Below are 125,597 nucleotides of genomic sequence, written 5' to 3'. Positions count from 1 at the left end.
ACTTGATTTTACAGAACGTTATTTACATGATAGGTGTACTATCTTGTAACATTTGAACGTTAAGAATTCTCACATCAAGTCCCATTAGGCGTATGAAAACAGGCACACATTTCAGATGAAGCCATCACATTGATGGACGTCTCATTTGAATATAATCACACCTGTCTGTCCTGATGAGACTGCACCGACTAATGACGGGTTAGTCTGAGAGGGAGAGAGAGCACACACACACACACCACACATACACACACATACACAAACAGAGATGAGGGGGCGTCATTGGCTGAAGAGCTTCTCATCTCCCTTCAATGTACTCTGCAATCTGCATGTCATTCACTCAGACACACACACACTCTCGCTCTCTCTCTCTTTCTCTCTCTCTCGCTCTCGCTCTCTCTGTCACACACACACACCTCCTAGTCCCATGCTCTGAGATCAGAGTCAGAGCCAGAACCACAGTTAATTTTACAGCAAGTTTGCAATCTGTCTCTTCCCATGAGTAATTGTGCCTTGTGCTTTTGATGATATTGATGTTACCATTTTTAAATTGTTTTTGAAATGTGAAATAAAATTTGGATAGCCTATGTTCTCTCAGTAATAAACCCAGAACTCAAATCTTGTGTAATAGCATCAGATGCTCAATTAAGTTCTTGGGGGAGATGTGTTAGAAAGATAGCACTCTCCCGAGTGGCGCAGTGGTCTAAGGCACTGCATCGCAATGCTAGCTGTGCCACTAGAGATCCTGGTTCGAATCCAGGCTCTGTCGTAGCCGGCCGCGACCGGGAGACCCATGGGGCGGTGCACAATTGGCCCAGCGTCGTCCAGGGTAGGGGAGGGAATGGCCGGCAGGGATGTAGCTCAGTTGGTAGAGCATGGCGTTTGCAACGCCAGGGTTGTGGGTTCGTTTCCCACGAGGGGCCAGTATGAAAAAAATAAAATAATGTATGCACTCACTAACTGTAAGTCGCTCTGGGTAAGAGCGTCTGCTAAATGACTAAAATGTAAATGTAATACCAGATTGAGGATTGGAAGCAGAGCGGTAGCTCCAGCCCCTTCTCTCTGCAAGTTTCAGGCAAGTCTTTGGACCAAATGTCCCCTCTCCTTCCGAATGAAAAAGATGCAAGCATCTCCGAATCATGATTTGTCCAAATGATCAGTGACGAAAAATCTATGTACCGGAACAAAGTTATTTGTTAGTCGTAGCATCCCACAGTCTGTTGACAGACGCTACGACACCATTTATGTTATATGCGTATGTCCAAAAGAGATTTCCCCAAGAATAAAGCCTCAATGGAGTCACTCACTGTAGGACAACATTAATGTAACAGGACAGCTGTACTCACACTTCCTGCACATCCTCTCCTGTTTATTTGGATTCACTGTTCAATACATACACTCAACATGCATGACTGTCTGTGTGTACTTGAGCCAAGTTTAGCCTGAGTTGGGCTTCCCTATCTCAACTGCCACAACATACTTTTATTGGTGCCGATCTGAGGGGGTACTACTACCGTGGCAACATCACACTCACACGCATGCATGCACACACACACACACACACACACACACACACACACACACACACACACACACACACACACACACACACACACACACACACACACACACACACACACACACACACACACACACACACACACACACACACACACACGCACACACACACACACCGGCAGCAGCAGCAGTAGAGTAAGGCATTACCATAAATTCATTAGAGGGCCTGGGCAGTGTTTATAAACACGTAGAGATGTTGTTTAAAAATGTCTGACTGAACAGATTACTGATATAAACGTTTTGCTGGAGGAAACAGCCAAGACATACTCCATGTTTACACTAGGAGATGGAGAAAGATGGAGGGAGAGAGGGAAGATGGAGGGGAGAGGGGTGAGGGTGAGTGGAGAGAGGGATAGAGAGTTGAGGGGAGGGGAGAGAGGGATTGGGAGGTGAGGGAAGGGGAGAGACAGATAGAGAGGTGAGGAGGGAGTGGAAAGAGAGAGGGAGAGGGGAGGGAGGAAGAGGTAGCAGGAGGGGAAGAGAGGTGAGAGGGGGTGAAGAGAGAGGGGGAGGAAGAGGTAGGGAGGGGAGAGATGGAGAGTTGGGAAATAGATGTGGAGGAGAAGGAGAGAGAGAAAGGGGGAGGAAGAGGTAGAGAGAGAGAGGGAAAAGTGGAGGAGTGAGTACACATATCCACAGGTCCCTGAGTAGCATGCATGATTTACAGATTGAAATAAACATCCAATAAAATAAACACCAGTGCACTCTGCTCTGCATTGCTTCCCCGCACTGGACTGTACTGGGCTGGACTGTTCTGGGCTGGGCTGGGATGGGCTGTTCTGGGATGGGCTGCTCTGGGCTGGGCTGGGCTGGGCTGTTCTGGGCTGTGTTGCACTGGACTAGGCTGTTCTGGGCTGTTCTGGGCTTGGTTGTACTGGGCTGGGCTGTTCTTCACTCTGGGAGACCACAGAGAAACCTACCTTGGTGTCTGCGTGTGTGTCTGGGGAGAAGGGTTGGATGCAGGGGGGGGACAAGGATGGTTGAGGGGGGCACGAGAGATGGAGGGAGTCGGTCGGTGGTTTTCAGGCACTTCCCTTTGTGTGTCTGCCTGGGGTAGGGGTGATGGGGGCGGAGGTGGTGCAGGGAGGGTTGTTGAGGGGGCGAGAGGTGCAGGCCAGGGCCGGGTGGCTGGTGGTTTTGGAGTGGAGCTCTCTGGTTTCCAGGATTCTGTCTACACGTCCTCTCATCTGTCAACCCCTCTGGTGCTGCTGGGGAAAAAACACTGCTGGATGAGTTTCAAAGCTGCTTCCTTTAGTCACCGCAAACATACACTTACACATACACACAATACACACACAGACGACACACATACACACACACACCGACAACACACAAACACAAACACACAATACACACACAGACAGCACACATACACACAGACAACACACAAACAACACAAATACACAGTCCTGCTCAGAGAGAAAGAGGGAGAGGGAGAGAGAGAGAGAGAGAGAGAGAGAGAGAGAGAGAGAGAGAGAGAGAGAGAGAGAGAGAGAGAGAGAGAGAGAGAGAGAGAGAGAGAGAGAGAGAGAGAGAGAGAGAGAGAGAGAGAGAGAGAGAGAGAGAGAGAGAGAGATGAAGTTACAGCACTAATGGTAGATGCCTGTAGGGCTGTGAGGAGGCCTCTTGGCCTGGTACTGAGGGAAGCATTCAAAAGCAGCACTTCAGAGGGGGAATAAAACTCACACTCAATTAAGGCAAAGACATAGTTAAACCCAAAGATGACACCGGGAGACAACTACAGGTGCTCCCTCAAGCTCCAATAATTTTGTATGTATCAATAGTGAAGGTGTGTGTTTGTGTGTTTGTGTGTGTGTGTGTGTGTGTGTGTGTGTGTGGGTGTGTGTGTGTGTGTGTGTGTGTGTGTGTGTGTGTGTGTGTGTGTGTGTGTGTGTGTGTGTGTGTGTGTGTGTGTGTGTGCGTGCGTGTGTGCGTGCGTGTGTGTGTGTGTGTGTGTTACAGTTACTCATACGACAGCCAATACTGTCCCATACCTAACCGTAGCAGACAGGGTGTGCTGTGAGAGAGAGAGGGAGGAGGAGGAGGAGGAGGAGGAGGAGGAGGAGGAGGAGGAGGAGGAGGAGGAGGGAGGGAGATAGTGGGTTAGAGCAGAGAAAAGAGAAGAGGGAGAAAAAGGAAAAGCAGACAGGTTGTTCTGTGAGAGCACACACAGACGTACGCTGTTTAATGTCTCCCTGACATTTGTGCAGCCCCCCTCTCTCCCGTTTCGACCCGCTCTATGGAGACGGATGGGCAGAAGGGAAAAAGAAAGGGAAAAAGAAGAGGAAGAAAACGGTGGGGGTCCAGAAAAAGACGTGACGTGGTGTCTGTACATGAAGCAAGGTCAGCAGACCCAGACAGGGTTAGAGGTCAGGGTTCACAGCAGGGCCAGCCAATCAGAGGGCAGCAGAGAAGGTGGGATTAGGTTTCACTCATGGTGATGCTTTCTCCCTCTCTCTTTTCTTCTCACATACACTATATATTCAAAAGTATGTGGACACCCCTTCAAATTAGTGGATTTGGCTATTTCAGCCACACCCATTGCTGACAGGTGTATACAATCGAGCAGACAGTCATGAAATATCCATTGACAAACATTGGAAGTAGAATGGCCTTACTGAAGAGCTCAGTGACTTTCAACATGGCACATCATAGGATGCCACCTTTCCAACAAGTCAGTTCATCAAATGTCTGCCCTGCTAGATCTGCCCCGGTCAACTGTTAGTGCTCTTATTGTGAAGTGGAAATGTCTTGGAGCAACAACGGCTCAGCCGCAAAGTGGTAGGCCACACAAGCTCACAGAACGGGACCACCGAGTGCTGAAGCACGTAGTGCGTAAAAATGTCCTTGGTTGCAACACACACTATGGAGTTCCAAACTGCCTCTGAAAGCAACGTCAGCACAAGAACTGAAATGGGTTTCCATGGCCGAGCAGCCGCACACAAGTCTAAGATCACCATGCGCAATGCCAAGCGTTGGCTGGAGTGGTGTAAAGCTCGCCACCATTGAACTCTGGAGCAGTGGAATCACGTTCGATGGAGTGATGAATCATGCTTCACCATCTGGCAGTCCAACGGACAAATCTTGCCAGGAGAATGTTACATGCCCGAAAGCATAGTGGCAACTGTAATGTTTGGTGGAGGAGGAATAATGGTATGGGGCTGTTTTTCATGGTTCAGGCTAGGCCCCTTAGTTGCAGTGAAGGGAAATCTTAACGCTACAGCATACAATGACATGCTAGACGATTTTGTGCTTCCAACTTTGTGGCAACAGTTTGGGGAATGCCCTTTCCTGTTTCTGCATGACAATACACTCGTGCACAAAGTGAGGTCCATACAGAAATGGTTTGTCGAGATCGGTGTGGAAGAACTTGACTGGCCTGCACAGAGCCCTGACCTCAACCCCATCGAACACCTTTGGGATGAATTGGAACACTGACTGCGAGCCAGGCCTAATTGCCCAACATCAGTGCCCAACCTCACTAATGCTCTTGTGGCTGAATGAAGCAAGTCCCCACAGCAATGTTCTAACATCTAGTGGAAAGCCTTCCCAGAAGAGTGGAGGCTGTTATAGCAGCAAAGGTGGGACCAACTCCATATTAATGCCCATGACTTTGGAATGAGATGTTCGACGAGCAGGTGTCCACATACTTTTGGTCATGTTGTGTACTTTTCCTCTCTGACTCTCTTTCGCTCTCTTTTCATCCCCTGTTTCATTCTTCTTATTTTCACTCTCTCTCTGACTCATCCTATCAGACTCTCTACCTCCTTCTCTCCCCCTTTCTGAAGGCTACAGCGGAATTCTGAGAGGGTCTTTCAGAAAGCATCTTGATCCTTGTCTACACAGGAATGTTCCCCATAGAGAGACTGGAAAAACTCCACAGCACAATTAATCCAATCCCTTCTGTAGTAGCCTGTCTTCTTCTATAAGGCAGCTTTTAGGAGAGGCTACCAAATGCTTTGCTGAAAGTCCTTGAGTAAATTCTTGGTGCATTCCATCACTCGCTTAGCGAAGCTTGTGGTCATCGCTGATTATTTTCCCTTGCTGTCACTAACGCAAGTCTGTTGTTAATTTCACAGCTTTAAAACAAACCATCTGTGTGTCTAACTGACAGACCTCGCTACACAGAAATACCTACACCAATAGCCCATTCTAAATGTCACTAAAAGTGTTCCGATCGGTGGAGGGCTTAAGAGGTTAGATCCAGTGGCCTCGCATTGACAGACTATCACAGTCTGGTATTTAGCACATTAAACTACAGTGGTGGAATCTCACCCCAGTGGGCAGCCGAGCTGCAGTCCTGCTGTTTTTGGGCCACGTCCCAAACCAAACAGCTGACACTCAGAGCCTGCCCTCCCCATTGTTTACCCAGTCCCCAGTCCCTACGTAGTGTACATACCTGGCCCTGTACTGGCTCTATCAATACCGGTCAGCAAAGTATTATGAATTCAAATCAAATCAATCAAATCAAATCAAATTTTTATTTGAATACAACAGGTGTAGACATTACAGTGAAATGCTTACTTACAAGCCCTTAACCAACAATGCAGTTTAAGATAATTTTTTAAAATAGCAAATAATTAAAGTAAAATAAAATAACAGTAGGGAGGTTATATACAGGGGGTACCGGTACAGAGTCAATGTGCGGGGGCACCGGTTAGTTGAGGTAATTGAGGTAATATGTACATGTGGGTAGAGTTAAATTGACTATGCATAAATAATAAACAGAGTAGCAGCAGCCTAAAAGAGGGGATTGGGGTGGGGTGGGGTGGGGTTGGTTTGGGGTGCAATGCAAATAGTCCGGGTAGCCATGATTAGCTGTTCAATTTGCCCCTAGATGCTGACCTTAGATCAGTTTTGCATTTAATAACTTTAATGTTTAAGGTGAGGATTTGGGGAGGGTAGCTGTACCTGGAGCCTTTTACCTTTTGCCGCCAGAGCTTCTCACCTAGCAAAGCCTTGGCACTAGCACACACTACACCCTCCTCACACTACTCCTACTGCAGACACTACATAACCTGATCAATACCAAGACAAATAGAGGCCTGATTGCTTCCCCATGTCCCATCTGGGTTACGTTAGTGGTGACAGGAGAGCACTGGAGGATGGAGGGGGGGGGGGGGGGGGTGGATAAGGGGGTGGAAGAGGTAGATGCCGACGGCTGCTTTTAAACAGCCACTTTGCAGATGGGGGTTTTGAAACACGCCATTGACCAGGCAGGGGCAATTACTGCCAATCGGCGCTGTCGGCGGGACCACTTTCCCCCGTCAATAAAAACATTTTGGTTGGGACGGCTCGGAACTGTGTGGAGCAAAGCCGGAGCCAGAGAGCTGCTCGTCCAGAGTTCTGACATTCCAGATCGGAAGCATGCAGCATTCCAGAGCTGGGGAATAAAGAGCCCTCTGATTTAACAGAGGAAATCCAGGAGCGATTTTGCTTAAGATATAGCCACAGTCAGAGCAAGTAAACAGTGTGTGTGTGTGTGTGTGTGTGTGTGTGTGTGTGTGTGTGTGTGTGTGTGTGTGTGTGTGTGTGTGTGTGTGTGTGTGTGTGTGTGTGTCTGTGTGTGTGTGTGTGTGTGTGTGTGTGTGTGTGTGTGTGTGTGTGTGTGTGTGTCTGTGTGTGATGTTTGTCTTTGACAGGAACACTGCTTCCGGATGCTAAACAAACTGTCCACTTTTTGCCCTGATGGTAAAGGTTAGGATTTGGGGATGGTAAGCTGATCCTAGATCTGTGCCTGAGGACCAATTCTATACATCTGGGGCAGTACGGAGGGCCACCTGATTTAGCCCATAACCTCTGACCCCTAACCCCTGACACCTAACCCTCCACCTGTCTGTGGTCAGACTGTGCAGGCCCCAACAGCCAAGTGTTCCATGACAACAATATTCTAATTGACATTGGTACTAGTACTGAATAGTCTTTGAGCTTTTTGAGCCAACATGGTGTCCATGACAATTATGTATCTCAATCAGAGTAAGCCCAACTCTGTACATCTAGGGCTCTAGTCCAAACTGTAGGAGACCATTGGTACTATGTGTGTTGGTGAGAAATTGAGTGTCTCCTTGTCTTGGTCTGTTCTGGTCTGTGTGTCTTAATAAACTGTTATATTTTAAACCATTTATAGGATTGTCATCATGAAGAGCACTAGTGCATTACAAACACTGAGATTGTATTTTTCTGAACTCAAACTGCAACTCCGACACAAAGAATCCTTCTAAATCACTGGTATGTAAACATTATTCCCACTCTCACACTCACCCCTCCACCTGCATACAGTCAAACTAAAGTTGGGTTAGAGTTAGGCCCTCCTTCCACCTTCCCTCCACTGACTCTTCACCATCACTTACCCACAGCACCACCTTCTGGCCATCCTAAGCATAACAACAGGCTATAATAAACAGGTATTTGTGCAACCATTGCCCCCAGTCTGTTCCAGTTCAAAACTTGAACTTAGCACTTTCCCCCCCAATACAGTATGTCATTTTTCATTATCTGTCCAGACATGCATGCAAGAAAACATGCAGGCACAGTTGCTCTCCTCCTTCCTCTACCCTCCCTCTCACCCCTCTCCCCTTTCAACCTCTACTTTTCCCTACCCTCTTCTCTGTCTCTCTCTCTCTCTCTCTCTCTCTCTCTCTCTCTCTCTCTCTCTCTCTCTCTCTCTCTCTCTCTCTCTCTCTCTCTCCTCTTTCTATTCTTCCTCTCTCTCTCTCCCTCTCTCCTTCCCCCTTTCTTTCTCCCTCCCCCTCTCCTTGGTCTGTCTTCAGTTCACTGCTGCAAATCTTCCAAACAGCAGGACAATAACAACTGCTTGTTGTCACCACGGATACACACTTCCATCCCTGAGCGTTCCCTAGGAGCATCTGGCTATTGTTTCCTGTAGCCTCCGTCTCCCTTACCCCTAGCTGCCATGTACTCAATATGTGTGTGTCTCTGTGTGTGTTTCTTTCTTTCTATATCTCTCACCATCTCACAGATGGAAAGCCAGGATTAGGGCTACACAAACACACACACACACACACACACACAGATCCCTGATCAGTCTCCTTCCCTCTCCTCTCTCTCCTCTGTCCCAGCCAGGCCAGATGTGGCCTCTTATCAGGAGATGGAAACCTGAGCTCTAATCATTATCATCATTTCCCCATGCTAGATTTATAGACCAGTTGGGATTTATAGTTCTGACGGGCTGGAATAGGAGAGGGGAGGAGAGAGAGACACACACCACCCTGCCCTCTCTTTCCCCTTATCGCGTGGGGCTAGCCCTGCAGGCTGTAGCCACCTGCAAATTACAACTTAGTACTCGAAGAGTTAAGACTGTGTTCTTTCAGCCCATTGTGTGTGTGTGTGTGTGTGTGTGTGTGTGTGTGTGTGTGTGTGTGTGTGTGTGTGTGTGTTAGTGTGTGTGTGTCAGGGGGAGGCCCGTACAGACTCTAGTAGAAAGCCTTTAATCCCGGGGCTGTCAGACCCAAACCCGGCTTGACGTCCCATTGATGTGTAACAGAACAAAACACAGGGCCCCTCACTAAGCCCCCGACCCGGGCCCCTCGGCCCTCAGCATCCCCCCCCCCCCCCCCACACCCCCCACTGACACTACAGGGGAGGGCATTCTGAGGCCGTACACACACACACACACACAAATGGACGCACACAGGCGCGTACACACACACACATTCACAAATGCACGCACACAGTTACAAATACACACACACACACACAAAGGGAGGGCATTCCTCAGCCTCTAAGGGCCTCGTCTTAAAGAGGAAAATGCAACCACTAAACAACACACACTCAGAGTAAATACATCACCCTAAACAACACACACTCAGAGTAAATTCATCACCCTATACAACAACCACTAAACAACACACACTCAGAGTAAATACATCACCCTATACAACAACCACTAAACAACACACACTCAGAGTAAATACATCACCCTATACAACAACCACTAAACAACACACACTCAGAGTAAATACATCACCCTATACAACAACAACCACTAAACAACACACACTCAGAGTAAATACATCACCCTATACAACAACAACCACTAAACAACACACACTCAGAGTAAATTCATCACCCTATACAACAACAACCACTAAACAACACACACTCAGAGTAAATTCATCACCCTATACAACAACAGCCACTAAACAACACACACTCAGAGTAAATTCATCACCCTATACAACAACAACTAAACAACACAATATTATTTCTCAAGGAAGGGCTTTCCATAAGAGCAACAATTCTATTTTTCCACATTACATTTACATTTACATTTACGTAATTTAGCAGATGCTCTTATCCAAATTCTCCACTGACAACGAAAGCATAAACAATAAAGTTCATCCTTAGTTGTTTTGGTAATGATAAGGTGAGAAAGTTGGAAAGCTGGTATAAGGTATTTATTCTAAGTTATAAGTACTTAAGTTATAATCTTTACAATATTCTTCACAATTATGAGCTTTGAGTACTCAGTAGACATTAGCTTGGAGAAGTTTTTTATTTATTAGGATCCCCATTAGCTGACGCGAATGTTAACAGCTAGTCTTACTGGGGTCCGACACGTAACGAAAAAGACATTACAGATAAAATACTTTTTACAAATGTACATACATTTAAAAACATTGAACATGTAGTGTGCGTGTGCATCTATCAGTTACACATACATGTCAGTACATACACACAACAAGTAGGTCACATGGGGGAAGAACCCTCAAACTAAAACCCTCAAACTCAACTCTGGACCTCAAAGCCAGTTTCACTGCGTTTGTTCATTGTTCCCCTTAATTGCATCCACCTGGGACATCGGGTGGGTGCAATTAATGATCAGGTAGAAAATAAAACCAGCAAGAAAACCTGGTACTTTCACACTACTTTATGGTAAATATGCAAGCGACTTCAATGACTAATTTCTCTGAAAAGGGGAAAAAAACTTTTCCATATTCACAGGGAATACATTACATAGTATGGAGGAGCAATACTACAAGCCACAGCTTCATACTACTTGTCAAACATAGAGAAGTGATACTGTATAGTGGTTGTTGGGGTGGTATTGGCATGGGGTGTGGGGGGTCCGTGCATGGCTTTTGACATTTTATTTGGATTCCTTCATGTCTTACTCATTGGTAGGAAGGAGTTTAGTCCAAATCGGATGTTGGGTACTATATTTATTGAATATTATCTGAATCCTATATTAAAATTGCGAATTTTAATTTCTCAGAGATCAAATTACATTTCAACAAAATAATGTTTCAGGAATGCTAATCGTATATGTTACTAACCACATAAAGGATTTCAGAACAATCTGAGATGGTGGCTGTTGAAATCCTCTTTCTTGTGCTTTTTGAGGTGGAACCACCTGAAAGGGAAAACCAAAGGCGTGTCTGTCCCACTGACCATCCATTAACAACACTGCTCCACGTTAAATCTTTCATATTCATGAGACACATATTCAAATGCACAGGCACGACCTCAGCAGATCACACACACACCTCTCTTTTGCTCTTTCTCTCTCTCCATCCCTTTCCATCTGTCTCTCACTCGCACACACAGCCACTCAATCGGTACAAATTAAAACTAGGCCTTGGGTCAATGTAGTGCTGGAGCTTGGAGTATGCTCATGAGAGAGCAGAGAAACAGGTAGAGAGAGGATGGAACTGTGGTGCCATTGAGGAGGACTCAGGTTAAATAGACACACACACAAATACATACACATTATCTGTAGAATTTCTATAGGGTTGAAAAGCAGCAGGGCTTTGACTGGATGATAAAGAGAGAGAGAAAGAGAGAGAGACCTCTGTCTATGGTTAAGCTCTCCTGTCTGCAGCACTTATGGTCCTTTTAACCGTGACTGTGCCTCAGTGCTGAGGTTATACTAGGCAGACACAGGCTCCATCCCAATTATCTCTCCTTCCTCCCAAAGTGTGCACTTGTTCACTTCCCTCCAATTACTGGTATAAGAAATATGGTGAAAATGCACTCTAGCCCATGCCTCCACCAATCCAATGCATTTAGTTTTGTGGGAAATAGTGAACGAATGTACACTTCAGGAGAAAGGAGATATTATTGGGACACATCCACTGACACAGACAGAGCTTCTTCTAGTCCTACACAACTCAGTCCACTTCACTCTCTCAACAGCCATATTGTTCTTAGTTCCAGCCTTGCACACAGTTTGGTAATTTCATTAATTAATGTTCCCCCTTATTGCATGGATTGTATTGTTTTTCCTGTTATCAAATGTATGCCTACATGTTAGCTATAAGTGCTATGCTGTACAATTAATTAACTTTATTATCAGCCATTTTCTGGTATTCATGTTAGGCTACAATGTTTGGTTGGTTTCACCATAATGCTCTCACACAAGCGTTTGGTTTATGAAACTTTATTTGGCACTTAGTTTACATGGTCTGCTAAATATTATGCATTTTGCAGTCATTAAAAGTCATTAATTACTCACTGTAAAGACTGAAATGGAATGAATGGCACTTATCAAACATATGGAAACCACATGTTTGACTCTGTTCCATTGATTCCATTCTAGCCATTATAATGAGCCCATCAACCTATAGCTCCTCCCACCAGCCCACCAGGTAGGAGGGTTACCAACTGGTATTTATGCCAGTCTGTTTCAGACCTTTTGTGAATAGCAAGTCTACTGCTGAACACTGAACACTCACCTAAAAGACAGTTGTCCAGCACTTTCCTGCCATCTCCCCCTGGCCTGAGACACATTAGGCTACTTTATCACTCATTTTATTTCAGATAATGATCTAGGCCAACATTGGATTTGATTAAATTACTTAAATGTAGCCTAATTAACATAGATACTTCTGACAAAATCCCCAAATTAACCACATCTTTCATTTGTGTCTGGATTTGATAGGCCAACTAGGCCTTATCATGTCCCAAACTGTGAATAATTATTTACAGGAAGCGTTAGCTTATGCTTCCAAACTTAATAGCTTGTAGTATTGTATGACTGTTATCAATTATGTAGCCTAATGATTGAGTCTGAGGGGGGTTATTGCTAGAGAGAGAGAGAGAGAGAGAGAGAGAGAGAGAGAGAGAGAGAGAGAGAGAGAGAGAGAGAGAGAGAGAGAGAGAGAGAGAGAGAGAGAGAGAGAGAGAGAGAGAGAGAGAGAGAGAGAGAGAGAGAGAGAGAGAGAGAGAGAGAGAGAGAGAGAGAGAGAGAGAGAGAGAGAGAGAGAGAGAGAGAGAGAGAGAGAGAGAGAGAGAGAGAGAGAGAGAGACTATCCCTAACCTCTGTCTACTCCGTGGAACCGCCAGTATAACAAGAGTCCAGACAGCTCCACCCAATATGGAGGTGATGGAATTTATCTGTCTCTTTAGGGCTCTTGCTAACCTTAACCCCTCTGCAGCAGCCAGATGTTAGGGGGAGACTGAAGAACAATATTTCTTAATGCATAAAGGCATTTTTGGTTTTCACAGGTGTAAAATAAACAAATAGCCTACTTCTAAATTCTCTGTTTTGTGAACATTTAGGGGGCTATATTTTCATGATTCATACATTTTTGTAGGTGTTATATGAGACTGACACGATGTAATTCATGTTTATGTGACATATTAGGCTACCTGAACTGATAGAGGAATTGATTATAGAAAACAAGTAACTCTTGTCTCAATATCTGACTAAACTACTTTTAATCTAGGCCTATTAATGATAGGCTATATGTAGGACTAATCTCCTAATCCACTAAATTGAATATGAATATTATTTTTTAAATAAAGTTTCATTTAAAATAGCTGATGAAATGTTTTAAACCCTGAAGAAATAATTGGGCTGATATACTTCATTTTTTTTGGCAAATAGTCTGTGCCATCTTGTGGTGGTCAAGAAATGGTTAAGTATTCAAACAATGAAACATTATTGTCAACTCTCTGGTGAAATATCCGAAACAAGTCTACTTTGAGTATTTCCTGTTAAAAACGTGTTAGCAAAAGCCGTGTACCATCCTTACTCGGTCTCTGCGCTCACATTAACCATAGCCGTCTGAGCTATAATGGCCATAAATTAAATCCTCCATTTTGGCAAGTGTCCACACTTAGCGTCTCATTCTTGCCAGTTTCAGAAGTTGATAAAGAAAATTAAGCTGCGGCTCGTGATTAAATAATTGCGATGAAAATGCCCATACATTCTGCCCAGACAACGATCGCCTTTAGTTTGGAGGATTATTAAAACTCGAAACAGTAAAGCAAGCTTTAAACACGCCAGAGGCAAATAGTGTAAAGAGAGGGAGAGAGCGGGAGAGGACATGAGGCTCTTTGGTCGCGCGGCTCTCCCGCTGCTGCACCCGTTCCCCAGTGGCTGGTGGTTCATGCCTCCACCGGACTTCCATACTCATGATCAACACATTTGATGCCGGTTGTTTCCCAATAAAACTAAGCCTGTAGTAATCGGGGCGTTAAGGGACCGCATCAGAGCTGAGCTGCTCTATCCCTAACGGCTTCATTAGCGCTCTCTGATTCCCCACATTATTGTAAGAAACATATTTTATGCCGCGCAGTAATCAGTCTGCCCAGAAGAATAGAACGCACGGACTATGTGAGGTTTTTCCTTTTGTGTTATGTCTCGTTTGTAACAATAGACAGCTCACTTCAATACCAGACTTCATCACACAGTCATACCTGTAGCCATGTGGTAAGTAGCCTAGTATTAATCTTCAATCCAAAACTCCATTCTGAAATTAGGTGATGCTTTTATGAAGTGGAGTGAAGACCTAAATGATGTTTTTATCATTCTTAATATAAGGGAATAGTTTTCCAATGCCTATAGGCGAATGCTTTTGTACAAACCACTGCATGTTGTGCTTCATGTTTAAATGATCATATTATCACTATTAAAATGTTAAATTATTCAGAAGAGAACTCAAGGACCGACCTCAATGAAAGTTTCCTTTTTTCAAACGCAATGAAAAAGGTTATTCTTAATATGAATAAATTCAAGTGCTTATTATTCCAAATTGCTCAAGAAATTGGATTCATTGAGTGAATCTTTATCATGCATTAACACTGTTAGATATTAGCCTACTATGCACATTAGGCGGCCTATGACAGACGGGCACTGTAGCCTACCTATATTAATGGACGATTATTAAGAGTGGGTCATGTTCGAGGGCACGGGCTTTCAGCTTTACGCAGCTTCCACATCCATGTCATGTGTGGAGTTGGTCATAGAGGTGACTTACCCTTGTTAATAACCAGAGGATATATCCGTATTTAGCTTCACCGAACTATGTAGGCTAGGCCTACCAGAATATAGTGCATACATTCATTACACCGGCCTGCCATTCAAAGGCAGAAAACGTCAAGTTGAGCACATGACATTGCAGAATTTAGAGAAAAAATAATAAAATGCTTATGGTGTTGTGATTTGTAGTTGACGGATTTAGTTTGTCATTTTGGTTCGGCATTTTACCGTTTGCATCTTCACACTCACAGGTTGAAATAGACATAGAAAAGGTCAAACATGCCCGAGGTTAACAGCAGGGTAATCAGAACAATTTAGTGGGCTCTATTAAACATCTTCCGTATTCAATTAGCTGTTGCCTAATTCACTCAGATGTACATATGGCCTAGGCCTACCACATCACTCAATTGATTATCACTACAATTGATTTATCAAAAGTGCAATAGCTACACTGGTCTATGAGCATCACATCGTTATAGTATATAGCAAAATATTGTGTATTTTCACGAATAGGACGATCACACCAACCCATTATAAGGGAATCGGATGTTGTTTTACTGTAAAAGACGTTAGACATATACTATTCAGCTAAATCCACACTGACCCTGATATTTTTACCTAATGTCTTTTTCAGTCTGTAAATGGCTGATAAATTGTCTGATTGCGTCCTCTGGTGGGTGATCTAGCAAACTACATCACTGATCGTAGCAGCCAACTGCAGTAGGCCTATGTTGCACCTTCTAGCACATATCTTGTTGAACACCACTTCCTCATTTACAGGCACGTGCACAGATAGGGCTCTACCCTTTGCAGAGCACATGCCCCTTTGCCCTTCTAGTCTCCCAAGTGCCCTTTTGAGTGGTGGTACAATTTCCCCCCAAAACATTTTTTAGGTATAAATGTTTTGTCATTGTTGTTCTGAACCCACTGCCCGCAAGTCATAGTAAAGTTTGCGACCACCCACCCCATCTGTTGATCTGCCCTGTACAGAGCACGCACCGCGCCTTGCGCCTTTTTCCCAAATATGGGGTCCAAGTATGGGTGACAGCATAATTGGAGTCTGTCTGAAAGTGGGCATTGCAAAAGAAGTGGGAGGCTCAACAGCTATGGGTGTAACATTATTGGTTAAACCAGCCATAGACAGGTGAACCTCTGGTCAGCTTAATGTTTACATAGCAGGTTAAGAGAACTAATGTAGCAGGTTAGCCGATATAACATAGCAGGTTAGGATAATTACCCTGTCAGGTTAGGAGAATGAGGTTAAGGTTAGGAAAAGGGTTAGGGTTAGTCTTAGCTTAAATGCTACAGTTGTCAACAATGACTCGTTGTGCAGCCCAATCAGCCATGCAAAATGGTCTAGTGGCAACAAATCTGCCCAATTAGCTGATTTGCTTTCCATACACCCACTTCTGTTGATCCTCCCACTACTGTTGACTCGCCGACTTTCAGACACACTCCATGTATGCAGTTACTCATGACTCCTTTTTCCCCAGTCTGCCCTGTATAGAGTACCACAGTATGAGTCATAATACCCATAAAACCTAGCGGTCAAACAAGGAAATGGTTCCAATCGTTTTTACACCATTCATTTTTCCCATGGGGATTTTAGAAACACTTAAAATAAGGGCTGTGTTTCGTGTAGGCTTACCTTGGCGTGACATTTTGATAACGGTGTAAATCTCTATAGGACAAGGTGACTTTTATCAATATATTATAAAGAATAAAGAACTACAAATGCCATGATGATCTGGACGAGACTGCCAGATCAAGGCAAAGGTAAATTTAATAATTAATAAATTGGCTACATTTCTTTAAATTGACAATTCTGTGAACTGTCTTGTGCAAGTTTTAAATTGACACAATACCTGTTAGCAAAGATGTAAGCTACATGCAGGAGCTTGCAGAGATTTGTAGTCTTGCATGATGTTTACTTTGATGCCAATTAGGGACAGATCGACATTTACTGGGTGGAGGTGCTGGTCCAACTCAAGGTGTCATAAAAAAAAATACACACCCTCCCCAATGTTACATTTTTCCTTCGCATGACCCTCCCCTTCTACTGTAAAACAAATTCAACACCCTCCCCCATCATATAATTAACTCAAAATAATGTTAACGACCACACATAACAATAACTAGCGATTCTGTGTTATAAATGTGGATATCGACTTTGCCGCTTTAGCATGCTTTTGTGGCACAGTCAATGCCACGCAGGGCTACGGGCCAGAAGGTTTAGGTTTCGCTGACCACCACATACGAGCTCCTTCTCCCTGCCTGTTTCATTACATTACGATCAGAGCCGGCTGCAGACAATGATCAGCTAGGGGGAAATCAGATTTTCAACATTTTGATGCCATATTTATAATTTTATAAAATATATGCAACAAATGTTATGTCAATCTCGACAAACAGAAAATATATACCTTGCAGGCTTACCCAGTATCAAAGGCTTTGCTTGACAATCTCCGACTGTCATGAACCTTTTTGGTGTTTTGTAACAGATGTCTCTTTCCATTCATCAATTGGCCGCTGCACAGTTTGGATTGATTGATTGACTGATTTAATTTGTCAGTTAAAAAAATACATATACAGTGCATTCGGAAAGTATTCAGACCACTTGACTTTTTTCACATTTTGTTACATTACAGCCTTATTCTAAAATTGATTAAATTGTTTTTTTCCCCTTGTCAATCTACACACAATACCCCATAATTACGAAACAAAAACAGGTTTTTAGAAAGTTTTGCAAATGTATAAAAAAAGAAAAATTTGAAATATTACATTTACATAAGTATTCAGACCCTTTACTCAGTACTTTGTTGAAGCACCTTTTGCAGCAATTACAGTTTCGAGTCTTCTTAGGTATGACGCTGCAAGCATGGCACACCTGTATTTGGGGAGTTTCTCCCATTCTTCTCTGCAGATCCTCTCAAGCTCTGTCAGGTTGGATGGGGAGCGTCGCTGCACAGCTATTTTCAGGTCTCTCCAGAGATGTTCGATCGGGTTCAAGTCCGGGCTGGGCCACTCAAGGACATTCAGAGACTTGTCCCGAAGCCACTCCTGCGTTGTCTTGGCTGTGTGCTTAGGGTCGTTGTCCTATTGGAAGGTGAACCTTTGCTCCAGTCAGGTCCTGAGCGCTCTGGAGCAGGTTTTCATCAAGGATCTCTCTGTACTTTGCTCTGTTCATCTTTCCCTCGATCGTGACTAGTCTCCCGGTCCCTGCTACTGAAAAGCATCCCCACAGCATGATGCTGCCACCACCATGCTTCACCGTAGAGATGATACAAGGTGTCCTCCAGACGTGACGCTTGGCATTCAGGCCAAAGAGTTCAATCTTGGTTTCATCAGACCAGAGAATCTTGTTTCTCATGGTCTGAGAGTCCTTTAGGTGTCTTTTGGCAAACTCGAAAAAGGCTGTCATGTGCCTTTTACTGAGGAGTGGCTTCTGTCTGGCCACTCTACCATAAAGGCCTGATTGGTGGAGTGCTGCAGAGATGGTTGTCCTTTTGGAAGGTTCTCCCATCTCCACAGAGGAACTCTGGAGCTCTGTCAGAGTGACCATTGGGTTCTTGGTCACCTCCCTGACCAAGGCCCTTCTCCCCCGATTGCTCAGTTTGGCTGGGCGGGCAGCTCTAGGAAGAGTCTTGGTGGTTACAAACTTCTTCCATTTAAGAATGAAGGAGGCCACTGTGTTCTTGGGGACCTTCAATGCTGCAGACATTTTTGGTACCCTTCCCCAGATCTGTGCCTCGACACAATCCTGTCTCTGAGCTCTACGGACAATTCCTTCAACCTCATGTCTTGGTTTTTGCTCTGACATGCACTATCAACTGTGGGACCTTATATAGACAGGTGTGTGCCTTTCCAAATCATGTCAAATCAATTTAATTTACCACAGGTGGACTCCAATCAAGTTGTAGAAACGTCTCACGGATGATCAATGGAAACAACGAAAACAGGGTTTTAGACATTTTTGCAAATTTATAAAAAAACAAAAACAGATACCTTATTTACATAAGTATTCAGACCCTTTGCTATGAGACTCGAAATGGAGCTCAGGTGCACCCTTTGTCATTATGGGGTATTGTGTGTAGATTGATGAGGAACATTTTTTATTTAATCAATTTTAGAATAGGGCTGTAACGTAACAAAATGTGGAAAAAGTCAAGGGGTCTGAATACTTTCCGAATGCACTGTATACACAAACATTTTAAAAGTGACCGGGATTGCACAATGTGGTTCCTATTGTTTACATAAATACAATTACATAGATACAGAAACATTACAGAGATAGAGATGCTCAACCTCCATCTGAGTATTTTATTTATTTATTTGTATTTTACCTTTAGTTAACCAGGTAAGCCAGTTGAGAACAAGTTCTCATTTACAACTGCGACTTGGCCAAGATAAAGCAAAGCAGTGCGATAAAAATAACAACAACACAGAGTTACATATGGAATAAACAAAACGTACAGTCAATAACACAATAGAAAATAGAAAATCTATATACAGTGTGTGCAAATGTATGAGGGGGGAGTTTAAGTACAATTCTTACAAGCTTGTTTGGCTGGTAGCTTATTCTTTAGATGTGTGGGGCTGCTGGTAAACCATGATGTGCAGGCAAAATTGAAGTGATGCTGGACTAGCACACATGCCAGAGTCTTTAGAGTGTCTATAGCTAGGTTTCCATCCAATTGGTGACAGATTTTCATGTGAATATGCCATTTCAACCAAAGAAATTGGCGGCGGACAACATGACAGGGAACATTTTTATTTGAGAAAATGTACAGGACATCCATATGCATTGAGATCCGACCTGCCAGCGCCATCAATAAACAAGGGATGTTGGCCAAATGAGCCACATTTAAGTGTCCTTAAAAATAGCCTATAACAAATTACAAAAACACTATTCCTTGTGTTTCGATGTGTAGCATATGCAAAACTTTGTTATTGTTTTTTGGCTACTTTCCTAAAACAATAATTGTCCACCTCATGGTTCAGCTAAATGTATCAGGGCTTTGCATGCATAGGCCTAAAGGCAAAGGTGTCCACTGTATGATATTAATATTTAATATATATATATATATATATATATATATATATATATATATATATATATATATATATATATATATATGCAATACATATATGCAATACCAGTCAAAAGTTTGGACACACCTACTCATTCAAGGGTTTTTCTTTATTTCTATTATTTTCTACATTGTAGAATAATAGTGAAGACATCAAAACTATGAAATAACACATATGAAATCATGTAGTAACCAAAAAAGTGTTAAACAAATTAGATTCTTCAAAGTAGCAACCCTTTGCCTTGATGACAGCTTTACACACGCTTGGCATTCTCTCAACCAGCTTCATGAGGTAAACACCTGGAATGCATTTCAATTAACAGGTGTGCCCTGTTAAAAGTTAATTTGTGGAATTTCTTTCCTTCTTAATGCATTTGAGCCAATCAGTTGTGTTGTGACAAGGTAGGGGTGGTATACAGAAGATAGCCCTATTTGGTAAAAGACCAAGTCCATATTATGGCAAGAACAGCTCAAATAAGCAAAGAGAAATGACAGTCCATCATTACTTTAAAACATGAAGGCCAGTCAATCCGGGAAATTTCAAGAATTTAGAACGTTTCTTCAAGTGCAGTCGCAAAAACCATCAAGCGCTATGATGAAACTGGCTCTCATGAGGACCGCCACAGGAAAGGAAGACCTAGAGTTACCTAGTTTTTTAAAAACCTTTATTTAACCAGGTAAACCAGTTGAGAACAAGTTCTCATTTACAACTGCAACCTGGCCAAGATAAAGCAAAGCAGTGTGATAAAAACAACAACACAGAGTTACATATGGAGTAAAACAAAACATAAAGTCAAAAATACAACAGAAAATATATATACAGTGTGTGCAAATGTAGCAAGTTATGGAGGTAAGGCAATAAATAGGCTATAGTGCAAAATAATTACAATTAGTATTAACACTGGAATTATGATGTGCAAATAGAGATACTGGGGTGCAAATGAGCAAAATAAATAACAATATGGGGATGAGGTAGTTGGGTGGGCAAATTTCTGATGGGCTGTGTACATGTGCAGTGATCGGTAAGGTGCTCTGACAACTGATGCTTAAAGTTAGTGAGGGAGATAAGAGTCTCCAGCTTCAGAGATTTTTGCAATTCGTTCCAGTCATTGGCAGCAGAGAACTGGAAGGAATGGCGGCGAAAGGAGGTGTTGGCTTTGGGGATGACCAGTGAGAGATACCTGCTGGAGCGCATACTACGGGTGGGTGTTGCTATGGTGACCAATGAGCTAAGATAAGGCAGGGATTTGCCTAGCAGTGATTTAAAGATGGCCTGGAGCCAGTGGGTTTGGCGACGAATATGTAGTGAGGACCAGCCAACAAGAGCGTACAGGTCACAGTGGTTGGTAGTATATGGGGCTTTGGTAACAGAACGGATGGCACTGTGATAGACTACATCCAATTTGCTGAGTAGAGTGTTGGAGGCTATTTTGTAAATTACATCGCCGAAGTCAAGGATCGGTAGGATAGTCAGTTTTACGAGGGCATGTTTGGCAGCATGAGTGAAGGAGGCTTTGTTGCGAAATAGGAAGCCGATTCTAGATTTAACTTTGGATTGGAGATTCTTAATGTGAGTCTGGAAGGAGAGTTTACAGTCTAACCAGACACCTAGGTATTTGTAGTTGTCCACATACTCTAGGTCAGACTCGCCGAGAGTAGTGATTCTAGTCGGGTGGGTGGGTGCCAGCAGCGTTCGATTGAAGAGCATGCATTTAGTTTTACTAGTGTTTAAGAGCAGTTGGAGGCTACTGAAGGAGTGTTGTATGGCATTGAAGCTTGTTTGGAGGTTTGTTAACACAGTGTCCAATGAAGGGCCAGATGTATACAAAATGGTGTCGTCTGCGTAGAGGTGGATCTGAGAGTCACCAGCAGCAAGAGCGACATCATTGATATACACGGAGAAAAGAGTCGGCCCAAGAATTGAACCCTGTGGCACCCCCATAGAGACTGCCATAGGTCCAGACAACAGGCCATCCGTTTTGACACATTGAACTCTATCTGAGAAGTAGTTGGTGAACCAGGCGAGGCAGTCATTTGAGAAACCAAGGCTATTTAGTCTGCCAATAAGAATGCAGTGGTTGACCGAGTCGAAAGCCTTGGCCAGGTCGATGAAGACGGCTGCACAGTACTGTCTATTATCGATCGCGGTTATAATATCGTTTAGGACCTTGAGCGTGGCTGAAGTGCACCCATGACCAGCTCGGAAACCGGATTGCATAGCGGAGAAGGTACGGTGGGATTCGAAATGGTCGGTGATCTGTTTGTTAACTTGGCTTTCAAAAACTTTCCAAAGGCAGGGCAGGATGGATATAGGTCTGTAACAGTTTGGATCTAGAGTGTCACCCCCTTTGAAGAGGGGGATGACCGCGGCAGCTTTCCAATCTCTGGGGATCTCAGACGTTACGAAAGAGAGGTTGAACAGGCTAGTAATAGGGGTTGCGACAATTTCGGCGGCTAGTTTTAGAAAGAAAGGGTCCAGATTGTCTAGCCCAGATGATTTGTAGGGGTCCAGATTTTGCAGCTCTTTCAGAACATCAGCTGTCTGAATTTGTGTGAAGGAGAAGCGGGGGGGGGGCATGGGCAAGTTGCAGCGGAGGGTGCAGAGCTGGTGGCCGGGGTAGTGGTATCCAGTGGTCTAAGGCACTGACTGCATCGCTGTGCCACTAGAGATCCTGGTTCGAATCCAGGCTCTGTCGTAGCCGGCCGCGACCGGGAGACCCATGGAGCGGCGCACAATTGGCCCAGCGTCGTCCAGGGTATGGGGAGGGAATGGCCGGCAGGGATGTAGCTCAGTTGGTAGAGCATGGCGTTTGCAACGCCAGGGTTGTGGGTTTGATTCCCACGGGGGGCCAGTATGAAAAAAAAAGAATAATATATGCACTCACTAACTGTAAGTCGCTCTGGTTAAGAGCGTCTGCTAAATGACTAAAATGTAAATGTAAACATCCAGGTGGAAAGCATGGCCAGCCGTAGCAAAATGCTTGTTGAAATTCTCGATTATTGTAGATTTATCGGTGGTGATAGTGTTTCCTAGCCTCAGTGCAGTGGGCAGCTGGGAGGAGGTGCTCTTATTCTCCATGGACTTTACAGTGTCCCAAAACTCTTTGGAGTTAGTGCTACAGGATGCAAATTTCTGTTTGAAAAAGTTAGCCTTTGCTTTCCTAACTGCTTGTGTATATTGGTTCCTGACTTCCCTGAAAAGTTGCATATCGCAGTGGCTATTTGATGCTAATGCAGTACGCCACAGGATGTTTTTGTGCTGGTCAAGGGCAGTCAAGTCTGAGGAGAACCAGGGGCTATATCTGTTCTTAGTTCTGTATTTTTTGAATGGGGCATGTTTATTTAAGATTGAGAGGAAATTACTTTTAAAGAACAACCAGGCAACCTCTACTGATGGAATGAGATCTATATCCATCCAGGATACCTGGGCCAGGTCAATTAGGAAGGCCTGCTCGCTAAAGTGTTTTAGGGAACGTTTGACAGTGATGAGGGGTGGTCGTTTGACCGCGGACCCGTTACGGACGCATGCAATAAGGCAGGTGTATTTAGAGGGTAAGTTAGTCAGGATGATATCTATGAGGGTACCCATGTTTACGGATTTAGTGTTGTACCTGGTAGGTTTGTTGATAATTTGTGTGAGATTGAGGGCATCTAGTTTGAATTGTAGGATGGCCGGGGTGTTAAGCATATCCCAATTTAGGTCACCAAGCAGTACGAACTCTGAGGATAAATGGGGGGCAATCAATTCACATATGGTGTCCAGGGCACAGCTGGGCCTGAGGGGGGTCTGTAGCAAGCGGCAACAGTGAGAGACTTATTTCTGGAAAGGTGGATTTTTAGAAGTAGAAGCTCAAACTGTTTGGGCACAGACCTGGATAGTATGATAGAGCTCTGCAGGCTATCTCTACAGTAGATTGCAACTCCACCCCCTTTGGCAGTTCTATCTAGATGGAAAATGTTGTAGTTGGGGATGGAAATTTCAGAATTTTTGGTGGCCTTCCTAAGCCAGGATTCAGACACTGCTAGAACATCAGGGTTGGCGGAGTGTGCTAACGCAGTGAATAACTCAAACTTAGGAAGTAGACTTCTGATGTTAACGTGCAGAAAACCAAGGCTTTTACGGTTACAGAAGTCAACAAATGATAGCTCCTGGGGAGTAGGAGTGATACTGGGGGCTGCAGGGCCTGGGTTAGCCTCTACATCACCAGAGGAACAGAGGAGGACTTGAATAAGGATACGGCCAAAGGCTTTAAGAACTGGTCTTCTAGTGCATTGGGTACAGAGAATAAAGGGGGCAGATTTCCGGGCGTTGTAGAAAAGATTCAGGGCATTATGTACAGACAAGGATATGGAAGGATATGAGTACAGTGGAGGTAAATCTAAGCGTTGGGTAACAATGAAAGAGATAGCATCACTGGAGGCACCGATTGAGCCGGTCTCGGCGTGTATGGGGGATGGAACAAAGGAACTATTTGAGGCAGTTTGAGAGGGACTTGGGGTTCTACAGTGAAATTGCATAATAAGAACTAACTGGAACAGCAATAGGCAAGGCATATTGACATGGGAGAGAGGCATAAAGCAATCACAGGTGTTATTAGAGAGAGCTAAGACAACAACTGGTAATGGCGATAAAGTTTGGGCTGAGGCTAAACAGAATAACAGGACAGGGTACCGTGTAAAGGAGCAGTCCAGCAGGCATCAGCTGTGCAGCTGAGTGATCATAAGGTCCAGTGAACAGCAATATGTGAATCCGAGAGCAGTTCAAATTGGTGCTTCAGAACAGCGAGCAGGAAGCACAGTTGTAGTTTGCGTGTGCTAGCGGGCCGGGGCTAGCAGATGGAGCTTCGTGGTCGTCGCATCGGGAAGCCTGCTGAAACCACAGACGATTATGTCGGCAGACCAGTCGTGATGGATCGGCAGGGCTCCGTGTCGACTCTAGGAGGTCCCGTCCGGTTGACAGAGAGGTAGATAGCCGGGAGATGTGCTTGACTCAAGGCTAGCTCAAGGCTGATTATCCAACAACAACATTCATTTGGTTGCAGCTAGCTAGTTGCGATTATCCAGAGTTAAAGGTCCAGTGATTCAGTGATTCCGGCAGAAAATCCGATATGCTCTGGGTCGATAACTCGCTGTGCAGACAGTGCAGCCTGGCCGATAATAGTCCAGGCTAGAGCTGGCTGGTAGGTAGTGCTGGCCACAGACAATGGAGAAAAAATCCGCTAACCGTGGCTAATAGCAAGTAGCTAGTTAGCTGGTTAGCTGGCTACTCCCGTCCGGTAGACAGAGAGGTAGATAGCCGGGGCTAGCTCAAGGCTCAAGGCTAACTGGTGCTACGGTGCTGCAGAGGATAAGTTCATTAGAGTTACCAGCCTCAGAAATTGCAGCACAAATAAATGCTTCACAGAGTTCAAGTCACAGACACATCTCAACATCAACTGTTCAGAGGAGACTGCGTGAATCAGGGCTTCATGGTCGATTTGCTGCAAAGAAACCACTACTAAAGGACACCAATAAGAAGAATAGACTTGCTTGGGCCAAGAAACACGAGCAATAGACATTAGACCGGTGGAAATCTGTCCTTTGGTCTGATGAGTCCAAATTTGAGATTTTTGGTTCCAACCGCCGTGTCTTTGTCAGACACAGAGTAGGTGAACGAATGATCTCCGCATGTGTGGTTCCACCATGAAGCATGGAGGAGTAGGTGTGATGGTGTGGGGGTGCTTTGCTGGTGTCACTGTCTGTGATTTATTTAGAATTCAAGGCACACTTAACCAGCATGGCTACCACAGCATTCTGCAGCGATACGCCATCCCATCTGGTTTGCACTCAGTGGGACTATCATTTGTTTTTCAACAGGACAATGGCCCAACACACCGCCAGGCTGTGTAAGGGCTATTTGACCAAGAAGGAGACTGATGGAGTGCTGCATCAGATGACCTGGCCTCCACAATCACCCAACCTCAACCCAATTGAGATGGTTTGTGATGAGTTGGACCGCAGAGTGAAGGAAAATCAGCCAACAAGTGCTCAGCATATGTGGGAGCTCCTTCAAGACTGTTGGAAAAGCATTCCAGATGAGGCAGGTTGAGAGAATGCTCAGAGTGTGCAAAGCTGTCATCAAGGCAAAGGGTGGCTACTTTGAAGAATCTAAAATATAAAATATGTTTTGATTTGTTTAACACTTTTTTGATTAGTACATGATTCCATATGTGTTATTTCATAGTTTTGATGTCTTCACTATTATTCTACAATGTAGAAAATAGTAAAAATAAAGAAAATCCCTTGAATGAGTAGGTGTGTCCAAACTTTTGACTGGTAGTGTACTGCTACAGAATCATAACATTTGATAAGACTTGATTTTGCCTACATCATCATCATAATTCGGTCTGGTTGGCTGATACACGCAGCAGAGAGAGGCAGAAAGACAGAGAGAGGTAAATCACAATCACTAAAATAAATCGAGTTAGCTAACTAGCAGATTTACATCAATCATCAACATCAATGGTCAGCTGATAGCCCACCCTCTTTTCCTGATGTCAATCATGTCTTTAGGAGGTACTGTTACTAGCTTGCTTACAATTTGTGATGACAAGTGAGTGTGTTGTTGCAGAAATAAATAGGCCTATGCAACAACAAAAAATTGCTACAGAGACATTTGGTATGTTATTAATTAATTTTTCATTTTGAGCACCTGTCCCCTGAAAGGTCTGTGCACGGCCCTGCTCCTTTACAATGCGTTTATTCACAATTTCTGCAGAGATATATAACTAAAATAATTCAATCAAACTAGTATACATGCACATGAAATGTATAACACACTAAATTAAATTGTATACATTATTGAAACATTAAACAGAATAAATGTCACTGTCCCTGTCCCTCCCCTGATCCCTGTCCCTCCCCTGCAGGTCCCTGGTCCTGTTCCTCCTGTGGAGTTCCTGGAGCTCCCTCGAGGAAGGTACGGAAATGCTCTGCTGTGTTGAGCTCAGGTTTCTTCAACAGCAGGTGACATTTTGGCAGATAGTAGGCTGCCATCAGCCCCATGTTACTGAGCAAACTGACAGATACATGGACAATGGAGCGTTCCTTGTCATTCAGACCGGTGTAGATGGGGATGAAGATCACCCAAACCACGCAGTAGGTCAGGGTGGAGAAGGTGATATCTCTGGCCAGGTTGTACTGTCGAATGGGCTTCACAGCCATGAAGGTGCACATGAAGGATATGAGAGCGAGGAGGCCATTGAAGCCCTGCATCAGGCCCAGACCTAAGATAGGCTCCACAGGGCATCGTAGGAACTTTCTCACAAAGGTCACCTTTATCTTGGCCAGGTACAAGGATAGAGAGGGCCCCTCCTGGACATAATAGCCACAGATCCCTGCTTGCACACCACAGCAGGCCAGTACCAGCAGCCAGCCTCCATGGCCTCTCAGTGTCTCCAGATGAGACAAAGCCTTCTCAGGGAACTCTGTCACATACACAATCTGTCAAAAGAGGGAGGAGGACAGAAAATTAGCTATTATATGATTCAAGATACTTTGGGTCTTCCTCACTCATATTCAATCAAATGTCTCCTTACTGAAGAGCTCAGTGACTTTCAACGTGGCACCGTCATAAGATGCCACCTATGCAACAAGTCAGTTCCTCAGATTTCTGCCCTGCTAGAGCTGCCCCGGTCAACTGTAAGTGCTGTTATTGTGAAGTGGAAACTTCTAGGAGCAACAAAGGCTCAGCCACGAAGTGGTAGGCCACACAAACTCACCGAACAGGACCGCCGAGTGCTGAAGCGTGTAGTGCGTAAAATAGTCTGTCCTCGGTTGCAACACTCACTATCGAGTTCCAAACTGCCTCTGGAAGCAACGTCAGCACAATAACTGTTTGTTGGGAGCTTCATGAAATAGGTTTCCATGGCCGAACAGCTGCACACAAGCCTAAGATCACCAAGCGCAATGCCAAGCGTAGGCTGAAGTGGTGTAAAGCTCGCCGCCATTGGACTCTGGAGCAGTGGAAACGCATTCTCTGGAGTGATGAATCACACTTCACCATCTGGCAGTCCGACGGACAAATCTGGGTTTAGCAGATGCCAGGAGAACGCTACCTACCCAAATGCATAATTGTAAATGTACAGTTTGGTGGAGAAGGAATAATGGTCTGGGGCTGTTTTTCATGGTTCGGGCTAGGCCCCTTAGTTCCAGTGAAGGGAAATCTTAACGCTGAAGCATACAATGACATTCCAGTCGTGGTCAAAAGTTTTGAGAATGACACAAGTATTGGTCTTCACAAAGTTTGCTACTTCAGTGTTTTTGGATATTTTTGTCAGATGTTACTATGGTATACTGAAGTATAATTACAAGCATTCCATAATTGTCAAAGGCTTTTTATTCACAATTACATTAAGTTTATGCAAAGAGTCAATATTTGCAGTGTTGACCCTTCTTTTCAAGACCTCTGCAATCCACCCTGGCATGCTGTCAATTAACTTCTGGGCCACATCCTGACTGATGGCAGCCCATTCTTGCAGAATCAATGCTTGGAGTTTGTCAGAATTTGTGGGTTTTTGTTTGTCCACCCGCCTCTTGAGGATTGACCAAAAGTTCTCAATGGGATTAAGGTCTGGGAAGTTTCCTGGCCATGGACCTAAAATGTCGATGTTTTGTTCCCCGAGCCACTTAGTTATCAATTTTGCCTTATGGCAAGGTGCTCCATCATGCTGGAAAAGGCATTGTTCGTCACCAAACTGTTCTTGGATGGTTGGGAGAAGTTGCTCTCAGAGGATGTGTTGGTACCATTCTTTATTCATAGCTGTGTTCTTAGGCAAAATTGTGAGTGAGCCCACTCCCTTGGCTGAGAAGGGTCTCAGGATGCTTTACTGTTGGCATGACACAGGACTGATGGTAGCGCTCACCTTGTCTTCTCCGGACAAGCTTTTTTCCGGATGCCCCAAACAATCGGAAAGGGGATTCATCAGAGAAAATTACTTTACCCCAGTCCTCAGCAGTCCAATCCCTGTACCTTTTGCAGTATATCAGTCTGTCCCTGATGTTTTTCCTGGAGAGAAGTGGCTTCCTCGCTGCCCTTCTTGACACAAGGCCATCCTCCAAAAGTCTTCGCCTCACTGTGCGTGCAGATGCACTCACACCTGCCTGCTGCCATTCCTGAGCAAGCTCTGCACTGGTGGTGCCCCAATCCCACAGCTGAATCAACTTTAGGAGACGGTCCTGGCGCTTGCTGGACTTTCTTGGGCACCCTGAAGCCTTCTTCACAACAATTGAACCTCTCTCCTTGAAGTTCTTGATGATCCAATAAATCGTTAATTTAGGTGCAATCTTACTAGCAGCAATATCCTTGCCTGTGAAGCCCGTTTTGTGCAAAGCAATGATGACGGCACGTGTTTCCTTGCAGTTAACCATGGTTAACAGAGGAAAAACAATGATTTCAAGCAACACCCTCCTTTTAAAGCTTCCAGTCTGTTACTCTAACTCAATCAGCATGACAGAGTGATCTCCAGCCTTGTCCTCGTCAACACTCTCACCTGTGTTAACGAGAGAATCACTGACATGATGTCAGCTGGTCCTTTTGTGGCAGGGATGAAATGCAGTAGAAATGTTTTTTGGGGATGAAGTTCATTTTCATGGCAAAGAGGGACTTTGCAATTAATTGCAATTCATCTGATCACTCTTCTTAACATTCTGGAGTAAATGCAAATTGCCATCATAAAAACTGAGGCAGCAGACTTTGTGAAAATTAATATTTGCGTCATTCTCAAAACTTTTGACCACGACTGTAGATGATTCTATGCTTCCAACTTTGTGGCAACAGTTTGGGGAAGGCCCTTTCCTGTTTCAGCATGACAATGCCCCCGTGCACAAAGCGAAGTCCATACAGAATTGGTTTGTCGAGATCGGTGTGGTAGAACCTGACTGGCCTGCACAGAGCCCTGACCTTAACCCCATCAAACACCTTTGGGATGAATTGGAACGCCAACTGCGAGCCAGGCCTAATCGCCCAACGTCAGTGCCCAACCTCACTAATGTTCTTGTGGCTGAATTGAAGCAATTCCCTGCAGCAATGTTCCAACATCTTGTGGAAAGCCTCCCCAAAAGAATGGGCAAAGGGTGGACCAAATCCATATTAATGCCCATGATTTTGGAATGAGATGTTCGACAAGCAGATGTCCGCATACTTTTGGTCATATAGTGTAGCTGTATAATATCTCAATAATTCATGTTTGTCTGGTGTTCTACAGGTCTAGGCTTTACCTGCAGTGAGATGGCTAGGATGGTGGACAGGGTGACCGTGTGGAAGATGGAGCTGAGGGGAAGCTGCAGACGACACACCATGTCCCCCGGCTGGACCAGGAACAGCAGCAGGCAGGCACAGCACCCCATCATGCTGAGTAGGGACACACCACCCAGGTGCCCCCCAGAGGCCCTCACCAGCGGAGACCCACGGTGCTGCAGGAACAGGACCCCAACAGCCCCCTGACAGGCCAGCAGCACCAGCATGGCCAGCAGCAGCCCCAGGGACTCAGGCTGGCCCCAGGTCAGGAAGTCAAAGGTAGGCTCGGAGCAGTTGGTGCTACGTATCAGGGACCACTGGCCCTCTCGACACTGGGTACACTGGATGTCCACTTGGAGTCAGAGAGGGAGCAGAGAAATGTAGTTAGAATGATAGAACCAGATAAGAGTAGAAAGTCTTAAGGCCACCACTCACACCTTTCAGTTTTGTAGATGTATTGAGCATTTTTTTTACGCAGCGTTTGTCAGCATGTGAGAAAAGTGTAAAGCTGAAATATCTATGACTTTCACCATGTCGCTAGAGGAAAATATCAAATAAATCTACAAAACAAAATCACAAGAATTATCGAGTTTTAATGCATAGATTGATGGAAGTCATGTCTGTGAATCACCCACTTCTGCCATTCTGGAACGTGCCCGGTAAACAGTCAATACAGTCAAAGCAGCAGGAATGGAAGCCTTTCACTCTGCGCACCTGGCCAGGGCCACACTCAGAGGAACAGGTAGATTCAGGGGCCTGCAGCAGAGGTGGTGTCAGAGAGAACGTAGTGGTAACACATACTTAAATGTACATTATTTTATGTCAAACCTTTTAGCAGCTTTATCCAGTAGTGGTGAAAATTGATTTTGCTGCATAAAAGGAAAAGGAAATCTTCTCTAGCTGAGGTACCACTTTGCAGAGCGTAGCTGGCACATTGAAAAGTTTAGTCCCAGAGGGAAAAAATTGAAAAACCGATAAAGTGCAACATAATGTTTGATGAGGAGATGCAGGCAGAGATTACCTTAGCATATACTGTATGCCATTGGATTAGGGTGTTGTTGATTGACAGGTTCTCATAGAAGGTGCCGACATCTTTGAAACTCAGACTGTTGTTTCCCCAGACCCACTGTAGTATGTTGTAGCCAATGTTTGGGTTTCCATTACTGTCAAACTCAAAATGACTTCCATTTAGACTGAAGTTAACCTTCTTGAGGACATCCAACAGCTGCAGGGTGTCAATCAATGTGTTATTTATCTTTGTTAATTGCATGTGGAAAGTACCTTGCACATCTTCACATAATCATTGTTTGGAGAAAAAAAAACTGAGGGAGAAAGTACCTGCCAGGGGTAGACTTTGCTTTTAGCGCCCCTCAGGCAGCTCTTGGCACTGCACCCGAGCATGCTGTGCAGTGCGTGTGCAACACTGTAGATGGCAGCATAGACACTGAAAGCTGACCTCTGCAGTATGGGCTTTGTCACTAGACTCATGTTGTCTGGGGACAGGTTCCAGCAGTTTGGGCATTGGTTCATACTATGGGTTGGCTCTGTATCTGGACCTGGTGAGGGCGGCCTGGCCCTCTCCTCTCTGATCCTGGAGAAGAGTTCCCTGGTGTAGGGTGTGAGCAGGCCCAGGGTCTGGCTGTGGACTGTGAAGGCGATGATAGTGCCCACAGTGTGGATGTTTGGCAGAGTTGACACATCTCTGTGCAGGGCCCACGCATCGCTGGCCACCCAGACCCCTGTCAGATTCATCCTGATCACCTGATCACAAACAGCATGTTGGGATCTTACATGGCCCCAGTTCTTACAGACAAATGTATTAGTCAGAGGAGGCTGGTGGGAGAAGCTATAGGTGGACGGGCTCATTGTAATGGCTGGAATGCAATAAATGGAATGGTTTCAAACACATCAAACATATGGAAACTACGTTTGACTCTGCTCCATTTATTCCATTCCTCCTATAGCTCCTCCCACCAGCCTCCACTGGTATAAGTGTAAATTTAGATATTATAAATGAGTAGCATTACTGTACTTAAGAAACAGTCAAACCAATGGCTGCATAAAGCTTTTTGAAAAGCTTGTGAGAAACTTTTTACAACTTTGTCAAAGTCTCTAGACCTCTTGTGTGACTTGCTGTCTTACTGACCTCAGTGAAGAAGGCTCTGGCGGGCTGGGAGAGAGAAAACACCACCACCACACCCACTTTGGTCTCTGTGATGCGGTCCAGGATTTCTCTGACCACAGGCTGTGGGTCGCTATAGATGGGGATTAACCCCTCGTATGCCACACAGATGGAGCTCTCTGCTGCCAGGGTGGAGAACTGCCGCTGGCCCTGGCGTCCATACTCATCCTCACTGCCCACCACGGCCACCCAGTTCCACTGGAACCTGTTCATCAGACGCACCATGGCCTCCACCTGCCTCTTGTCACTGGGCACGGTGCGCAGGAACGATGGGTACAGACTCTTGTCACTGAACTTGTCACTGGTGGCACTGTAGCTGATCTACAGAGGGCAGATGAAAAAACAGTAGATTGAAAACAAACAATTATGTCTATACTCATTGCAGTTGTATCGCACACGTTCATCTTAGTTTCACCACAGCACACAGTTCAATCGAAATTACATTTAAGGGATTGTTGTAGAGGGGATAAATGCTGGATTCTTCATTTTGTTATCACCTTATTTTTTGAGGATGGTATTGTTTGCATTGAAAGAGAGCTTTCCATCATGTGACCAAACAAACCTGTGGCATGAGGAAGAATCCCAGTAGTTTTCCTATGACTGAGACCATCTCTGAGGTGGACGGGCCGATGACAGCCACCACACGGGTCACGTAGTCTGTGTAGTTACACATGATGGCCAGCTCCCGGCTGGAGTCCTCTGTGAGAAAGAGGAGGGTGGGCTTTACGATGATGGCAGACTGCCTGCAGGTGTCGAAAATCTCATAGCCCAGTCTGATGCCAGGGAGTAGGGTGGAGTTGGCGTTGATCTCATCCACTGTGTACTTCATCACCAGGGCCATACCCAAACCAAACTCATTAATCCTGCCAGGTGAAACACATGACAAGGAGGGGCTGTTATAGTGCTCTCCATGGTCAGATGATTCAAACATATTAGACGCACTAATTAGAATGAGACATGCAGAATCTGCCCATATGATTACAGTATAAAGGCACTAGACATAGAACAAAAGTCATATTCAGACAAAAGTACATTAATCATTCGTTATAAGTGTGTCTTGTGTTACTGTACCTGTCACAGCTAATGCTGTCCGGCTCTACTCTCTGGCTCAGGTTGCTGGTGAGATCATTGATGGGGAAGAGCCCCCCGAGGAGGATGTCTCCCGAGGAGTTGAACAGAGTTGTAGTGATGTTCTGGAACCATGGTGGAGAGCTCTGACTACACCCTGCACCAAACAGCCAGCATAGAACCAGCAGTCTCAATGGCACTGCCATGCTGCTGAGGGCAGGGAGAGACATGCTGAGAGGACATGGCAAACATCAGAGGGTAAAGCAGGCATCAACAAATGAGAGTTTATAGAGATACATTGAGAGAGAAAGAAATGGTGAGAGGGAGAGAGAAAGAAGAGACAGAGGCCAGGAGAAAGTTAGGAGTCAGCAGCTGATGCTGCAAGAGAAGGGTAATTTGCCAACCAGTTAAAGAGTGATAGAGAGGCTCACCTGTATGTGTACCTTCACAGCCCAGCGAGATATTTGGGGAGAACTATATTCTCAGTCTGTCTGCACCTCCTGTGTCTCCTGTATTGTGATGGGTGGTGAACTGAATACCTGGGGTCAGGCTGTCCTGTGTCAGACTACAGGTCTCACCACAGGTGTGCAGTTGCTGTCAGCATGACTCCGGAGGTGCATTTGCATTTACATTTATTGTGCACGTGAAGATGTTTGAAATGAGACACCAACACATGAAAATCACCAGGTGACAGGTTCTTGTCCCACACTTCCAGAGCATTTTATTGACATTTGCTTGTGGTTGGCTGATCAGGCTTTGTCAGTGTAGTGCGTTGTTGGGGAGGTTAGAAAATATGAGCACTTTAATACCACACGCCTGATTTGCAAAGTTTTTTTATAAGACAGTAAAACCTCGCAGGTGGCCTTGTGTGTGTTTGATGAGTCCCTGTGGTGTCTCCATTTCATATATCTATAATATTGAGACAAATCAGGTGTCAGGTGGCAAATCAACAGAAGCCTATTCATCTCTCTCCTTTCCTTTTCTGCTCCCGGTGTCATTTCATGTTTTCATGTGTATCTGAGCTATTGCCGTTCAAGCAGGCAGAAATACAGCCGGTATGACGAGTTTTGCATAACAGCTCAGATACACATGAAAACATGAAATGACCCCGGGAATCGATAGAACATCGCTCAGAGATGTACCAAAATGATAACATTCAAAATGAGTGAATATTTTCTTTAAGGTTAAGTTGAAGTTGGAGTTGAATTGTGACAGTTGAGCGTTTAGGTTTTTTCTCTCTATGATTTTTGCATATTTGTATTAAGCCCGTATTAAGGTGTGTGTTTGGACACTAGTTAAAACAGGTACTGTAGTCTTTCCTTTATCTTGTCTGAGATCTTGACGTGAGCAGGTAGGCACATTGTGATGAAACTTGATGTTTCACTTTAGTACAGGTTGTCTACTTTCCACCCACGTTTTTAGTTTTTACGTCATGCTGTTATTTCCTTTTTACCATCAGTTCGTGATATAAAGTGCTCTAAAACAGAGACAGTGTTTTACATTTCTCATCATTTCTTCATTATACAAATTTTTGCTTGTTTGCATGTGTACACTACTGTGAGGTGGGTTTTATGTGTGTGCATCTGTGCACCACAGGAGGTTGGTGGCACCTTAATTGGGGAGGACGAGCTCGTGGTAATGACTGTAGCGGAATTAGTGGAATGGTATCAAACACATGGTTTCCATGCGTTTTATTCCATTCCTCACAGCTCCGTTCCAGCCATTATTATGAGCCATCCTCCTCTCAGCAAAATCTAATTTTATTTGTCACATGCGCCGAATACAACAGGTGTAGTAGACTTTACAGTGAAATGCTTATTTACAAGCCCTTAACCAACAATGCAGTTTGAAGAAAGAATACCACCATTTTTATTTAATTTTTAAAAATATAATATAAAATAATACGAAATAAAAGTAACAAATAATTAAAGAGCAGCAGTAAAAATAACAATAGCGAAGCTATATACAGGGGGTACCGGTACCAAGTCAATGTGCGGGGGCACCGGTTAGTCGAGGTAATTGGGGTAATATGTACATGTAGGTAGAGTTATTAAAGTGACTATGCATATATAATAAACAGAGAGTAGCAGCAGCGTAAAAGAGGGAGGGGGAGGGGGGGGGGGGGGGGGGGGGGGGCAATGCAAATAGTCTGGGTAGCCATTTGATTAGATGTTCAGGAGTCTTATGGCTTGGGGGTAGAAGCTGTTTAGAAGCTTCTTGGACCTAGACTTGGCGCTCCGGTACCGCTTGCCATGCGGTAGCAGAAAGAACAGTCTATGACAAGGGTGGCTGGAGTCGTTGACAATTTTTAGGGCCTTCCTCTGACACCGCCTGGTATAGAGGTCCTGGATGGCAGGAAGCTTGGCCCCAGTGATGTACTGGACCGTACGCACTACCCTCTGTAGTGCCTTGCGGTCGGAGGCCGAGCAGTTGCCATACCAGGCAGTGATGCAACCAGTCAGGATGCTCTCAATGGTGCAGCTGTAGAACCTTTTGAGGATCTGAGGACCCATGCCAAATCTTTTCAGTCTCCTTAGGGGGAATAGGTTTTGTCGTGCCCTCTTCACGACTGTTTTGGTGTGTTTGGACCATGATAGTTTGTTGGTGATGTGGACACCAAGGAACTTGAAGCTCTCAACATGCTCCACTACAGGCCGTCGATGAGAATGGGGGCGTGCTCGGTCCTCTTCTTTTTCCTGTAGTCCACAATCATCTCCTTTGTCTTGATCACGTTGAGGGAGAGGTTGTTGTCCTGGCACCACACGGCCAGGTCTCTGACCTCCTCCCTATAGGCTGTCTCGTCGTTGTCGGTGATCAGGCCTACCACTGTTGTGTCATCGGTAAACTTAATGATGGTGTTGGAGTCGTGCCTGGCCATGCAGTCATGAGTGAACAGGGAGTACAGGAGGGGACTGAGCACGCACCCCTGAGGGGCCCCCGTGTTGAGGATCAGCGTGGCGGATGTGTTGTTACCTACCCTTACCACCTGGGGGCGGCCCGTCAGGAAGTCCAATATCCAGTTGCAGATGGAGGTGTTTAGTCCCAGACATGCAGAGATGCGATTCGCCACCTGGTTATCAGAATATTAATTGGGTGTCGTCTGCGTAGCAATGATAGGAGAGACCATGTGAGGATATGACAGAGCCAAATGACTTGGTGTATAGAGAGAATAGGAAAGGGCCTAGAACTGAGCCCTGGGGGACACCAGTGGTGAGAGCACGTGGTGCGGAGACAGATTCTCGCCACGCCACCTGGGAGGAGCGACCTGTCAGGTAGGACACAATCCAAGAGTGAGCAGCGCCGGAGATGCCCAACTCGGAGAGGGTGGAGAGGAGGATCTAATGGTTCACAGTGTCAAAGGCAGTGGATAGGTCTAGAAGGATAAGAGCAGAGGAGAGAGAGTTAGCTTTAGCAGTGCGGAGAGCCTCCGTGACACAGAGAAGAGCAGTCTCAGTTGAATGACCAGTCTTGAAACCTGACTGGTTTGGATCAAGAAGGTCATTCTGAGAGAGATAGCAGGAGAGTTGGCTAGAGACGGCACGCTCAAGAGTTTTGGAGAGAAAAGAAAGAAGGGATACTCTCGCTCTCTTGAAGATGGAAGGGACATAGCCAGCGGTCAAGGATGAGTTGATGAGCGAGGTGAGGTAAGGGAGAAGGTTTCCGGAAATGGTCTGGAGAAGAGAGGAGGGGATAGGGTCAAGCGGGCAGGTTGTTGGGCGGCCGGCCGTCACAAGTCGCAAGATTTCATCTGGAGAGAGAGGGGAGAAAGAAGTCCAAGCATAGGGTAGGGCAGTGTGAGCAGGACCAGGGGTGTCATTTGACTTAATAAATGAGGATCGGATGTCGTCAACCTTCTTTTCAAAATGGTTGACGAAGTCATCCACAGAGAGGGAGGAGGGAGGGGGAGGAGGAGGAGGATTCAGCAGGGAGGAGAAGGTGGCAAAGTGCTTCCTAAGGTTAGAGACAGAGGCTTGACATTTAGAGTGGTAGAAAGTGGCTTTAGCAGCGGAAACAGAGGAAGAGAATGTAGAGAGGAGGGAGTGAAAAGATGACAGGTCCGCAAGGAGTCTAGTTTTCCTCCATTTCCGCTCGGCTGCCCGGAGCCCTCTTCTGTGAGCTCGCAATGAGTCGACAAGCCACGGAGCAGGAGGGGAGGACCGAGCCGGCAGGGAGGATAGGGGACATAGAGAGTCAAAAGATGCAGAAAGGGAGGAGAGGAGGGTTGAGGAGGCAGAATCAGGAGATCGGAGGGAGAAGGATTTAGCAGAGGGAAGAGATGATAGGATGGAAGAGGAGAGAGTAGCGGGAGAGAGAGAGCGAAGGTTGCGACGGCACATTACCATCTGAGTAGGGGCAGAGTGAGTAGTGTTGGAGGAGAGCGAGAGAGAAAAGGATACAAAGTAGTGGTCGGAGACTTGGAGGGCAGTTGCAGTGAGATTAGTAGAAGAACATCTAGTAAAGATGAGGTCAAGCGTATTGCCTGCCTTGTGAGTAGGGGGGGACGGTGAGAGGGTGAGGTCAAAAGAGGAAAGGAGTGGAAAGAAGGAGGCCGAGAGAAATGAGTCAAAGGCAGACGTAGGGAGGTTACAGTCACCCAGAACTGTGAGGGGTGAGCCATCCTCAGAAAATGAACTTATCAAGGCGTCAAGCTCATTGATGAACTCTCCAAGGGAACCTGAAGGGCGATAAATGACAAGGATGTTAAGCTTGAATGGGCTAGTGACTGTGACAGCATGGAATTCAAATGAGGAGATAGACAGATGGGTCAGCGGAAAAAGAGAGAATGTCCACTTGGGAGAGATGAGGATTCCTGTGCCACCGCCGCGCTGACCAGATGCTCTCGGGTATTCGAGAACACATGGTCAGATGAGGAAAGAGCAGTAGGAGTAGCAGTGTTTTCTGTGGTAATCCATGTTTCCATCAGCGTCAAGAAGCCGAGAGACTGGAGGGTAGCATAGGCTGAGATGAACTCTGCCTTGTTGGCTGCAGAACGGCAGTTCCAGAGGCTGCTGGAGACCTGGAACTCCACGTGGGTCGTGCGCGCAGGGACCACCAGATTAGAGTGGCAGCAGCCACGCGGTGTGAAGCGTTTGTATGGCCTGTGCAGAGAGGAGAGAACAGGGATAGACAGACACATAGTTGACAGGCTACAGAAAAAGGCTACAATAATGCAAAGGAGATCGGAATGAAATGAACTAAACATCTGGGAAAGCGAGAGTACGGGGCCTCCCTCACTTACGTTTCACTGATTCACTGAAACACTCAAATATAACTCTCCCAACTTCCACTTTAGAAATTATAATTGTTGTAAACTACAGCGGTTCAATGTTTTCTAGGAATAGACTCTAACTTAGTTTATTCAGCTAGCTAACTTGGTACAGTATTCTTCTGTGAAAACCGTCCAAGGCACCGAATCCTATGACACCATAGCCAACTAGCATGCCAGCCTCCAATAACACGGTTTAGCACCAATACTTGGTTACAACAAACCACCAGTGTGTTAACACGCCAAACAGATCATTCGTGTCCGTGTCTAACGTTGTGTCAAGTTTTGGGTTAGTTTTATCAGTTTGAGTGAGTACTTCGTCAACTTATTCAGCCAGTTAGTTAGCTAGAATAGCTAGCATACTAGCTAGCCATTGCTCTCTGCCAACGAACCAACCCCTCCTCCCACGGCACGAAACACAGAGAGAGCCAAGCTAACGTTAACTAGTCACCCATGACCCGAATTCCTTTGAACGACTCTGGTTACCAGTATGTAAAAACAAAACAAAAATAAATGTAGGTTGTAACTTACCCTTAGTAGCTACTGTTAGCCAGTTAAGTGCAAAGCTATCGATTCAGCCAGTTCGCGTCTGTCCCAACGGAGAGAAAGCGTCTCCAAATATTACAGCTAGGTCGTTCCAGCTATTGTTTAGTTAGCTATCCAGGTAGCAACAAGCTAGCTACATTTCGAGTACAGTAGCTACTAACTACCTAACGTTAACGCTTCAGATAATGAGGTTAGAAAAACAGCTGAATGGGCAGTAGACTCAGATAAACATCTTGTTTGTCAATGGAAGTTTTTTGTTTGGTTCTTCGGTAGCCTACGCCATGAATCCACCCACAGCCTTCCTAAAACGTTCCTGTGATAAGGTTCCAGGAAACACACACACACACACACACACACACACACACACACACACACACCTTTTCAGATGATAGACAGATCTACTGTATATATTTTAATACAACACAGCGTACAGTTTCACAACTAGGTGTCAGGTGTGGGTTTATAACACACTGATACACCACACAAAAAAACAGTAAGAATGCCTGATTTGCACAGTTTTTATAGGACAGTAAAACCTCACAGGTGGCCTTGTGTGTGTTTGATGAGTCCCATTGATGTCTCCATTTCATAGACCGGTCACACTTTATTTGGATAGCCCGTATTTTCCATATGTAGATGATCTACCGATCAACAAACTATCTGTTGATAAGCAACTGCTTGCTAAGGTTACGTTTAGGGTTAGGGTTAGGTTTAGAATAAGGGTAAGGGTTAAGGTTAGGATTGTGCTAGGGCTGGGGTTAGGATAAGGGTTAAGGTTAGGGTTAGAGCTAAGGTTAGGGTTAGCAGATTGATAGTTGAAACGTTACTGATAGTCTGTAGATAGTCTGTAGAGCATCTACAGATGGACTATCCAAATAAAGTGTTACCCATAGACCTATAATATTGAGGAAAATCAGGTGTCAGGTGGTAAATCAACAGAAGCCTATTCAACTCTCTCCTGTCCCTTTCTGCTGCCGATACCACTTTGTTAGCACAAGCTGTTCAACATTTGCCAAATTCAATATTAGCATACTATATCTACTTCTACCATTATAATCTTAAGGTTAAGTTGAAGTTGGAGTTGAAGTGTGATAGTTGAGTTTATTTTCTCTATATATAATTTTTGCGTATTTCTATTAAGTCCTGGATACTAGTTTTACCAATGTTTTGCATTCACCTTTGCATGTCAATTCATTTGTCCATTTTCATACAGGCAGAACGTCACATTTCCAGGTTCCTCCAGGTATTTTGCATGAAACAATAAACACCTTTAACCTTAAAGGGGCAATCTGCAGTTGCTACAATCATTTTAGGATTTATGAATTCATTATATGTACCCATTGATTCTTGAAGAATATAACTTATAAATGCTCATGAGCTTATTTGAACTGTCATACCCCATCAGAACCCAAAATATAAGCTTGTTTTACTCCAATGTTTGTAAACAAAGTAAATGTAAACAAACACTGTATAGCTTCAAAACATGGTTAGAACTATAATTTTGATATCATGGATGGTCGGTCCTTGTATCCATAGCTGTCTATGAATTTGAGAGTGGTTACATTTATCCAGCCACATCCCTCAGCTTTTTACTGAAACAGTGTTAGGGACACACTTAGTTCTTTTTTCAACTGTTGATTGCCACTGTAACACCATCCTTTGAAACATTTTACTCACGGTCATATATATATAGGTGTGTGTTTGGACACTAGTTAAAACAGGTACTGTGGTCTTGTCCGCGATCTTGACATGAGCAGATAGACACATTCCAATGTTTGTGATGAAACACTTGATGGTTCACTTTAGTACAGTGTGTCTACTTTCCACCCACGTTTATATTTTTTACTGCATGCTACTATTTTCTTTTTAACATCAGTTTGTGATATGAAGTGAACTATTGTGAAAATGCTATACAATTTCTGTTCATCCATGTTTTTGCTTGTTTGCATGTGTACACTCTTGTGAGGTGGGTTTTATGTGTGTGCATCTGTTCACATTGTTCCTGTATTTTAGCAAGATGTTGCACTGGCAGTAGACTCAGATAAACATCTTGTTTGTGAATGGAAGTTTTTTTGTATTTTTTTGTAGCATGAATCCACCTCCAGCCTTCCTTATCCTTTCCTGGGATAAGGTTCCAGGACACACACAGGGGCATGGACTCTACAAGGTGTCGAAGTCGTTCCACAGGGATGCTGGCCCATGTTGACTCCAATGCTTCCCACATTTCTGTCAAGTTGGCTGGATGTCCTTTGTGTGGTGGACCATTCTTGATACACACGGGAAACTGTTGAGCGTGAAAAACCCAGCAGCGTTGGAGTTCTTGACACAAACCAGTGTGCTTGGCACCTACTACCATGCCCCATTCAAATGCACTTCAATATTTTGTCTTGTCCATTCACCCTCTGAATGGCAGACATACACAATCCTTGTCTCAATTGTCTCAAGGCTTAAACATTTTTTTTTTTTACCTGTCTCCTCCCCTTCATCTACACTGATTGACATGGATTTAACAAGTGACATCAATAAGGGATCATAGTTTCACCTGGATTCACCTGGCCAGTCTAAATAATAGGTGTCAGGTGTGGGTTTATAACACACTGACACACCACAAAAAAACACGAAGAACTCTTTACATGGGGAGAATTGCCTCTAACATGTTTTGATGTGGACTTTATTTTTCACAAAGGTATGATATTTATCTTATTCGTAGGGGTCAGAGCCCTGATGTGGAGAGAGAATCAGAGTCCATGTGGTGGTGGTGGAGGTTGAGAGGCTTCCAGGGTTTCTGTCTGTGTGGGTAGTGTGTACACATGCAGGCTGTTTGGACAGTTGATAACAGAGGTGAGTGTACCTGCCTACTGGGAACCTATGGTTGTCTTTCCTCGCTGTACAAGGCTGGTTGTTCTGAACAAACATAATGGTCCTGCAAACGAAAACAGTTTTGATTAGTCTGTTGTTTTCCATTGCTCAACTTTATGACTTGCATAATAGGATTGTAGCTATTGGTTAGTTGCAGACATGTTTTACAGATGCAACAGAGTAGACATCATTCTACATTTGCATTAAAAATAGACATAGAGGTTGGACAGAGTTGTAGTGATGTTCTGGAACCATGGTGGAGAGCTCTGACTACACCCTGTTCCAAACAGCCAGCATAGAACCAGCAGTCTCACACTGAAGGCAGGGAGAGACATGCTGAGAGAACATGGCAAACATCAGAGGGTAAAGCAGGCATCAACAAATGAGAGTTTATAGAGATACATTGAGAGAGAAAGAAATGGTGAGAGGGAGAGAGAAAGAAGAGACAGAGGCCAGGAGAAAGTTAGGAGTCAGCAGCTGATGCTGCAAGAGAAGGGTAATTTGCCAACCAGTTACAGAGTGATAGAGAGGCTCACCTGTATGTGTACCCTCACAGCCCAGCGAGATATTTGGGGAGAACTATATTCTCAGTCTGTCTGCACCTCCTGTGTCTCCTGTATTGTGATGGGTGGTGAACTGAATACCTGGGGTCAGGCTACTGCCCACTGGGCACAGACGTCAGTTCAAGGTCTGGTTTTGTTTTACATTCGGTTGAGTTGTCAACTAACGTGAATTCAATGTGAAATCAAGAAAGATTTCACAATCTCATTGGACTTAAGTTAAAAGTTGGGTAAAGAAAAACACAATATCCTTAAGTTGATGACTTTTTGCAATTCCAATAAGTTTACCACATTGATTCAACATCATCGTATTCATTTTCTTTTGTTGAAATGACGTGCAAACAATGTTGATTCAACCAGTTTTTGCCCAGTGGGAGGTCTCACCATGGGTGTGCTGTTGCTGTCAACATGACGCCGGAGGTACATTTACAATAGCGGTGCACATAAAGATGTTTGAAACAAGACACCAACATATGAAAATCACCAGGTGACAGGTTCTTGTCCCACACTTCCAGAGCATTTTATTGACATTTGCTTGTGGTTGGCTGATCAGGCTTCGTCAGTGTAGTGCGTTGTTGGGGAGGTTAGAAGATATGCACACTTTAATACCACATGCCTGATTTTCACAATTTTTTATAAGACAGTAAAACCTCACTGGTGGCCTTGTGTGTGTTTGATGAGTCCCCGTGGTGTCTATTAATCTCTCTCCTGTCATTTTCTGCTGCCGATACCACTCTGTTAGCACAAGCTGTTCAACATTTGCCAAAATCAATATTAGCATACTATATCTACTTCTACCATTATAATCTTAAGGTTAAGTTGAAGTTGAAGTGTGACTGTTGAGTTTGCTTTCTCTCTCTACGATTTGTACATACTCTATTTATATTAAGCCCTGGATACTAGTTTTACCAATGTTTTGCATTCACCTTTGCATGTAATTGTATGTGTCCATTTTCATCCAGGCAGAACATCACATTTCCAGGTTCCTCCAGGTATTTTGCATGAAACAATAAACACGTTTTAACCTTAAAGGGGCAATCTGCAGTGTCTACATTCATTTTTTTTTTACTTAGAAATTAATTATATGTACCCATTGATTGTTGAAGAATATAACTTATAAATGCCTCATGAGCTTATTTGAACTGTCATACCCCATCTGAACCCAAAATATAAGCTTGTTTTACTCCAATGTTTGTGAACAAAGTAAATGTAAACAAACACTGTATAGCTTCAAAACATGGTTAGAACTATAATGTTGATATCATGGATGGTCGGTCCTTGTATCCATAGCTCTGTCTATGATTTTGAGAGTGGTTACATTTATCCAGCCACATCCCTCAGCTTTTTATTGAAACAACTGCTGATTTCCCCTTTAACACCATCCTTTGAAAAAAATTGACTCCCTGTCATTATCAGTGTGGTAACTACATATGTTCCTGTATAAAATAAGGCTATACTTAAATGTACTTAATCACAGCTCTTTAATTGGGTGACAGATAATGTCTGACAGACAATATATAGGTGTGTGTTTGGACACTAGTTAAAACAGGTACTGTAGTCTTTCCTTTATCTTGTCTGAGATCTTGACGTGAGCAGGTAGACACATTCCAATGTTTGTGATGAAACACTTGATGTTTCACTTTAGTACAGTGTGTCTACTTTCCACCCAAGTTTATTTTTTTTACTGCATGCTTCTATTTTCTTTTTAACATCAGTTTGTGATATAAAGTGAACTATAGTGAAAATGCTGTACAATTTATTTGAGGTGAGTTTTATGTGTGTGCATCTGTGCACATTGTTCCTGTATCGTTGTGCGGGCAGTAGACTCAGATAAACATCTTGTTTGTGAATGGAAGCATGCACACACATACATACACATGTCAAATGAAAGACAGATCTATATAGTTGAACACAGCACAGCATACAGTTTCACCACTAGGTGTCATGTGTGGGTTTATAACACACTGACACACCACAAAAAAACACGAAGAACTCTTTACATGGGGAGAATTGTTTTGATGTGGACTTTCTTTTTCACAAAGGTATGATATTTATCTTATTCGTAGGGGTCAGAGCCCTGATGTGGAGAGAGAATCAGAGTCCATGTGGTGGTGGTAGTGGTGGTGGAGGTTGAGAGGCTTCCAGGGTTTCTGTCTGTGTGGGTAGTGTGTACACATGCAGGCTGTTTGGACAGTTGATAACAGAGGTGAGTGTACCTGCCTACTGGGAACCTATGGTTGTCTTTCCTCACTGTACAATACTGGTTGTTCTGAACAAACATAATGGTCCTGCAAACGAAAACTACTTTTGATTAGTCTGATGTTTTCCATTGGTCAGCTTTTTGACTTGCATAATAGGATTGTAGCTATTGGTTAATTGCAGACATGTTTTACAGATGCAACAGAGTAGACATCATTCTACATTTACATTGAACATAAACATAGAGGAATGGGTACACTCCTATCAGTAATTGATTTTGTGGGTTTTCACTTACATGAATAAGGTCTAAGGGCCCAGCGCAGGGTTTCTAGTAAGCTAACATATGGAATTGTTTTAAGGTCATACCAAGGATCATTTAGCTATTTGATTGCTATTTTTAGGACCCCTGTAAGTATAACAAAATATATCAACAAATTATTTGATGAAACATTGAATTTGGCCTTACTGCTATTAGCCCATAGAAACTCATTGAATAACACATTCATACATGGCAGAAAAGATAGGCAGTAAAATAAATCAAAAGGAAGTATGTTTTGAAGTGTCTGTCCTATATCTGAGAGATACATGTATAAGAAGGTTCAGGATTCTTTATGTATTTTTTTAGCCATATTTAACCCATTTGTTGTCACTTTTATGTACTTCCATATATACTGCCATTCATTTTTTTTAAACTGGTACCGGGCTACCTTCAGACGAGTCTTGTGAGGCTTGTGGGCGAAACAACCGACATGTACGTGTTCATGAGAGTCTCACCTTTCGATGGTGGGGTCATATTAGTGTGTAGCCCAAACTGTTCGGACGCTTCAGACGTTTTCGTGAGAAGACTGATTTTCCGGATGTCTCCTGGTCTGACAAACATCTCTGTAGCTCTGACACTTTCCCCCGCAGATGCGGAAGGCCGACATCGGTGGATGTGGTGGTTTGAGACGCAGCCCATGCAAAAAATATATCTCTAGCTTAAACAGACGGATTTTGATGGGGATTTTTTTGGTATGCTAATTAGATTTCCGTGGGGCGCAGACATCGACTCTAGTAAGATTAGTGTGCTACTAGTGTGTATGTTTGTTCATAGCAGTGTTTACATAGCTGGCCTACAGAAACTATGGCACTACTGCTCTGCGAAGGCTGAGACTGTTGCAAAACTCGCTGACCACTCCATTCAGTCCTCTTTGAGCTGAGAGAGAAACAGGCTTAGTGCCCACCCCCCTCACTCATCCCCACCTTCCCCCCTGGCCGCAGAATGGCCGGATCAGCCTCGCTCTAATCTCCATCGTTGGCCAGAGGAACAGTGGGCCTGTTGTCGACATGCTGTCCTCATACCCCACAGGACCTGACAAATTATTAACCAGCCAGAGCAGAGCAGGCAGAGCAGAGGACAGCCAGCCCAGCCAGCCCAGCCAGGAAGTGGAATACTAAAATGTGCTGCTGAACATGAGGCCATCTGTCTTGATCAGCTCCAGTGCCTGACACTGTATGGTGAAAGTGTGGGAACGTGGGGATCCTGCTGTGCCAAGACAGGGAGGCCAAGCAGCACCAACCCAGCTGTGCTGTAGAGTAGAGTACACCATGCAATTTACAACACACTGCTCACATTAATGACTACATCAACAACAGTAAATCAAACCAGCCCATCAGTATAGACCAGTCTGTCCTTGACAAAACAGCTTAACATGACTTCCCTGCCTCTAAGGCTTACACACTGTGCATTTTACCTTGCCTCCAAGGTAAATGAAGAACACGATTTATCGTAGCGTCCTACCCTCCTCCTCTTCAGTGGTCCAACCTGTTCTTCTGGACTTCAAAGTATGTGGGTGTGTGTGTGTTGGAGTTTTGGAGTTTGTATATTTATCATATATCATATAGCTGCAGTATACAAATATGTTCATGCATGTATGACCCATATGTAAATTCATGATGCTAACTATACTTGTAAGTTAGGTCCACATGAATGCATACCCTTGCACGCACTCTTACATAGAGTTGGAAATATACCGGGTAAGGTTGTTGTTTTAACCTGATGCTAAGCTGTAACCTCCATATCAGAGTTTAGCTTTTTTTAGTCTGTGACCTGACTGTTGTTGTAATAACTTAACAAACCAGTTAACGCCAATTAACGAAATTCTTAGAATCCACTTTATCTGATGTTGTTGCATCATGTCCACGACTTAGGACAAATCCTGTTTGCACTACAGAGTGGCTAACCTGCAGGTTGCACGTCAGGGAGAGGTTGCCCTTGGCACTTACCTCACAAAACGGTTTGCAGTTCAAACCAGGAATATGTGTGTGACAAGTGTGTGTGACTCAATCTCTGCCAGTGGCTTCTGCACCTTGTAATCTAATACACTAGAGTAGAGGGTGTGTGAGTTTATTGACCCTTGTGTTGTGGGTATGAGAGGCTGGGAGAGGATACTGTAGCTTGAGAGGAGGCATGCACTCTGCAATGGTGAGACAGGAAGTGTGAGTGTCTAAAGAGATATCAGTGACAGAGTGAATGCATGGGGAAGAGGCACGTGAGAAAGTGTAAAGCTGGATGAGTGGGTATTGAATGTATGACAATGTACGTGAGGTTGAAAGAAAGGAGAAAGTATAAGATGGTGGAAAGGAGAGAGTGAAAGAGTGAGTGGGTTGGTTCAGAGGTTGCAGAGGGAGCAATGATTGCTTGAGTTGAATGCCTGACTGTTGATACTGCATGTTGGCTGACGTTATCAGCAGCTGTTCAAACCTTGGGGACATTAGCAAAACTAGTGTTCCTTTTACTGTAGCTAGCTAATTCCTGTGACCTGCATGATGCAACACACTCCCTAACAGACTCCTTGCACAATAACACCCAGGACAGTGGACCTGTTTGCACCTGTTCTTCATTACATCTAATAGAAAATGTGTTTTTCTAGAGTACATTTTCATTTTCTGTCGACTTTGGTTTGACATGAAAATGGCCTTTCTCCTAGGTGGAGAAGGTCAGAGAGGAGCAGAACCACTACAGCAGAAGTTACTCTATGGTCAATTTTCTGTCATTCTCAGTGATCATTACTGGCATGTGTCTTTGTCTCTTCCCTCATGCTATACCTTGTCAGAACTGCTATATTCAAAGCTGCACACATTATGTGTGTATCAGTCCAGTGTGTTTGTTTATTTCTGCATAGCTAGTAAGAGTTGTCAGATGTGTCAGCCTCTGGCCTATGATTAAACAGGAGGCCTGTCTTTGGTCTCTTTATCAGTCACTCTGATATCCTCTTGTGGTTTCCAACCTGTTGCAACTGGTGGATCAGATCACATCAAATTGACTCATATCTGTTAGGTGAACCAAGGACAATTGTGTTGGTGGTGGGAGTATCCATTAAGGAGAGGAGAGAAGAGTCTTCAAATCAAATCAAATCATATTTGTCACATGCTTTGCAAACAACAGGTGTAGACTAACAGTGAAATGCTTACTTGAAGGGTCCTTTTCTAGCAATGCAGAGCTAAAGCCTCTTAAATGTAAATAAATGTAATCGGAAATGTAATTTACGTAATCCCCAAAAGTAATTATTTATCATGAGAGCGCCATAAACAATAACTAGTATTGCTGCATACTCCAAGAAAGGATCAAATCTCACCTTTCTGATAATTTTTTTTATAATTTGCTGAGGTGTGGTCACTTTTGAGGACACAAGCTCAAGTACACAGTATGATAAAAATATGAAAATATGAAATATTTTATGATGTATTTCCTATTCAACAAAACTGTATGAATAAGGCTTGAAATTACTTATATTTTTTCTAAATATAGTATAATCAATTTATAAAACAACTATAAGATTTCACCTTCCTTATAACTGTAAAATACATATTTGTATATTCAGTGTTAGAGAAAATGTGCATAATTTCTAAACGTCTCTCTTGATCAAAACGTCTGCCCCATCACTGTGAACATCTCACAGAGCTCTAGCTTGGCTTCCTGAACTTGTTAGGAACTCGCCTTTGAACTCATATTAAAGTGTTTTTTTGTTTAAAATCTATTAATTATTTTAATTATATTACTGTCTATAAATCGATCTCTGAATAAGCTACAGTGACGAAACCACTCTCTCCTGCTGCATTACGATGTAAAGATTCCAGGCATGTGTGTTATTGTTGGCTGTGATGTAGGGTTCAGCCAGGAGTTGATGGACAGTCGGAAGAGCGAATGAAATGGTAGGAGAGACATCCCAGATTCAAGTGGTGTCAGATTTCACATCCTGCTTCACACTGGCAGAAGGGACATACTCCTGTGTCTGTGTGAATCAGGGCTGCCGCTCAATGCAAGCTATGGTGTCCACAGATCGATTTATAAGTGAAAAGATCGGTCGGAACCGGTACCAGAACCACGCAGGTCCCCTAAACAGGGGACTTTACATCAAAGAAGCTAAAGATAAAGATACAAAAATAGAAATAGTGACACGAGGAATAAATACCCAGTGAATAACAAATAACAATAACAAGTAAAAATAACATGGCTATATACAGGGAGTACCACAACTGAGTCCATGTGCTGGGGTACAAGGTAATTAAGGTAGCTACAGTTGAAGTCGGAAGTTTACATACACCTTAGCCAAATACATTTAAACTCAGTTTTTAATAATAGTAGAGAGAATGATTTATTTCAGCTTTTATTTATTTCACATTCCCAGTGGGTCAGAAGTTTACATACACTCAATTAGTATTTGGTAACATTGCCTTTAAATTGTTTAACTTGGGTCAAACGTTTCGGGTATCCTTCCACAAGCTTCCCACAATAAGTTGGGTGAATTTTGGCACATTCCTTCTGACAGAGCTGGTGTAACTGAGTCAGGTTTGTAGGCCTCCTTGCTCACACACGCTTTTTTTAGTTCTGCCCACAAATGTTCTATAGGATTGAGGTCAGGGCTTTGTGATGGCCACTCCAATACCTTGACTTTGTTGTCCTTAAGCTATTTTGCCACAACATTGAAAGCATGCTTGGAGTCATTGTCCATTTGGAAGACCCATTTGCGACCAAACTTTAACTTCCTGACTGATGTCTTCAGATGTTGCTTCAATATATCCACATAATTTTCCTTCCTCATGATGCCATCTATTTTGTGAAGTGCACCAGTCCCTCCTGCAGCAAAGCACCCCCACAGCATGATGCTGCCACCCCGTGCTTCACGGATGGTGTTCTTCGGCTTGCAAGCAACCCCCTTTTTCCTCCAAACATAACGATGGTCATTATGGCCAAACAGTTGTATTTTTGTTTCATCAGACCAGAGGACATTTCTCCAAAAAGTACGATCTTTGTCCCCATGTGCAGTTGCAAACCGTAGTCTGGCTTTTTTATGGCGGTTTTGGAGCAGTGGCTTCTTCCTTGCTGAGCGGCCTTTCAGGTTATGTCGATATAGGACTCGTTTTACTGTGGATATAGATACTTTTGTACCTGTTTCCTCCAGCATCTTCACAAGGTCCTTTGCTGTTGTTCTGGGATTGATTTGCACTTTTCACACCAAAGTACGTTCATCTCTAGGAGACAGAACGCGTCTCCTTCCTGAGCGGTATGACGGCTGCATGGTCCCATGGTGTTTATACTTGCATACTATTGTTTGTACCGATTAACGTGGTACCTTCAGGCGTTTGGAAATTTTTCCCAAGGATGAACCAGACTTGTGGAGGTCTACAATTTTTTTTCTGAGGTCTTGGCTGATTTCTTTAGATTTTTCCCATGATGTCAAGCAAAGAGGCACTGAGTTTGAAGGTAGGCCTTGAAATACATCCACAGGTACACCTCCAATTGACTCAGATGATGTCAATTAGCCTATCAGAAGCTTCTAAAGCCATGACATCACTTTCTGGAATTTCCCAAGCTGTTTAAAGGCACAGTCAACTTAGTGTATGTAAACTTCTGACCCACTGGAATTGTGATACAGTGAATTATAAGTGAAATAATCTGTCTGTGAACAATTGTTGTAAAAATTACTTGTGTCATGCACAAAGTAGATGTCCTAACCGACTTGCCAAAACTATAATTTGTTAACAAGACATTTGTGGAGTGGTTGAAAAACAAGTTTTAATGACTCCAACCTAAGTGTATGTAAACTTCCGACTTCAACTGTATTTATAAATCTGCCTTTGTTCTGTATTCTGTGTTTGTTGCATGTGTTGAATGGTGTGAGATGAACTCTGATTCAGCTGTTTGGCCTGTTTTATCACCCACACCCCCCACACCCCCACACACCCTCATGCAGCGCCTCATTTCAGCTGGCTGCAGTCCAAACACACAGCAGAGTGACTTATTCAGACAGACATGTGTGTGCATAGAGTCACTGCAAGAGAGTTATTGCAAAAAGGGTCAATGTAAGTAGTCCGGGTAGCTGTTTAGCAGTCTTATGCCTTATATGAGTCTTAGACTTCAAGATATCACATTTACACACCAATAGGGAGACTCATTAAAAATCCATGTTTTTACTGTACACAAGTTAATCTTCAAAGTTTAAGAGCAACAGCAGTGACCAGTTATATATAATGCCATGCAGTGTTTAGATCATAGCCTTAAAGCTTTAGCAGGTAATGCTTCCTAGAAACTTCCTCATCCATCCAGACCTCATATAAACTGAGGTAGCCCTGTTGTGAGCAGCTGGAAAAACATCCCACAAATGGGCGGCTGGTTCTGAACAGTACCAAATTGTTGTCGCCACAGGGAAATGGGGGAGTAGGGAGCGAGTGAGTGAGCTGTGGAATTTTACCAGGTCAGCCTTACGTAAGAGGCTGAGGAGCCATGGCGAAGAGGCAGGGAGGTACACTAACAGGCAGGCAGGCAGGCAGGGAGGGAGGGTGAGAGAGAGAGAGAGAAAGAGAGCGAGAGGAGGTATGCAGGTTGACAGGCAGGGAGAGAGGTAGAGGCAAGATCTGATGAAAGTTGAGAGGGATGAAAAGTGTTTGACCGCTGTAAGTCAAAGCAGCTTTGAAAGTATAAGAGATGGTGTCTCTCTCTCTAATTTACTTCTTCTTTTTTTTTTGTAAACGTTTCACCCTTGTCACTCTCTCCCTCCTTCCCTCCGTCCTCTCTCTCTCTTTGCCATCCTCCTTTCCTGTTCTCGGTCCACACATGAGTCAGTGACAGTCTGTCACTCAGTGGGTGATTTGATGCTGGTTGATTAGAGCGAGGCGTGCCTTTCTCTCTGACTCAAGTAATTGCCTTCCTCTGAAGACAGACAGGACTTAGCATCTGCTGTGAAGAATAAATGAGGAGGGGGTGTCTGTTTTTAGAAACAGCCCAGCTGGCACAGTCGGACCCTCAGGGTGTCTCTCTGTCATCCCCAGCGCAGGTTGGGATCTGCCAGAACCATAACACTCCCAGTTATTCCTGGGTAGTTCACCTGATGCTGCCTGCTGTCACCGCACCGCCCCGTAATGCACCGCAAAGCACAGTCATTTCCTCCTTCATACATCCCACCTCCAACTCGTTATATGCCTGGAGGCAGATACTCCATTGCAATTATTTCTTAATCACCAGGTGAGCATTTAGAAACAACACAGACATGCTTTATTAAGCTCATGGTGATTAGTTAAATGTCAAAGCTCTATTTGACCATAAATCTATTTTAGTCTTCTAAAGAGGGTAGAATATAGGGTAGATTGTATCATGTATGTACGATGCCCCCTTTGACACAACAGCCTCATCAATCTTGATGTTTGTTTTGACATAGAACACCATCATTCCGGAATCCACAGTCACAGTATCCCTTGCTGCAGGACAGAGAAGCAGTACCATTCACTGCACTCCTATCATTACCATTATTACTCTACCATTATAGCTATCTTATTCCCCTGTCCATTCAAACAGACAAGGTTTTCCAGGGCCCACTGATGAAATGGAGACAAAGGCATATTTCTGCAGCTTCAGCCTCTCTCATTAGGAACACTGGAGAGTGTATCACTATTTCAATTATTTTTAGTGCTGCCGGCCGAGGGAGGGAGGGAGGGAGGGAGAGAGAGAGCGAGAGAGACTTTGACTTTTTGTCTTTCTTTAATGATACATTCTAATTTCATTAAAACCTCACCCCCCCCCCCCCCCCCCCCCAAAAAAAAATACAAAAATACCAATATCCCCTGTACTGCATACTTACCTTGCCCTCTACCCCACGATACAACACCACACATCAGATTAACCCAAACCTCACCACTTCTACAACCGTACATCCAGGCCATCTTCCCCAGCTATACAGACAGCCCCACCAACACACCATATCTCCACACTTTTTATCATTTTATAGAACTCAAATTCCACCCTAAGGCGCGCAGAGACAATCCCATTAAATAATAGAATAGGGTCTGTTATCCCCCCACCTTTGACCCTGTTCCTCCTTGTTAGCCAAATAGCCAACTTTGCCTGAGCAAACAGAAAATTCAACAACACACATTTGGCCTTTTCCCTATCTGAATACCTGTACCCCATTATAAACATCCCGACAGTAAACTCCACCCCCAACCTCTCACACAGACATTCCAACAGAGACATAAAGGCACTAACCTGGCGCACACAGAAAACACATGAATCACAGTTTCACACATGACACAGAAAGGACACCTCTGTCCGACTCCCGGTTCAACCCGTGCCAACCAGCTGTTAGTGGCCAGGGCTCCATGTAGAACCCTCCACTGGAGGTGTGCCTTCACTCCTGTTAGGCTCCTAATGTTCCTTACCTTAATACAGAGGTTGTATAGGGCTTAACACTGCCACCCTCGGCCAGTGATGGCCCAACCAGAAAAAATCCACCAGCTTGCGTTGCAGGTCTGCGAGCAGACCGGCGGGGGGTTGAGGACAGCCAGTTTATGCCACAGGGAAGATGCCAACAGGTTGTTGATTATCAGCACCCTCCCTCTATATGACACTTGGGACAGGAGCCACCTCCACCTGGCCAGTCTTGACACCACTGCCTGTGACATCCCCTCCCAGTACTTCCTGACCCACCTCTCCGAGCCCAGGTACACCCCCAAAATGTTAAGCCCTTCACAACCCCACTGCAAACCTCCTGGAAGCAGAGGAGGGGCCCTATCCCACCATGCCCCACATAACAGAGCTTTGCTCTTGCCCCAGTTTACCTTAGCTGACGAAGCTCCCTCGTACACCTTCAGACTAGTCTCTACTGCCTGCATATCCTGACCATCCCTGACCATCACAGAAACGTCATCTGCAAACGCTGACACTGATATGCCTGTCCAGCACACTCCCTGCAGTCTCCTGCGTAGCAGACCCAAAAAAGGCTCAATGGCTAGTGTATATAACTGCCCTGATAGTGGGCATCCTTGTCTAATGCCCCGCCTCACCCAGACTGGCCTACTGAGCCCCCCTCCCACCTTGACCATACATGACGCCCCAGCATACAACATCTTCACATAGGACAAAAACCTTTCCCCAAACCCAAACACAGACATCACATTAAACAGATACTCATGGTCCACTCTATCAAAAGCCTTATCTTGATCTAAAGAGACCAGTCCAAAGTTCATATTAGAACCTCTCGACAAGTCCAACATGTCCCTGATTAAGTTGTCCGTGATTGAGCATCCTGGTATGCAATATGTCTGGTCCTTGTGTACTATAGAGTCCAGATGGGACTTCAGTCTGTTAGCGAGGACCTTCACAAATATCTTGTAGTCCGCGCAGAGCAATGCCACAGGCCTCCAGTTCTTAAGTTCACACAAGTCCCCTTTTTTGGGCAGGAGAGTCAGAGCCACCCGACGGCAGCTCATCGGCAACTCTCCTACCCCGACCCACTCACACAACACGCAAAAGAAGTCCAGTCCAATTATTCCCCAGAATGTTTTATAAAACTCCACTGGGAGTCCATCGACCCCCGGTGCACGGCCGGGGGACATCTGGGTTACGGCCTCTGCCAGTTCATGGGACAACAGGGGAATGTCCATTTTATCCCTCTGTGCCAGAGAGAGCTTAGGGAGTTCTGCAAACAAAACCTGAGCACCCATAGAATCACACATTTCTGCCTTATACAACTCAGCATAAAACTCCACAGTCCGCTCCCGCATCTCCCCCACCACAGAGGTCACCCGCCCATCTGAAAGCCATAGACAATGCATACCCTTGGCTTCACCGCTCTGTCTTTCCAAACCAAAGAAGAAGGAGCTGGGAGCATTCATATCCTTGAGCATGGAGAACCTAGCTCTTACAGGTGCTCCCTTTGCTTTAACCTGGAAAAACTGCCCAGGTCCCTACATAGTTCAGCTAAATTAGCCTGGAGGCCTACATTGCCTTGCCCCAACAGCTCTACCTCCATATCACTAATACTACACTCAAGTTCCCCCAATAGTCTTCTAGCCTCTGAGGATGAGAGAGCTGTATACTGTTGACAGAAAAGCAGAATTTGGACTTTTCCCACATCCCACCATTGACTCAGACTCATATGCCTCTCTTTGCTGCCCCCACCTTTCCCAAAAAGTCTGGAAACCTGGGCATAAAGTGGCATCTTGTAAGAGCTTTACATTAAACTTCCAATAGGATGCCTGCCGAGGCCCTGGTGAAATAGACAGCCGAGCCATGGTTATGTGATGGTCCGAAAAACCCACCAAGAGAATGGTAGTGCCCAACAGCCTAGTGCTCTGATTCCTGGACATGTACAATCGATCAAACTGGGCTGCACTCACCCTAGCCCCAAAGACCTTCACACATGTATACTGTCTTGTGTTGGGATGTCTAGTTCTCCAAACATTCACTAGGTCAAACTGATTAATAATGTCCCTTAACACCCCCACTGAGCCTAAATGAGGCTCCTACCCATTTCTGTCTTTTGTCAAATCCATTGTACAGTTCCAATCCCCGCCAACCACCAGCGTCTCCTCAGGCGATACCTGTGAGAGTTCCTGTCTAAGACACCCAAATAGAAGCCCCCTCTCTCTCCTTGTGTTAGGCACATACACATTTATAAAGACAAACCCCTGTACCCCTGTACCCCTACACACCTCTTTTGAGGAGCACATTTTTACAGACAGACCCGGTACAAAAAGGACTGCCACCCCTGCACTAACATTTGTCCCATGGCTCAGCACACTTGTCCCTTTCCACCAGAGCCCCCAATCAACTTCATTCATCACATCACTATGCGCTCCTGCAGAAACAACACCTGTCCTTTTTTTGTTTTACATATTCACCCAACACACTCCTCTTTTCCGCATCTCTGGCACCATTAATAATAAGCGAGCCTACCCAAAGAGTCTCCATAAGAAGTGGGAGAAAAGCCAGCAAAGAAAGAGACCAATAGCAAAGCTCAAAAAGCCCCAGTGCCAGAAATAAAACTTTCATCTAAACAGTGTCTGAAGGTAGACCTTTACGCACGGTTGTGACCCTCTTCCTCAACCTAAACTGTTTCCTGGGTGAGAGGACACAATGCCCCTAATTTTTCATAGCATGTTGTAGCAACTTTCCCGGATCGCAAAAAAAAGACTCAAGATTAACTTTTTTCCCCTTAGTCTCATTCAGGAACCTTGACAGTTCCCTCACCGTGTACTTTGACCCCTCTGACTGACTGGCTGTCAGCTCTGAACCCATTGAGGAGGAGTCTGAAAATAAATCCTCCTCATCGTCTTCTTCCTCAGACTCACCTTCCTCCTCCTCATCTCCATCTCCCAACCTGACCACCTGCCCTTTCTCTCTAGTCGGGGCCTCCCCCCCAGAACCAGGCAAAGGTTCCTTGGTGCCTTTCACCACACCAGCCTCTGCCCTCCCACCTCCTTTCTTCTCCCTCTTTTTCCTCTTCCGCTTGACACCCTCCTCCACCCCCCCTAGTCGCTTACCCTTCCCCACTATACTCTCCTCATCCACTAGCATAACCTGACTAAGCCCCATCTACACCACCATCCATGACATGACTAGACACAGCCTCATCTACACCACCATCCATAACATGACTGGACCCAGCCTCATCTACACCACCATCTATAGCATGACTAGACCCAGCCTCAGCTACACCACCATCCATAGCATGACAAGAACCAGACTCACCTACACCACCATCTATAGCATGACTAGACCCAGCCTCATCTACACCACCATCTGTAGCATGACTAGGCCCAGCCTTAGCTACACCACCATCTATAGCATGACTAGACCCAGCCTCATCTACACCACCATCTGTAGCATGACTAGGCCCAGCCTTAGCTACACTACCATCTGTAGCATGACTAGGCCCAGCCTCATCTACACCACCATCTGTAGCATGACTAGGCCCAGCCTTAGCTACACTACCATCTGTAGCATGACTAGGCCCAGCCTCTGCTGCCTGCGTCTCATGGCCCCCTGCACGTTGACCTCGATTTCCCCAACTGGTGCTTGTACCCTCACCTTGTCTACGGCCTTTATGTGGGCACGCAAAGCTCTTATGCCCCAAATCCCCACACTCAAAGCACCGTAGACTATCTGTGCTGGCAAACCCTGCGTAGAGCCCCTCCCCATGCCTCACTTTAAAATGCACATTTAACTGTTAATTTTAATTTTTTATTTCACCTTTAATTAACCAGGTAGGCCTGTTGAGAACAAGTTCTCATTTACAACTGCGACCTGGCCAAGATAAAGCAAAGCAGTGCGATAAAAACAACAACAACACGGAGTTACATATGGAATAAACAAAACATACAGTCAATAACACAGTAGAAAGCTATATACAGTGTGTGCAAATGTAGTAAGTTATGGAGGTAAGGCAATAAATAGGCCATAGTGCAAAATAATTACAATTTAGTATTTACACTGGAGTGATAGATGTGCAGAAGATGATGTGCAAATAGAGATACTGGGGTGCAAATGAGCAAAATAAATAACAATGTAAATAACAATATGGGGATGAGGTAGTTGGGTGGGCTAATTACAGATGGGCTGTGTACAGGTGCAGTGATCGGTAAGCTGCTCTGACAACTGATGCTTAAAGTTAGTGAGGGAAATAAGTGTCTCCAGCTTCAGAGATTTTTGCAGTTCGTTCCAGTCATATGGGGCGGCAGGTAGCTTAGTGGTTAAGAGCATTGTGCCAGTAACCGAAAGGTCGCTGGTTCTAATCCCCGAGCCGACTAGGTGAAAAATCTGTCGATGTGCCCTTGAGCAAGGCACTTAATCCTAATTGCTCCTGTAAGTCGCTCTGGATAAGAGCGTCTGCTAAATGACAAAACATTTAAATTAAAATTAAAAATTAATTACAATTAAATAAAAAAATTAATTTGCAGCAGAGAACTGGAAGGATTGGCGGCCAAAGGAGGTGTTGGCTTTGGGGATGACCAGTGAGATATACCTGCTGGAACGCATACTACGGGTGGGTGTTGCTATGGTGACCAATGAGCTAAGCGGGGATTTGCCTAGAAGTGATTTATAGATGACCTGGAGCCAGTGGGTTTGGCGACGAATATGTAGTGAGGGCCAGCCAACGAGAGAGTACAGGTCACAATGGTGGGTAGTATATGGGGCTTTGGTGACTTTGGATTGGAGATGCTTCATGTGAGTCTGGAAGGAGAGTTTACGGTCTAACCAGGCACCTAGGTATTTGTGGTTGTCCACATATTTTAAGTCAGACCCGCCGAGAGTAGTAATTCTAGTCGGGCGGGTGGGTGCAAGCAGCGTTCGATTGAAGAGCATGCATTTAGTTTTACTAGCGTTTAAGAGCAGTTGGAGGCCACGGAAGGAGTGTTGTATGGCATTGAAGCTCGTTTGGAGGTTTGTTAACACAGTGTCCAATGAAGGGCCAGATGTATACAAAATGGTGTGATCTGCGTAGAGGTGGATCTGAGAGTCACCAGCAGCAAGAGCGACATCATTGATATACACAGAGAATACAGTCGGCCGGAGAATTGAACCCTGTGGCACCCCCATAGAGACTGAGGTCCAGACATTGAAATTCTTGATTATCGTAGATTTAGCGGTGGTGACAGTGTTTCCTAGCCTCAGTGCAGTGGGTAGCTGGGAGGAGGTGCTCTTATTCTCGCTGTGTCCCAAAACTTTTTGGAGTTAGTGCTACAGGATGCAAATTTCTGTTTGAAAAAGCATGCCTTTTGCTTTCCTAACTGATTGTTATTCAGAAACATGAACACTTGCCTCCAGAACAAACAACATGCTTGACGGCATCTGCCTGAAAACCTGCAGACAGTACACGAAAACCACTAGTAACCTACGAAAGCGACTCAGCTCCTTCCTGATTTGATCATCCGTAATAAACTGAGGTAAATTTGCAACTACCACCCTAGTCGAAGGGGTAGAAAGAGGATAAATTGCCACCAACACACCTCTTACAAATATTCCACTAGAAATGAGCCTACCCACCAAATTTGCTATTTTCATGAACACAACCACAGCTTTGTTCATTCTGGAAGCGGAATGTATAAATTCAGCTCCTACCTGTTCACCGACCGTGAGCAGAACCTCCTCCACCTTAATTCCATTCTCGGGAACATACCTGAATCCATGCCGTAACGAAAGTGTCTCCTCAGCGCTAGGCTGCGATGCCATTGCGCACACCACACCATTCAAAACCCCAGGAAACTAAACCTCTGTCCTCTTCCTCCCTAACTTAGAAAAAAACCCAGTGGGTACCACTAAAACAAACAGTGCATTAACCCTCCACCATAGAAAATAAAATTTGAAAGAAAAGACGAAGGAAAGAATCAAGAAAATAAGTTAGGACAGAGCCCACCATACCAAACACTCAAACTCCCAGCATGGAGATGGAGATGGAGATGGAGATGGAGATGGAGATGGAGATAGGGAGAGAGGGAGAGAGAGAGAGAGAGAGAGGGAGAGAGAGGGAGAGAGAGGGAGAGAGAGAGAGAGAGAGAGAGAGAGAGAGAGAGAGAGAGAGAGAGAGAGAGAACTCAGTTGGGCTCTTTAGACACTGAGCTTGTCACTATGGTGACCTTACAGGAAAATCCACATTGCAGTACTTACAGCAGGTGACATGAGTAGTCATCACCATTGTCATGCATAAAAAATGTATCAGGTGTTGACATGTGGCATTGGGACACAGGGGAGGTCACTGTAGGAAATAAGACCCTTACAGCTGTAAATCAAACCCACTTTCAGTTGGTTTCTCACCAGCTGTGTCTGTTATCCTGAACCTTAAAATACACTATCAGTGTCTGTTATCCTGAACCTTAAAATACACTATCAGTGTCTGTTATCCTTAACCCTAAAATACACTATCAGTGTAGATTATCCTTAACCCCAGTTTAAACTATCAGTAATCTGCCAATCTATCAGTGTATGTTATCCTTAACCCCAGTATAAACCCTGCCAGAGGCAGAGCACACCTGCAGACCCTACAGCTAGCTGTTTCCACAGGTTGATGAATGATACCTATGTGCACTGGTTCCTCTTGACAAAAGTTTGTGTGTGAAGAGGCGGGCTGCTGTCCATGACTATTCATAGGTTGCACCATCACTCGGTCACATCATGCCATTGTTGTGAACGTTCTCAATCCGCCCTCTACCGGCAGCGTAATAGTGGTGCCCTAAAGTTGTGACGAGCCCAGTCATTCTGGACGGAGGCTAATGACTGTTTAGTCTAAATTACACTATAGTGCCTGGAAATACCATGACACTGCTAAAGTAGTCAAATGTTTAGTAGGAAACAACTTTGCCAGCATTATCATGTCATCAAATTTACTTTAGATAGATAGCAATGTTGTCATTAGCTAGCAAAGTTAGTCAAAAGTAGCTAGCAATGATAACGGTAGTTAGCTAATATCCGGTGTCCTTCCCTCAATCTTAGCTAACTAGCTAACATTATACTGCATCTAAAGTCAATCTGGCGACATCAAAATGATGACAAAAGGTTTTCCTACTAATTATTGGCCTTGTATTTCTAAGCCACTGTAATGAACTTTTGAGGAAATCTTCATCAGCGCTCATTGACGATGCATTGAGTAGAATGCTCAGTTGGGCATCAGTCCAAAACAAACGTTCAAAACAATATTGTGATGAAACATGCCATCCATGAATAAAGATCAAATAAGACGGAAGGTGTTGAGGCCTCCCTTAGCTTGCAAAACACCTGTATCTGACTAAGCCTATACTAATCATACACCTCTACACAGCACAGCAGACCATCGCCGGCCCCAAAGAGAGCAGGTGGGACAGAAAAATAGAGTGAGAGAAGGAAATGAAAGGAAAGGATAAAAAAAGGAAAGGAAATAATGATAGGCAAAGGGAGAAAGAGGGAAGTAGGGTCAGTTCAGGTGCCTGTCTCAGCTTGAGTCACTTATTACAAGCTTAGTGATTCAATATTGATTCAATATATTTAGACATACAGTAGATGGCTACAGGCCATTACCGGTAAATTGGTCACTCCAAAATCCATGACTGTACCGTCTGACTCATACAGTTGCTAGACCACATACAGTATAACCGGACATTAATGAATTATTTGTGTCATGAGAGCATAAAACGAAACATCTATTTAATGTAGCCAGGTGCAGGGCTTTGCTAACCTCCTCTCCAGACGTATACAATATTGAATGAGTCATTACATCCACACATCCTGGACTACAGGCAAGTCACTTGTTCAGATAAAGTAATTATTTCCTAATTACTACCTGTCCCTTTGTGCTTACCCCCATACAGGACTCCTGGTAAAAGGCTGTAGTGGATTAGACATAAGGTGGGTGACTCAGGGAGTGGGGGTTGGTCGGCCAGCAGCATCCAGACCTGACCAGTAGGCAGCTGGGTGGGATATACTGTACTGTGTGTGAGGGTAGGGCTGTTAAGGTGACCATATTACCGCCACACCAGCGTTCACGAGTCATGACAACAGTCAAATTCCACATGACCGTTTAGTCAGGTAATTAGGCTTCTCCAAGCTCTGATGCTGCTGATGGTCATTAGTAGCCTACCAAACTTGCTAACTGCCTGGTACTCAGCACTCTATTGTCCCCACTTTGACATCAATGCAAACGCAATCGAAAATCTAATCAAACACTCCATGAGCTCATGTTGCACAACATTTCTATAGGCTATGCAATTGCGAGAGAACAGAGTGATGGCCTCTATTAAAAAGAGGAGGATCCCATCAGTTTTCTGTAGGCTAGGCCTACTATATTTATTTCTCAACTTTCCTAATATTAAGCACATTGCTGGCTGGCATGAAAATGAACCACAGGAAAAGCGTCCTCCATTTGCTATTTAAGTGCATAGATGACATGTATTTTTTTTCGAGACAGGTACATGATAATGGTCCATTCTAAATCAAAACAAATTTCACACATTTCACACATATATGATTGCAAAAGTATTCATCCCCCTTGGCGTTTTTCCTATTTTGTTGCATTACAACCTGTAATTTAAATTGATTTTTATTTGGATTTCATGTAATGGACATACACAAAATAGTCCAAATTGGTGAAGTGAAATGAAAAAAAAGAACTTGTTTCAAAAAAATATAAAAAATACTACGGAAAAGTGGTGCGTGCATATGTATTCACCCCCTTTGCTATGAAGCCCCTAAATAAGATCTGGTGCAACCAATTACCTTCAGAAGTCACATAATTAGTTAAATAAAGTCCACCTGTGTGCAATCTAAGTGTCACATGATCCGTCACATGATCTCAGTATATATACACCTGTTCTGAAAGGCCCCAGTCTGCAACACCACTAAGCAAGGGGCACCACGAAGCAAGCAGCACCATGAAGACCAAGGAGCTCTCCAAACAGGTCAGGGACAAAATTGTGGAGAAGTACAGATCAGGGTTGAGTTATAAAAAATATCCGAAACTTTGAACATCCTACGGAGCACTATTAAATCCATTATAAAAAAATGGAAAGAATATGGCACCACGACAAACCTGCCAAGAGAGGGCCGCCCACCAAAACTCACAGACCAGGCAAGGAGGGCATTAATCAGAGAGGCAACAAAGACACCAAAGATAACCCTGAAGGAGCTGCAAAGCTCCACAGCGGAGATTGGAGTATCTGTCCATAGGACCACTTTAAGCCGTACACTCCACAGAGCTGGGCTTTATGGAAGAGTGGCCAGAAAAAAGCCATTGCTAGAAGAAAAAATAAACAAACACTTTTGGTGTTCGCCAAAAGGCATGTGGGAGACTCCCCAAACATATGAAAGAAGGTACTCTGGTCAGATGAGACTAAAATTGAGCTTTTTGGCCATCAAGGAAAACGCTATGTCTGGCACAAACCCAACACCTCATCACCCCGAGAACACCATCCCCACAGCGATGCATGGTGGTGGCAGCATCATGTTGTGGGGATGTTTTTCATCGGCTGGGACTGGGAAACTGGTCAGAATTGAAGGAATGATGGATGGCGCTAAATACAGGGAAATTCTTGAGGGAAACCTGTTCAGTCTTCCAGAGATTTGAGACTGGGACGGAGGTTCACCTTCCAGCAGGACAATGACCCTAAGCATACTGCTAAAGCAACCCTTTAGTGGTTTAAGGGGAAACATTTAAATGTCCTGGAATGGCCTAGTAAAAGCCCAGACCTCAATCCAATTGAGAATCTGTGGTATAACTTAAAGATTGCTGTACACCAGCAGAACCCATCCAACTTGAAGGAGCTGGAGCAGTTTTGCCTTGAAGAATGGGCAAAAATCTCAGTGGCTAGATGTGCCAAGCTTATAGAGACATACCCCAAGAGACTTGCAGCTGTAATTGCTGCATAAGGTGGCTCTACAAAGTATTGACTTTGGGGGGGGTGAATAGTTATGCACACTCAAGTTTTCTGTTTTTTTTGTGTCTTATTTCTTGTTTGTTTCACAAAAAAATAAATGTTGCATCTTCAAAGTGAGGGGGGGGGGGCTTTACTTGGCTCGTCAAACTCTAGCGACTCCTTGTGGTGGGCCCAGCGCCTGCAGGCTGTCTTCGGTCGTCAGTTGAATGGTGTTTCCTCCGACACATGGGTGCAGCTGGCTTCCGGATTAAGTGGGCGGGTGTTAAGGAGCGCGGTTTGGCGGAGGACGCATGACTTGACCTTCGCCTCTCCCGAGCCCGTTGGGGAGTTGCAGCGATGAGACAAGATCGTAATTGAAATTGGGAAAAAAAGGGGGTAAAAAAATTAAAATTAAATATAATAAAAGCATTACATGCATAATCGCATTTGTGGTCACTTTTGAGAATGGGGTTTTCCTGCTAATGGAACATTCAAGCTTATAGCCTACTGCTGTGTGCGCATTGCTGCACTCATAATGTGAAAAAATAGCCTAATAGTTATCAACATTTTAAGCTAAACGTTCTCATCTGTTGCGTCAGGCTCATTGCTTAAAACAGTTTTTTTATGCTAGTGGTTGTATTAATTTGGGATCAATTGCATCCCACAAATATCCCAGACTATGTTTGGAATATTTATTTCTCGCACTGAATAGAATAGGTCAACTTTTGTACTATGGGGGGTAGTAGATTGACATAGGCTAGTGCTTTTGTTGTTCGTTAGGCCTGCTCATCTTGTTGGCTGACGAAAAGTAAATGTGGACAATTCTTCCAATATCTTCAATATGCGCCTCGGAATTGGATAAGGACGCGCACAGTTGCGTCCCCGTGTCTGTCTTCACTTGTAGTCTGTGAGAAAGATCCGATCACGTGATGGAGAGCGATGTGAGTAAGAGGTGCTTCGTCACGCAGTGTATGGTGAGAATAAGTGTATGGTGAGAATAAAGTTGATTGTTGACGTGTGGGAGTGTATGGTGAGAATAAAGTTGATTGTTGACGTGTGGGAGTGTATGGTGAGAATAAAGTTGATTGTTGATGTGTGGGAGTGTGTGGCTGGCATAAAATTGATTGTTGACGTGCGTAGTAGGCCTGGGAATTGCCAGGGACCTCACAATACGATATTATCACGATACTTTTGTGTTGATACGATATGTATTGCGATTCTCACAATTCTCACAATTCTACAAAATCAATACTGTGATTTTATTGCGAATCGATGTTCCGAACATATTGCTCACCATATGTCTGCTGCAGAGGGACAAGAGAGAGCCATGAGAAAACAAGTTTGGATCAGGCATGGAAATAAAAGTGCTGAAAATAAATTGGCCCCCTATTTAAGAAGAAGATGGAGAACAAGCTATGAAGGTAAAATTGTGGCGTTTTGGTGCAGGTACGGCCAACTAGCGCAAAAATTATATTGCGATATTGTCAAAACGATACGATATATCGTCAAAAATAATATCAAGATATGTAACTGTATCTATTTTTTTTGCCCCATCATTAGTGCGTAGGCTAGTACTTGAGTCTGTATGTGTGGGTGTGGAGGGGGAGTGTGCTATATGGTTAACATGTGGGTGTATGTGTGACTGTGTGTTGGAGAGCGGTGTGTGTGGGAGTGTGTGTGTGTGTGGTGGGGGTAAAGTGGATGGTTGACTCCACTGGAATGCGGCGCTGACTCAGTTCGTCTGGCAGCCATGGCCTTGCTCACTCTGTGGACTCATTCACACTCTACGCCCCCCTTTTGGGGCTGGGGGGGAGGGGGTTGCCTGTTGCCTGTTGCCTCATGTCGGATTTCCGGTAAGTCTCTTGGCATTTCAGGGAACGGAGCTCCAGGAAGCCCAGGGACGCTGCCTTGTTTGGGTTCTAGTCTAGTCTGGCCTCAGTTCTCTGCCGTAAACAAACCAATCCCTTGGTTACTGCTGTATACACTATACAGTATAATAACAAAACAAACTCACTCACCAATGTGTGTCTCATAAGATAGTTAAAGCCTCAGTGTAGCCGCGGGAAGATGTTTGGAGGTGGGGTGCTGCGATTTTTTAAATCCGGGGGGGCAGATAATATTTTGCCCGCGCTACAGACGGCTATATCGGTCCGCTAATACAAGACTAGTAAAGGCCGACAAACATTGTTTTTTCATCCGAAAAAATTATAGATTTGTTATTCATATTTCTTATTTATTCTGATCTTTCAGGGGGTGCTGCAGCACCCTCAGCATCCCTACTTCCGCGGCTATGAACCTCTGTCAGCCTTAAAAGGCAATTCCGCCACTTTTCAGCCTCATATTCATCATCTCCAGCACCAAACCAGTGTCTACATGTGTAAAAACAGAGCGTTTCTATGGTTAAAAAGATAAGAAGAAAGGTCTTTAAAAAAATGCTTCTCTGTGACATCACAGGGTAGGATTAAAAAAGTTTCTAGCACAAGGGAGGGCATTTTCTTATTTTCTCATAGTGTTTGAAAATCACTGTTTTTAAAATGTTTTAACTTTTGATGGTGTCATCGGGTAGAACTTTTTAACTTTATATTTTTTTCTACAAAACTTAGGAATGTGCCATTTTCACATATGTTGACACTGGTATTGTGCGGGAGATAATGAAAATAAAGTTGAAAAGTGGTGGAGTTGCCCTTTAAAGGCATTTGTTCTCAGTGCAGGTGGTTGGTAGTGCTATGATATAACTTGCTTTGTTCTATCAAGGAGAAAAACACTCTTCTCTCAGTCCCACGCCTGTCCCACCACCCACCATGGACAGACAGAAAGACCTGCTGTGTCTCCCTCTACGGGGACACTGGCCACCTGCCCACCCTGCCTAGCTGCTGCTGGCCAGACTGAGCAGATCTTCTTTCAGACAGGGATTAGCTACACCTCTCACTGGACTGTCACAACAAAACATGCTATCACACAGCAGAGGCTAGCTTCTAATACACTAAGAGGAGCTTCTGACTCATCCCAATCATTTGACAGACATTGACCTAGAGTTATGGCAATCTCTTAGACTCACTTATATAACTGCATTTATTAATACCAATGCATTTTAAATGTTAAAGCTTTAAAAAGACCCCAATTCAACTATACAGCACTTTCCTGAAATCGACTCCGAAGGATCATTGTCAACCCTCAAGCACATGGTAATTTCCCACAGCACTTCTGTTTCAACTTGCCAGGGACCTTGAAACAGCTTTCTCGAATTTCCCTACACAACTGTGTACAGTGTCTGAGAAGAGCTCTCTATTTCATGTGTAAGGGTTGGTTGGTTCTTCTATCCTTGTGGGGACCTAAAATCCCCAAAAGTCCCCACAAGGATAGTAAAACAAGGAAATTATCCATTGTGGGGACACTTCTCATGTCCCCATGAGGACAACTGCTATTTTAGGCTTAGGGGTTAGGTTTAGGGTTAGGATTACAATTAGGGTTGCAATTAGGGTTAGGGTAAGGAGTTAGTGGTTAGGTTTAGGGTTAGAAGTTAGGTTTGGGTTAGGGTTACGGGTTAAGGTTAGGGTTAGGTTTAGGGTTAGGCAAAATAGGATTTTTAATGGAAATGAATTGTAGGTCCCCACGAATATAGAAAAACAAAACTTGTGTGTGTGTGTGTGTGTGCCTGTGTGTCTCCCTGTGTGTTTGTAAAAGTGGAAGTTGAGCATGCGGGCTGGTAGAATGTGCCCTGATGACCTTTGCCTGTAGACTTCCACATGCAACCCGGACATTGGGATGGTGTGCGTAGGGAGAGGAGAGGAGAGGAGAGGAGAGGAGAGGAGAGGAGAGGAGAGGAGAGGAGAGGAGAGGAGAGGAGAGGAGAGGAGAGGAGAGGAGAGGAGAGGAGAGGAGAGGAGAGGAGAGGAGAGGAGAGGAGAGGAGAGGAGAAGAGAGGAGAGGAGGGGAGGGGGGAAGGGGAAGGGGAGAGGAGGGAGGGAGGGAGGGGAAGGGGGGAGGGGAGGGAGGGAGGGGAAGGGGGGAGGGGAGGGGAGAGGAGGGAAGGGAAGGGAAGGGCAGGGAAGGGAAGGGGGAGAGGAGGGAAGGGAGGGAGGGGAGAGGAGGGGAGGGAGGGGGGGAGGAGAGGAGAGGAGAGGAGAGGAGAGGAGAGGAGAGGAGAGGAGAGGAGAGGAGAGGAGAGGAGAGGAGAGGAGAGGAGAGGAGAGGAGAGGAGAGGAGAGGAGAGGAGAGGAGAGGAGAGGAGAGGAGAGGAGAGAGGCCTTAATAGACACGGTGTCTGCTAATGGGAGACACTCTGTTTGTAAACCCTGACCATATGACACATGCAGAGAGATAACACTGGGGCAAGCACTGCACACTTACAAACACATGCACACATGCACTCTTACACACACAGAGACCCAGCGCACACAAACATATGTATGTATGTTCAAAATAAAGGAGAGGGAGGGGTTGACCAAGTTTATTATCAGCGGGTACGTCTTGTGTTGTACAGCACTTGGTGAACCTCACAGCCGTACATTTTACTGCTTTCATAAATCCCGACTTACCTGTTTGACTTATTTTCAAACACATGCTCAGTTCAGTGAGAGGCTGTGCTTGATTTATTCAACCTTAGAAATAACTTTACATACAAAACCACAAACCTCAAACTGGTGGTGAAAGTGTCCTGGTAAATATGGCACAATACATCCACACCTGCATGGACAGACTGTACAGTGTTAGTACACATGTACACACCCGCAGACACACAGACCCACGAACACTCTGAGGGAAATATGAAGGCAGTCTATTGCACAATGAGTTAGGAAACATGACGTTGAACGCCTCCCATAAGACCATGCAATTGGATGTCCAAGCAGTCACACACTTCCGCTGCCTAAAACTAACTGCACCACAACATGGTACTGAACATACTGTGTACTTTGGATTTCAGCTGTAAAGGATGCTCTACATATATTGAATGATCTTTAGAGATCTGAATGCCCACCCCATGAGGTGAGGTACTCTTATTCTATTGTACCAGTATATGGAAGAGGGGACTCTCCTATGTTGTCTCAAACAGACAGGGCACGGGTAAACCCCACCCTCTGTGCAGGGAGAAAGGACACTAATAGATCTGACAGATCTGGTTCAACCGGTCACAGATGACAAGCCTTTGGAATTGCTCCAAGTCGATCTGACTCAAGCGTGTGCCTTCTCCGAGTGTGAAATCACACTTATGAAACTCATTGGCATTTGTGCCACATATTAAAGACAAGACCTTGTTACCTTGATTTGATTAATGACCTATTTTGATAGGCATGAGATGACTGGAATCCAGAACTGTGGAGCAGGGTTATAAATTCAATAAATTGTATTTTAGTGTGACATCTAGGTTGTGTACCTTGGATATGAGTCTCTCTAATCCCAGACTTTTTACCAATCATAAATCTGACATGTCCACTTTTTCACTAATGTGACTTAGATATCAGGTCCACAACTGATACTAACCAGTGCCATTCTACACAGCACGTAATTGTTCTTACTCATTAAGAATCTGTATAAATCAGGAGAGACTCAACCTGTGTGAGGCTGGTAACTGTCTCCAGAGCTCTGTCTGTTTGGTTGGCTGTGTCATATCTCTCCTGTTAAATCCATAGGTGCAGATCCTACCTGCGAGAGACAGACAGGCTGGTGCCAAAGGGCCATAAAACAATCAGGAGGCGGCCATATATATGTCCTGCCTATCAAATAGCTAACAGAGCAGAGATGGGCCCATTGAGTCAGGTCACGGAGGAACAAACAGTGCCACTGCCCCTCCCCGGCCCCTCAGTCGCAAGAGAAAGCCTCTATGGCACACAGACACCCAGTCTTCCTCCTCACAGTATAAGGTTACCAATCCCATACTCACAGCTCTCAGACTGAGTGAACATTATGTACTGATCTAATCTATTAGAAAGGGTTTACCCAAGACACAGGGGAAAATGGTAGTGCTGAAAGGGAATGAGCTAGACAGGCCCAAAGAGCTGCAGCTCCTATTCTCCGGTGATGCAAATCTGTTGATGCATACAGGACTCTGGCTCTCAATCTGATCAGTAGCCTAGCTACACACCCACCTGGATATTTGGCATTTGGAAAGCCAGGAAATTGGACCTGCGATTGGATGCTTGCAAAGGGACAAATTTATGAATGTCTAAAGCTTCCACAAATGCACACAAATAATGTTGGGCCCTATTCAGTGTTGTTATGGGGGGAGGTATATACATTTAAAAGATAATGCTCAGAACAAGCTGACTACAACTCTTCCCCTGCTTCATCTATTCAGTTCAACTACTGAGGGATGACTCTATCACTAGGGCAACACGTCAAACAAACAATGTGTGGGCTTGTATGTGGATGAAACCCTACACCCACCACAACTGCCTTCCGCCGCACAAAATGCATTGAGATCTGAAGTCATCACAGAAGACCAGTGTAATTAGTAGACTCTAACACAAGTCCTGTTCCTTAGAACCAACCAAGCATGTGGGTGGAATGGGTTTCTGGGATAATGATTGTTTAGGTTTTCTCCATGTTTACCAGAATTGCGAACTCTGTAAATACAGGATGTGCCACAGCATTATTAATATCCCAAGGCTTTGTGTTCTCATCCATGGCTCATTGACTGGCCCACACAGCCCAGCAACGAGGAGGGGGTGAGCTGTGGAGAGATTTGGTTGAGTTGGCTGCATACTGTTTATCTATTCCCAGGCCTTTGGGAGCATGATTGTATAATGATCATCTCCATTGTTTATCTGAGGCCCTGTAAACCATTGAAATATAAGGGGGCAGGGCACATCACAATTCTGTAATATTCAGCCTTTTAGTAATAATAATAATAATAATATGCCATTTAGCAGACGCTTTTATCCAAAGCGACTTACAGTCATGCGTGCATAAATTTTTTTTTTGTGTATGGGTGGTCCCGGGGTTCGAACCCACTACCTTGGCGTTACAAGCGCCGTGCTCTACCAGCTGAGCTACAGAGGACCACAAGTCTAGTCTCTCTCTAAAAGAGGGGTGTGAACATTTCGAAACAATTTGGGGTTGCATGGGTTGTGAGGTGGGGGTTTGTTACTAGACCGATAAATGACAATATCCATCCGGACCTTTGCCACGTAGAAAATGTGTGTGACCGGACCTTCTCAAATAGTGCTTGAGTACCCAACTGGTTTAGGTGTTGGGTTACAGTGTACCCAACTGGTTTAGGTGTTGGGTCACTCTTATCCAGAGCGACTTACAGTTAGTGAGTGCATACATTTTCATACTAATTCATACTAATTTTCATACTAATTTTCACAAAGTCTGCTGCCTCAGTTTTTATGATGGCAATTTTCATATACTCCAGAATGTTATGAAGAGTGATCAGATGAATTGCAATTAATTGCAAAGTCCCTCTTTGCCATGAAAATTCACTTAATCCCCAAAAAACATTTCCACTGCATTTCAGCCCTGCCACAAAAGGACCAGCTGACATCATGTCAGTGATTCTCTCGTTAATACAGGTGAGTGTTGACGAGGACAAGGCTGGAGATCACTCTGTCATGCTGATTGAGTTAGAATAACAGACTGGAAGCTTTAAAAGGAGGGTGGTGCTTGAAATCATTGTTCTTCCTCTGTTAACCATGGTTACCTGCAAGGAAACACATGCCATCATCATTGCTTTGCACAAAAAGGGCTTCACAGGCAAGGATATTGCTGCTAGTAACATTGCACCTAAATCAACCATTTATCGGATCATCAAGAACTTCAAGGAGAGAGGTTCAATTGTTGTGAAGAAGGCTTCAGGGCACCCAAGAAAGTCCAGCAAGCACCAGGACCGTCTCCTAAAGTTGATTCAGCTGCGGGATCGGGGCCCCACCAGTACAGAGCTTGCTCAGGAATGGCAGCAGGCAGGTGTGAGTGCATCTGCACGCACATTGAGGCGAAGACTTTTGGAGGATGGCCTGGTGTCAAGAAGGGCAGCGAGGAAGCCACTTCTCTCCAGGAAAAACATCAGGGACAGACTAATATTCTGCAAAAGATACAGGGATTGGACTGCTGAGGACTGGGGTAAAGTCATTTTCTCTGATGAATCCCTTTCCGATTGTTTGGGGCATCCGGAAAAAAGCTTGTCCGGAGAAGACAAGGTGAGCGCTACCATCAGTCTTGTGTCATGCCAACAGTAAAGCATCCTGAGACCATTCATGTGTGGGGTTGCTTCTCAGCCAAGGGAGTGGGCTCACTCACAATTTTGCCTAAGAACACAGCCATGAATAAAGAATGGTACCAACACATCCTCTGAGAGCAACTTCTCCCAACCATCCAAGAACAGTTTGGTGACGAACAATGCCTTTTCCAGCATGATGGAGCACATTGCCATAAGGCAAAAGTGATAACTAAGTGGCTCGGGGAACAAAACATCGACATTTTGGGTCCATGGCCAGGAAACTCCCCAGACCTTAATCCCATTGAGAAGTTGTGGTCGATCCTCAAGAGGCGGATGGACAAACAAAAACCCACAAATTCTGACAAACTCCAAGCATTGATTATGCAAGAATGGGCTGCCATCAGTCAGGATGTGGCCCAGAATTTAATTGACAGCATGCCAGGGTGGATTGCAGAGGTCTTGAAAAAGAAGGGTCAACATTGCAAATATTGACTCTTTGCATAAACTTAATGTAATTGTGAATAAAAGCCTTTGACACTTATGGAATGCTTGTAATTATACTTCAGTATACCATAGTAACATCTGACAAAAATATCTAAAAACACTGAAACAGGAAACTTTTTGAAGACCAATACTTGTGTCATTCTCAAAACTTTTGACCACGACTGTACAGTCTAAATGTGTAAATCTTTTTTTTCACCAATAGAACACCTCAGGGAGGCACACTGCACACACGCCACTTCCCACTCCTCGCCTATCACAAACAAAAATCTAAGATCAGAAACATTCATTATTTTCTGCCAGTAGTTGACTCATAGTCACATAGCGAGACCTGCAATTAGTCAAATGAGGGGGTAACCCAATGACAAACATGACTTACCCCCTGGGTAACTGAGTAAGAGTTAGCATGTGCATTCAATGAACCCAGTGGGTTCTTACACCATGTGTCACTCTGTTCCTTCCGTGGCCAGAGGGGATTTCATCTTGTCCCATCAGTAAATACCCTGGAGTCTTCCCCAGTGTTGGGAAGGGAACCTATTGGTGTCACGTGGATTTAGTCTTGATGAGACTACAGACTGTGCATTGGCCATTCAACCTGGGGCGTAATCAATAGACCTTATCTGGTTATCCATATGAGAGCTGAGTGGTTATCAGGCCTGCTGTGTGGTAGGTAACAGGATGTACTAAGACGCTGAGGGATTGTAAACACACAGTGAGAGGTAAACAACTAGAAAGTGGAAGTTAAAGGCAAAAACAAACAGAAGAATAGGAGTTATTATCATACGCTCTTTGGACACAGAGGAAACAACAATGAGGGAATTCAATTCACTGGGGACAGAGACGGGCCAAAACAGATGAGTAACAACATGAGCATTAGATACTCAGGGGACAGTGGGAAGGTGGAAGCACAATTGGGACAATGTGAATAGTACACTCCAGGGACACATCTTTTGTTCTATTCCCCCTAAGGAGACTGAAAAGATTTGGCATGGGTCCTCAGATCCTCAAAAGTTTCTACAGCTGCACCATCGAGAGCATCCTGACTGGTTGCATCACTGCCTGGTATGGCAACTGCTCGGCCTCCGACCGCAAGGTACTACAGAGGGAAGTGCGTAAGGCCCAGTACATCACTGGGGCCAAGCTTCCTGCCATCCAGGACCTCTATACCAGGCGGTGTCAGAGGAAGGCCCTAAAAATTGTCAAAGACTCCAGCCACCCTAGTCATAGACTGTTCTCTCTGCTACCGCACTGCAAGCGGTACCGGAGCACCAAGTCTAGGTCCAAGAGGCTTCTAAACAGCTTCTACCCCCAAGCCATAAGACTCCTGAACATCTAATAAAATGGCTACCCAGACTATTTGCATTGCCCCCCCCCCCCTCTTTTACACTGCTGTTACTCTCTGTTTATTATCTATACATAGTCACTTTAATAACTCTACCTACATGTACATATTACCTCAATTACCTCGACTAACTTGTGCCCCCGCACATTGACTCGGTACCGGTACCCCCTGTATATAGCCTCGCTATTGTTATTTTTACTGCTGCTCTTTAATTATTTATTTCATATTGAATTTTACCAATAAAGTGTTAAACAAAGTAGCCACCCATTGCCTTGATGACAGCTTTGCACACTCTTGGCATTCTCTCAACCAGCTTCATGAGGTAGTCACCTGGAATGCATTTCAATTAACAGGTGTGCCTTCTTAAAAGTTATTCTGTGGAATTTCTTTCCTTCTTAATGCGTTTGAGCTAATCAGTTGTGTTGTGACAAGGCAGGGGTGGTATACAGAAGATAGCCCTATTTGGTAAAAGACCAAGTCCATATTATGTCAAGAACAGGTCAAATAAGCAAAGAGAAACAACAGTCCATCATTACTTTAAGACATGAAAGTCAGTCAATACGGAAAATGTCAAGAACTTTGAAAGTTTCTTCAAGTGCGGTCGCAAAAACCATCAAGCGCTATGATGAAACTGGCACTCATGAGAACTGCCACAGGAAAGGGCGGCAGGTAACTTAGTGGTTAAGAGCGTAGTGCCAGTAACCGAAAGGTCGCTGGTTCTAATCCCGAGCCGACTAGGTGAAAAGTCTGTCTGTGCCCTTGAGCAAGGCACTTAACCCTAATTGCTCCTGTAAGTTGCTCTGGATAAGAGCGTCTGCTAAAATGACTAAAATGTAAATGAAAGGAAGACCCAGAGTTACCTCTGCTGCAGAGGATAAGTTCATTAGAGTTACCAGCCTCGAAAATTGCAGCCCAAATAAATGCTTCACAGAGTTCAAGTAACAGACACATCTCAACATCAACTGTTCAGAGGAGACTGTGTGAATCAGGCCTTCATGGTTGAATTGCTGCAAAAACAACACTACTAAAGGACACCAATAAGAAGAAGAGACTTGCTTGGGCCAAGAAACATGAGCAATTGACATTAGACCGGTGGAAATCTGTCCTTTGGTCTGATGAGTCCAAATTTGAGATTTTTGGTTCCAACCGCCGTGTCTTTGTGAGACGCAAAGTAGGTGAACAGATGATTTCCGCATGTGTGGTTCCCACCGTGAAACATGGTGGAGGAGGGGGAATGATGGTGTGGGGGTGCTTTGCTGGTGACACTGTCTGTGATTTATTTAGAATTCAAGGCACAGTTAACCAGCATGGCTACCAAAGCATTCTGCAGTGATAAGCCATCCCATCTGGTTTGCGCTTAGTGGACCCAAAACACACCTCCAGGCTGTGTAAGGGCTATTTGACAAAGAAGGAGAGTGATGGTGTGCTGCATCAGATGACCTGGCTTCACAATAATCTAAGCTCAACCCAATTGAGATGGTTTGGGACGAGTTGGACCGCAGAGTGAAGGAAAACCAGCCAACAAGTGCTCAGCATATGTGGGAACTCCTTCAAGACAGTTGGAAAAGCATTCCAGGTTAAACTGGTTGAGAGAATGCCCAGAGTGTGCAAAGCTGTCATCAAGGCAAAGGGTGGCTACTTTGAAGAATCTAAAATCTAAAATATATTTTGATTTGTTTAACACTTTTTTGGTTACTACATGATTCCATATGTGTTATCTCATAGTTTTGATGTCTTCAAATAGTAAAAATAAAGAAAAACCCTTGAATGAGTAGGTGTGTCCAAACGTTTGACTGGTACTGTATATTAAAATACAAAAACACTATGAAAATAAACTATGATGCAATTGAATACACATGAAAGCCTCAGAAAACAAAATACAATCAAAAATGTCCACATTCAGGCTGGTCGACCCATCGGACCCTCCTGTGGATTCTCTCTGTCCCTGCCTAGACCCAATATCCCTAAGCATCCACGAAAAAACAAAAACATCTGAGGTCCCCACATGTACCCAACAACAGAAAACATCATTCTTCAAAAATTTATACAGAAAGAATATGACACAAATTATGTATTACACATGCAAATATGTCTATATATATATATATATATCATTGCAGACACTGGAATGTAGTCCACTACACTGCATCTCCTCAGCAGTGTCGACTTTTAATGCAACGTTGATGATCGAATCTGAACATTTCCACACCTTCCATGTTCCACTTCCTCCAGTCCATTCATATTTTCCATGTTTGAGTATTTGAATCCCACTCTACACATTCCCCCATATGCTTCTGGAAGAAAAGAAAACACCAACCAGTATATTTTGCAAAACAACACATGCAAATTAAAACATCAATATCAACAATAATATAAAAATTATATATAAAATGATATATAAAATGAATCACATTCCATTTCCCCCCTTTGATTCATAAGAAAATACTAAATATCACAATAATATGTAAAGACGTGAAAAATGATCGGATATTCAAAATGGATATCTATCCATCAATACTCCATCCAGTCCCACTTGTTTATCTCCATCTAGATCAGTAACAGTTAACAACGGCATCTGAGTGTTGTCTCCAGGCATCACAACTCCAACCCATCTCAATATCATAGCCTTCGCAAAAGTCAATAACAAAGTACAAAAGCAAAACATCACACACAGCGCTACAAGAGCGGCTACTAAAATCTGAACTATCACTGCTCCCACTGGGCCTAACTGATCTTGCAACCAAGCCTTCGCTGACCATCCAGCTCCTTCAGATCGACCAAACGCATCCCTTATATTCTTCAATGCATCTATAACACTAGTGATATTATCGGAACTATCTGGGATCAAAGTATAACAATCATCCCCCGTCAAGTTCATAGCCAAACATAAGCCACCTTGTTTGGCTAAAATATAGTCAAGAGCCATATCATGTTTTAACAGCGTCAGTCTGTGACTTCTTTGAGTATTTGACAGAAGGTTAAACCCTCGTATCGTTTCATTTGCAAAACCCTGCAAAGTATAGGTAATATTATCAATGTGATCTGCCAAAAATGTTACACCATACCATGGAAAAAGTCCAAGTCCCCACATCTCTCCTAGACATATCCTCCAATGGTAGGATTCCAGACTATGAAATTGCGCCATTTCCCTTTTCACCCTATTTCCAGACCTAGAATCAGATTTATCAGTGTCCGGTGCCTCCCCCTTTTGAATAGTATAAACCTCATATGGAAGCTTCAACGTCGACATGTAACAACATCCTGTCCATCCATAGGGTAAGAATATATATGCTTTATCACCACAAACCCACCAAATATCTCAAATTCCCAATAGTCACATTGCCAGGCAAAAGCTGATCTTTCACCATCAAAGTCCTGCTCTTCTTACTAAATGGAACATAAATTATATTTCTCATTACTAACCTTACGTTCATCACAATCTGATATTCCCATAAACATACCCGGTCCATCATATGTTTTATTTGAACAAAAACAGATTTTAGACCTCACGGGTTTCACCTCCAATGCTTCAGGAATCGCTGTTAACTGATTTTCCTTCCGATCTAACAAATTCACATAGGGTAATTCATTTAACCAAGAACAATTAAACCTAGGCATAAACAAATGCTTCGACAACGACATCATTATATCTGTTAATGATTGTTGCTGATACAACAGCCATGATAAAGCATAAGATTGACACGCAGTTGATAGAGGTTGAGCCACCGTCTCTAAGATTGAACCCCATGTGCCTGGTGCTGGAATTCTCAACAGACATGGACCCTCAAGATTGCGTTCATCCACCTCTGGCCTGCTGGCTCCCCTTCCTCTGCGGAAGCATAGCTCCCGCTCAGCCCAGTCAAAACTGTTCGCTGCTCTGGCACCCCAATGGTGGAACAAGCTCCCTCACGACGCCAGGACAGCGGAGTCACTCACCACCTTCCGGAGACATTTGAAACCCCACCTCTTTAAGGATTACCTGGGATAGGATAAAGTAATCCTTCTACACCCCCCCCCCCCCCCCCCCAAAAAAAAATTGTAAAGTGGTTATCCCACTGGCTATAGGGTGAACGCACCAATTGGTGAGTCGTTCTGGATAAGAGCGTCTGCTAAATGACGTAAATGTGCCCTTGAGCAAGGCACTTAACCCTAATTGCTCCTGTAAGTCGCTCTGGATAAGAGCGTCTGCTAAATGACTAAAATGTAAATGTAAATGTAAGATTCCTCACTGATCTTACAGAATGAGTTAACTGCTGGAACCATAGATTCCTACCTGCCCATCCATCTTTAATTTGCAAAACAGAAGAATCAAATCCCTATGCCTTCCATTTAGTTTCTCTCTTCCCTAACGAGCGGTATTGATCAGATATATCTTCTGGTGTTCCATCAAAATTAAAGAACTCATCCTGTACCTCCGGGATAGTATTCTGCACTATTTCAGATTAATCTACATCATTCTCTGCTACCATCTGCTCTCCTATTTCAACACTATCCTTACTACCATTTACAGCACTCTCCATCCGTATCATAGACTTCTGAGTCACTTTTACTACATCCTTTAGTTTCAGAAAAGTTGTTGTTGGTGTCTGTGTCACATTTCCGAAATTTGTTATCGCCGTCGGAACATTAATCTGTTTCAAAGTCACTGTTAAAATAGTGGCTTTAGTTGATGTATTAACACTCTTAATTATTTCCAGTGGCAAAGTGACAGATGTCCTCTGTGTATTATTTACTGTTGGAGTGGCTACTGTAATATACTGCTCCTGAACTTCTTTGGTGACTGTGGAAACCTCAACAGACTTTAAATCTTCCATCATAAGCATCACCTTACGAGTTACATAGCCTTCTAACCAATAATTCTTAACCGGAACAAATTTGAACGCTGGCTCTAAATAAGTACAAGTATATTCTCCCTGATCTTCCCATGTAACATTACGCAAAATAAGTGAGCAATCACTCATAACCCTCTTCCACTTCATATCGTTGTACAAAATATACTTCCTTTGACTAGATGGCACAGCTTCTACTTCTGGTCCTGATAACAACACTTCTTCTCCATAATTATATCTCCACGTGGGAGGAATGTCACCACCCCCACTCCGTCTCTCACATCTACAAGGAAGATGAGCTGTACCACCCATCCTAACCCTAATGACAGTCTTTTCTGAGGTGCCATTCTAATCAAATGTGATACATTTATAGCTTTAATAACTGTCAATGTTGAAAGAGTTGAATTGCTTCTCACTGTTGTTGTATTAGGCTGAAGTGTTGATGTCATTGTTGTTGATTCATCTATTTTCCCTACAGCTTGGAGCTCTTTACTTGTATTTCCATCTATCACCACTAGTGTCACTACATTAACTCTCAGTCCCGACTCTAATCCCTCACTTTCAAACTGTGGATTATAAAAAATACATTTATAATCACCTTGATCCTCCTGCTGGGAATTGTACACATAGAGACTACAATCACCCTCAATCTTCAGTCTTCTCTTATCATTCAGCAACGCATACTTTCTCAATGCAACTGCTCCTAACAGATCTAAACTCCTTCCATAGCTATTTTCCCACTGAACTCTAAATTTCCCTTCACCACTGTTCTCTCTCGTGCACTGACATGGAAGCTGAGCTGACTTTCCTAGAGTTACTTCAACCCTAGTTTTCGTAACGTTTTGGTCTGACTTTTCTCCTAACTGGTCTGGGCCTACTTTGTCTAACCGAATCACCAGCTTCTCCTTCGATCTTATCTGACTTTGCTGTTGAAGTACAGACACCTGAGTTGCCTAACCCGTTCACAGGATTGGTTAACTATTGAGGTTCCTAGGGTCTCCACCAAGCTAGGTAAATCTGATTTTAGTTTTAATGAACCGTATTGCTGGAACAAAATTCAAAATACATTTCATCTTGATGTTCTGGTGCCGTTTGGGCAATTTAAAGTATTGATTGGGGACGTATTTGTGGAGGAATCTAACTCTCCTTGGTGATCTCCGCTGTTTCACATTCCACTGAAATATTCCCTGTTGTTTCTTGGACGTATTGAAAATCAATGTCCCCAAATCTCCTTTCCTTTCCATCCATTGCAGAGTCATCTCTGGCATCATCAGAAGTGTAAACATTATCATCAACGTTGTCCACAACATGGACAATCTCTCCTTCTGGGTTTTGACTCTGGATATTGTCATGCATCTCTCCTTCTGCCTGTTCTCCCCTATCTTCATCCTGCTCTCTTGAGCCTTCAACATCCTGTCTCTCTGCGCGTGGCACCTCTTCTCCAGGCGCTTTAACACAATGTGACAAATGATACCACGTTGGAGACCCTTTAACCTGGACAGCTGTTCCAGTACTACGAACAACTTCAAATGGTCCTTCACGACGTTCGTTATACCACTTCCTTCTAAATACCTTCACGAACACCTTGTCCCCAGGTTGCACTGTACTCCTTTTTTGCTCATCAAGCTTCTCCTGCACCTCTTCTTTTCTTTGCCTGTCAGAAACATATGTGGACAACTTTTTATGAAAATTGGCCATATATGTAACGTACGCTCTCATTTCATCTTCCAAAAGAGCCAAGCTTGGACCCTTTCCGCTTGTTCACAAACAAGGCATAGGCATCCTTCTTCCTGTGACCAGTTCATGGGGTGTCATACGTAGATCACGCAACTCACTTGAGCGACACACCATTAATGCTAAAGGAAGTGCCGCTATCCAGTTTAGACCCGTATGCTGACAAATTTTGACAATGCGATTTTTCAAGACACCGTTCATTTTTTCACAAATCCCTTGACTTTGTGGGTGATAAACTGCTCCAAGACGTTGCTTAATTCCCAATTTTTGCAACATCAATTTCACTGATTTATCCACAAATTCCTTCCCATTATCTGAGGATATTCTATCGGGAAGTCCCCACCTGCTTATGACTTCTTTACACAAGAACTTGGCAACCGATTGAGCATCTTTTCGCTTGGTTGGACAGGCCTCCGGCCATCGTGAAAATCTATCTACAACCACCAACATGTATCTTTTCCCATCAACTGGTTTTATCATATCAACAAAGTCGATAACCAACTCACGCATAGGACCTCTCGGTGTAGGAATGTGACCAGGAAGAACAGTCACACCCATGCGAACATTATTTTTCAGACAGATTGTGCACCTCCCTATGACATAGTCAACCTGTTCAAGCAAATATGGTGCCCAAAAACCATACTCCTTTGTGATTTTTCTCCTAACCTCCCCACTTGCAACATGAGCTAACCCATGTGCTTCCTGAATCATCAGACCTAATAGGTCTAGAGGCGCTACTATCAACCCCTCATGGTTTCTCCAAAGACCAGTAGCATCTTTGATGGCACCTCGGTCTAGCCATAACTGTTTGTCGATCGTAGAAGCAGCTTCCTGCATCAAAATCACATCCTTAAGCGTAATTTTGACTTCCAAGTCCACTCCATGAGTGACCAGAAAAGCTTTTCCCAAATTGTCCGCTTCTGTGACGGCTTTTGCAGCTTCATCAGCAGCTTTGTTCCCTTGTGTGACTTTTGACACATCTGTTTTATGAGCTGCACACTTAGCTATCGCTATCTCTTTAGGCTTAATCATAGCATGCAACAGTTTCATTATTTGCGCATGATGTTGTATCGGAGAACCATCCGTTTTCTTAAAACCTTGACCTTTCCACACTGCTCCAAACAAATGACATACACTATGTGCATATGCTGAATCAGTGTATATCGTCACTCGCTTTCCTTCTGCTAACAAACATGCTTCTGTTAGCCCCACAAGTTCAGCAAGTTGTGCAGACGCAGGCTGTGGTATTACTTCAGCCTTTTCAACAACAAATCCAGTTCCTTGGGCTTTAACTACTGCATAGCCAGCACACAATTTATCTCCCACACGATAACAAGACCCATCAGTCCAATACTCCAGGTCTGCCTCACGTAATGGGAAGGCTTGCAAATCTGATCTAAGCCTCAAGTATTTCTCTGCTTCTTGGACACAATCATGTGGCTCACCATCCTCGGAAGTTGGCAAATTCTCGGCTGGATTCACCGTATCACACCTCACTAGGGTGACATCTTCCTGCTCTAAGAGCCTATGATAGTCTCTGAGCCTAGGCATAGTCAATGTATATTTCCCATAGTTCAGAAGATTTCTGAGACTATGATGGGTAAGAATTGTTACTGGGTAACCCATCGTAACAGATGATGCTTTGTCATACATTGAATATACTCCCACCATTGCTCTGTAGCACAGTGGTAGCCCTAGTTCTATTTATGAATAGGCAGTAGAGTAGTAGGAAATAGGCTGAGGATTCGTCCCTGTGCCTGTCGGCTGACAAAGAACTGCACATGCATATTTACCTCCAGTAGAAGTAGACACATATAGCAAAAAATTCTTAGAGTAGTCTGGTAGTGTGAGTGCAGGTACCTCCTGCAACCTCTGTTTGATCGTTTCAAATGCCACATGGCCTTCCTGTGTCCAGGAAAGATTGCTATGGAGTTGACCATTTCCAGTATCCTTAACCATAGCTCTCAAAGGTCCCATCAAACTTTCAACCCAAGCTGAAGAATAACCAGCAATACCAAGAAACGTCATCATCTCTCTGACAGTTCTAGGCTTCGGAGCCTTACGAATAGCTTCCAATTGACTGTCCGAAATGCTTCTGTGTCCATGCGTTATTTTCTGACCCAAATAAACAACCTGCTCCTGGCAATATTGCAACTTTTTCTGTGAAACCTTATGCCCCTTTTCTGCCAATACCTGTAGCAATGTAATTGAGTCTCTATTACATGTTTCCTTATTCTGTGAGCAGATAATTATATAATCTACGTACTGAATGACAGTGCTTTGCAATATCTGATCTATCCCTACCAAATCATCCTTCAGTACTTTATTGAAAATGTGGGGGCTATGCTTGTACCCCTGTGGTAAATGACTGTACTCATAGAACTGTCCCTTATATGTGAACCCAAATAAACTCTGACTTTCTACACTAAGTGGAACACTAAAAAATGCACCACATAAGACTAACACCGTAAAATGTGTCGCATCAGGAGGAATTTGGGCTAACAAGGTATGCGGGTCTGGCACTTCTGCTGGAAAGTCAGTCACTACCTCATTCACCGCTCTCAAATCATGAACCACACGATAAGTTTCATCTGGTTTTTTCACAGGCAACAAAGGTGTGTTACTCTGAGGATTTTTTGTTGTCCTTAAAACACCTGCTTTCGAAAGTCCTTCAATTTGTGGTTCGATCCCTTGGATTGCTTCATCTTTCAATGGATACTGATTCTTCCAAGGAGGTCTGGCTCCTGGTCGAAGTTCAACTTTCACCGGTTGGGATGATTTCACAAGTCCTATATCGGTACTGTGTTGAGACCACAAACATTCTGGAACTTGTTGCAACATCTCCTCTTTCATAGGGTCTGAATCCATCTTCGCACTGCAAATAGATTCATGTGTCATCCGTACAGCTTGTGGCTCTCCTTGTCCTTGAGCCGAAATCATGATTTAGGGAAATCACTGATCTTCACTCCTCCAAATCACCAAATTCTCTTTCATCGGTACGAAAACAGCTTTCTCTGCTTCTGTCATCATTTCTCCTATTTGCTTCTGCTCATAGCCTTCAGAAACCAACAAGGTCACATGTGGCACACTCTTCTCAATCTCAAATTCTTTATCCAGATAATCGTCTGTGTTTATCTTCATAGCTGCTCCTTGTGGTCCTAAAATTATGCAACATGAGCTGAGTTTAACTTTCTTTGGTTGATGACTCAACCATTCCTCTGAGTTCGATTGGGCAGCATTCTTGAAATACTTGAGCGTACATTGAAATTGATATCCCGGAAGCCTCGCATCTGGCATGTTTGCCACAATGAATTTCTCCCATATCTTAGCCTGCTTCAAAAAATCATCACTGAGATTTACAATCCAGAATACTGAAGAAGAATCCATCTCTGTCGTCATCAACAATTGGTAAACCTTTTCCTTTGGCACTTCTACCAGACAGCCGTCTGGTGTACATTTTATTGTACAGTTCAATTTACACAATGCATCTCTTCCCAACAATGCAATAGGTGTATGTTCTGATACCAGTATGGGTATTGTAATTTTCCGATTTTCATAGCAGAGCTCAATTGGTTCCGTAAGAGGAATCAGCTGTTTCACTCCCTCAAATCCGATTATCCTAATTAGTTGATTGGACATAGGGAGATGTGTAGCATCTTCAGGCCGAACACAGGTAAAAGCAGCTCCGCTATCCGCCATCACTTCCAATGGTCGGTTGTTTACTTTCACCTCAATTGTTGGATCTTTTTCCGGTCCTGATGCTACCAGCTGACACCCCCCTTTCGGATCTTCTGGGCATCCCTAGAATCCTTGCTCCGGGCCCCTATAAGGGTTCACCGGTCCTCCAGATGATCTTGACTGGCCCCTGTATCTTCCTCTGAAATTCCCTCTGGTGTTTCCTCCTGGCCCATTACACTCACGAGCAAAGTGACCAACCTGTCCACAATTATAACACACTTCTGAAGATTGCTGGAAGTATGGCTTAAATCTTCCTCCTCTTCCTCTTCCTAAGCCTTCTCGCCCTCTTCCTCTCCAATTCTGTGTCTGTCCAGAAACTGGCTGTGGAGATGAAACAACTGGTACCGCTATTGGTGGCTGGTACAATTGCGGTTGGAACTGGTCCGGTTGAAGCTGTGGCAGTGATTGTTGATTTGGTGCACACTGATTCTGCATAACCAAAGCTTGTTTCTTCTCCTTCTTATTCTCCACCAGTTGTATTTGATTGAGTTTTCTGAGAGTTTCTTGGTCCTGTTCTTTCTGGTTGTGTTCCTTTTTCCGGTACAGATCCACTTGATGGGCTATATGATCTGTATAGACACCTTTTGTCATGCTTCCAAGTCCAACCACCTCTGCCAGTTTGCTCCTTACTGGTGAGGGCAGTCCCCTCTGCAGTTTAGCTTTCAAAATTGACTGCTCAATTTGACTCACATCTGGATCATTTCCGGTAATATTTCTCCACACTTGATGAACTCTTGACACATAGGCTCTCTGATTTTCTTGTTGTCCTAGTGGGTCAATCAGAATGTTGTCAGGATGCACATTTGTTGGAAACGTATCTTTCAGTGCTCTCCACAGCCGATTTCTACTTGCAGCCAACAATTCAGGATCATTCACCGCAGTCCCCACATATCGATGAAGTCCAGCTCTCTGAAAAATGTATTCCATACCTGGAATCCCAAGGAGATTAGCCAAAAGTCTCTTAATGTCTCCTATGGCAGACTGTGTTCCCACCGTAATTTCTTCCAATTTTGAAATCCAAGGAAATGCTCCATCTTGAAGAGTAGGCAGCTTCTCAAGTATATCTGACATATTGGTATTCTGCAAAGGCTTATACTCCAGGTTCTGTCCTCGAATTATCACTGGCATCATCTTCTTACTTGTGCTCCCTTGTCTTGGCCTCAATGTATACCTCTTCTCCAATTCTTGGGATCCTTTTTACAGCAGTTTTTTCTTCTGTATCTTCAGCTTCTTGAGTTGTTCTTCCAGTTCTCTTACTTCTTCTAAATTATTGGCCTTATCCAGGCATGATATGCATCGGTCTATATATTTTTCTATTTCTTCTGTGCTAGTCATTGTAGGATAAAATCCTCTTGAATATGAAGCACCTTTAATCTCCAAATCTTTATCGCTGTCTTCATCTTCACTTTCATCAGAACTCGAATCTCTTGTATTCTTCTTCTTCCAACTTCCATCACCCCTTCTTTCCGCTCTGGCCAACCTCCGTCTGATCACAGGGTCATATCCACCCATGATCTCTTCTGAATCACTTTGATCATCATCATCATCATCTTCAAGTTCCATCCTCCTGAACCTCACTCCACCCTTAGCTTCCAGACATCTCGTTTTCTTCTTATTTTTGGAGTTTGGATTCATCTTTATGGTCGTTTCTGCTTGTCCTCTCTCTATTATTATTCGTTCATCTTCATCTCTGATGCAATAATCACCCTCCTGAATGATCACTGGAAGTTGAGGATAGACGTCCTTAAACTCTACTTCTTCCTCGCAAGGTGGGGGTATTTTTGCTGAATCCGTATGTGAGAAAGGTGTATTGACTTCTGCCATTAGTTTTTCTGTCACCTTCACCTCTTTTGCCATTTTCTCTATACCTCTGTCTCTTTTATCTTTTGTATCTTTTATCAGTTTTTGTCCTTCATTTTCAAACAGCTTAAGAACACCCAGCTCTCTTTGTCTCTTTTCTTTACGTTGTTCCCCTTTTTTCCCCTTCTTTTGATCTGCCTTATACGTTGCCACAAGCACTTTCATTATCTTGATGACGTCTGGGTTAAGAGTCCCTTCCACTGGCCATGGTTGTTCAATGTCAGGCCAACGTTTATTCCATTTTCCAGATAACCTTGCAATACCATTAACTAGAGGATTACTATTTTGTACTACATCAACAGGAGTAATTACTTTCATAGTTTTGATGTCCTTTTTTCCCATTGTAACAACTCTTCTATATTCCTTTATTGTGAATTACTTTATTAGCATTAGCATTTCAAACCAATTAACTTGTAAACCAAAAAATACTTTAGACTATGTAGCTTATGTTTCCCTCCTTTTTTTATTTTATTTTTTATTTAAATTAATTAATTTAAATTTTAACTTTCCTAGGATTTATGGCCCATCCTAATGATCGCCTCTTTTGAGGGCTTCCTTAAATCAGCGACGTCCTAGTCGTATACTTTTTCCTTATTTCCTGGCCTTATTCCTTCATTCTATTCCTTTTCCCTTTAATTTTATTCAAGCCAACTATCCCTGTGCCCAGTGTTATCAATTCCTATAGACACTCCCCCCTGTTTGCGTTGTTTTCAACGCAAACAAATTTAGAAATTTAGAACGGATTCTCATCACACAGCAAATAAGAGCAAGGTGCACACACAAGTTTTTAAACGGTACATCTCCTCAACGCACACACACACACAAGCACACGAACCGACCAGCGCCCAAAATTGTGAGAAATCTCACCTTATCTGCCGGTGTCTTGAGCGGGAGTCACTTCGTAGCTCATGAATGGAACGCTGGAGAGACGCAACACGTCCCAAAGGTCCTCGTCGCCATTCTGTGGTGTCGACAACGATGCTGATATGCTGTGATGACAAGAAATCCGCTGACACTGTCCTTGATCATAATGGTTTATTACATCAAAGATAACAGTATCAATTTACAGACTCCTGCAGACATCTGGAGAACAACTGACCCAATCTCTAATATGTTATTTCTCCCCGTCCTTTGTTCCAACCATGGTATTTATAATATGTAACATAATATGGGTGGTTTTTTATAGACCAATCCCTGGCCTTTACACATAACAGACTCTCCTCTGTTTTAGGGGGCCCCTATAGTAATGTTTTCCAGATGTTTCCGCAAGCAGAGCCAAATTCTGGAATGTTCAGATACTACACCCGTATTAAGCACACGTTTTAAATCAGCATGGGATTCCTGCATAGCTATAAAATCTGACTGTAGTTTTGAAAACAGTCGGTGCAATAGCATACATAATAGTAGATGAAGTTTATTTTTTTTTACAGATTGACAAATGGTGTTTATATAATTAGTGAAGAGAACAGGTTCCAAAATCAACCCCTGTGGTACACCTTTATACAGTGGCAATACTTTGTAGAGTCACCTTTTGAAGCAATTACAGCTGCAAGTCTCTTGGGGTATGTCTCTATAAGCTTGGCACATCTAGCCACTGGGATTTTAGCCCATTCTTCAAGGCAAAACTGCTCCAACTCCTTCAAGTTGGATGGGTTCCGCTGGTGTACAGCAATCTTTAAGTTATACCACAGATTCTCAATTGGATTGAGGTCTGGGCTTTGACTAGGCCATTCCAAGACATTTAAATGTTTCCCCTTAAACCACTCGAGTGTTGCTTTAGCAGTATGCTTAGGGTCATTGTCCCGCTGGAAGGTGAACCTCCGTCCCAGTCTCAAATTTCTAGAAGACTGAAACAGGTTTCCCTCAAAAAATTTCCCTGTATTTAGCGCCATCCATTATTCCTTCAATTCTGACCAGTTTCCCAGTCCTTGCCGATGAAAAACATGGATGGTGTTCTCAGGGTGATGAGAGGTGTTGGGTTTGCGCCAGACATAGTGTTTTCCTTGATGGCCAAAAAGCTCAATTTTAGTCTCATCTGACCAGAGTACCTTCTTCCATATGTTTGGGGAGTCTTCCACATGCCTTTTGGCAAACACCAAGCGTGTTTTCTTATTTTTTTCTTCAAGCAATGGCTTTTTTTCTGCCCACTCCTCCATAAAGCCCAGCTCTGTGGAGTGTATGGCTTAAAGTGGTCCTAAGGACAGATACTCCAATCTCAGCTGTGGAGCTTTGCAGCTCCTTCAGGGTTATCTTTGGTCTCTTTGTTGCCTCTCTGATTAATGCCCTCCTTGCCTGTTTTGGTGGGCGGCCCTCTCTTGGCAGGTTTGTTGTGGTGCCATATTCTTTCAATTTTTTAATAATGGATTTAATAGTGCTCCGTAGGATGTTCAAAGTTTCAGATATTTTTTTATAACCCAACCCTGATCAGTACTTCTCCACAACTTTATCCCTGACCTGTTTGGAGAGCTCCTTGGTCTTCATGGTGCCGCTTGCTTGGTGGTGCCCCTTGCTTAGTTGTGTTGCAGACTCTGGGGCCTTTCAGAACAGGTGTATATATACTGAGATCATGTTACACTTAGATTGCACACAGGTGGACTTTATTTAACTAATTATGTGACTTCTGAAGGTAATTGGTTGCACCAGATCTTATTTAGGGGCTTCATAGCAAAGGGGGTAAATACATATGCACGCACCACTTTTCCGTTATTTATTTTTTAGAATTTTTTGAAACAAGTAATTTTTTTCATTTCACTTCACCAATTTTGACTATTTTGTGAATGTCCATTACATGAAATCCAAATAAAAATCAATTTAAATTACAGGTTGTAATGCAACAAAATAGGAAAAACGCCAAGGGGGATAAATACTTTTGCAAGGCACTGTAAGAAATTCAGACTTAACCACATCAATCACGATGGCCTATCGAGGCATCAGAGCTCAGGCTTATCAAGGTCAACTTATTCAAAAAAATAGCATGATCAACAGTTTCAAAAGCTTTTGACAGGTCCACAAACAAAGCAGCACATTTCATTTTAGTGTCTAAAGCAGGGGTGTCAAACTCATTTTAGCTCAGGGGCCACATGGAGGAAAATCTATTCCCAAGTGGGCCGGACCGGAAAAATCATGGTATATATAACTTAAAAACAACAACTTCAGATAGTTTTCTTTGTTTTAATATGATCAACATACAACATAAAGCTGGTGCCTGAGGACAGTGTGTCCAAAATAGTACAAGCACAACATCACTATTAATCATAAAACACGTCAAGTTTATTTGAAAATTCTAAAGAAAAAGAACACAAACACACAATGCCTCAGTGATTAACAGAACTGTTTCACAGATCACAGAACTATATCAGGGGGTCATTTCTCAGGCAGAAATGTAGATAAAAAGAATGAAATCCTGTTCCCCAAACAAGTGCAAGAACAAGTGCAAGAACAAGAGTCAAGAATAGGTTAAATATACAGATAAAATAAAATCAATTAAAAACAATAGCACATCAACATAAAAACATATAAACATAAAGCTGGAGCCTGAGGACAGTGTGTCCAAAAGCACAACATCACTATTAATCATAAAACACCTCAAGTTATTTGAAAGTTCTGAGGACAAAGAACACACAAACACACAATGCCTCAGTGATTCACAGAAGTATATCACAGATCACAGAACTATATCAGGGTGTCTCATGTAGCACTTTAAGTGGGGTTGCATAGTTTATTTGACTCCTGATACCTGGCATCTTTTAGCTTTCACCAGCGCATCAATATCAGGCGTCACATCCTGAGTGGCAGCCAACTTCAGGATGTGATTCAAGTGCTTGTGCGTGAGCCTTGAGCGCAGCTTTGTTTTATTTATGCTCATTACAGAGAAAACTTGCTCACAAAGATATGTGGTTCCAAACATGCACAACAGTTTTGCAGCGAGGGCTGTCAAGTTGGGGTAACCTGGCAAGAAATTCTGATTAAATGTGTCCAAGCCAGCTGCGGCAAATTTGCCCTTCAAATCCGAGTCACACTGCAAGTCTATTATTTCAAGTTGGATGCTGACGGGCAGATCAGAGGGATTCACGGTGAATGGCGAGCAAAAAACGTTGAAGTCTTTCTCCAGTTCACCAAAAATCTGAAAGCGTTGCTCAAACTCCCGTAACAGTCCCGTTATTTTATCTTTGAACCGCTTCATGTCTGCCACATGTTGGGTCGCGCACACATTTTTCAGACAGGGGAAGTGAGCTGCATCACCACCGGCAAGTTGCGTCTCCCACAATGACAGCTTCAACTTGAAAGAACGTATGCTGTCATAATACTGCGTGACAACTTTGTTGCGCCCTTGCAGCTGTTTGTTCAAGTTATTCAGGTGCTCTGTAACATCCACCATAAATGCAAGGTCCGGCATCCATTCTGCGGAATGGAATTCTAACACTGTTCAATTTCTTCTCGTAAATCAAAGAAACGCCTCAGCACCTCGGCTTAACCATCTTACCTCAGTGTGGTATGGCAGGCCATAGATGTGGTCTTTCTCTCTGAGAAGGCTGTCAAACTGACAGTGATTCAGGCTTCTGGATCGGATGAAATTAACAGTTTGGATGACCACCTTCATGACGTTATCCATCTTTAATGACTTGCAACACAAAGCCTCCTGGTGCAAAATACAGTGAAAAGTCAAAAAATCACGTCCTCCATTTGCAGATTGCACTTTCTCTCTGAACTTTGTCACAACGCCTGCTTTTTTCCCGATCATTGAGGGCGCACCATCTGTAGCCAGGCTGACAGCGCGGGACCAGTCCACTCCGACCCTGTCCAGCGCGCCGACGAGTGCGGTAAAAATATCAGCTGCTGTCGTTGTATCTGTCATCGGCACCAACTCCACGAACTCCTCGGTGACGGTCAATGTGTCATCAACTCCGCGGATGAAAATGGCCAGTTGTGCAACATCTGTAATGTCCGTGCTTTCATCAATTGCAACCGAAAACGCAATAAATGACTTTACTTTTTGCTTCAACTGGCTGTCCAAATCCACTGAAAGATCGGAAATCCTGTCTGCAACTGTGTTTCTTGTCAGGCTGATATTTACAAAAGCCTGACGCTTTTCAGGGCACACAATCTCAGCTGCCTTCATCATGCATGTTTTTACAAATTCACCCTCACTAAATGGTTTTGAAGCCACTGCGATTTCATTAGCAATGAGGTAGCTAGCTTTCACTGCAGCGTCACTGATGTCTCGGCTGTGAGTAAACACAGACTTGACCTACTTGCTCTGCCCCGGTATAAACAGTTTGCTTGCTTAACACAATTGCTATTGCGCCATCCAGTGGACGCAAAGTTTATTTTCTTGAAAAATTGCAGCGCATTTTTATACTTTACAAAATCATCTCGCGGGCCGGATTAAACCCTTTTGCGGGCCTGATCCGGCCCGCGGGCCGGACGTTTGACACCCCTGGTCTAAAGCATTGACAAGATCATTAACAACAGTACAGCATAGTCCCAACCTACCAAAACAAATCATAAGTGCAGTATAATTATAAAATAAATATATGGCTGAGCACAGGACTTAACAACTACTCATTGGTGCCTGGTAGCTTACACCCAAAACTAACTGGAATAGGGGGTGACATCCATGACTGTATTCTCCACTGTCACAATGAATTATGAGGATAATGGTCTGTCTCCCCTATGTTGATCTTGAGAGTGGTTTTAATTGGCATTACAGTATGGCTGGTTTCAGAGTGGGAGCTGGGGTTTGTGTTGAGATTATTTAAACGGAGGGCCTCAGGCAGAGCTTTGTCTCTGGGCTGGCCACTGTTCCCCTACCCAAGTCTTGTGTGCCAGGCAGCCAAGCTATGAGTCAGAACTCTGTGGTCAGTGTGGGAGGCTACTCTTCTTGTGTCATCTCAGTGACTAGTCTCCTCTCCCCCTTCCTTCCCTCTCACTCTCTCTCTCTCTCTCCTTCCCTCTTCCTCTTTCTCTCTCTTTTCCATCTGAATCACCATGGAATAAGTCAACGCCTGCTTGGCCACATAATATAACTGCCCCCACACACTGAACGTGCTTTGACTCATTATTTGCTAATATTACTGTACAATACTACACCACTGGAGGAGGATGACGTAGGACTGTTTGCCCATGTCTTATAAGGACTACGACACAGGAGTGAGGACATGTGCCTGTGCCCACATTCCAGAACACAAAGGCCAGCGTGCAGCAGGGAGGGAGTGCCCCACTTATTGGACTGTGTGTGTGAGGTGTTAGGCTCTGGTTAGCACGTCTCTTCTAGTGACATGTCTCTTCGAGGGCCTGTTTTCTCTCACAGAGAGTGTATTAACAATATGCTGACATGCTCTCACTAAGTGCTCTGTCTCTCTTAGGGTTTGCCCATCCTGTGCTGTCGTTGTTTGTACAGTAGTATCCCTCTGCCTCTTACACACTACTCTCTTATCACGTAGCAGGATGCTATGACTCCTTCCTGTTGACGCAACCCCAGAGCTGGGAAAAGGGAAAGCAGAGGGAAGTGGAGCTGTTGTCCCCTATCCAGGCAGGGCGCTCCGGGCAGGGTGCTTCCTGTCCTGACAGAGAGAGAGAGAGGAGGAAGAGATAGCCGTGAAAGGAGCTTTTGGAATAGGGAGGAATCGCTGGGCGCTTGGACCACTTTCAATGACTTACAATCTTACCTGAGCGGAGTGTGGTATGAATCCTCTAGTACAACACAGCAGAATTTGGGAGAGGGGTTTGGTGCCTCTTGGCTTCCCTACCCACCTCTAGTAATGAGGCTAATGAGATAGGACACTATTGAGTAAACTAAGATCCCTATCAACCTTTCCAACGACACACAGCTTTGTATTCTGCCTCTAAATCTAAAAACAGACAACCGATGTGTTGGTTGGTTTTCACAGTGCTCCAAGCTGCATTTCCAATAAGTTTGGATGAGAGCTGTAATTAGTATGACCTTGATGATATCACGCTGATGGAAACATTTTACGTGCTGATTTCAAAAGGAGGCAAATTACAGTAACTGGGAAAAAAGCATGTTTTACAGTATACTGAACAGTATGTTTGTGTTTTATGGAACAACAGTTTTATCAGAAATCTTTTTGAACATTATTTTGCATTCGAAATACCTGTTTGGGTATTCTGATGTGCACTTTGAGACACTAACCACTATGTTTTATGTAAGTCCTCTATGTGTCTGTCATTTCGATAGGACCAGTCAACTCTAACCCAGCCACAGTCTATCTTTGTCTCTCCCTTCCACTGTCACGGTCAGACGGCCGTGAAATAATCCTTGACATCGTTATATTCTCTTCAATGAAACACAACATTATGGCATATACAGACAGCACTGTATTATACAGTACCATTATTCCAGATGGTTACCTGTCTCTTATACAAACAATCTAAGAAAACATTTGGAGGTGGCCTGCCTGTCTGTCTGTCTGTCTGTTTCTCCTCCCCTCTCTCTCTTTAGGGTGGTGTTAGTCACAATGATTGTGTCTGTGGGAAAAACGGTTATATCTCTGGTGGAGCTGTATGTAAACATGACCTCCTCTTCCTCTGGCTCCCTGGCCCTGGCTCCCTAGCCCTGGATCCCTGGCCCTGGCTCCCTAGCCCTGGCTCCCTAGCCCTGGATTCCTGGCCCTGGCTCCCTGGCCCTGGCTCCCTGGCCCTGAATCCCTGGCCCTGGCTCCCTAGCCCTGGCTCCCTAGCCCTGGCTCCCTGGCCAGCATTGACTGTGGATGATAGCTGGACGTGGTATCATGAAGTGAACTTAGGAAGGGATGGGTTTATCTTGTCAGGACAGTTGTGGTTATCCTGTTGGACTGGGAGGGAGTGTTTCATTTTTCATCTACACAACACTCACTTGGAAACATATAAGGTTATAGTACCTGGAAAAGATGGAGACCCACACACTGTCTAAAATATCCAAAACTGTGGCTTGAATGCAAAATAAAGATGTTTATTAAAACAGGTTATAGTACCTGACATACAATAAGAAGCGAAAAACGAATAGTAACCTGTTTTCTTTGCAATACAACCAATGTAATTTGAAGCTCTAAACAAAATAATGTCTGCATCATGATGATTCTGTCTTCTTTCTCAATACTCCAGAGGTTAAGTATCACACATTCTGTTTCTGTGAACTAGGTCTATGTTGAATAAAACAGATGTTTTACCTACAGTGTGGAGCTTGAGGGAATGATCTGCATACCACACACACACACAAGCACGCACGCACACATGCACGCGCGCGCACACACACACACACACACACACAAGCACGCACACACACACGCACGCGCGCACACACACACACACACACGCAAACACACTCACCACAGTCATGTCTGAAATCTTTTTGCTTCTGGACTAAACTAAGCCTGTCTCCATACACATAATTGTGATTTTGTACAGTAGTTAGATGGTAGCACAGCTTCTTAATTATGGGGTAGAAATAATGAGGATGTAGGAGTCATTTGGGAGCAGACTTCTGAAACACAAAGAGAGGCTGCCAGGCCTTTGTCTGAAGTCTGTTGTGTTTGATCTCCCTGAAAACCCAAAGTGAGAAAGATAACCCAACTCAGAACAAAGGCTGTTCTCACTACTTTCTCTGAAGTCATGGGAATACTCTCTTCAAGAGTGTAAAGGAGGGCACACTGTATTTGGGACAAACGAAAGATGAAGAAAGGATGAAACATTTTGCTGTATGTATGTTGTACTGTTGGTCCTTGAAAAAGCTGACTCAGAGTGACCACAATGACAGATAGTGACAGCCAAAGTAGCAGCTTTCTAACACAGGCCTGAACTAATGTCATCATTGGTCTCAACCACCACAACATGGTCCTCTATTTACAGTGATCCCAGGTCAGAGGGACACATCAATGGGTGTGTAACCCCTTTGAAGGACTGGGTTTGACCTCTTTAGAGTGAGCGAACTAGACTGCTTTTTATTTCAAAGAGCGTGTATTGTCCATACACCACAAGTTCTGCAATATTTACCTTGATATTTTTTCAAAAGATTCCAGCGAGGAATCTATGCTGAGTGGTGTGTTTGTGTGTGCGTTTTTTCTTTTTGCAGTAAGTGTACATTTGGTGTGTACAGTATGTCTGTTATTTTGCTCTAGGGCAAGTGAGTGGTGCCTTGTGAGCTGTGGAACCCTCCCACACGCCCACACCTCCAGGCACCAGAGGAGGGGCCCAGTGTGTTTGGGCCAGAGTAGGGCCAGGGCAGGTCGGCTCAGCTCCCCCGGCTGGTCTACTTCCTGCCAGGGACCACGGGCTGTGTGGAGGCGCATGTCTCTTTGGTTTATGGGAGGCCGGAAAGAAGGCTAGAATAAACTAAAGTTGTTTAATTTACAGGCCCGCCAGGGCCACACTCCCATATTTCAAACTGTCTTTAAAGCGTAGCACCTACCTTTGGTGACAGAGGCCAGCTGTGTCTGTGTCACTGTCTGTTTCACGCCTGCACAGACAGCATACTGTATAATCCAATCCACTTTTAATGTGCTATATATATACCGTTGATATTGGCCTGCACATTATTAAAGGGCAGAGCAGCTTCAGAACAAAGCATGTTCTGTGCTAAAAAGACAATCTGTTTCATGCTTTAGTTGGTAAAAAACAGTTCCTAAAACAACTGATGGTAGGGTCTTGGTAAGAAGCACAGACAATCATTACAGTATTTTTCATCCAACTCTCTTGTTACATATTTCAAAAAGAAGTTGCATTGCAACAACAATCCAGAGAGAATGGGTGATAACTGCAGTCCTTCTTTGCATGGCTTTTCCATTCTGAGGTATTAATACTAATCAAATCAAATCAAATTGTATTTGTCACATACACATGTTTAGCAGATGTTATTGCAGGTGTAGCGAAATGCTTGTGCTTCTAGCTCTGACAGTGCAGTAATATCTAACAAGTAATATCTAACAATTTCACAACATATACCCAATACACACAAATCTAAGTCAGGAATGGAATTTAAGAATATATACATATATGGACAAGCAATGACAGAGTGGCATAGACTAAGATACAGTAGAATATTATAGAATACAGTATATACATATGAGATAAATAATGCAAGATATGTAAACGTTATTAAAGTGACTAGTGTTCAATTTTTTTAAGTGGTCAGTGATTTCAATAGGCAGCAGCAGCCTCTACTGTGCCAGTGATGGCTATTTAACAGCCTGATGGCCTTGTGATAGAAGCTGTTTTTCATTCTCTCGGTCCCAGCTTTGATGCACCTGTACTGACTTCGCCTTCTGTAGGTGTCCTGGAGGGCGGGTAGTTTGCCCCCGATAATGCGTTCGGCAGACTGCACCACCCTCTGGAGAGCCCTGTGGTTGCGGACAGTGCAGTTGCCGTACCAGGCGGTGATACAGCCTGACAGGATGCTCTCAATTGTGCATCTGTAAAAGTTTGTGAAGGTTTTAGGTGCCAAGCCAAATTTCTTCAGCCTCCTGAGGTTGAAGAGGCTCTGCTGCGCCTTCATCACCACATTGTCTGCGTGGGTGGACAATTTAAGTTTGTTAGTGATGTGTACGCCAAAGAACTTGAAGCTTTCCACCTTCTCCACTGCGGTCCCGTTGATGTGGATAGGGGGGTGCACCCTCTGCTGTTTCCTGAAATGTTCCACTGTTAGAGAGACCCTGTGGTATAGGGTTCTTTCCTTGGCCCATACATGATGCATTGTGTTTTTAATGAAACACCATGATTGCCATTAGATCCAGGTGAGTGACTTTGCATTAATGCATGATGGCCGACCACAAAGGCTATTGTGGCACAGACAGTGGTTTGGTTATTCATGTGTATTGGCTTTCAGCATGTGACCCTTCGGCTCATAGTCTCCATGCCCTCAGAACGAGACCGTGCATTTGCACCCTCTCACAAAACCTTCTCTGGGACACGTTATTTCCCCTGAATGAATGCATCCACACAGCCGTCCCGCTGTACAGCGGTTGGCCCGAGACAACATGCTCCTGAGTCCGTAGGCCTGCCCATCAAGAAGTCCAGTGAGCACGGAGCCAAAGCAGCTCCAGTGTCAGGAATTAATGTGGATGCAGCCCTGGATCAGATCAGGTAGCCTCACTGACTTCACAAGAGGGCCTAATTCCAGTGGAGACTGGAACAAAAGCAGTCCTGACAATGCACATACTTTGCCCTGGATGAGTCAGTCACTGTTATCAGCACACACCATCGCACGTTGTTTACTTGACTTATCCTAACTAATCTGTGTGATTTAGATGTTGTGATGTGGTGGTGTGGAAAGAGTCAGGCGCAGGAGGGTAAATCACAGAAACACAGGCTTTAATCCACAAAAATATAGGTTTACGCAGAAATGCGTCAAACACACTCCAGTGCACCAACCAGGTGCACTGGAAAATACAAAGCACACAGGAAATCTCCCGTCGATACAAAATGCACGAGCTCCACCGAGCTTCCCTAACCTCCACAAATAACAATCACCCACACAGACAAGGAAGCAGAGGGAACACTTATACAATGACTAATGAGGGAATAAGGACCAGGTATGTGTGATTGAAGACAAGACAAATGGAGTGATGATAAATGGATCGGCAGTAGCTAGTAAGCCGGTGACGCCGAACGGCGAAGCCTGCCTGAACAAGGAGGGGAGGCAGCCTCGGCGGAAGTCGTGACAGATGTGTTCCTCCTCTTTAGAAACACGTGTTTTTCTCTCCACACAGGGAATGTCAAGTTCATTGCTTTTCTAACCTTGAGGTTATTGATCTATCCCTCACTCCATTAGCTCTGCCCCTTTGAAGGTATGTGCTCTCCCACTCCTGAATGGAGAGAACATCTGAAATCTTTATCAGTGGCACAGGGAGGGGGGTCCTAGTGTGGTTCTGTGTTTGCTATATCTCCCCCGAGAGGGCATATATCACGAAGCCAGGAGAGCGCTGACTCCCCTAGCTATCAGCTGTTGCTTTAGATTAATAGATCGCTACATTAGCAAAGCCTTGACCTCATCTTTAGAAGACTTCCATAGGAAAAACAGGAAACCCTGGGATACTCATCGGTTGCATCCCAAAAACTTCTGGGTTAACCATTACAACACCAGCTTCAATGTTATAACAGTAAAGTGTTAGTGAGAAAATGTAAAGGAATTTTAGAGTAAAAGATGAACAATGCTATAGCATTTTTTTATGCTGTAGAGATCAATGTTCGATCATCTTCGACAGCCTGTATAACAAACTGAATAACATGTACTAGCTACAAGATAGGCCTACTACATTGTACAAGTGTTGCTATTAGGTCAAACTGCTCCGGAAATAAGGCCTATTAGGGATATACATTCATCTGTGTCTGCAAGTCTTGCTGAATTCCTTTGGTTTTGTGAGCTGTGAGCTCAGTTGGCTGTGAACCAGAGGACTGAGAGGGTCTGTCCAGCAGGACATTCTGGATTAGACCACAGCTGTCCGTCTCACAGCTTCTCACCAGAATAAACATTTAAGTAGTAACATCATCAGACACACTGGACTGTGTGAATCTGGCAGGAAGAGCACAGGCGAGGTGACAGGGTACACGCTCCACCCTAGTCATCATCTCTCCAACCCCAACTATTCCAACAGTGTAGTGCAGACAGGTGGCTGATACAGTAGAATGATGGACACTCCTTTGTATAAATCATAAATGAAAGGACAGTATTGTCTTTGGAGGTGTGTTTATGGGTGTGTTGGAGCCCACAGGTCATCATACCCCCAACTGTGAAAGCACATTAAAACACACACACACACAGTTGGGAGACAGCATACAGTAGCACTGTAATTTAATGCAGAAACAACTCAGAAACAACTCATTTTGGGGACAGTTCTTCTGTACTCTCCCTCGCCCTCCATTTGGCAAATCTGAATATAACTCCATCCTCTTAATTCCTGTTTACAAGCAAAAACTCAAACAGGAAGTACCAGTGATGCCCTCAATATGGAAGTGTTCCGATGAAGCGGACGCTAAGCTACAGGACTGTTTCGCTAGGACAGATTGGAATATGTTCCGGGATTCATCCGATGGCATTGAGGAGTTTACCACATCAGTCACTGGCTTCATTAATAAGTCCATCGACGACGTAATCCCCACAGTGACCGTACGTACATATCCTAACCAGAAGCCATGGATTACAGGCAACATCTGCACTGAGCTAAAGGCTAGAAATGCCCCTTTCAAGGAGCGGGACACAAATCCGGACGCTTATAAAAAATGTTTATACGCCCTCCGATGAACCATCAAACAGGCAAAACGTCAATACAGGACTAAGATCGAATCCTAGTACACCGGCTTTAACATTCGTCAGATGTGGCACGGCTTGCAAACTATCACGGATCACGGGAAACCCAGCCACGAGCTGCCCAGTGACGCAAGCCTACCAGACAAGCTAAATGCCTTCTATGCTCGCTTCGAGGCAATCAACACTGAACCATGCATGAGAGCACCAGCTGTTCCGGACCACTGTGTGATCACGCTCTCTGTAGCTGATGTGAGTAAGACCTTTAAACAGGTTAAAATTCACAAGGCCGCAGGGCCAGATGGATTACCCGGACACGTACTCAGAGCATGCGCTGACCAGCTAGCAAGTGTCTTCACTAACATTTTCAACCTCTCCCTGACCCAGTCTGTAATACCCACATGTTTCAAGCAGACCACCATGGTCCCAAGAACGCCAAGGTAACCTGTCTAAATGACTATCGCCCTGTAGCACTCACATCTGTAGCCATGAACTGCTTTGAAAGGCTGGTTATGGCTTACATCAACACCATCATCCCCGGCACCCTGGACGCACTCCAATTCGCATACCGCCATCTACAGATCTACAGATCTCTATTGCACTCCACACTGCCCTTTCCCACCTGGACAAAAGGAACACCTATGTCAGAATGCTGTTCATTGACTACAGCTCAGCATTCAACACCATAGTGCCCTCCAAGCTCATCACTATGCTAAGGACCCTGGGATTAAATACCTCACTCTGCAATTGGATACTGGACTTTCTGAGGGTAGGCAACAACACATCCGCCACACTGACCCTCAACAAGTCGTGAAGAGGGCAAGACAATGGCTCTTCCCCCTCAGGAGGCGATAAAGATTTGAAGTGGGTCCTCAGATCCTCAAAAGGTTCTACAGCTGCACCATTGAGAGCATCTTGACTGGGTGCATCACCGCCTGGTATGGCAACTGCTTGGCATCCGACCGCAAGGCGCTATAGAGGGTAGTGCGTACGGCCCAGTACATCACTGGGGCCGAGCTCCCTGCCATCCAGGACCTCTATACCAGGTGGTGTCAGAGGAAGGCCCTAAAATTTGTCAAAGAATCCAGCCACGCAATTCACAGTCTGTTCTCTCTGCTACCACATGGCAAGCAGTACCGGAGCGCCAAGTCTGGGACCAAAAGGCTCCTGAACAGCTTCTACCCCAAAGCCATAAGACTGCTGAACTGCTTTTCACCCCCTACCTACATGTACATATTACCTCAATCAATCACCCCAACTACTTCGTACCCCAGTACACTGACTCGGTACCGGCACTCCTTGCATTTAGCCTGTATATAGCCTCGTTATTGTTATTTTATTGTGTTACTATTTTATTTGTATCTATTTGTTAATTTGAATACTTTTTAACTGCATTGTTGGGAAAGGGCTCATAAGTAAGCATTTCATGGTAAAGTCTACACTTGTTGTATTTGGTGCATGTGACAAATTTGACAATCCTACCCCTGGTGACATTGTAATGATATGATGTGTTTTCCAGTAACTCCCTCAGATTGTGTATGGAGTGAGCCTGAGTTCTGGAGACTAAACACACCCTGTGATCGAGGAGTGCATGCTCGCTCCACCCACTACTATTAAGCTTTAGGAGCACTCATAGAGTTCAGCATAACAATGATGAAGAATGATGCAATGGGTGAGTCGCCCTTACTACTTTTCATCCTACCAAAATATAAGTACCTGCTGTGTATGGTGGCGTACTCTGAAATCCCTACTTTTCTCAGAAGTCTACATCCTAAAGCGGAAGTGATTCATATCTGAGGTAGCTGGAGGATTCTTGAACGTGTAGTTTGGTTTGGGATAATGGCCAAAACTGTTGTAATATGGTAATATTTACATTTTAGCGAGAGATGACAGCCTATTACTGGCTGTTGCATTGGGACTTGTTATGTTTCCAAGGCAGAGGTCATTGTCCTGCCAAGATACATGAGAGGAGATGTGTCAGAGTCAGTCTCAGCCAGGCCCATTGCCTTGCTCTCCTAACTGGGCTGACTGATCACAGAAATGTGCTTCAGACTGTCACTAGACATGCTAGTTTCTCATCACCATTTATTACTGTACATGTTGGGAGAAACATTGATGTACCCACATTCATGAAAATACTTAACAAGAGAAATAGGACAATGTGTAGGCTTACTAATTTATGGAGATTCCAGCTTGCTATAATAACAAAATGTTCCTTTTACGCCAACCTATTAGTACTGAGCAATTAGTGCTTTTTTGATTTATGTGGGTTATGTGGGTTGAATGCTGTAATAACACAGAATTAAACAATTAATAAAAGTCCCATGATGGTAGTGACTGCCCATTACTGCTTATCACTTATTAACCATTATTTATTCACATTACTTTACTTTAATACAATATTTCAATTGTTGTGTATATTACATTTGTTTTATTTGATGACATTATCACTATAGAGCTGCTGCCTATATGCTGTCTGACAAAATCACTATTTTAGTAGTTCTTCAAAGTAAGGCATACTTTTATGACTGCTGAATACCAACTATAAATAACTTAGATCAGGGTTCCCCAAATGGTGGCCCTCGGGCCGAATTTTATTTGTCCCACAAAGTTTTCTGAGTTCAACAAATAATAATAATAATTGTTGGACATAAAAGACTGTGAAAACACCAGCAAATCAGCTCCAAGTGATTATAATTTTGGAAATCTGTTCCAAAGTATTCCCACGCATAATAGAGAGATATAGGCCTATGTGATCGTATACAAATGTAAGCAAGGTTATAAATGATGTTTTAGTCAAATATGATATCTGTTTGGGCTTCTTGCGGTCAATTTGCAGTCTACCAATTATTTGTAATTATTATCCGCCCCCCTGACCATCCGTTTAAGAAAAAATCTGCCTGCGGCTGAATGTAGTCGATGATCCCTGACTTACTTATTTTCAGGTAGAGATAATTTGCTAAGCAACTGCTCTCTATCCGTCTCGATCGTGCATTCTTCTGTCTCTTCTCATAGCAGGCATAAAATAAACACACAGACTGGACAAGTAGGCACACAATGGATTATGGTAATTGGCTATGTAGAATATTGGCGTGTTAGAAACTACAACTCCCTACTACATCGCACTGTTCGGTCTTGAACTGATTTATCTCTAGAGAAACTGCGCAATGTGTGCATTGAGCTCACAGAAAAAAAAAGAGCGAAATGGAATTCAAATAATTGAACCGCCGTTGGTCAATTAGTTGTTTAAAAAACGAACAATACCAGAAATGTTGGTTAATTGCTAAGCACTACAACCTATAAATCAGTATCTAATCAATGGTACCATTTCTGCTGTTTATTGCCAAGTAAACGTTGAATTCACAGTGAAAATACATGTACGTACCAGGATTACCTCAACAGCTAGAGGTCATCAATCTGATGACCTCGATAGTGGATGAGTCATTTGCAGCTAAGATGTTGCCTCCTTATTTTCTATCTAACACACCCCACCCTTCCTGCTGGAAAGAAACCTATTATAATCAGCTGTGAGAATGTAACATCATTCCACATGAATATCCTGGTGTTGGAAAAGGTGAACCATATTGGGAAATTCCCTCAGGTTCAAAGGAAAGCGGGTAGGTGTGAGTTCTGGCATTCTTGGGGAGGATATGGCATGGGGATTTAACCTAAGCCATCAAATGCTATATGACAGACCCATAGAGTCAAAGTCATGTATTTTCTCTTGTAGAAAAGGTATCTGGTAGAGGAGTGCTGTGTCTGTGTGTAGGACCTGTTGAGTGCCTGTAGATTTGTCAGTACTTCTTTCATATATTGTCCCAAGCCCTCTCTTCTCTGTGAATGTGCTGCCTGCCTGTCTGCCTGACTGACTTTATAAGGAACTTCCTGTGTGGTGACGTCATGCATGCACCAGAGTGAAGAGGTCTGCTCTGTTAGGGGAGGGAGCAGTGATGGGAGGGGAGGGGAGGGGAGGGGCGGGGGCATGGGGTAATACTCACTACACAAAGTTCTCCAGTCGATCCTATCCATTCAATTTTTCTGTCCAATCTAGTCTTTTTTCATTTCATTCTCTTACACAGTACTATGCTTCTTCTCTAGTGTGAATATGAAATCACTGTAAATAGGTAATGCCAACAAAAGCTGGCAAAATAAACAAAGCAATATGTATTTACTGTGCAGACTTGATTTTATGCAGTTGCACAGAAATCACATGCAACACACAGCTCTCAAGCTCACCTTCATATCCACAAACACCCATACAAACACCCATGCAGTAATCTGATCTCACAACCCCATCATTCTCCTGCTGGCAACAACTGGCCCAAAGGAATTTTAAAAATGTCCTTGAAATTATAAAGGGGGATTAGAGAGAGCCTGGTCCATCCACGGCCAAATATCTAATGATAAGCCTGTTAGGTCCAGGGGCCAAGGCTGGCTATGGAGATTTACCAAGTCAAGCAATAAGCACACTTTGTTCCCTCCACTCACCTCCAGTTTCTGCCTCTATTTATTTAGCAATGCACTTGTTTGTAGACATTGTATGGCTGTGTTCGGTTAGTATGCATGGTTGTAGCTGGTTTGTTTAGCCTAGTTACACTACATGAGTATGTGGACACCTGCTCGTCGAACATCTCATTTCAAAATCATGGGCATTAATATGGCGTTGGTCCCCCCTTTGCTGCTATAACAGCCTACAGTCTTCTGGGAAGGCTTTCCACTAGATGTTGACACATTGCTGCGGGGACTTGCTTCCATTCAGCCACAAGAGCATTAGTGAGGTCAGGCACTGATGTTGGGCAATTAGGCCTGGCTCGCAGTCGGCGTTCCAATTCATCCCAAAGGTGTTCGATGGGGTTAAGGTCAGGGCTCTATGCAGGCCAGTCAAGTTCTTCCACACCGATCTCAACAAATCATTTCTGTATGGACCTCACTTTGTTCACGGGAGCATTGTCATGCTGAAACAGGAAAGGGCCTTCCCCAAACTGTTGCCACAAAGTTGGAAGCACAGAATCGTCTAGAATGTCATTGTGTGCTGTAGCATTAAGATTTCCCTTCACTGGAACTAAGGGGCCTAGCCCAAACTATGAAAAACAGCCCCAGACCATTATTCTTCCTCCACCAAACTGTACATTTGGCACTATGCATTGGGGCAGGTTCTCCTGGCATCCACCAAACCCAGATTCGTCAGTCAGACTGCCAGATGGTGAAGCATGATTCATCACTCCAGAGAACGCGTTTCCACTGCTCCGGAGTCCAATGGCGGCGAGCTTTACACCACTGCAGCCAAAGTTTGGCATTGCGCATGGGGATCTTAGGCTTGTGTGCGGCTGTTCGGCCATGGAAACCCATTTTATGAAACTCCCGACAAACAGTTATTTTGGTGACATTGCTTCCAGAGGCAGTTTGGAACTCGGCAGTGAGTGTTGCAAGCGAGTACAGACGATTTTTATGCGCTACGCTGGTCCCGTTCTGTGAGCTTGTGTGGCCTACCACTTCGTGGCTGAGCCTTTGTTACTCCAAGACATTTCCACTTCACAATAACAGTACTTACAGTTGACTGGGGCAGCTCTAGCAGGGCAGAAATTTGATGAACTGACTTGTTGGAAAGGTGGCATCCTATGACAGAGCCACATTGAAAGTCACTGAGATCTTCAGTAAGGCCATTCTACTGCCAATGTTTGTCTATGGAGATTACATGGCTGTGTGCTCGATTTTATACACCTGTCAGCAACAGGTGTGGCTGAAATAACCGAATCCACAAATGTGAAGTGGTGTCCACATACTTTTGTGTATATATAGTGTAGGTTAAACTGACACACACAAAGTTTATAATGGCTAGGTCAGTGGCCGGAGCTGTTCCAGCAGATATTCAAGCAGACAGAAAGTGAATCCCCCATTTAAGTAATGCTAAATACAGATCTGTTGAAGGGTTTTGATACAGTGTAATAAATGTGTAATATATAAACAGTGTAGTAAAGTCATTGTATTTCTCAGTACAATGGAACAAGTCCATTATAATTCATTCACATCTAATTCGACACTATAGTGTCAGACTCGAGTGACTGGCATGGGACATTATGACCAGAGTAAAGTCTTTTAAAATACATTTCTGTTGTTTCATGAGCTGCCCAGTCAATATTCTGACAAACACAGAGCAGGTCCCAGGTAAACAGAAATGTCCACAGGCATCAGATAAGGAGCAGCAGTCAGACGATGTGGGCTCCATTCAGTTATCATGCAGGATAATATACTGCGGAGATAAGAGTGTTTCTCTGTGTGTTTGCTGCGGGGTTGTTCCACCTCAAAAAGCACAAGAAAGAGGATTTCGACACCCACCATCTCAGATTGTTCTGAAATTGTGTCTGTTGCTCGAAACAGATAAGATTAGCATTCTTGCAACATTAGTTTGAAATATAATTTAATCTCTGAGAAATTAAGCTAATTGATTGCACCCAAATTGTCCATTTTAATTTATAGGATTCATATAATATTGAATAAATATAGTACCTAACATCCGGTTTGGACCAAACATTTTTCTAATAATGAGTTAAACATGAGGAATCCAAAGAAATTGTCAAAAGCCACCCATGGACCCCCCACACCCCATGTCAATTCCACCCCTATTACCAAAATCTCCCCTCAGCTTTGTGTGGGAGCGTTTTACATTCATTTTGTCGTTGTTCCACTGAGTCTAGCTGGAAACGATGAAGCACAGCTACAAACAGAGTGCTGATAGAGTCAATGGTACATCCAGAGTAAGACTGACAGAGGTATGTGTACGTGTGTGTTGTATTCTCTGTACTATGCAGTTGTGTTCAGACAGGTTAAGTTTCAGTCTGGGTCCTCAAACAACCTCTGTCTGCCCAGGGACTGCCAGGGATCAGCCACTGTGGCGCCACACAAGGCCATGAGCCCAGAACAGCTCAGTAAATCCCTACCTGAGTTTCTAACAAAAATTACCTTATCTTTATGCTGTAATGCAAAATGCAATTTAGACAACTTACTGTACAATATGTATTCCCCTCTCTCCAATCCAACTAATACAAGAGTGTAAGACTATGGACTCCAAAGGCCACAATTTGTGCTGTGTTTATTTGTTATTGATAAGCACTCTAAACACTTACTCCCAGCATAATCTGTAAAACCTAAAATACTGCAACACAATACAATGTGCAACACTCAAGGACTGTAGATAAAACTGACTTTTGTTATGTCAGATGATAGTGTAGCGGGCAGGGATATTCAACTCTTACCCTAGGAGGTCTGGAGCCTGCTGTTTTTCTGTTCTACCTGATAATGAATCGCACACACCTGGTGTTCCAGGTCTAATTCAGTCCCTGACTAGAGGGGAACAATGAAAAAATGCAGTGGCACTGACTTGGAGGTCCCTGTACTTTATTGTACAGGGCACTGTACAATAAAGCAATCACACAATTTCATCCAATGTGTACCAACTGTTAATTACATAAAATATCTGTAAATGTGCCATTCTTAGTGTAGCCTGTAAAACACATATAGCCCCATAAATCATTTTAGGTAGGCCTATACATTATTAATGTAAAGTGAAACCATAAAATCTTCATCAAAGTCAACTGTGCATGTGTCGTGTGTGCAAGCCGCTAAATGGAAAGCTATGTCTTTAAGAGTTGAGTGAAAGGCGGAGTCAGAGTATATTCTTGTAGCGTTGTGGAGCTTAAAAGAACATCACTCACAACAATAGTATTTATTGAGAAGTCTCCCAGAACAGAAAGAATAGTTACAGTGCCAAATGCGCTGTCGTTTTCTGCTCAGTACCATAGCAGACTGAAGCTTGTAAATTGGGCTACACTAACGTCTACAGCAAAACACTGGAGCTAGAACTGTCGCCAAAAGAGGATTCTAAACGTTTCTAAGTAACAGCTGAGGGAAAACTGCGAGGTTGTAAGGTGAGCTCTAAAAACATATTGGATTACCGTGACGTGTATTTCTTTGTGTGTGTGTGTGTGTGTGTGTGTGTGTGTGTGTGTGTGTGTGTGTGTGTGTGTTGATGACGGCAGCAGTGATTGATGCAATCTCTTATTTCTCAGCCGGTACATTGTATCATACATTGACATTGTATCCCAGCGTTATAATATATTTATTATACTGTTATGCCTTTTCATACTAATACAATACTATACAATATGTTAAACAATAAGCTACTCAAAGTTGGAACAACTTGTTCTCCTTGTATAGCTAAAATTACGCCTATACTTTTAATTCCAGTATGTGACAGCGATTTGGTTGTTTATAGAGACCAAATCACTGTCACATACTGGAATTAAAAGTGTAGGACGCATGTAAATGTAAATAAAATACTGATATATAACTATTGATTTGGGGTGAAAAATTGATAGTTACATATCGGTATTCATTTTGACGATATTACTATTCTTTTTGCACTAGTCAGCTGTACCTGCACCAAAACTCCAGTATTTATTGCTTCTATAGCTTGCTCTCCATCTTCTTTTAAAATGGTAAGCCAATATGTTTTCAGCACTTTTATTTCCGTGAGTGATCAAAACTCGTTTTCTCATGGCTCGCTCATGTCCCTCTGCAGCAGACATATAGTGAGCTATATGTTTGGAACATCGAATCGCAATAAAATCACAGTATGGAATAGCATTCATACAGAATCGCGAAACCTATAGAATCGCTATACATATCGTATCGGCAACTAAGTATCATGATAATATTGTATCGTGAGGTCGCTGGCAATCTCCAGCCGTACTGATGATATCAAGAAATGATGGATCCTTATTTCATCAGTTACTTGAGATTGGAAAAAAACGTATATTATGGAGTGAGCCACCTTCTTGCTCTAGCAATCAATCCTGTAAAGCAAGGGGGTGCGTACACTGTTTGCTTGCAGCACAGGTAGAGCGGGTATGGTTGCTCAGAAACCGCTGCAGGGATGTCATAAGTGGGGTGTGAACCTCTTCCTTCTATGTTTTTCTGTGCCTAATGTCATGGTCTATAGTAAGGTTACGTCTGAAATGTCACCATATAGGGCTCTGGCCAAAAGTAGTGCACTGTAGGGAAAATGTGTAATTATCAGATGTGCACAAAGTGCTCATGTTGGTGTGTAGCATACATGGTGTGTAAAACCATACCTCTTGGCTTGGAGTGACTGTGCTTAGCTCTACTAGGCCTGTGTCTTAATATTTTGATAGTAGGCTATGGATGTCAAATAGAGATGGTCAGATGGTGATCATCACCACAAGTGTGTTTACCAAACCTCTTGTCTTCCCACACAACAAAATATCCTCGGCTCTTTGAAATAATTTGACTGCAATGTTCCCATTCATTATTTCTCCATGACTACCCCATTTGTTTAAACCTGGTGTTGCCTCTAAATACACTACTCAACTGTGATCAAACGCACATCCTTAAGTGCAGGGCCGAAAAAAGTAGGTATAAAAGAAATGGAGCCCGCACAATCGTAAGCTCCACCACGTACCTTTATTCACAAACAAACAACGTTGAAGTGACCTGACGAAGATCCTTGCAGGATCTAAATATTTGTTTGTGAATAAAGGTACATGGTGAAGCTTATTAGTGTGCGGGCTCTATTTATTTTATGCCTCTAAATACACTCAATGTAAACTATGGTTACCACTGCCAGGATGAACTGTTTTTGCACCTGTTGCCAGAGGAAGTGGGAGCCTCTCAGGGTTCATTATCAAGGATCAAGTTGCTTACCATCCCCTCCGAACTGAATCCAGGGCCCTGGGCAAGGGATGGGAGGGATGCCATGTTGGGCAATTTGGCCTGAGCAGACGTCCTGGGCATGCTGTTGTTCCAGAGCTTTCTTTCTGAATGACCAGCTGTCTGGGCAGCACATCAATCTGTCCATTCTCTAGAACTGCTGGAGTCTTAAAAGACCATCAATGTGTTTTCACTTCTTGATGATGGATGGTTGACGATAGATGCATATTGTTCTGGCCATGAATTTGTTGTTCATACAAACCAGAACTATTCCTCCACATGATCAGCTGTAAATGGCAAAGACTTCTGTGAAGTTATGGTCTCCATCAGTTGAGTAGAGATGACCCTTAGACCCCCAGGTTAGGTCTAGCCTACATGTTGCCACTCTACCCAAAGGAAGTCAGCGGCTGTTGTGTGATGCACTCATTCCCGTCTTTTTCTGGCCACAGGTTCCTAATTAAAGGTCATGTCACCAGAATACGTTTATGGGCCATATGTAGGGCAGCCCAGCCCCCGTGGTGACTCTTATCAACACTATGCAGGTTTTATTGTCTTCTCAGGAATTCAGCATTCTCTGTGTTGATCTTGCCAACCCCCATTGTCACACCTCTGAGAAGCAGAGGTTCTGTTGTGATTACATCATGTAGGTCTGATATCTGATTGGAGGTTAACTTTACAGTAATACTATTGGTCAACAACTCAGATTTTGAATCCAAACAACTCCGATGCTTATAAAAGGGTATTAGATTAATTGTTCTTCCTCTTATGTTCCTGACTTGCTGTGGTGAGATACCTACACTCTTTATCTCTTCCTCTCTCATGAGCTATGGGCCATGGCACAAGCCATGGTTTCTTTCTTTCTCTCTCTCTCTCTCTGACCATGCTCCCTCTCTAACCATGCTTAGAATAAGTAAGAGATAAACGCCAATGTTCTATACATTACCTTGGAAATAATGGACAACGCAGCGGGATGAGACGGAGCCTCGTTTATCCCCCTTATACCACCGTTGCCAAAGAAAACAATATTAAAGCACACGTTTACCAGTATAAATACTTTTGTTTTGTTTATATTTTTATAAGCAAATTCATACTTTCTCATCTTTTGGTTGCAGTCGTTCGTTCGATATTTATGGACCCGACCAAGTCGTTGTTCTTTATGTTCCGTTGCCATGCTCAGTGGCAACGTGCTTATTCCTAGCTTGCTGCTAGCTAATCAACTAGCTACGGCTGCACAGTCACAACCTCTGCGGCCAGAATAACTGCAAAGTTTATTCCGTTGCGTTTGTTTAAGCTGTTTATCCCGCTTATACCACAGTTGCCAAAGAAAACAATACTATAAGCACACATTTACCGGTAGAAATAAAACATTTTCATTTATATAAGCAAATTCATACTTTATCATCTTTTGGTTGCCAGTCGTTCATTTGATTTAGTGTGATATTTATGGACGCGACCCAGTCATTCGTTCTTTATGTTCCGTTGCCATGCTCGCTGGCAATGTTCTTATCCCTTGCTTGCTAGCTAGCTACGGCTAACACAGTCACGACCTCTGCAGCCAGAATAACAGCAAAGTAGCTGTTTTCTATTGACATTCATTCGGATACATCCATAACAATGAGCAGATAATGCCAGATTTTGCCTGGCATAGCTAGAAAAGTTTGCCTTCTCGTCAGGTCACTCGACACTGTTCATTATGAGGAGATCACATTGCATATCAAACACTAGGCTAGAAGCTAGCTAAATAGTTTGTTGCTAGCAAACCTACCAATATGACAAGCAAATTAAAAAATATCAGTTGCTGAAACCGCTGGTCAAACTAGAAACGTGGGAGTATTTGACAGCATAGCACCACTTGCGTCATGACTGCAACAGTAGGGACCAGAGAAATTCATGTTTACCACATTAGGTCACCAGATGCTTCAAAAATGTCTCTACAAAAACAAATCAATACTAGCTAGCTAGCTACGTTTTCTCCTCGTTGGACCTGCGTTTACAATGTATCCAATTTCAGTTTGTGTTGTTGGTTTAGCTTTCTGTAACTTTGTAGCAAGTACAGTCTGCATGTGTAGGCGCTTATTGCGTCATGATTGCATGGTGTCCCGATATCTTTCCCAGCTGTCCCGTTATCTGGTTTTAATGTCCATTCTAGAATGCCCTTCTAACCAATCAGAAACGAGTATTCAACAATGCTGTGGTATAATGCCTTATAATGTTTGTTAATGGTTTATAACTTAAGCTTTATGGCTTGTATGTGAATCCATTCATTTTGCAATGTAAATACACTTGTATTTAGAATTCCATTCTCAGACATTCATTGCCTATTACTGTAACTCAACCATAGTCACTTGCAATTGCTAATTACCTTAATGGGGTCAGATAAACATTTTAATAGGAAAATTGCTTAATCTTATTACAAGTCACGTGTGAGGTATATACAATGTATAATATCCTACATATCAAATATTACTGCCCACTACACAGACATAAAACATCAAGGTGTCGTGAAGGCATGACAGTTACTGGCCATTATTAGTCTGACCTGGGATGAACGTTCTCCTGAAGACTGAATACATTGGAACATTAGTTAATAATGTGCTGGTGTTATTTGTTTACACTTTGTTCCGCAGATATGAATTGATTTCCTCCCTCTGAACCTTGCTTGCATTGTTTACTCCGCCCTGACACACATTTCACATGACTCGAACATCCAGGTCATCTGACATGGGGAGTGCTTGCAACACCAGGCATATCCCTGGTGACAGGAACAGTACTCTTTAAAATATATATTTTGCAGTAAGAGCTACCGGTCTGCTGGGACTCAATCAACACTCTGCTGTTGTAGAAAGACACTGTCAGGGCTATTGGTTTGGTTAAAAAAAATCAGCCATGAGGTTAGGGGGCCCCTAGATAGCATATTATGGCAAAATGTGTAGAATTGCAGGGAATTAGCTTTAAATGGCAAAACGTTCTATCAGCCTCATGGAAATATGTGAACAATAGCATGAGATGAGCTATACAACAGCAATTTATTTTGCTTTAAAACTGGATTTCCTTTTTTCGGATACTTGGAGAAAGCTTTTAACTAGAGATGTTCTGATATTAAATGCAAAATACAGCAGCAGAGGATACTCGTCATCAGAGGATTGCGTCTCATGTTGGTGGAAATGTGTCAATGAACAAAATAAAGAGCTGATGGACCCCCTTCACTTTCACTCATGTTCCTGCCTCTTGTCTGTGTTACAGGTCCATCAGTAGCAGCCATCCGGGCGAGCCGAGCGTTTCCTGGCTTTGATGCGACCCGATTTGTGCCTGGAGCATGTGCACAGCGGGCCTGACTGCCCAGGAGATCTGTTTACCTGCAGACAGCCCCTTCCTGCGGGCCAGTCACTGTCTCAGCATGGCTGGAGCCAAGCCCTCATGGAGCCACCGCCATGAGCTGGACAAGTAAGTCCACACGTGTGTCCTCAGTTTCAAGAAGAACATGTTTTATTAGTTAATAGATGCCGTAAAGAGGTCAATTGAACTCAACCAAAACATTGGAATTGCCATGGAAACGTGTGGGGGGGAAAGGGTCGTTGGGGAAAGATCCCAAATCTACATTTAGGCTATTGTTTATAAAATAGTGTGAAATACTATGTTGAGGTAAGAATTGGAGTATAATGCTTGTATGGATGTCAACCCCAACACATGTTTATGTCATCGTCACCAATCAACTGCATTACCCTTAAAAACCACTTTGACTAGCACCACTGATTTCTGTATGCTAGCTATGCTAACCAGTTTTACAAACAGGAGTTAGCATTTAGCATTCACTTCTTCTAAACCTGAAAAAGGACAACTTCTAAATGTTATGCTGCGAAACAGGCAAATATATAAAAATCGGACTTATGTAACCACATTGTGGGCTTGTTTACAATACAAAAATCATGACGGATTTGACTATTTTCAAATTTGTTCGATCAGATTTGTTGAATGTGCACCAATCTGGTCAATGGAACGGTCTGCGTTCCATTAACCCCTTTACCACATCTATATTTTACTAAGGGTATTCCTGCAGAGATGGTTGGAATTGCTATAACTACATGTACAGTATCTCGGACAATTACTCAACAATGTGCATCATGCCATTTTACAGCTTGTACTTCAGTATGGATCCAGCACCCACGGAATACAACTTTCGATTTCCGCAGCAGGTGCCACCATCGCTCAATTCTGAGAGTAAGTACTGGACCCAGCCACTGTAGATTCTATTTCTATGGTACCACTCACCACTTACACCCACACTCCTTCCTTTTACCCTCTGCCTTATACCCAGCCTTACAAGGAGGGATTTAATACTATGTCTCTGAGCCAACTGGTTGATGTTTACTGGGAGGTTTTCCTGTTTCTGTAAGAATAGAGAGCCAGAATGCTGGCTGCCCAGGACCTGCTCTAAATATATCCTGGGGAATGTTTAACCAACCAATCAATCATACTGTATATTCTATTATGTACATACTTCTCATACTAGTTGTTATTACTATTTTCTTCAACTTTTTATTACTACTTGTTATTTTTTTACTTTTGTATTTGGCATTTGATTCTTGACTGATGTTGTTATTGTACTGCATTGTTGAGGAGCGTTAGCAAGCAAGCATTTCACTGTACCGTATGCATGTGATTAATAAACGTTGATTTGATTTGAACAAAACCATGAGAGGAGAGGTGCTTTGTGCTTTCAAGTAATTAAGGTGTCTCTCTGTTGACCTCCACACTTCCAGGAACCTTTTAACTTCGAGACCCTGCTAGGAGCCTGGCTAAAGTTAATTAGTGGTGCACTATGGTTCTAACTTTCTCTGGTAGTTACCAAATGCCGATATTTAGATTTAATTGGTTTTCTAACCTCTGCAGGACAGAAACATAGCCCTGGTGCACAGTGGTTACCCCCAAAGAAGTCCCGTCCCACACATCTGTCCTTGTCATCCAGCACTGAGCCCTCCACCCCTAGCCCTGCTGAGGATGACCAGGTGGTCCCTTCCTTCCAGAGGTTGTCTGTGTACGAACACTGTAGTCCCCCCCACACACCTAGCCGGGGGGCCAAACCCCTGCCTCCTCTCCCTGGGCGGGCAGACCTTTCCCCTGACCAAGCCATGGACAATGAGGTGGAATTCTTCACCAGTTCAGATGACAGACACTGCTTGGTGCCTGAGCAGTGTCACCCCAAACCCTCTGCCTTTCGCTACGGAGCCCCCAGCCGCAGGAGCTTCAGGGGCTGTGGGCAGATTAACTATGCCTACTTTGAGGGACCTGCGGGGCAGCAGAGACAACAGGAACAGAAGGAGCAGCAGCGACTACAGGAGCAGCAGCGGGTACAGGAACAACAGCGGCAACAGCACGAGCAGCAGGAACAGCAACAGAGGTTGGAGCAGGAGGTGCGGGAGCAGGCAGAGCAGCAGCCAGTGTGTCCCAGACAGCAGGACCGAGCACAGCGGAAGCTGCGGCGCTCTCACTCCGGTCCTGCTGGCTCCTTCAACAAGCCCACATCGCTGCGCCTGTCCTGTCACCACCGCCACACTCAGGGCATGGACAAACCAGAGGTGCCCCCCCGCGTGCCCATCCCCCCACGGCCCATCAAGACTGCCGACTACCGCCGCTGGTCAGCCGAGGTGTCCTCGGGGGCATATAGTGACGAGAACAAGCCCCCCAAGGTGCCCCCCAGGGACCCTTTGTTGTCTCAAGGCAGCTCCCGTACCCCCAGCCCCAAGAGCCTCCCCTCGTACCTTAACGGTGTTATGCCCCCCACACAGAGCTTTGCCCCAGACCCTAAGTACGTGAGCCGGGGCTTACAGAGGCAAAACAGCGAGGGGTCTCCCTGCATCCTGCCTGTCATGGAGAACGGCAGGAAGGCCAGCACCACACACTACTTCCTGCTCCCACAGCGGCCTACCAACCTGGACAAACCTTACCCGGAGAAGTTCCTCCGTGATATGGACTGCCCGGCAGGTCGCAGTAGAGGGGCTTCAGACCCAGAGTGGGATTGTCAGACTAAGAGGAAGGTACAGGTGGATATAGTTTGACCTGGAGGAGACAATTTAGGGAAGGACTCCAGTGGACACGAGCAATCAACCACTGGGGATACTGAAGCCTTCAAACACTTACTGCTGCTTTAACACTGACGACGTTGGTAGTTTTTACCTCGGTATTCTAAAAACATAGGGTATTTGACATACCATTTACAGTTACTGGGACTTTAGGAACTGCAACCACAACAAAGATGCATGATCTAAATGTTGTCTCTCTAACTATTGAGTGTGTGGGTAATATTTAACAATTTAGAGATTTCTTTTTTATATGATGTATTATTTTTGTACATTGAGTATATGTAAATGTTTTGCTGATACAGTGGTGCAGTTTTAGCGTATAAGCTGGACTTGTGCCTCAAGTTCTCAGTGGTGTGTGTGTGTGTGTGTGTGTGTGTGTGTGTGTGTGTGTGTCACAGGTATAGGATGTTTTGTGAGGTGTATGTTGTGTTTTTGATATTGCTTATGTGTCTCAGAACTTGGGGACAAAGGGTCAGTAAAGCAATCATTATCTCGTATTGCATATATGATGTCTAAAGAAGAGGCCAATGTATTTAAACACTTTATGAAGGATTCTCCACCCACATCCCCACTAACTCATATTATATATAAGCATGAATATAGGAATGCACATATGTTTCCTGCCTTGTTGATATTTCAGTCTTACTCAGGCCACTATGTTTATGGATGGAAGTGTATTTATGTGTTTCCCTCACTGGACGTACACTCTGTACCAGTGGGGGGAGTGGAATATTGGTATGCATATCTCCAGTGGAATGTCTAGTGCAGTTTGTACTTTGTGTTAGGCGTGTGCGCGTGGTGCAACTGTGTTCGTGTTTTCCCTGCTGAGTTTGTGTGACTTTTCTACCATATTGTAGAAAATTAGGTTAACAATATTTGTTACTGTTCTCTGCCTGTTTTCAGCACTGCTTCCAAGTACACGGTCGCAAAGTGTATCCTCCCTAACCCTTATACTACTTTCTTTCAGTGTCCAGGTCATTTTGTGCTGTACAAAAATGTGCCTGTTGAACATATGTGAATGTATGATTTTCTTACTGAATTGTATCAAACTGTTTGGGCAGCTCAGTACTTGGTCAAGCTGTGAGTCATTGTCTGGAACTAACTGCCTTCAATACTACCTCCCATGAGAATACAAATTAATACATACCCCAAAACCTTGTGGACCGTAATCCTAAAATAATTATAATTGAAACATCTAAATTAATACCGAAACATTGCCAAATATTTCTCAAAAGCCCTCAGTGAAAATATGAAGTGTATGAAAATCCAAACCACTACTTCACTGAGTCCATTTACCTTATTTCAGAATTATAAACAGAATGGTCAGACCTTTTAATTTGACATTATTTCAACTACAACAAGTGATTGTGGATCACAGAGACATTGGGCTCACCTGATAACATAGACGAATTACGCTTGACTGCGTGGGGCTTACCTACCTGAAACAGACTTTCCTGTTCTGCTAATGCATTCCTGCCTGACATGATTGCAGTGGGTGTGGTCCAGAGGCTGCTGGCGGCCAGGAAACGATATGGATTTTATTGTAATAGATTATTCAAGAACCATAATGATGACATAGTAAATGTAGCAAGTGCATCGAAGTAACCCTGGATATAAAACATGGTAGTCAAATTGGATATCAGATTAGCTCTACAGTCAAATTGTCACTTAAGTATATTTTCCCACTCAAAGGCAAAGGGAAAACAAACCTAGTAGAGGCCATGTCGTTTTTATATTTAATGTATAATAAATTGTTTACATTGTCACTGATATGTTATTTAATCTTAACCTATTCCCATGTCTTATCGGAAACAATGAAATCAAATGAAGACTAGTTCATCGAGAATAGTTGCCATTATCTGCTGTGGTGAAACAAATGCTCTGGGAGTAAAGAATAGTATGCTGTGTTTATTTAACATAATTACACTTGTCATTATGAATATTTGATCAATGTATCAGTCTTTTTTAAAGGGAAAAATAAAATGACTTAAAGTCGGAAGTTTACATACACCTTAGCCAAATACATTTAAACTCAGTTTTTTACAATTCCTGACATTTAATCCTAGTAAAAAATCCCTGTTTTAGGTCAGTTAGGATCACCACTTTATTTTAAGAATGTGAAATGTCAGAATAATAGTAGAGAGAATGATTTATTTCAGCTTTTATTTCTTTCATCACATTCCCAGTGGGTCAGACGTTTACATACACTCAATTAGTATTTGGTAGCATTGCCTTTAAATTGTTTAACTTGGGTCAAACGTTTCGGAGCCTTCCACAAGCTTCCCACAATAAGTTGGGTGAATTTTGGCCCACTCCTCCTGACAGAGCTTGTGTAACTGAGTCAGGTTTGTAGGCCTCCTTGCTCACACACGCTTTTTCAGTTCTGCCCACAAGTTTTCTATAGGATTGAGGTCAGGGCTTTGTGATGGCCGCTCCAATACCTTGACTTTGTTGTCCTTAAGCTATTTTGCCACAACTTTGGAAGCATGCTTGGGGTCATTGTCCATTTGGAAGACCCATTTGCGACCAAGCTTTAACTTCCTGACTGATGTCTTGAGATGTTGCTTCAATATATCCACATAATTTTGCCATCTATTTTGTTAAGTGCACCAGTCCCTCCTGCCACCCCCGTGCTTCACGGTTGGGATGGTGTTCTTCGGCTTGCAAGCATCCCCCTTTTTCCTCCAAACATAACGATGGTCATTATGGCCAAACAGTTATATTTTTGTTTCATCAGACCAGAGGACATTTCTCCAAAAAGTACGATCTTTGTCCCCATGTGCAAACCGTAGTCTGGCTTTTTTATGGCGGTTTTGGAGCAGTGGCTTCTTCCTTGCTGAGCGGCCTTTCAGGTTATGTCGATATAGGACTCGTTTTACTATGGATATACAGTGGGGGAAAAAAGTATTTAGTCAGCCACCAATTGTGAAAGTTCTCCCACTTAAAAAGATGAGAGAGGCCTGTAATTTTCATCATAGGTAACTATGACAGACAAATTGAGAATTTTTTTTTTCTCCAGAAAATCACATTGTAGATTGATTTTTAATGAATTTATTTGCAAATTATGGTGGAAAATAAGTATTTGGTCACCTACAAACAAGCAAGATTTCTGGCTCTCACAGACCTGTAACTTCTTCTTTAAGAGGCTCCTCTGTCCTCCACTCGTTACCTGTATTAATGGCACCTGTTTGAACTTGTTATCAGTATAAAAGACACCTGTCCACAACCTCAAACAGTCACACTCCAAACTCCACTATGGCCAAGACCAAAGAGCTGTCAAAGGACACCAGAAACAAAATTGTAGACCTGCACCAGGCTGGGAAGACTGAATCTGCAATAGGTAAGCAGCTTGGTTTGAAGAAATCAACTGTGGGAGCAATTATTAGGAAATGGAAGACATACAAGACCACTGATAATCTCCCTCGATCTGGGGCTCCACGCAAGATCTCACCCCGTGGGGTCAAAATGATCACAAGAACGGTGAGCAAAAATCCCAGAACCACACGGGGGGACCTAGTGAATGACCTGCAGAGAGCTGGGACCAAAGTAACAAAGCCTACCATCAGTAACACACTACGCCGCCAGGGACTCAAATCCTGCAGTGCCAGACGTGTCCCCCTGCTTAAGCCAGTACATGTCCAGGCCCGTCTGAAGTTTGCTAGAGTGCATTTGGATGATCCAGAAGAGGATTGGGAGAATGTCATATAGTCAGATGAAACCAAAATAGAACTTTTTGGTAAAAACTCAACTCGTCGTGTTTGGAGGACAAAGAATGCTGAGTTGCATCCAAAGAACACCATACCTACTGTGAAGCATGGGGGTGGAAACATCATGCTTTGGGGCTTTTTTTCTGCAAAGGGACCAGGACGACTGATCCGTGTAAAGGAAAGCATGAATGGGGCCATGTATCGTGAGATTTTGAGTGAAAACCTCCTTCCATCAGCAAGGGCATTGAAGATGAAATGTGGCTGGGTCTTTCAGCATGACAATGATCCCAAACACACCGCCTGGGCAACGAAGGAGTGGCTTCGTAAGAAGCATTTCAAGGTCCTGGAGTGGCCTAGCCAGTCTCCAGATCTCAACCCCATAGAAAATCTTTGGAGGGAGTTGAAAGTCTGTGTTGCCCAGCGACAGCCCCAAAACATCACTGCTCTAGAGGAGATCTGCATGGAGGAATGGGCCAAAATACCAGCAACAGTGTGTGAAAACCTTGTGAAGACTTACAGAAAACGTTTGACCTGTGTCATTGCCAACAAAGGGTATATAACAAAGTATTGAGAAACTTTTGTTATTGACCAAATACTTATTTTCCACCATAATTTGCAAATAAATTCATTAAAAATCTTAGAATGTGATTTTCTGGATTTTTTTATGATGAAAATTACAGGCCTCTCTCATCTTTTTAAGTGGGAGAACTTGCACAATTGGTGGCTGACTAAATACTTTTTTTCCCCACTGTAGATACTTTTGTACCAGTTTCCTCCAGCATCTTCACAAGGTCCTTTGCTGTTGTTCTGGGATTGATTTGCATTTTTCGCACCAAAGTACGTTCATCTCTAGGAGACAGAACGCATCTCCTTTCTGAGCGGTATGACAGCTACGTGGTCCCATGGTGTTTATACTTGCGTACTATTGTTTGTACAGATGAAAGTGGTACCTTCAGGCGTTTGGAAATTGCTCCCAAGGATGAACCAGACTTGTGGAGGTCTACAATTCTTTTTCTGAGGTCTTGGCTGATTTCTTTTGATTTCCCCATGATGTCAAGCAAAGAGGCACTGAGTTTGAAGGTAGGCCTTGAAATACATCCACAGGTACACCTCCAATTGACTCAAATGATGACAATTAGCTTATCAGAAGCTTCTAAAGCCATGACATCACTTTCTGGAATTTTCCAAGCTGTTTAAAGGCACGGTCAACTTAGTGTATGTAAGCTTCTGACCCACTGGAATTGTGATACAGTGAATTATAAGTGAAATAATCTGTCTGTAAACAATTCTTGGAAAAATTACTAGAAATTACTAAAAAGGTAGATGTCCTAACCGACATGCCAAAACTATAGTTTGTTAACAAGAAATTTGTGGAGTGGTTGAAAAACGAGTTTTAATGACTCCAACCTAAGTGTATGTAAACTTCCGACTTCAACTGTATTTATAAATCTGCCTTTGTTCTGTATTCTGTGTTTGTTGCATGTGTTGAATGGTGTGAGATGAACTCTGATTCAGCTGTTTGGCCTGTTTTATCACCCCCCCCCCCCACACACCCTCATGCAGCGCCTCATTACAGCTGGCTGCAGTCCAAACACACAGCAGAGTGACTTATTCAGACAGACAGGTATACATTACGTTCCCCTTCCTGGTTGTAAGTATGACTCTCCCCCCTGGCTACTTGTTGAGCAACTCAAAGAGGCCAGGTAAGCTGGTTCTTCACTGCTTCATGTTGTCCTGTTTAACTGTGTCCATAGCTTGAATGATGACTGGAAAAGTTATCTTCTTATTTGAAAATATTTGTCAGTGCAGTCACTCAGTTATACTATAGGACAGCTATGCACACAGAGCAGGGCTGAAATCATTAGCCAAATCCAATATAGGGTGTGGTCACCTGCTCAACATTATTCTTATATACACTACATTCCTTATTGTCTCTGGAAAGGGCAGCTCATAAATTACCATTCATTTTTGCTGTTAGCATTTAGTATTCTGGTCTATTGACAGTGATTGTGCTGTGTCATCTGAGAGGAACAAAAGGCAGCAGTGTGATCTAGGCCACCTGCCAGCTCTTTCACCTGGCTCTCGCTCAGGTGAGCTGCTAGGCGACAGCATGGACGGTGGCCATGGCAACAGACTGTGACAAGGGCTATCTATTTAAATGGTGGTCCCAAATGGGGACAGTAAAGAGCAACTACACAAAATCAAGACCAAACAAACAGAGCAATAATGAATCTGGTCTATGCGACGCATTTGTGAATTCATGCAAGAAAAACTTGCGTGCTTACATTAACCACAAGACACATCACACAAACAGAAACATGACAGGAACATGCACACAGGGGGTGCACATTTCACTGTTCATTTTTTTTTAACCATGTTTCACCTCAAGGCTGACAAAGTGTGAGATTTACCCAATGGAACAATCTCCCACTTTTTATGGCTGCTATTATTATCCTCATTATGGGTATTGCCTCTTAATTATTATATAACCTTTGCTGTTTCGCCTGCAGATGTCTGTGACAAATATTGCAGTGTGCTTGCAATGTCTAGATGTCCTCTAACACAAGTCTGCAGCAAGATCAGAAATGTCTGGATATAGTCTGTGGTAGAGACAACATATGGCTGTTTTCTATCGATGAGAGGGAGCGGTCAAATAAAACATAATTGATTTTAAAAGAATCCATCGAATGTTGTAGTGTTTTAGATACAAAAATCTTAATGTTTGAAGCATAGGCTTTTATCTATGTCTGTACAAAACTGAAACAACATGATCAAAGGAATAAACAGGATTCAAAAGCTTGAATGATGCCTCAGATTGGATACAGTATAGGAGCCCAGAGAATGCATCACATTGGCAGTGCTGGCACAGATGGCACAAAATGCTACCTGTCCCTCTACTTCAATACTCTGTTGGCTATCAGCAGTAATGCCCAGAGTGAATTAAAGCAACAGCTCTTTGAACATTGGCAATAATGCAAAATGTCATGCTACTGAACATTGCATGATGTGAACTGAACCTGTTGCATGACATTATTGCGAACATGTTCAAAGAGAAACTGTTTTTATTTGTGTTCTTTGTCATACTGTTATTGTATTCCTCATGCTCTTACCTAACTTTCTGAAAGCACATGCAGTTGTCATTAGAAAAAAGGATGTGTGCTCCCCCTAGCGCACATAGGTTGTAATTGCCACATGATATTAGATAAATATGAAAATATTACATTCCATTTAAAGATGTGAAGAATGGAAGAAAAGGATGCAGATGATCCTCTCACCGTTTATTTAAAAATATATGTGAACCCAAAGCCCAGAAGTTACATTTTGCACTTAGTCAACAGATGTAACATACACATTTAACAATCATACAGGGTAGTCTTTAATGCCAGGAAATTGTTAATCTAGATCTCATTCTATTTATCTATCAAGTCCTAAAATGACAGTAGTGTGAAGCCTTATGCTTCTGAATTCCACTAAAATAGCTGCAGTACAAAAACAATTTGATTCACAATGATTATGCATATTATAAAATAATGATTATTTATGGTAACTGAGCAAACATTTTAGGCAGCTCGAATACTTTATTCAGTGTTATTTTGAAGAAAATATATTATTGTTGGCCGTTGTGTCTTCACCTGAGAACATTTTGGGAAATCATACCAATTAAAATGTAAACATTAGTATTCATTAAAATAGAGAATCATAAACAGCTGGTGCTCTTAATAGACTGTGAAAAGTAATGACATGTAAATACTTGTTATTGTAGCATATAGAGAGGTGTGTCTGTTAGTGTAGATACTATGTTTTAAATTCACTGCCACTCTTATTACTACATGTCATTTATAATTAATAGCAAAGATTGTAAGATCTGACAAATATAAAAGACATGAAACAACAGAACTTACAGTATAACATCTGTTAATGTACTCACATTTTATGTTGTGTCAAGATGTGGCCTGAATACTCCTGGGCTGCCTTTGTCAGCTAAATCAGTGTTTGTGTAGACTGGTGAACTGCCATGGTATGGACCAAGGTCTAAAATCAAAATGACAACAAATTAGTGTTGGGAATATATTATAGAAAGTATAATATTCTGGTTGTCAGTCATTGGGACATAGAGGCATAGATGAGCATACCTCTTTGTGTGAAGTCAAAAAAGTCCTCATTGAGAAACATCAGTCTTCTGGCAGGTGGCTTGTCACTGTTCCTGAGTTATAAAAACAACATTGTTTAAACCATAGGAACATAATTTTTACACAGATTGTGCATCATTTACTTCAAATCAAGCAATCATTTGCATGGCATACAAGAATATGCCTGTATTGTGTTATGATACCCACCAAAGTTCCCCATGGTTCCTTCGCAGGACCACGATAACCACGATGAGAACAAGTATGAGGAGGATGCCTGCCCCCAGTGCACCAAAGAGTGCAGCATAGAAACCTCTTCCCCTGCGGAAGAGCTCACACTGGGGTCCATGATACTGCTCCAGGGAAGACTCATAGCACCTGTGTAAAACAGTGAGGGGGTTATGATGCATACCGCTTCACCATTTATGTTTCAACATTTAATTTGGTTACCTTTAATTAACTGAAATTACTTTGTAACGTTGTGTAACACAACTGAACATGTACCAAAATCCCAGCACTACATACAGTACATATCAGATTGAATAAATTCTGAAAACAAATAGGGTCTTACTGACAAATAGGTCCACTTTGAACATTAAAGCATTCTCCGTGTCTATGACAGTAGTCTGGGTACTGTTTACAAGGCCCTACACACTTCCAGCTGCCATCAGAGAGCTCTTCTGTGTAGTTTGCAAAACTCAGACGACAGGTCACAAATGGCCTCAAATCTGTGATATCTGATTAGAAAACAATTCCCCATCAAAATTACCCTCATATCTCTACTAAGAAATTCAATAAAAGTTTGATTTTACAAGCAATTTCAAACAAAATAAAAGTATATATAATGCACAAATACAAAAAAACATTATGCACGATATATGTTTTTAATTGCCACACATTACTCACTCCGTATTTCCGTCGGTTGGAAGGTAATGTTGGTAACCTGGATTCCCACATTTTCAAAGGCTTGACTGATGTTCATTAGGTTATCTGTGTTGTTCAAGATATTCCTAAGTGTGGGTTCCAGTTCATTGTTAAGGAAATACATTTGGGATGCATTGTTGGGATAGGTGTATTCCGCTATGCTCTCTGCAACAATACTTCCAGGTCTAGAAGAATAGACATAAAACACATTTCAAGAGTTGATTCATATAATAGGAATTTGATTTGCAGTATTTAAGTGTATTTTATTAGTTTTTGTGAAATTAAGCTTTTTTAGATGTACGAGTTTTGAAAATATAATAACCTACTTTAGATTAATGACTTTTACATCTTTAAAATTGTGTGGATCTGCTCTCCTGCAGAGAGCACTAAGCTGAAAAACAGAAAGAAAAAAGATAAATTTTATATATTTCACTTTGATCCTGTCAAAATGGTATATCAGGTAGCCATTTTAGGCCTATGTGTTATTGTAACTACTTTTTTATTCAGTAACAAATTATACCTTATTGCATTAGTATTAAATTGTTCAAATATATTACTGTACCATTATGCATTTATGAATAATGTTTTTACAAAATCACACAACATTAAAAAACATATGGCATACCTCCTTAATCAAAGTTTTGATTAATATTTGTGACTTGGTGGAGTTCATATTTTCATACTCAGGCTCAAATTCCCTCATAATCCTCAAAGAGACATTTGCCTTTCTGGTTGGTACTGCCCTCACATCTGCAAAGAAATGCAAGCCTATGTAAATACAAATAATCCTATTTTGTTATTAGTAAATTCAGGGCTGTGAATAAGGGCTTGATTCAATCCGTATCGCCAAGTTCAGCGTTATAGGGCGATTAAAATTGAAAGACAATGTTCCGTCCCGCTTTTGCAAAGTCTGCATTCATGGTAAATGCTTGCCTGACAACTCCCCCTGAATTGAATTCCGCTGCTCTATCGATCGCTACATACATTCAGTCTGAAACTGCCATCCTAGAAGTAATTTGTGTGACTTCAAAATGAGGGACGTACAAAACAAATTAATCTAACAAATCTAACTAGTCAGAGTATCAAAGTTGATAACGTCATCTTGGAGAAGAAACGTCAGTTGGCCGGAGTGATGTGGATGGGTAGCAAGGCAAAGTAAATGTAAATCGGAAATTACTTTTACATTTCAAGCTCGCTATAGTGCTGAACTTCGGCAGTACGGATTGAATTGAGCCCTAAGTTTAATGGGTCTACCATGGGTGCAAAAGGTCTCATCCTTTTATATCAAGTTAAAACCACACATGTATGGGTTCATGATAGCATCAATCATCATTCATGATTTAATGCAGAGGTGACATTCAGCTTTACTTGATAAACAACATTGACCAATATATTTTTTACTGGTAAGATAGACACTTTAGTAAGGAATTATAATGAAAAGGATAACTCACCCAAGGAAACGGTGGTGACATTACTTCCAAAAATACACAAATCTCCAAAGGTGAAGTCAAAGCAATGGCATTGACATTTGCCAAGAGTGTCATTGAAAAAACAGGGAGCACCATTACACTGACAGTCCTCTTCATTACACTGATGAGTTGTAGCTATTGTTGCGAATGATGTAAGGATAACATTTGAGGTTGAACTGTGGGCTGACGTTGACTGACTGTCTCCCTGTGAATGCACAATTGTGGTCATCGTCTCGCTTTGAGATGACGGTCTCCTTTCTGTGGTCGACCCTGGAATCATTGTCATAGGTGTGGTAAATCCAGATGAGGAAGTGATCTCTATAGGGGAAGTGGAAAATTCTGATTCACTTGTCTTTTTCGAGTGTGTAGTTGTGAATGGTGTGGAAAGACCATTTTCAGTGGTTGCCTGACTGGAAGAAATGTTAACAATGGTTTGTGACATACCTGATGTGGTTAAAATGTTGGTGGTTGGACTGGTGTATTCAGCTGTATGAGACTCCATTGAGGTAGGGATTGATGTGCTTTGAGTTTGAGTTACAGTTATGTCTTCTCTTGTAATAACAGGTGAGGATGTTATGTCTGTAGTGGAGGGGGACGTCAATGATTGAGTTATCTTTGGGGAGTTTGTAGTTGTGAATGGTGTGGGAATATTATCTTCTGCGGTTGAGAACACAGTTGTACTT

The 125,597-nt window shown here is 43.5% G+C and overlaps 1 protein-coding gene, 1 long non-coding RNA gene and 1 pseudogene across 5 annotated transcripts; 1 reads left to right on the top strand and 2 right to left on the bottom strand.

The window, feature by feature from the left end:
- Positions 1-26,313: 26,313 nt before the first annotated feature.
- Positions 26,314-36,163, bottom strand: LOC311138564 (taste receptor type 1 member 3-like). The gene is made up of 8 exons (XM_084173306.1): positions 33,420-36,163; positions 32,911-33,211; positions 32,313-32,669; positions 31,505-31,927; positions 31,188-31,391; positions 30,802-30,922; positions 30,148-30,518; positions 26,314-27,372 (listed from the first exon to the last, which is right to left on the bottom strand). Exons 1-8 carry the CDS (start codon positions 33,644-33,646, stop codon positions 26,755-26,757), a joined length of 2,622 nt encoding a protein of 873 aa, XP_084029432.1. The 5' UTR covers positions 33,647-36,163; the 3' UTR covers positions 26,314-26,754.
- A 1,583-nt stretch (positions 36,164-37,746) lies between these two features.
- Positions 37,747-111,844, bottom strand: LOC311138571. Of its 3 annotated transcripts, none has more exons than XR_014614058.1 (3): positions 42,624-46,008; positions 39,214-42,151; positions 37,747-38,515 (listed from the first exon to the last, which is right to left on the bottom strand). It is a non-coding gene; the product is annotated as an uncharacterized lncRNA (long non-coding RNA). The 3 variants fall into 3 exon arrangements; XR_014614057.1 differs by lacking the exon at positions 37,747-38,515 and adding an exon at positions 108,602-111,844 and having other exon boundaries at positions 41,863-42,151; positions 42,624-44,935; XR_014614059.1 differs by lacking the exon at positions 37,747-38,515 and having other exon boundaries at positions 41,863-42,151; positions 42,624-44,935; positions 45,621-46,008.
- A 54-nt stretch (positions 111,845-111,898) lies between these two features.
- LOC311138567 (ERBB receptor feedback inhibitor 1-like) lies at positions 111,899-116,702 on the top strand (annotated as a pseudogene). The gene is made up of 3 exons (XR_014615474.1): positions 111,899-112,051; positions 112,743-112,825; positions 113,498-116,702. The product of XR_014615474.1 is annotated as an ERBB receptor feedback inhibitor 1-like (transcript).
- The last annotated feature ends 8,895 nt before the right edge of the window (positions 116,703-125,597 follow it).

Source organism: Coregonus lavaretus (genome assembly GCF_964263955.1).
Source record: "Coregonus lavaretus genome assembly, chromosome: 12".
NCBI classification, from domain to species: Eukaryota; Metazoa; Chordata; class Actinopteri; order Salmoniformes; family Salmonidae; genus Coregonus; species Coregonus lavaretus.
This window is presented reverse-complemented; position numbering and strand designations above follow the sequence as displayed.

Coding starts and splice junctions, on each gene's coding strand:
- LOC311138564 (XM_084173306.1), bottom strand. CDS start 33,646: ATGTCTCTCCCTGCCCTCAGCAGCATGGCAGTGCCATTGAGACTGCTG. Junction 31,392..31,504: donor GCAAAGTCTACCCCTGGCAG/GTACTTTCTCCC, acceptor GACACCCTGCAG/CTGTTGGATGTCCTCAAGAA. Junction 30,519..30,801: donor CACGTTCCAGAATGGCAGAA/GTGGGTGATTCA, acceptor TCTGACTCCAAG/TGGACATCCAGTGTACCCAG.